This window comes from Polypterus senegalus, chromosome 13 (assembly GCF_016835505.1).
Source record: "Polypterus senegalus isolate Bchr_013 chromosome 13, ASM1683550v1, whole genome shotgun sequence".
Classification (NCBI taxonomy): domain Eukaryota; kingdom Metazoa; phylum Chordata; class Cladistia; order Polypteriformes; family Polypteridae; genus Polypterus; species Polypterus senegalus.
In genome coordinates, this window is record NC_053166.1 from 159,907,160 (window position 1) to 160,051,338 (window position 144,179).

A 144,179-nucleotide genomic window follows, 5' to 3' on the forward strand; every position below is an offset into this window, starting at 1 on the left:
CCCTTCACAGTGGATGACTATGACCCCAGTGCTCAGCAGTGCTTCAAGTACGGTGGTCCTGCCATCTGACGTGGGATCTGTGATTATTTTTATAAAGCACACGCGAGACCTTTTAGGACCAGGCCTTCAAAACCTCAGACTTCCACCTGAAGCTGATGGTGGCTGGTGGACCCCCCACGGCCTCTTTTCACTTTATAAAGCCAGGTCTTGTTGTCGGAGACCCTGTTAGAAACGCTCCTGTGACTGTGGGGGGGTCACTGGGAGTTAAACTGTCAGAAAAATGAAACCAAGCCAACCTCGTTTGTGATATCAGTCTTTATTTTTATTATTATTATTTTTTAACATGCACCTGTGCTTTTATCTTTTTGATGTCCATTTCACTGCTTTTTGTAAAATAATTTTTTTCTAATAATTCAAACAAAAAAAAAAAACACAATAAATTGACCAGTGTGATACGAGCTCAGACCAGATTTGTCTAATTTTGGGACACCAGTGTGGAGGAGAGGAATGTCCGCTTCCGGGGGACCTCATTTGGAGTTCGCATCACGTAGTCTACCTTCTGGCGTGGATCCCATCGGGCGTAGTCGTGTACACGTTGAGGGTGGCGGCCGTCTGTGAGTCATTTGTGTACGGTTAACCTTGACTGACTGACTGACTGGAAAAAGTGTGTCCCAAGCTGGGGTGACAGGTCTTCAGAGCCTTCCTCTGCTTCCTCGAAATTCTTCTCATCATTTGTGTGATCCTTCATGTGCCATTTTGTGTTCGTCCTCCTTACGACACACACATCAGCAGCATTTCACCCGGGGGAGTGGTTTTGGGCTGCCCGCCTTTCATGTTTTCTGCAGGGAGCCAATGGTGTGGCCGGTAATGGGCGTGTCAAAAAGTTGCAGGCCTACGTTCCTCGCCCTGCTTGGATTGGTTAATACGAATTACTTTAAGTAAAATGAGGCCTCGCTTCTGCTTCATAGGCTTGCTTGCTTGCACTGTCAAGGAGTAATGGGTTCCAAGTCTAGAGCCGATATTTGAGGAGAGAAGGTGCACAGCAACCAAGAAGCAAGGGAGCCGGGCAGTCTAGTGTGGCCCATTCAGGTTGATGGTGTTGTTGACTCCTGTGAGACTTAATCTGGGGGGGGGGCTCTTTTAGGTGTCACAGAATGACCACACCCACCAGAGGTCAGGGGTTTATAGTGGCTTGAAATCGCAAAGTCGGAACACACACAGCTTTCCTTTTAACTCCGGCTAAGGGTGAGCAAAGTGCGACTGCAGTCCAGACAGGCAGACCTTTCTTCACCCAGTTCAGGACACTGCAGTGGTGGCAGCGGTTGTGGGGGGCTGCTCTGGTTGCCCCGTGCTGACAAGTGGAGAATATGTGCTTGTGACTTTTAACAGCTTTTTTTTTTTTTTTTTTAAATTCTGATATGAAAGGTGATTTGAGTAGCGCCTCCCTCAGGTGTGTCAATCTTAAAACAGAAGAAAAAATGAAAATAAAACAAAGGACTCTGTTGGGCTTAGTCACTGGCTTTGGTTCCGTTGAAATCCCCGTCGCGGACATCGGCGTCCTCGTCTGAGCCCTCTGCGTTGTCGGCCATTCCACGCCGGCCTCCTGATCGACGGGAACCCCCAAAAGATGGCTCATTTCCTCTCCTGTGACCAGAAGGAAATAACAATAGGACGAATTTACTGTAAGCAAGGGTGGCTCACAAATGTACAGCCGAAGTCGAACACGGGGAGAAAGCGGACCTTTCTGGAAGGTGTGGGACGCTCCAGTGAGGGGGGGGTCTGCTGTCCCTCACCCGTGAATCAGAGGCAGCAAACATCACGTCATCGGGGACCAAACATGTCTGCTTCCATCGTAATGAAACTAAAGATGGGCAGGCTTCAAAAGGGATGAACAAGAAAGGACTCGAAAAAAACGAGGATGAGGAGCACAGATGACAGGACCGTAGAAAATCTGAAACAGTCGGCGACTTTTTAGCGAATGCGTACGACTCGCTTTGCAAGCATCAATGCAGTGGATCTCAGTGGGGGTCCTGCACGATGTTAGCGCTGACGCTTGATGGATGTTTAGAAGGGGATGTGCAGGAAGCGCCTGAATGACAAATCTCGACTCGCTTCACTTCTCATTTCTTTTTCCATTCAAATTTATCGAAATCGCCAAACGTAAACTCTGTCGCGGATGATTCGGTCATTCGTCATACAAGCACAAAGCACCAGCGACACATTCACAGTGGATTGGGATGTTTTGTACAGTTCATTATTGGGACTGTTTTAAACGGAATATTTAAACAATACTAAAACTTGTGGCTTTGTACGTTCAACCAATGAGTCACCTTATAAAAATATGACTCTTCATTGTTAACAATTACTTGTTTTCGACTTTAGCACACATTTTTTAATCTCTCATTGACTGCACTGCGCTTGTGTCATTTGCTGAAGGATTTGACTTCAGCCTAAATCATTACCCGAGAACGAGGCACACGACTCTCACTCGCTCTGTAACTTCACCTCAACTGTGTCGTCATGCTTTGAAACAGGACAACATCATGGGAATTATCAGCATGTAAAATATGTAACTAATCATATACAATACATATACAGTGGTACCTCGGTGTACGTCCTTAATCCGTCCCAGATCCTCTGACTTATATCAAACAGGACGCATACCAAACAAATTTTTCCCATAAGAAATAAAGGGAAAATGATTAATCCGTTCCTATGAAAAAATATCCTATTGTTATTGTCATATTATACTGTACATTGATGGGGTTGTATAAAATAATTTAAACACTACTTAATACTAAAATACATAAATACATAAGCAATTAGATGAAATAAAAGAAAATTTCACCTCACTTTACTTTTTAATAACGTCTTTGTTTTTCACAATCGCGGATACCGTCGTTCTCGGCATACGGTATGCAGCAGCCAAGTCCCGGATACACATGCCACCTTCATACTTTTCAATAATCAGTTTAAATTTAAGCGAAGAAGCACAAAATAACGTGAAAAGTCACAGTGTTATAGCGCGGGTTGTTCACTGAATGCTAGCAACTGGCGTACTGACGCTCGTGGGCAGTCGTGGCTTTGTCTTGAGAGAAGTAAACGAGGGTAGCGCGCGAGTCGTATTCCAGAGCGGACGTATACCACGGTATCATTGTATAACAATTACAATTATGTATATACGCACAAAATAATGTATGAGTAATTACAGTATGTATTTACGATGCAGGTTGTGATCAGAGGGAAGGGGAACGGGGCGGGGAACCCCCTCGAACTTCACATATCTGCCAGCATCTCATCCTGGAAATGAACCGAACAAATCAAAAGGATTGATTCACTTAAACGGGTAGTTCGAAAGGATCGAATCGGCAAAGAGAATCCTACAAAAAGGGCGTCTGAATCAGGGACAAGGAAGACTGTTAGGAATTTAGGCCCACATGCTGCAAGCCATTTTAGGTTTCTGCTGGAATCGGTAAACCCAGTTCGCCTGATCATGCATTTGTAGAGTAGTAATGACGCAATTATGAACTTGAGTGAAACCGTAAACTCCCATTTAACTTCCGGTGCAGGAGCAAGTTGGGTATCAATATAATGTATTATATGCTATTTACATACAGATACACATCGAACTGTGTTGGGTGTATTCAGCATTTAACATTTGTAGTGCGCCATCTGTTGGAATGTATTTTGCAATGCATGTAGAATTTGACTGCATTTTACTTTTGATTTCAACAGATGGTGCACTACTGTTGAGATTCCTGTACTAAGTGCTGTATATGATGGCTTATTCAGCCCAGAAATGTTAGGTGCATCGACTAAATACTCACCTGAAGGGGGTGAAAACGTGATATGATTGTTTTTTGTTTGTTTTGTTTTTTGTTCTATATTATTTATAAAGAACTTCTCACAGATCTGTTTCAGATCTCAGTTTGACATTACAGTCTCTTTTTTTATTTTTCTGTTGATCGGTAAACCAAATTAAATCCACTGGGATTCGGTGTTGGACAATAAATAAAATGTGAAATTTAATGTGGTGATCAGACAACTCTGGAAACCTTTCAGGAAATGTGAAAGAGCGGACAACAGTGTATACTGCAGTGAACCGGTACTGAAACAATACCAGCAAACCCAGTTTTTAAAATGGAACGCTACTGGAAATAAACATCCACATTGCTCTCCATTTTCATCTGCTAACTTGTTATCTGCTTCGGTTGTGTTTGGAGTTTCATGAGGAACAGACCCCCATCCTTATTGATGAGACCCCCTACCCCTTACTGCTTTGACATGACCTGAGTTTCAAGGGGGAAGTGGAGTGAAGCACCAGGGAGGCCCGGAGTAAGACGGAGGAGTTTGGAGTTTTCCGTGATTTGCTTTGGAACCATTTTAGTGCTGGGGTTACTGAGGTCTGAAAGCTGGCATCGATACTGAAGTCAGAATTTTAGTGCCAGTCGTGATTGCTTGACTTGGATCTTGGGGATGGAGCGGAGATGAATGGTAGATGTCCCAGTCCTGATAGGCTGGCTTATGAAAAGCAGGTGGAATCCTCTGGTTAGTGAAGCAAATTAGAAATGTTGGTTTCTCTCACGTAATTCTGGTAAAATATAGCCACCTCTGTTTTACAAATGGCGTTGGATGATCATTAGAGATGGTGTCCATTTATCCCTTCCACTGATTTGGGGGGGAGAGGGGATGTCAGGAGGGCAGCTCTGCTGAGCACAGGCAACATTTATAAATGGGAACCTCCTGATTATGACCCCATATACAAAGCAGAGGGACGCACCTGTAGCTGCTAGAAGTTTATAAAAGGAGATGTAGAGTTTAGGAAATGCCCTCACCAGTGTATCGCCTTTCGCCAAGTGGAGGACGTCGTCCGATTACCTCACTACAGTCCTGTTATGTAACTTTGATGGCCACTGAATTCATCTGCCGATTGAGAAGGCAGGTTCCGTTTTGGGAAGCCCCCTGGACCCGCTGGCGGTAGTAGTGGAGCAGAGAATGAAGACAAAACTGACGGCCATTTTGAACAATGCTGCACACGCTCTCTGCGACACACAATCGTTAAGAACTTCAGCAGAAGTGTGTCAAGAAATGCGTAGCTATGCTGATACCCGTCTGTAGTGCCTCACTCAGTAGTATTTTTTTGACTTCTGCTGCATATTTGAGGGGGTCTGTTGTTGTTTTATATTTGTAATGTTTCTGTCAGTACCACCTGTCTATCTGATAAGAACTTCCCAAAGGAAGGGTCCTGGTGGTGAGGGACAGAGCGTCGCCGAGGATCCACCACTCCGTTAGCTTACCGACAAGCACTGACACTTGGCGACCGTCTTGTCAGCTACGAGGACACACAGATTTGACTTGGGAGCAGCACCTTTGGGACCTTTCAGTCTTCAGTGCAGCATTTTTATGGGGGACACCTGAAGCACAGCAATGGGCGAGATGTGTTGTCCTGCTCATCCCATCCAAGACACTGGCTAATCCAGACAAGTTAGCTCATATCGTTAATTGGGTTAGTCGATCAGATGCAGAAAGATCACCGATGTGGAGGTCAGCAGGCCCGGGGTTTAGTATCAAGCCATCCGTCGGCCAGGAGGGGACAAAGCCATCCACAAGACCAGAGAAGCCAGCAGGAATCTTAACTCATTTAACTGCAAAATGAGTTCCTTGGAAAGGATCTCCCAAGTGGCCGGTGTGCACAAAGAAAGGAGGAAGGAAGGTCAGTCCCTCTCCGCGGAGAAGAATGCAGAAAGGAGGACGAGAGGGAAAGGGAAACTAAAGAGCACAAGGCTTCGGTACCTTTGCAGTCAGTGTGAGGAGTCCGTTGTGCCTCTGCAACAAAGACAGAGAATCACACCCCCTTGTACTCAGCCGTGCGGGGCTAAACCGAGGGTCCCACGCCCACCCAGTCATACCCACAGCATCCCATCCAAGAAGCAGCATGATGGGCTCAGTGGCTATGGAGAGCTTTTCCAGAGCCGTGCAGATGTCCTTTGCCAGTAACACTTCGGCGTAGGTCCTGCCTATGATGGGTCTTACTGGTCACACACGGGACTTTAAGAAAGGGACCCCTCCCCCCTCAGTAGATGATAAGTCATCTACTGAAGTGTGTAATACTGAGAGACCCCGCCACCCACCAAGGTCACGTGGCTGAGAGACCCATGACCACTTTATTGCTTAAGGTTTTTAACTAAACTGAAGTCGCACCCCAGGGCCTCCTTTTCTTTTTGGATGTCCCGTAATCGTATTCAGACAATCGTCGTAAGAAGAATCATTTGACCGTGTCGGGCTGCCAAGTTTAGTGTCCTGGTCTAGCCGGCCAGAAAAGATGTCCGCTGGCAGCCTCGTCAAAAACAAATCGTTCTTGAGTCGCTGAGATTGGATTAATACATCCAAGGTCAAGCAAAAATGGCGAGAGACCCCAGTGTTTGAGGTAAAAACTTCAATGGAGACGCTGTGTAGGGCCAGTGGCTCCCAAAGCGTTAAAATGGGGGCACACTGAACAAGTGTGGTGGTGACATTAGTCACCAGGGCCTCATTTTTAAAACTCGGTGTGGATTCTGTTATAGTTGTATAGTGCCCTTGATATCTGTCTATCCATTTTAAATCTAGTGCCTTACATATCAGCTTCTGATGCAGAGCTCTACCTGTCTGTCATCTTTGTAATAATCGATTTGAAACGTCGAGCTCAAATATCAAAATCCTTCACCACGTTTCAGTGTTGGTTAAACGTGTGCCAGACACACAGCCAGGGGGCACAGCTTTGCTCTCCAATGGCAGCTACTTACCTGAGCTTGTTCTTGAGTGCAGCGACTTCGCGGTTCAAGGCCTCGCTGGATTCCGTTGCCTCGTCCAGGTCCCGCTGCAGTTTTCGACGGGCCGCAGTGATGCGCTGAGATTCTTCCTCCGACTCCTCCAGCTGCCTCTTGAGCTGCTTCACCCGCAGGTTCCCTTTCTCTGCCTGAACATGGGGGAGACAGGTTGGCATTGGTGAATCCGAGGGTCAAGAGGAAGGGGGAGACGAGCTACGCGGACGTTAGGAAAGGCCACAGAGTGACTCTCGGCTCGGCCCTTCAAACCCCTCTCCAGGTACGCTCCTCTGTATTAGGAGATACCTGCAAGGTGATCTCTAGTGAACGACGAGACATCGCGGATACGTTTTCAGTAACTTTAAAAAGGCAGGCGGTTACTTCAAGCAATCTGAGTATCGTCACAAGTGCGCCACAGTGTTGCGGTGCTACTGAGGAATGAAACTTCAACTCCCACCATATTGGTCGTCTGCCGAGGGTGCAGGGGCTGCTGGGCACAAGGAGGCCAGCATGACATTTAAAAGGGGGCCAGTTCTCCAAAAAAAAAGTCCTTTGTGTTTCGTGTCTGGAGCTGCCGGTTTATTTGCCTTCCTAGACGTTCAGACATTCATTGGATTTTAAAATATACAGAGAAGATAAACAAACTCAATGTGAATATCAAAATATCTCCATGATGGGCGGCACACTGGTTGAGCTGCCGCCTCGCAGTTAAGACCCCAGAGTTCCCATCCCTGGTCCTCCCTGCGTGGAGTCTGCATGTTCACCCCGTGTCTGCATTGGGTTTCCTCCTCCCACAGTCCAAAGACATGCAGGTGCATCGGTGGTCCTAAATTAGTCCGAGTGTGTGTTTGGTGGGTGGTCGTCCGGTGACAGACTGGCGCGCCCTGTCCAGGGTTTGTTGCTGCCTTGCACCCTGTGCTAGCTGGGATAGGCTCCACCAGCTACCCTCTAAAACACATGGAGCTCTGATCTCGCTCTCTCAAGAACGTCAAATGTTACTCCTTAACAATCTGTAGATGATGACGCCTGCTGAACAAACGGATATCACCAGCTAAGCGGAGGCAAGGTGCGCTCCAACACGTGGCGCCAGGTAGAGCGATTTGAAAGGAGGCTGGCGTGTGAGTGAGGAGGGTCTAAATTGGTCCGAGTGTGTGTTTGGTAGGTGGTCATCCGGTGATGGACTGGCACACCCAGTGCTAGCTGGGATAGGCTCCAGCAGAACCGCCCCGTCCCTGTTCAGGACTAAGCTGGTTTGAATACGACTGACTGACTTGATATTTCACGATATCTAAAAACAGCTTATTGTGAATATCGACATATCAAATACATTTCAGGATATCCTAAAACTGCTTATCAAGATATCTGGCATAGACTTTATTGTGAATATCGAGATACCTAAAATACTCCTAATGATATATTTAAACAAACGTAAAATGAATATCAAAATATCTCACTTCACAATGATGTCTAAACAGACTTACTGTGAATCTCAAGGTATCTCGAGCACACTAACGTCACATACGTAACGGCAGCTTACTCGTGAATATCGAGGCGTCTCAAATCTAATCTGTGATATCAAAATAAAGAAAGCTGTACTGAAGACAAGCAGAGTTTTACAGGCTTTGCAACGCACATGAAGTTACGACTTCAAGGACTTGTGAGTGCATTCCAGGTCTCCCACCTGCACACACTCTTATTTTATCTCGATCTCTTCTTTGCAGTATCTTGACGTGCGCCTTAAGGTGTTTTAGGACAGAAACATCTGAGGAATGCCAGCATTGGCGAGATCTCTCGGAGCGATCAGGAACACTGAAATGCATTTGAAACGTCAGAGAAGGTGTCTGTGTCCTCGATGTACGATCAGAGAAGCAGAATTCACTGTAAGGCCGGGTTTATACTTCACGTGACGCCTGCTACACGAGCGTTTTACAGTTTATACCTGCGCGCGTACTTTACGTAAATCTGGAGGAATCCAGCAGGTGGCAGTGTGAGATATCAGCACAGTGAGAGCAGGTTTGGCTTCGCTGTGTTATGATTTGCCTCGAACATCCATTAAATTCCAAGGACATCTCTGAAAAGGATGTTTAATGATTAAATCCATCAATCCAGGGATGTGCCCATTCCAGCAAGCATTGGGCGCGAGGCAGAAACAATCCCTGGATGGGACATCAGCTCGTCGTAAGGTGAATACAAGCACTTACACACACATTGGCGTCATTTTAGTGTCGCCAAATCTGCATATCTTTGGAAGGAAACCGGAGCCCACTGAGGAAACCCAGCAGGAAAAACATGGAAACTCCAGGCAGGGAATGCCAGCGACGTGACTCCTTACTGTGAGACAGCAGCGCCACCGTATCACCCCCATGTGTGTAATTATTATCATTATTTAAACGAAATTAACGACTTATCTGTAAAATGTAACACACACACTTTTAATGCATTTCATCATGAAAGTGATATCAAGTATAAATCTAAAGATTCTAAATGTGCAGAGAGCGGGAGTATCATAATTGTAACGTGTTCGGTGTGCCGATTGTCGCCTGCCGCTGCTGTCAGTTCAGGAGGAAGACGGCACAGAAGATGGTATGAGACTTTTAAAATGTATCGTGTCATTACGATGGGGAATATAAAAGCATCTGTATGTCGGCATTTTGCTTCACCCCATCGAACCGTTCATCAAACATCGAATCGCGCACATCGATCTCGTAGGATCACATGTAGATAGTAAACAGAGACTCTGTTGTCACATTCCAACTTTTAGCACACTGCGCCCCCCGACTTTTTGCTGGTACTGCAACTTGATGTGTCGCGACGCATTCGCGTGAAGTAGAAACGAGCCCGCTTCATTTCTGAGGAGCTGCTATATAAATAAAATGTATTATTATTCATTCGACTTGCTGTATCCAAGAAGGGCCTCCTCTTGACGCGAGAGGTCACGATATCTGCCTGACCCTGCCAGTGCCCTTTCCTCCTTGAACCAGCCACAGTGACCCACTTCCTTGCGCCTGTGCCTTCACCGACCCACTCCATCCAAGTCTGAACCCCTGCTAAGACACCAGCGGCCATCGCTAAGTGCGTTGGATGCAGCTGGAGTGGACACATTTGCCTTTTCCCATCATGCCCTTGTGTGTCTGCATTCCACCCCACCCGGCTGCTCCTCACCTGCTCTTTGAACTGCTCGGCCTGTTTGCGTTCGTCTTCCACCTGCAGCATCACCTCCTTCAGCTTCTTATCCTTTTGCTTCAGTGACTTTGCTGCAGCCTGTTTCTCTCTGTCAGGGTTTGGACACAGTGAGGGTGAAGTTAAGCTTGATATAGTGCCTTTCGTAAGGATCTCCCTACCATTGGCCTTCATTACCAGTAATGTAAAATTACTTGTAGCTGTGTTCCCAGATAGGTGAAGCAAATTTGTCAGGCCCACCTAAAGACTCGAAGGTGGTGCCTGTACTGGCAACGTCCACCAGGGGGCCCCGCTACCTGCAGTGTTAAATTTTGCTTACTTGGCTTCCTGTTCCAGCTGTTCCTCCATCTGCTGGACCTTTGACTCCAGAGCTGCAATGCTGGCCTTGAACTTGGACTTGATTGCACCTTCCATTTCCTGCAGCTTGGCCTTGAGCTCCTTGTTTTGCCTCTCCATTTGCTGGCGCCCGCTCTCGTTCTTCTGGGCCAAGCTGCGCTCGGTGGCCAGCTCGTTGTTCAGCTGCTCGTTCTGCACGGAGAAAAGACGGACGCGGCTCATGCCACCAGAATGACCAGCCTCCCCTCATTGCTTTCATTTCCAATTCCCCTGTGGCACTCTTTCCTAGCCACACCCACAAATCTCGATTGCCCCTCCCCTAGCCACGCCCTTACCTGCTGCACAGTTTTCCTCAGTCTGTCATTCAGCATCTCCATGTTGCTCTGTTCCTCTTCAAGTTCTTCCTCCAGCTGGGAGATTTTCGCTTCCAGTCGACGTTTCTCATCAGCCAGTGCTGATCTGTGGAGAGGGGGCAGCAGAGAGCACAATTTAGATGGATGGGATAAAATGGCGAAAAAAAAACACTCCCATGGCATGATGGGATACTTCACTTCCATCTATGGACCCCCGTTTAGCACTTACTTTCCAGATGTGTTGCTTGCCAGCTCTTCAGCCAGCTCTTCTTTCTCCACCTCAGCCTGCTTGCGGGCCCGTTCGGCGGCAGCCAAGTCCTGACGTACAAGAACATGAGCGGGTTACAGGAGTGCAGTGACTTGACAGCCCACCTGTGTGAACGACACGCCTCGATGTCCTCTCCCAGTCTGGAGATCCAACCTTGTCATGTTCAGCTGTTCTGATGTCCTCAGCCCCCCTTGTAAACTGTCAGCTTGCTCCATATGTCCGGCCTCCTCCATACTTCAGCCCTTCTATTGTCCTTATCTCCTGTCCACCGTTGACAACCAAACCCCCCTACAGACTGGATATCCTGCTCCTGCCCATGTGGCCATTGTCCTCATCACCTCATCCCACTCTCCTCTGATGTCCACCCTTCTGTCCTCTGCCTCCTCAGCCTTGCTTTCCAGTCGGCTCCCCCTGGACTTCGGACTCTTCCCGTCCCACCGTCTCTGCCCCAGCCGCCATTATTCCTCTTGCCCTCCTCTTCCCCCACTAGCTCACCATGCTGGGGTCCTGACTGTTTTGTCTGCTGTCCCGCTCTCAGAGGTATTCAGCCCTGTTTTACACTCCTCACCTCAAGTCCCCATTTGTCCTCACACTTTATTTATGCCGGAGGGTTCGTGGGTCCTTGTCAGCTGTCTCCTGTGCCATTCCCCCCCAGTTCCCTGTGGCCCCCGTCTCTCCCACTTTACCTCCTGGAGCTGCATGAGCTCGGCCTCCAGGCTCTTGACTTTCTTCTCGCTCTCCTTAGCTGTGGCCAGCACCTCCTCTCGAGCGCTGCGTGCGTCCTCCATCTCGCGCTGCATGTCCTTCATCTGGCCCTGCGGTTGTATCACAAACAGAAGATGGACTGTTAAAGGGGAATGGGAGCCCTCCACCGACTCGTCACTGTCCTTCTGTCTCCAGTGACGCAGACAGACAGACAAGGTCAGAAAACTGAAAAGGAGTAATGGAGCCCACCCCACAAAAGGCAGCCCACCATTGATAAACAACGTGACCTGACAGACCTGGAACTTGCGCAGCTGTTTGATGGCCTCATCGCGTCCTTTAGTGGCGGCCTCAATCTGCCCCTCCAGGTCCTTGATGTCGCTCTCCAGCTTCTTCTTAGCTGCGGCCACCAGAGTGCGCTGTTTACGCTCGTCTTCCAGCTCGGTCTCCAGCTCCCGTACCTGAGGGGCAACACAACGATGGGGAAATGGGGGAGCTGGTTTAGTGTTCAACTGCAGCAAGACTACATTTCCATTATTATTTTGAGGATTGATAATTATATTAATAACTAGCAAAATACCTTCGCTTTGCAACAGCGAAGTACTGCCTTAAAATTTTTATTAAGAAGAAAATTAAACCTTTTTAAACTGAGGGAAAATATCCCAATAATTATTTGTTAAGGATCTCTTTGTATACCACATTGTGAGTTCGCCCTCGGTTGTAACATGACCAAGCTGTGCGCTGAGCTTACTCTGAGCATGTAACGTACAGTCGGCCATGTGAACAGTAATCTTGTCTCAAATCTCACAGCTTGGATTGCTGCTGTCGTAATCGGTTTGAGTTTCATGGTTTGTTTCAATGACGACAGTATTTGTAGGACTTGTTGTGTTGAAGAGACATTCGCCATCTGTCAAGCGTTGTAAGCATACAGTCGGTTTCATCGATAACTTCACATCCAACTTTTGAGAGTTTAAACATTCATAAACATCAAAGTGTCCACTACTCAAATCGTCACCTGTCAATCTAAGATGTTTAAGAGGCATTGGCGGTTGTCCAAAGGTGTAAAATATTTGGCCATTTCGTACACTTGAAAGCGACAACCGAACAATTCAGCGGCAGCCATCAACTCACATGCAGACCCATAGGTGAAGGGCTTAAGCATTTCACTCTTCTAGTGCTCCTGTGTAGTCTAATTATCTCCTGTACGTCATCAGTCCACACCTTGAACCTGTCCAGTCATTCAATACATAAGACACAATGGATATCAAGAGTGAGCCTGATATGGCCGTGCAATATGTAACACAGAGAATGGAAAAGGCAGGTGGTATCTCCGGGCATGGAAACCACTCGGTAAGTGACAGTTCTTTGATCGATGGTGATCACCTCGATAGACATGTTAATGGGGGTACTGTGGGAATGATAAAGGAAATGGGTACCTGAACAATGTAAAGTAAGTCTAAAATACCTACACAATAACTATAATAGTAATAAATGAACAATAAAACAGTGGAGAAGCCGTGGATTAAATAAAAAGGCTGTAGTTATCAGCAGGGAGACGTGAATCCCGCGGCGAAGCAAGGAAGGGAATGTAGAGACTGGAGCGACGGACGGCCTTATATAGGCAGGCAGCCAACAACGTGGGAGGTGTTAGGATGGGGACCCAACACCACCTCACACGGTGACCGAGCTGCAGGCTATGGACGTATATATGTACGTAAGTAGGATTCAGTTAGCGTTGGGAACCCGCGTACCAAATTTCTTCAAGATGGGCCCATAAGTAACAAAGACCGTTGGAAAGTTCAATATGGCGGCCCACAGTGGCGTCACACCACCGAAATAAGTACGTACATCAGTTTTGGTTAACGCAGGGAAGCCGCCTACTAAATTTCGTGAAGATGGGGGCATAAATAAGAAAGTTCAACATGGCGGACGTTGTCGACCGTTATGACCGTTACACGTAGAATTTGAGTTATGAAAGTTGCCACAAAATGCATAGATTTGAAAGATGCTATACAAGAGGAATATGAAAACTATATGATAGATAGGAAGACAGATGTCAAAGGTGCTATATAGTATGATACAGAGAGTTCTCGAGTTACAATGTCTCGACATACAACGTTTCGGGTTTACAACGCTCACTCCCATAAAAACTTTAAAAAATTGAGACGTGAGAAAGAATAAAGGTAAGGATTTTTTTACACTCATTTTTTCTGTTACTACAGTACAGTGTACAGTAAAGTATATTTATGTCTTTTTCCTTTTTCTGTGGCTTAGTTGTGTTTTTATGTTCTAGATTATGATTTTGAAATGTGTTAGGATAGGTAAGTGACTTAGGTTAGGGTTTTTTTTCCAACTTACACCAAAATTCGGTTTACAACACTGTTGTAGGAACGGAACTGTGTCGTAATCCGAGGACACCCTGTATATACGTTCTGAGGTTCAATTCTCGAGAGGGGGTGCAGTGAGTGTGTACGCCTGATGAGCCCAGAATTAGGGCGAAACGCGTGCCGCGTACTTTTTGCATTATTTGACAGTAAAACTATTTCAACCATAAATATATATATCTATAGTTTATATATAATGAGAGAGAGAGAGTGGGTGGAGTGTGAAAGGTGCTATATAGCATATGATATGAGTGACCGTATGACAGATACAATGTGCTCCTAAAGTTCCGAGTGCCCGACGGTCCCCACAATGTCCAGTCCTGTGATCTTCATCATTTTCTTGATTTCATGTCCTCCACCCACCCCAGTCTATTGTTCAAACTGCTCCCTAGGTTGAAGTCTGCTCCCTGTTCACCTTCACCCCAGAGTGGAACGACCAAAGGACCCCCCATTCAATGTCTCAGATAGTGCTAACTTATTGCTGCCATCACTAGACCCAAAAGACTGGTAAAGAGGTCCTGCATGTCAAACACAAGTTGACCCAAGAGAACAGGCAGGGGTGCAGTGCTGCTAAACCCACCGTGAGGACGTGACCCCCATTGACCAGTTTTCCACCGGTTTCTCACCTGCTTCACCAGCTGCCTCTTCTTCTCCTCATTCTGTTCATCCCTGGCCTGAAGGTCCCTTTCAAACTGGGCCTTGAGGGCCTGCATGTTGACCTCCAGGCGCAGTTTGGCATCCTCAGTAGCCTGCAACTCATCCTCAAGCTCTTCCAGCTGTGTCTTCATCTCCTCTACTTGGGTCTCTAGCGCCCGCTTGGACTTCTCCAGCTCGTGGACCTGAACACAGAACAGATGAGATAAGATGATGGTGACTTTTGCAGCTACACCAGTTCCTTAGCTGTCCGAGCGGCCTACTTACGTTTTTGCCCACGTCGTCCTTGGAGCTAACCAGGTCCTCCATCTCGGCCTTCAGCAGTTTGTTGATCCTCTCAAGCTCCTCTCGGGAGTCTTGGGCCTCGTCGAGGGCCCGTGCGAGTGACAGTGCCTTGGTCTCCTTCTCACGAGCCTCTGCTTCAGCTCGGTCGCGCTCCTCAGCATATTTGCTCGAAATGCTCTTTTCTTCAGCAAGCATCTAAGGACAGGTAAAGCACCAGGTGAGATGGGGCAGCAAAGAGAAGGCAGCCATAACCTGCTTGAAAATTCATTACAGACCACCGAAAGGAAGAGTGAGGACTCAGGGTCACTGCTGGTTCAAGTTACTGCCAAAGCCTTCACCACCAGTGCCATGAACCTCTTTGGAACGGGCACTCGACTTTTTTTGAATAAGTGGTTACCAATGCAGCACAAAGGCTGCATCTCCCTGATTTGCCAGCAGATGGCAGCACAGACACTTTTCTAATGCAGTGTGGAGCAGTTTAGCCTTTTATACGAGCCCAGCCTGAGCACCAGTCCACAGGACATGGCCAGTATGGAGACACCAGTTAGCTTAACCTGCACGTCTTTAGGATATCAAAGGAAAGCCCACACCGACATGGGAAGAATGCGCAAACAATGCCCTGACAGCAGTGGGGTGCAGGATTTAAACTCTGGAACTGGGATCTATTAGGTGACAGTGCTAACCACTGTGCCACCATAGCACACTAGTACTACCCAATAATATCATGTCAGCCTGCTGTGTTCATGGTGTAATGTCATTGTCACTGCAGACAGGATCAGTATGCAGTACAGTACAATACTTTTACCTGACTGTACACTAGTGGGCAGTGCAGCTCTTTGTTTGTAGCCAGTCAATATATGCAATACAAGACCTTCACCTCAACATACACTAGAGGGCACCAGAGGGCTTTGCTCAATACTTAAGCAGTCAGTAGCCGTGTGTGGGGGGATCTCAAACTCGGTCCTGGGGACCCCCCGTGGCTGCAAGTTTTGGTTCCAACCAACCTCTCTTTCTAATTGGACTCCTGGGCTAATTGAGTGAACCTTCATTTCCCAGATTCTGTGTTGTACAGAAATTAGAAAACTAAGTTTGATTAAAAAAATATACCATATGTACTCACGTATAAGCTGGGTGTTGAAACCCAAAAAAATCGATCATAAAATGATCAAAAATGCGACAAATTTTTTTCGTCTTGCATCCTCCAATGTCACATCACTTTCTCAGACACACCGAATTTTGTGGCAGCAGCGCAGTTACCAATTTCTTTCGCCACTTCAATGACGTTTAATTTAAAACCAGCTTCATATTTTCTTCTGATCGAAGCCTCCATCGTAGATAACGGATGCTCTTACGATAAAAGGTGTATGAGGGGGATAGATGCAAAAAACGCAAAACAGTGCAAACGTCGCTTTGGAATAGTTGGGGTATCACCGTGTGGTCACGTAGGCACAACAGAGAGAGAGAGAGAGAGAGAGGTTAGGAGCACACGCTGATACAGCGCATTGCCACACCCACATAGAAACAAAAGGCCGCGTCTCCGTGGTGACTCTCAGGTGGGCGGGGATTAGCATATCATAATCTCTTGGAGCAATAGTGTGAGTTTTCCACATTCGACATTATAAAATACCAGAAATTCTACGGTAAAATCAAGTCCCGACCTCTCCATGGGAGAACGAGTATATACGGTATATTAAAATGTACTAAGCAGTTATACGGGAATACTGTATTTTTTTTTTTCCTTTATAACAATATTTTCATCTTGATTTTCATTCTGCTTCGTCAGGCGCTCTAATTCTTTAATCAATCCATTATTTACTAATTAGTGGAGCTGACAAAGTAGGTGCAGTCTTTCATGATTCGGTTTGTTTTCCTGGGTGTCTGCTCTGCTTGTTTTTAATTGTCATTGTTAAGATACAATGAAGGGAGCAAACTGCACAGATAGAAAGGGCAAAATATAATGAAATTAAAAAATAATAATCGGCTAATTAAATGAGATCAGTGTGATCAGCTGTTGTCACAGATTATGAATCAAAAACCTGCAGCCAAAGTGGGACCGACTTTGAGAACCCCTGCGGTATGCAAACAAGACTTTGACCTCCCTGTACACTAGAGGGCAGCAGAGACCGTCACTTAATACTTGACAGTGCAGTTTCTGCCTGCTGCACAGACCTGAGGTGACCTCTGTGCGGCTGGTGTAAGGGGTGGGCAGCCATTGACCGTGTTTTTGGTTTACAGGGTCATTTTTGTACAGTGAAATCCTTTCTTGCACGTGTCAGCGTTTAGCTCTGCTGCCAGTAGAGGGACAGCCATTCCCATTTCCAAAGTGACTGACCTGACACGAGGACTCCCTCAACGCTCAGTAATATGGAACAACGGCCAGCAGGAGGTGGCAGAATATGATGTTACTTAGTGTCAGCCATTGTGATTTGTTATACAAGCCTCCAAAGGGCAGAAGGAGGTCCTTTAGATCAGCAGGCACTAGAGGGCAGCAGAGTCCTCACTCAGGTACCCTGGATGAGCTTGTAAAAGACACAAGGTGACGCCACAGTGTCAAAACCAGACAGAGACTCTAGGGAGTAGATGAGGGGGTTTTGAAATGATTGTAAAATGGGGGCCCACATGAGGCTGCTACATCGCCTCCTACTGGAAGTCCAGAGCACTACAAGCCTCTCATTACCTCAGTGAGCTTAATACTCTGCGTATGCTGCATGTGAAGGACTGGAGTCTAAACCATCATTGATTTGCTCACAGAGGGCAACCAGGGCAATCTGTGCTGGCATATCACGGGTGTACGGATGGCCACTACTTAGATGTTCAGCTTCTTCACCTCTACTTTTAGACATGAGTCTGGCATTAGAGTGAAGAAGACTGTGAAACGGAGAAGAGAAGGAGATTGGAAGGCAGTAGGAGTTCAAGCAAAGCAAGACAGAGAGAGCAAAGATGGAATCCTTCTAGAAGAGTCTACAGGTAGAGGAAAAAAAAAAAGCTGAAGTCTGAAGGACAGTGAGACTACACACAACCGGCACCAGACCTGGTCAAACTTCTTCTGCTTCTTCTCAAGGTTGGAGACCAGCTGCCGCTGGTTGTCCAGGTCCACCAGAAGGTCTTCCAGTTCCTGCTGCAGGCGGTTCTTTGTCTTTTCTAGCTTGTCGTATGCGGAGGCCTTCTCCTCAAACTGGGTTGTGGCCGCCTCCAGGTCGCGCTGAAGCCGTTTCTTCCCATCTTCCAGCAGCTCGACGGTGCCGGCGAATTCTTCCACCTTCTTCTTGGAATCCGTCAACTGTGGGACAAGCAAAAAAGAGATGAGTCCATGTTGATGCACCCCTTAAGATTTTAGACTGGGAGAGCATGGGATAAAGAGCATGGAGAGTGCCAGGAAAACTGATATAGTGCCTTTCATGGCTGATGTCTACGCGTCACATTATCATTGCTAGTGTGCAGTGGGGCCTTTTTGGAGCCCGTTACGCAGCAGCTGAATTGACGTCAGCCATTCCCCATCATTAATGATAGAATCGTGTGTTTAATGTACTGGCCAGCAGGAGGCAGCAGAGCACAATCTTAGTAATGTGGGAGGAGCCTGATATCACCCCAGTCATGCATGGGGGGCACAACACATAGCTAAGAAGCCAGTAGAGGGCAGTACAGGCATTTACTTAATACAGATGGTCCTCAACCTACGACGGTGCGACTTATGACTTTCAAAGTTACGATGTAGCTGGGGGACGGCGGTTTACCCTGGTGACTTACCACGGCCCGCTTCAGTGACTATAAAAACAGAAGGATATGAACGTCCTACTATTAGTTTGCAGGTTTTTGATGTTCGCCGCCGTCCCAGGGCAGCACACACCAATGCTGACGTTCTGTCCCGCCTGGCTGAGCTCTGCTTAGACAGTCACTTTGTACAAAGCTAAGATTCTGACCTCTTTTGAGACCCCCTCCAACGGGGTGAGAAGCTGAAGCGCAATTGCCTCGGCCAATGACACAGATGTGGCAATCGTGCTTCAGCGTGATCACAGGTTGGCAGCACCACAGATATGCCAGCTGACTGCTGCCACCTGTTGCCCATGGATGATGCAGGGATCATCATAATTTGGCCACTGACTTGACCCCCACTCTGCCCGTTTGCTATGTCGGTGTATAGGAGAGTGGCAGATCCCCGCTACAATAAATAACCGTGCCGTTTCTGCTTCAAGTTGAATAAAGCTGGTTTTGCTAAAGTATGGAGACTCGTCTTTTGGACTCACGTGTCACAGTGTTTTGTTAAAATATTACCCAATCTCTCTATTATAAAAAAAAATCCTGGGAGGGAGACGAGACGTGATCTTCTCGAAAGACAATTTGACGTCCCGTGAGACAAGGCAGTGAGACAACATTTAAAACAAGTTCACGGACATCTAACCTCGCAGTTGTTGGATTGCTTTTGGCAGACAGACATCATGTGCCCCCAGCTCTTAAAACAACAACAAGCGACAAGCAGAACACACTGGTTGCCAGCAGATGATCTGACCGCTTCTCCTTAGCGTGCGTTCAGCCCCTCCTCTTCACAACAAATGATCGACGTGCAGCGCAACAAAAACAACACACAGCTCGCCAGCAGCAGAAAGACAGCAGATGATCTGACGGCATCTCCTTGGCGTGCATCCAGCTGCACCCCCTTCACAACACGAGCAGCGTTATACGTCCTGCGAGAAAAATGTAACCACACCCGGGGCCGGACATAAAGGACAAATAATGTTTTTACAAAAGTTTTAAAGTATAAATTGAGAAAAATAATGCATATGTAACAATTCCCACGAAAATAACAATCTCTTTAAATTGTATACCCGGTAAACCAAACCCGGGGGTGGGCGAGCGGGCGCAGAGCCCCCTAGTTTATTAACAAATTAAGTGCATTACTGATCACAATTGCCACAGAAATAGGGCAGGCTAGGCTTAGCGTAAGTAGGCTGTGAGTACAGAACCCTTAGTACTTTTAGTGACTTATGATTGATTTGACTTGTGATCTGATTTTTCGGAACGCAACCCCATCATAAGCAGAAGACTACCTGTACTTCACAATGTAGTTTAAGACTGCTGTGTACACTTAATGTGCACCCGGGTTCAAGGGTTAGACTGCCCTTTAGCACAAGGAGTGTATGTCAGACTGAACAACGGAGTACATTAGGAGAAGAGTAAACCGCAACTGAACTGACACCAGCCATCCCTCAGTCACGAGCAAATGTGAAATATAAACTCTTTAGTGCAGTGACCAGCAGGAGGCAGCAGAGCAGATAACTCAGTCATGCCTGCTGTAGAGACACCATCTCTAATATCAGTCATGTATTATGCTCAATTCAGGCCTCCCATGTAGGTGGGGATGACACAAAGCTAAGAATCCACTAGAGGCTTTTTACTTAATACTTCACAATGCAATGGTTTTGTACAGATGATGTGGTATCTGCACACCAGGGTTCAAGGGTCAGGCTGGTGGTAATCCCATTTTTATATAAGTACTGAACAATGGCGTTCACTGAAAGCAAATGAAACAGCAAGTGAACTGACGTCAGTCAGCTCTTGGTCACGAGCAACCTGTCTTCTTCTTCTTCTTTCAGTTGCTCCCATTAGTTGCTCCCATTAGGGGTCGCCACAGCAGATCATCTTCTTCCATACCTTTCTGTCCTCATCATCTTGTTCTGTCACACCCGTCACCTGCATGTCCTCTCTCACCACATCCATAAACCTTCTCTTAGGCCTTCCTCTTTTCCTCTTCCCTGGCAGCTCTATCCTTAGCACCCTTCTCCCAGTATACCCAGCATCTCTCCTCTGCACATGTCCAAACCAACGCAATCTCGCCTCTCTGACTTTGTCTCCCAAACATCCAATCTGAGCTGACCCTCTAATGTCCTCATTTCTAATCCTGCTCATCCTCGTCACACCCAACGTAAACCTTAGCATTTTTAACTCTGCCATCTCCAGCTCTGTCTCCTGTGCCACCATCTCCCGCCCATATAACACAGCTGGTCTCACTACCGTCCTGTAGACCTTCCCTGTCACTCTCGCTGATACCCGTCTTCCACAAATCACTCCTGACACTCTTCTCCACCCACTCCACGCTGCCTGCACTCTCTTCTTCATTTCTCTTTCACACTCCCCATTACTCTGTACTGTTGATTCCAAGTATTTAAACTCATCCACCTTCGCCAGCTCTATTCTCCTCATCCTCACCATTCCACTGACCTCCCTCTCATTCACACACATGTATTCTGTCCTGGTGGTCCTACTGACCTTCATTCTTCTCCTCTCTTATCTCCACCTCTCCAGGGTCTCCTCAACCTGCTCCCTACTATCGCTACAGATCACAATGTCATCAGCAAACATCACAGACCACGGGGACTCCTGTCTAATCTCGTCTGTCAACCTGTCCATCACCATTGACAATAAGAAAGGAGCTCAGAGCCGAACCTGTAATTTATTAAAAAGGAACTGGCCAGCAGGGGGCAACAGAGTACATTCCTCAATAATAACTGCTATAGAGATGGTGTCACGTCATTGGCCCTTTAGTCAGCTGTGACACACAATTCAGGCATTCCTAGTAGTTTGGGTACAACATTTAGCAAAAAAGCCACTAGAGGGCAGTAGGGGCTTTTACTTAACACCTCACAATGTCCTTTAAAGTCAATTTAAAAGACAAAGCGAACTTTATTGTCATCTCATCTATATACAAGTATACAGATAAACGAAATTGCAAAGCTCAGAGTCCACAGTCTAACAACATGAAATACAAATAATAAATTAAAAATAGAATTAAATTTAAATTAAAAATTAAAACACAAACAAGACATTGTGCAAAGAAAAGACAAAGAAGTAGCAGCAATATTGACGTGTAGTAAGCAATATGAACATTGATGCAATGTATGGTATTTGCAGTTAAGCCTGCTACTGTATGTTTTATGTCACCCAGTGTTTCAAAGTGAGCTCTCTGACCACGGGGGCTAACTCTGAACAAGTGTGTGTTTCTAGCACCCCGTGGCCTCTGAATTATTCTGAACTCCCTAATTTCCATGCAACAAAATGACAGGTAGGCCATCCTGAACTTCTTGCACCAGGGCACCTCCAGGCTGGTAGACCCCATCCCACATGTCCTCCCCTCTGACTGACCTGCACATTGAGGGTGGAGATGTGCCTCTCCAGGTTCCTCTTGGCCTCCGTTTCCTCATCCAGCTGCTCCTGCAGAGAGTTCTTTTCATCCTCCACTTGGCGAAGACGCGTGGACACGTTTAGCTTCTGGCGAGTCTCCTCGGCGAGCAGCTCCTACAAAAGTGAAGATGGTGTGAGGGTACAGATAGGAACGGGGCAGGTACAGCAGACTGTGAGCACCTCCATATGACCCATGAGGGCCCAAGCAGCATGATATACACTGGAGTCACTGGGGGGCTGCTCAACCTCTTAGACCAAAAATAACAACATGTCTGGAATTGCATAAATGACTGTCACATGATGAAGACAAAATGACCAGAGAGGTGAAAACTAGTGGCAAGATGGACCAAAAGTGACAAGCCACCCTGAGCCAGGATGTCTTCCTATTCCAGGAAAGTGCAAGAAAGGTGACATCAAGACAGAACCAAGAAGAACCCGACTGTCTATAATAATGGCTTCTAACGTTAGAAGCATCTGATCTAACAGAGAAATGTTCAGGCAGATTCAGAAGGGGGCACATCAGCCGTACCTGGGTGTCCTGTAGCTGGGAGCTCAGGCTGGACACATCCTTGTTCAGTTTGATGGCCTTGCCTTCAGCCTCATTAAGGAGATTTGTGACACTGTCCAGCTCGGTCTGCACAAAAAAAGATGGCCAGTCAGCGCCCCAAGTGTTACCTCAATATCCTCATCCAACCAATAAAACCATGAGAAGTCCTTTTGACGTACAGTCAGTCGGGTGACCCGCTCGCCCAGCTCGGCTTTCTGCCGCTCGCCGTCATTGAATTTGGATTGTAGGTCTGTCAACTGGCCTTCCAGTTTCTTCTTTTTGTGCTCCACTTCTTGCTTGGTCTGCGCGAGCGAGCGCACCTCCCCGGCCAGATCTGCGTTTTCCTTTTCAAGGGTCTGCTTTGCCTTGTCCAGGTTGACCTTTGTCTGGAAAGAAAAGAAGACATTTTGTCAGGATCCGATGACACCAGTCAGCCGCCTGTATTTGTACTGATGTGTGGCAACCCAAGAATCAGGAGGTGGGTGGTGGTGGGTCATGTAACACAATATTTCAAATTTAACAATAAAAACGTACTCAGTTGAGAAAAAAGTTAAGAAAAGTTTAACAAATGGTATCAAACACAATGTATCTCCCATTCTGACGGATGCCAGGACCCCTAAGACCCTCACTCACCCGTTTGAACTGCTCCAGTTGCTCGGTGAGCTCCTCCACCGCCTGTGTGTGCTTCTGCCGCATCTCTTGCACCTGAGCTTCATGGGTGCGGCCCTCCTCCTCCAAAGCTCTCTTTAACAAGGTCACCTCTTGTTCACGTTTCGCCCTGCCAGATAAGCACGGAATGGTAAGGAATTTACAGCAAAGTCATAGAATTCTGAAATGACACTGCAGCAAATGGATTGGCATTGTAAGGATTTTCCACAGCAAGGTCACGGAGTTCTTCTTACTTATTATTATTTTGGCAGATGCCTTTTTCCAAATCGACTTACAACATTTAAGGTTACACTGGGTTACATTTCTTCTTTTTATACAGTTGGAGCACCAGTAGCAGGGATTTGAACTGAAAAGCTCGGGATTTGGAGTCTGTGGTATAGCAGGTCCACAGCTCCCGTTAAAGGGTCATTTTTAAAATAAATAATCGCCGTACTCGCAGCTTAGCGAGGGGGCATGGTGGTGTGTGGCCAAAGCGGTTCCTGGGGAGTTTGTGATGTAGGCATTTCTCGCCTAAGTGCACAGGTGGGAAACGGCCCGCATCCGCAATTGCTCCCAGGAGCTGCTGATTACCATGACTGCCACGTCCCCTCTTCATAAATAGAAGCGCGAGTCGGCAGAAGGGGAGACTGAAAGAAAGAAACGGAGGTTGCAGGAGAAGGCAGGAAGCAGGAGGAGAAAGTCGGTGCGGGAGAGCAAGCGAGCGCAGGCCTCGCGTGCAGCTGAGCAGGGAGCCTGGGTGTTGGGCCGACATCCGGGGAGTAGTCGTAGTGGTCGCTCCCGCTGAGTTTATAGTGAAGAGAGGGAGTGACCAGAAGGTGGATGACTCTCGGGACTTGGGACGTGGATTCCCCAGCGTGAGAGCCCTGGTCATTGGGGGATCCCAAGTCACTGTTTGGCGGAGCCAGGGGTCGGTGAGGCGATCCGATCAGCTGAAGTAGGCAGAGCAAGCCAGCTGCAGGTAGGGCGACTCCCCTGTTGAGAAGCCCAGACGGGAGAAGCAGGGGAGCTGACAGGTAAAGAAGTCGCCGGGCTTGTTTTTAAAAGACTGCTTCCTGCATTGTTTTGACCTCGCGGTTTTATTTTAACCTCCACTTTTCACTTCTGTTTTTATGGATTATTTATTGAATGACTTTTGAAGCACTGCACTTTATTTAATATGAACATTGTTTTTGATTGTTGTTTTAATAAAAGCATTTGGCACTTTTGTACACCATCCCCTTGCTCCATTGTTGTGCCTCACTGCGAGCTCCTTGGTGACATTACCGACGGTGTTGGGTTCAAGGGCTCCCAGATGCAAGACTGGAGCACGGTGTAGAACCCGCATCGTCACAGAGTAAAAAGCCTTCACCACTAACGCCGCACTGCCTTTCTCACACTTCATTACAGAGATGCATGGAATGGTAAGGGATTTTCACAGCAAGGTCACTGAATTCTTCTTCTTGTTATTTTGGCTGATGCCTTTTCCAAAGTGACTTACAACATTTCAGATAGCACTGGGGCAGGGGTGTCAAACTCCAGTCCTGGAGGGCCGCAGTGGCTGCAGGTTTTCATTCTAACCATCTTCTTCATTAGTGGCCAGTTTTTGCGGCTAATTAACTTCTTTTGCCTTTGTTTTAATTAACTTGTCTCAGATCCCTCAGTTGTTTCTTTTTCCTTAATTAGCAGCCAAACAATAATGAGACACAAAACAAGCTGCCACATCACTAGCTAACCGCATAATTTGAACATAGAGAAAGGTGAGGGTCTCAGTGAGGCTGATCTCCAAGGTCACCAAAACATTTTGATGGTGTTCTTAGAAAAAATAGAATATCAACAGTTTTGGAAAGGTCTGCTGTGGCAGAAGGAAAACAGCAATGAGCCATTAACAGCAAGAACTGGCTTCTCATTAAGAAACTGGTTGGAGTTTGAAGTCCCGATTTAGCTGGTCATCTGTCGGCTCGTTTCACGTCTCATTTCTGTTTGGCTGTCATTTAATGAAAAGTCAATTCAGAGGATTGAATCTTTAAAAACAGGGCTATAACCTGCAGCCACTGCGGCCCTCCAGGCCCGGAGTTTGACACCCCTGCATTAGGGTGTTGTAGCGTGTTAGCCATTATGGGTGTAGTGAGAAGTTAAGCAAAATGGCTCCTTTAATTGGCTAACTAGAAAGATTACGATATGCAAACTCTGAAGGCAACTCGGGGCCCCCTCTTCAGTCAAGTTGTAATTACTAATTACTCGAGTACTAATTACACTACTAATTATGCAATTAATAATTACACCTTGCCTGAAGAAGGGGCCCGAGTTGCCGCGAAAGCTTGCATATTGTAATCTTTCTAGTTAGCCAATAAAAGGAGTCATTTTGCTTGACTTCTCACCCCATTTTAGATACAACTGGTTACACTTCTTTGGTTCATCCAGTCGGAGCGCAGGCAGGCGAAGTGTCTTGCTCATGGGTCCCACGATGTCAGGAGGTTAATATGAACCCACAAGCACAATGCGTTTGAAGTCCAAAGGCTTAACCACTGCGCCACACTGCCCTTCTGCCACCTCATTACAGAAATGCACAGAAAGGTAAGGGATTTTCACAGCAAGGTGGCCGCTCATGTACGTGGATTTCACTTTCACCAAACAATAAATCTTTTCATTCTCGCGGATACACCTCTTCATTGGGAAGAAACACTACTTTTCCCCGATGGCAACACGAATGAGATGATCTAGAAGTCTCCGACTTAAAGTTTAAATCCAACCAATATATTCAATCTCTTTTCGCTGTTCCGTTATCTCACCGAGTAATAATTTCCGTTTGTTTCTGCTAATGCGATCTTTGCTATCATTTTTTTTGGAGACTTTCAAATTTTCGTACTTCCATTATCTCTAACCTGCTCTGCATGTGGATCACACCAACGTTTTTTAATTCTTTACGACGTTCTACTTTGTCACCTACTCTTTGTCTTTTATTTCCGACCCCGGGCCTGGTAAAATCTCTTGGAACAAAGTCTCATCTTGCAGGACATGAAAGTGTCTCTCTGAGAATTTTTTATTATAATAGAGAGATATTGTTATATTTTGATAAAGTCTGCGTGCTATCTTTCAAAGATTTAGCTGAATACTGTAATGAGAATATCCGGGTTCCTCCCACAGTCTAAAGACATGCAGGTTAGGCGCATTGGCGATCCTAAATTGTCCCCAGTGTGTGCTTGGTGTGTGTGTGCGCCCTGCCCGGGGTCTGTTTCCTGCCTTGCACCCTGTGTTGGCTGGGATTGGCTCCAGCAGACCCCCATGACCCTGTAGTTAGGATATAGCGGGTTGGATAATGGATGGATGAATGTTAACATTACTGTTTATTAAATTCGTGCGCAAGTTTATACAGTTCACATATACCGGTAATCGGCCCCGCATGGGGTTGGTCAACCCTAAGGCTGCCTCTATCAGAACCCCACCCCACCCTCAACGCTTGACCCGTCCTACCGGAGTTCCTGTTGTGTGGCCGTACTGTCCAAAGTGTCCTCCAGTTCGGACTTGAGGGCCTCCAGCTCCTCTCCCAGGTCCCTCTTGTGCTTCTCTGCCTTGTTTCGCGCAGCCCGCTCCGATTCCAGGTCCTCTTGGAGATCCGAGATCTGAGCCTCCAGTTCTCTGATCTTCTTCAAGGCATTGTTCTTCTGTCCCACCTCATCTTCCAGCCTAAGGAATGACAAGTAAAGTCAAGGCGGACATCTTCGTACACCCTTTGAAGAATATGCAAATGTACAAATGTAATAATTTTACTGACTTCAGCCCAAAAATTACATTTAGGACAAAACAGGTCTGAACAAAAAACATTGATAGCCTTGTAGTTTGTACCCTCAGCTGCAGCCATCCTCAGGGGTGCCCTGATCCTGTGATCCAGAGGGCAGGGCCGCTTTTATCCTTTTGGGGTCCTAAAGGTTATACTTAGTTTGGGGCCCCTATCCCTCTTCTCTGTGTGGAATGGAGCCCAAACCCCCAATATGCCCAAGGGGTCCTAAGTGGTTGCTTAGTCTGCTAATTGGGTATCCCACTCTCGACCTACCGGGCCAGAGCAGCCTGCAGTTCTTCCTCCTTTTTGGCCAACTGTGCCTTCAGCTCGGCAATCTGGGCTTGAAGGTCGGCGATCTGCTCCTGGAGGTCATTCGATTCGGCTTCCAGCTTTCTCTTGGCCTTGTCCAGCTCTTGTCGCCCCTTCTCCTCCTTTTTGAGCCGCACTGCAAGCAAAGGAAGAACTCATCAGTCAGTCAGACTGCCCACTTGTGTGTTATGATTTGGGTTCATTTTCAAGACTTTTTATTTTCCATTAAAGGTTTTCGCAGGGCGCTGATTCGGTTTCTGATATCGAGTACATGTGCCACGAAACTTGAACTACACTGGGACAGGAACAAAGTTAATTTAGCTGCATTGTTTCTGGTCCCGGACCACCAAACCCATCATTCAAAGGCTTAATGAAAGACACATGTCCCACAGCTCCCCATACAGACAAGGTTGGGGGTCAAGTCCACCCGTTGACCAGGACTTTTAAACCTTTTACCCTCAAGCTCGGAGATCATAGATTCGTGCTTGGTCTTCAGCTTGGTCAGGTTCTTGGACTTCTCCTCTTCTTCTGCGAGGTTTGTGCTGAAGTCGGACACTCTTTCTTCCAGCAGCTTCTTCTCCTGAAATCGGCAAGGAAGGAGGAAGAGTGTGAAATCCACACGATGCATGGAAGGAGCCTGTCAGAGTGTCACCCTCTTTGTCCAGACAAACCCAAGGCCCTCCCCAAACACTCCGAGACCCCCACACCTTCAGCAGCTTGGTGTTCTGGTCCTCCATGACCAGAATGTCATCCTCCAGCTTTTTGATTTTCCCTTCTGCTGTGACCTTCTCCAACTGCAGCTTCTGCCGGGCGTCCTCCTCTTCCTCCAGCTGCTCCTCAAGGTCCTGCAGAGAGCCAGAAACAATGTGAGCCTCTAAGAGGGGCATGGATGCCATGCACAGCTTTGGAAGGCCTGCTGCCATTCAAGTGGCTCCCCACTCAGTTAGCGTGCAGTAAAAATAAAATGAGAATTGCGAAAGAGATGGATCCATGAAATAATACTGCGAGTCAATCAAAATAAGAATAACACATCATATTTCAATACAATAAATTATAAATCATAAAAAAACAACTGGGTAATAATTTTAAAAGTAAGAGGGTGGCACAGCAGGTACCACTGCCACCTCATGAATTCAGCATCCTGGATGCTTGTGGCTCTCCATGTTCTCCCTGTGCTGTGCTTCTCTTCCTCCGGGTGCTCCAGGTTTTCGCTAACAAACCTAATGTAAGGTGATGGTGGAATTGTGGCAATACGAGTGTGTGTGTGTGTGTGTGTGTGTGTGTAAGTGGGCTCCGCAATGCACTCATACCCCATCAAGAGTTGGTCCCTGCCTTGTGCCCAGTGCTGCTGGGAGAGGCTCCAGCTGCCCCTGTGACCCTGGACTGGATTAATTGTGTTTAAGAATGAGGGGTGTATCAAAAAAAAGAAAAAATATCACGACAAATACAGGAATAAGTCAGGGCAGCGTGGTGGCGCAGTAGGTAGCACCACTGCCTCAAATATCCTGCATTGTCATTATTAAGTTGTCTTCCCTCATCCACAAAGACAAGCAGATTAGGTTTTCTTGTAAATTTCAAATTTCCCGTTTATGTGTGTGTGTGTGTGTGTGTACTCAGGCCCTGCAATCCAGAGTTGGTTCCTACCTTATGCTCAGTGCTGCCAGGCTGGGCTCTGAGCCCCTGTGACTCCGAACTGGATTAAATGCCTTAAGAAAGAGATCTGATGAGATTACATGGTAATAAATCAGAAGAGACCAATAAATTTAACAATGGTAGTGAAGAGAAGGAAAATTCTGATGATGGTTAATAGTAAAGGGTGGCACGGTGATGCAGTGGGTAGCACTGCTGCCTCACAGTTGGGAGACCTGGGGTCGCTTCCTGGGTCCTCTCTGCATGGAGTTTGCATGTTCTCCTCGTGTGTCTCGGGTTTCCTCCCACAGTCCAAACACATGCAGGTTAGGTGCATTGGCAAACCTTGTCCCTAGTGTGTGCATGGTGTGTGGGTGTGTGTGTGTGCGCCCTGCAGTGGGCTGGCACCCTGCCCGGGGTTTGTTTCCTGCCTTGCACCCAGTGTTGGCTGGGATTGGCTCCAGCAGACCCCCGTGACCCTATAGTTAGGATACAGCAGGGTTGGGTAATGGATGGATGGTTAATAGTAAGATAACACCTCTGGCTCTGGGTGTCAGGGGACTATCTGGGCAGCATCAGGTGCAAGGCAGGAGCTGACCCGGGATGGGATGGCAGTCCATCACAGGCTATTCCCATATACTCAGATGCCAATTCACCCAACATCACCTCTTTGGGGAGGTAGGGAGGAAGACTCACATGGATATGGGGAGAAAATGCAAACCTGGGATACAGGATTTGAACCTAGGACTGTGGAGCCAAAAGACAGCAGTACTGACCACTGTGCTTTCATGCTGGCCCGTAATAAATGACTACTTATAAGATCATTTCTGGGTTGTGGGCAACCTTGTCTGTAAAGAAGTTAACCAGTCCTAGAATGTGTCACACACTTTGGAGTCCTCAGAGGGGGATTTGGGAGAATGACTGGAGCATGCTGAGGAAAAGGTCACACAGGGACAGGAGAACATTCCAACTCCACACAGATGGTGACCAGACTGGGATTTGAACCACAGATTCATGTACCAGCAATCTGCCCATTAATAACACATCATCAAATCTAGACATTCCAGTTCTAATCTGTGGAGGGCAGAGTCTGTCAGGGAGCCAACCTGTTCTAGAGGGGGTGCCAGTTCACCTCAGAGCTCCCTTACACATACCACGACATACACAAGGAGCATGTGGAGTCCTCAGTAACGAATATGAAAGGAACGGTGGAGAAGCCAGAGAAAAACACACACAAGGACTGGAAGAACATGCCAGCTCCACACAGACCTGGCTGGGATTTGAACCGTTTGGCAACAGCACTAAACACTCTGCTATCATGCTATCCAGTATTAAATAATCCATCACCAAACCCACTAAATCCAGTTCTGTGTTACAGGAACCAGAGTCTGTCAGGGAGCCAACCAGTTCAAGAGCGGGCGCTAGTTCACCTCAGGACCCCTTTACACACACATAGCACCACTCACAAGAGGTCAGTTTGACATCAAAAGCAGAGCACACAGTGGAGAACATGCCAACTCCATACACATAGTGACCAGGCTGCGATCTGAACCCTGAGGCAACAGCACTAAACACTTTGCCATCATGCTGCTCATTAATAACCCAGTCACTCCACTTCTGCGTCATGGGCACCAACAAGTCCTAGAGGTGGCGTGAGTTCAACATACAGTCACACTCACAAGAGGTCAGTTTGGAACCATGGGAGGAAAACCACTCTAGGACATAGGGAGAATATCCAAACTCCACAAAGACCACCATAGCCTCTCATTAATAAATAGCATATTTATAAATGATCAATAAAATCAGGTCCTGGACAAAGCTTTACTGATACCTCGGCAGGGGAGTGAAATTCTGACAACTAGAAATATGTTTTGAGAAAGGAGCCAAATTTGCCTGCGGTGGGCTGGCGCCCTGCCCGGGATTTGTTCCCTGCCTTGCGCCCTGTGTTGGCTGGGATTGGCTCCAGCGGACCCCCGTGACCCTGTAGTTGGGATATAGCGGGTTTGATAATGGATGGATGGATGGATGGATGGAGCCAAATTTGGGGAATGCAAGTGCTAATGGGTCACCAGAGCGGGCAAAATGTCAGATATGATCCATCAGTGTAACGGGCCACCAGGTGCACGGGTTTGGGTGCCCAGGCTTAAAGGGTGGACATCAGATGAGGTGTGATGTGGATCAGAATAAAGGGAGATGTAGGGAGAGTGTAGAAGTTAAAGGTCACGAGGTCACAGGTGGACAGAACTAGCACCTGTAACTGCTGCTGCATTTTCTTCTTCTCGGCCTGCAGGACATGACTGCGGTCCTCCTCTTCCTCGATGCGGGCCTCCATCTCATGCAGGATCTCTTCAAGCTCCTGCCTCTTGGACTCCAGCCGGATGCGCATCTCCTCGGCCTCGGCATACAACTCTGTTTCTGCCTGCAGCTGTTCCTGGAGGAGATTCTTCTCTTCCACCAGCTGTTGAGCATAGGTGGAGAAAGAGAGAAGTAAAGATGATGAGAGGGACAGAGAGATGGACGCCATTCAACAATGTGCTGGAATCTCGAGCATGGAGATGGCTGTCAGCATGGTGCCACCGCACCAGTGCCCGTGAGTTCCCACTCACCTGGATGTGTTTCTGATTCATCTCCTTCAGCTCGCCCTCGGCCTTCTGCTGCTGCTCCTTCACCCGTTGGAGCTCCTCGTCTTTCAGGTGCATCTCCTCTTCTTGCCTGGTGACTTGGAGCAGGGGCTTGACCTGTGGAGAGAGTGACAAGTGACAAATGAGCAGGGGAACAACAAGGAAAATGAGCTTTGAGGGGTTGTTGCTGTGCCAGTGACAAAGTCGAGAGCCTCTACCTCAGTGTCCACCACACTTCATTGGACACTGCACGGCATGTGGAGTGCAATGAGAAAGTGACCCATCTGCAGGGTTCAGTGTGTGTGTGAGTGTGTGTGTGTGTGTGTGTGTGTGTATAAGATAACCACACACTCACCCCAGCAGGTGCATCTCACCTGAGACACCCGAGGGATTATTAGACAGGATCAGATCTGAGTGTGGGAAACAGGTAGATAAAGAAGTCAATGGATGATTGGAACAATGAACAGAATGATGGATTCATAGACTGATAAACATATATATGGATGGATGGTTAAACATATGGAAGGATGGGCAGGCAGAAGGATGGATATATGGACATTTGGACGGATGAGCGTATACATAGATGAATGCTTTAATAAACAGGTGGATGAAAGAGGATATCGATGGATGCACGTACAAAAAAAACACATGATGAATGGGTGGGTTGATGAATGGAGAAATGAATGAACATACGGGTGGATGGCATGAATGTATGGATTGATGGATGGATAGATGGATGTTCCACATATCACCCTGAAGTCCAAGTAAACAGACTCAGGTGTGTTTCTTCCCATACTCTCCCCTGAGAGGCAAGTCTGCCTGAAGAACAAACTAAGGTGTGTTGTACCTCCAGCCACAGTGGGCAAGATGTCACAGCTTCTCAAGGTAGGAAAAAACATCTTCATTGTTTATCATTTTAACTACCATTTCTTTAGTTTTGCAATTTCTATTAATGTACTGGTGCACTGTGCCACATCACCATTACATTTGGGGTACAAAGTTGTATTAAAGGGAAAAAGAGGCAAAGTGCAGTCCACCTTAACCACATTTTCTATTTTTTCTTATGGGACAAACAGCCCAGCACCCTTGACATCATGTCGCAATACTTTGTGTTAGTATAACGTTGTATTGCTGCACATCATGTCGCTATATATTATGTAACTATATGTTGCTCTGTTTGAAGTTGCTATATGTTGTGTCACAACACATTGTGTAACTATAAATCATGATGCTATACATTGTGTTGTTATATGTCATCCCCCTATACTTTGTGTCTCAATATGTCAAATCATTATATGCCATGTACTATATGTTGTGTCAGTGTACATCATGTCACTATAAGCTGTGTCGTTATCCATTGCGTCACTATACATCATGTTACTACAGTATATGTCATTATATATTGAGTTGCTATATATATCGTGTCACCATACATCATGTTGCTATACACTGTGTCACTATGTGTTATGCCACTATTCATTATATCTTTATGTATTGTTGTGTCACTATACATCATGTCTCTATACATTGTGTCACTCACTATATGTCATGTTTTGTGTCACTATATATCCTGGTGCAATAGGTTGTGTTGCTGTACTGTAAATAGTGTCACTATAAGTTGTGCCGCTATGTTATTATATTATACATTGTGCCATTATAAACTGTGTTGCTGTATGTCGTGTCACTATACAGTATGTTGTGTCTTTACAAGTTGCTATTGTCATGTAACTTATATGTCATGTTGCTATAAATCATGTCACCACACAGTATGTTACTGTTGTACATTGGAGATCCCTGTATGTCACTTAGATATACAACTGATCCTGCTGATCCTCTCCTTGCCCTGGTTGACAGGGTTGTGTGTGTTTGTGTGTGTGTGAGTGTGACATCCACCTTGGTGAAGAGCCGCCACCACTGCCAGTTGCGTAGCTTCAGGTAGGCCGCGCAGTTCCTCTGGATCACCTTCATGGCTGTCAGCTGCTGCTGCCTCTTGGCGAAAGCTCTGAAGAAGAAAACATAGTTGGGCTCGACTAGTCGTGGTCCACCAGCTGACCTGAGGGTCTGGCCAGTGTCTATTAGACAGCCAAAGAGCGGTGGTGAAACGTGGGTCAGGTCCCCACTGTCACACTCACTTTCGAGAGAGGAAGCCCCGGGCCTGGGCCTGGAAGGCAATGATGATGTCTGTGATCTTGAGGTCTCGCTCCTCCTCTAGATGTGCCAGCACGCCTGTCCGGAAGAACATCTTACTCTGGCCAATTCTGTACAAGTTGGGGTCGAGCTCCAGAGCTTTAATCTACAGGACAGAGGAGGAAGAAAAAGAAACCGTGACTGGAGAAAAAAAAAATCTGACCACACCAACTGGCTGGGAGGTGGGTGCAAAACCACTGATGAACGTGGGCATAATGTGCCAAGCCTCACACCACTCACCATTATCACACAGGCCTGCTTGCCATCCATAAAGCCTTTGGGAATTGCACCAGCAGCCAGGATCTCATATCTGGGAGTAAAAAAAAAGAAAAAATAAGAAGAAAATGAATAAACATGCAAATGAGTCAGCCACACAGCACTGATTGGTTAATCTAAATTGCACCAGTGTGAGTGTGTGTGTGCTAGTGTGTCCTTTGTCAAGTCCAGGGCTGTTTCTTTCACAACTATCTACATATCTATTTATCCATTATATAGTGCCCTTCTTATCTACTGTATCTACTCATTTTGTAGCACCCTTTACATCTATCTACAGTATTATATAGCATCGTTCACATCCATCTAACCCTAATGTAGTGCCTTTTGCATTGATCTATTATATACTTCCTTTCCTATCTATCTACCTTTTATATAGCACCTTTCACATCTGTCTCTGTATGTATCTATCTCCTATATACAGGGTGGTCCAGATCTAATTATGCAGATCCAGATCGTCTGGATGACTTTGATTTATGCGGGGACGATTCCAGTTTGGCTCGAAGACGATTCTTCATGTCGTCAGTTCACACACTTCTCGATGATCCGGGATTTTTCGGGTGATTTTCTATGTAATAAACTTAATAAGTTATGGCGTAATGAAAATTGCATAATTAGATCTGGACCACCCTATAGTGCTTTTCTCATCTGTCTAACTACCTATAATATAACACCTTTCGCATCTATCTATTTATGTATCTAACTACTGTATTGTGCCTTTCACATCTGTCTATTATATAGTGACTTTCACCACATCTATTTATCTAGCTTGCTATGTTTTATACAACACTCTTCACATCTATTTATGTATATGTATTTCTTATATAGTGCCTGTCATATCGTCTGCCTACCATTATGAATGCATTGTATACCTTTCATCCCAATCTCTCTATCTTTCATATAGTGCTGTTTACATCTGTTTATGTTATATAGTGCCTTTTATATCTATCTGAACCCAAGAGCTGACATTTAATGAAGCCAATAACTTAAGAAGAATCCTGAACCTCTAGAAAGTCATTGCACATTTATTAACAGTTTAAAATCAAAGCGCTCCATTTAGTTCCCATATCCTGGGTTCAGAGCATGCAGAAGGTGAAAATTTTCTGTGGCCACCAGTATTGAAAAATCAGAAAGCCGTGGACTGTCCACATACTGCAGGGCCATGTACTGAAAAAGGATGAATAGTCACTGGGATTGGATGCCCACAGGCAGAATCTTTTATAAATGTCATTCTTTGAATAAAATAACACACGCTCACACAACTCTTCAACTCGACACAAGGTAGGCCCCGCGCGCCCTCTCACCTTTGCCGGAACTCCTGGAAGACGATGCGGTTGGGAAAGCCCTGCCTGCAGATTCGGATGCCTTCCAGGACACCATTGCAGCGAAGCTGTTCAAGGACCAGATGAGCATCAAGCTTCCCCGCCTGCAAGGAGATAAAGAACCAAAGCTTAATTGTGACAAATCCAAAAATGCCATTTAGATGGTATCGGGAAAGTGACATTTGGGCAGAGGCATACTAAAGGAAGGCAATTCTTTCCATTTCTGTTTCCATTTTGAGGATGTTTTGGCATTTGGAAGCCACAAGGGAGCAGCACTGTAGTGTTACAAAGTCATGCTTGAGCAATGACCTTGACCACACCAGTTACCTTTGGCCCCACCTCCTTTTTGACCTCACTCTCTCATTTTTCCTCTCTCTACCTGTTTTGACAATGGTGGCCAATCAGGGTTCCTAACTGTGATGGTGCCACTCGTATGGTTCTCTCTGTCTGTTTCTTTCTCACATCGCCTTGTTGCACTCTCCCTTCCTAAGATGCCACTTTTTCGTAGTGAGTACTGTGGTAAATGCCTTTAAAACACACTGCAGATGTCATTTTACCACTGCTTTTCTGTTACAGCACACTGTGAAGGACAAACAGTTGGCACAGCAGAATCTAAAGATTCAGGCAGCCCAGGGAGATGCCAAATGGCACAATATCCATTCAGTCATTTGCTTACCTGCTTAGCCTGAACATGGTCGTGGGGGTTTGCTGGAGCCTATCTCAGCTAGCATAGGGCACAAGGCAGGAACAAACCCTGGACAGGGTGCCAGTCAATGGCAGACAGTACTATTGAATAATAAAAATCCAGCTGAGCTGGGGTTCTCATCCACACACCCTGTCTGACAGAGGGCAGCCACAATATGGTGTGGTCCTAGTGCAGTCTGCTGCAAGGTTATCAGGGAGTTGTAGTCCTAATAAGCAATGTCATTATCAGTGAAGTTTTGAGGCCACTAGAGGGCACTCCAGGGAAATGTCTAGAGTGCTACTTTAGGAGTGAATGGCTCCGGGACACAGGCCTGGCACAAGGTGAACCTCGGGGTCCCTCACATGGAGAGCAAAGAGTTGGGAGGACATCCGAAGCAGGGAAACATCTGATATGGAGGAAGAGGAAAAGGCTTTCAAAAGATGAGGGGTTCCAGTGTTGGAGTGTAGACAGCGCCAGGGGCCACAGTCCTGGTAACACACTGGGTGCAATTCCATTTCTTTTATTTGGGATTCTGGTCTCACCTGGCTGTTGTTCTGGGAATAGGGTTAGCTCACTAGTGCCCCCTATCCATCGCTACGACATTTCTTAGCAATTATGGCAGCTTCAGTCTCAGTGCTTTTTAAAGTCATATCAACTGGCTACTTACTGCTAAGAATGACCTTCAGGCGAACGGTTAAAAAAAAAAATCACAGAACCTCAGAAGCTCAGGGAGTCAGGAAACGCCCCTCCTGCTAGAAGTCAACATGGTAAAGTCCATAGATGCCTACTCACCCTCTTTTCGTGGTTGGGTATGATGCAACGCACAAAGTTTGGGTTGGTGTTTCTCAAGGTGGTCATCAGCTTGGTCAAGCTCTCCTTGTAAAGCTGCCCCACGGTCCGGAACATTCCCTTTTTAGTTTTGGATGCAGTGGGTCCAGAGCTGTCCATCTTTGCCATCTGATCCAAGCCCACTATGCGGTCAACTGTGGTGACAAAGAAAAGGCGGGAGATGTAGAGAGTGGAGCTGGGCGACTGTGGAACAAAACTGAAAGTTAAAATCCCACTGCTGGCTCAATATGCCACTGTGAAACACTCAGACCTGCCCACACCCAGACAAGCGTGTCTGTAGAACGGCATGCTTGTTTAACAATATGAGGGTGGCAGCACTGGGCACAAGGTGGAAACAATCCCTAGGTGGGATGCCAGTCCACCACAGGGTCCATTCGTACACACACGGCCAATTTGGAATTTCCGATTACACTAACAGAGTTTTAAAAGAAGAACATACAAAACAATAGCACTACGGCTATGAAAGGTGCTACATAAAAATAGCGATGGGTTGATGGATGAGTGGGTCATGTGATAAAAGAGCCTAAATATCAACCGACTGTACAGCACCTGGGTCTGCATGAAGTGGGCCCCCAATCAGCTGTTGAATTCAAGATCAGGGGTCTGCATTAACAAAATTAAAAAAGAAAGTCAGACGAGAATGAGAAGTGATGGCTGACCTAAGAAATCTACTCCAGGGGAGCTGGAGAGATTTCCTGCAGCATGGGATTCAAGGCAGGAACTAATCCAGAATGGGACACCCATCACCATCAGGCTCACACATACATCCTTTTGGTGATGTTGAGGAAACCCAGAGGAGAGGGTCTAGCAATGGGGTCCACTACTCCGATATTAGGACATTACAAGGACTGTGATGAGAACAGGCCAACAAAGCTCATCAATCCTACCCACCTAACCTCCAAAATAACATCAAGTTAAGATCTGAAGCTCCCTAAAGTCCTACTGCTTACCACTCTGCTTGGTCATATACTCCATATGTCTGCAGTTCTCTGTTGTGAAAAAAAAATGAATAACATTTGTGTAAATTCTGCCCTTAACAAGTCTCCATCTGTGACCCCATGCTGTTGTTTAAAAACTCATTTTAATGTGACTGTCGACATTCCAGTCAGGTCACCTCTGATTGTCCATTTGTTTAAACTGTAAAGGCTCAGCTTCTCCAGGCTTTCACTCGCTCTACCATGGTCCTGCATCAGTCTACTTGCTCTTCTCTGGGTGTCCTCTTGTGCTACTCTGTCATCTTTTATTAATAAGGAGACCAAACCTGAACACTGTACTGCAGGTATGGCCTCACTAGTGTGATATAAATCTCAGGTATTACTTCACTCGACACGTATTTTAAACATCAGGGCGCTATATAACCTAACCTAGCAGATGTCTTAATGGAGTTTGTGCACTGTCATAAACTGTAAAGGTTCACCTCCTTTGGTCTTTTTGTCCTCCAGAAATTTCCATGATTCTGAATTAGCCTGGTTGCTCTTGTCTGGACTGCCTCTTGGGCTGCTATGTCTCTTTTACAATCTGGAGACCAAAACTGCACACAGTACTCCAGGTGAGACCCCACTAGTGTGTTTATATAACTTACGAATGATCTCACTCAATTTGTACTCTACATGTTAGGGGTGCTTTATAACCTAACATCCTAGCAGCCATCTTAATGGCGTCTGGACACTGTTTGAAACAAAGGGCTCGGCTCCTTCAGCCTCTGCTCCTCAGTCGCTCTCCATGGTCCTGAATCAGCCTAGTCTCTACGCTGCTATGTCCTTTTTACCAACATGGAGACTAAAACTGCACGCAGTATTGCAGCTGATACCTCACTGGTGAATTGCACAGCTTAGATTCGATTTCTATTCCACACATCAGGGCGCTATATAAGCTAACATCCTAGCAGCCTTCTTAATGGCGTCTGTATGCCGTCTTAAACTGTGAAGGCTTAGCTCCTTCCGTCATTCCTCTTTGTTTGTTCTCCATGATCCTGAATCAGCCCTGTTGCTCTCCTCTGGACTTTCTCTAGCACTGCTTTGACATTTTCTAATATGAAGACCACCACCATACACAGCACTGCAGGCTGTGACTCACTAATAAGTTAAATGGCATAAGTATAACCACAATTGACTTGCATTCTACACAGCAGGGCGCTATATAACCTACCATCCTATTAACCTTCTTAATGGCTCCTGTGCACTGCCATCAACTGTAAAGCTCCTTCAGTCTTTCCTCCTCTGTCTCTCTCCATGGCCCTGAATCAGCCTTGTTGCTCTCCTCTGGACTTTCTCTAGCACTGCTTTGCCATTTTCTAATATGAAGACCACCGGTGTACACAACACTGCAGGTTGTGACACACTAGTGAGTTAACTAGCACAAAGTATAACTTAACTCGGGCAGCACGGTGGCGCAGTGGGTAGCGCTGCTGCCTCTCAGTAGGGAGACCCGTCTGGGTTCGCTTCCCCGCGTGGAGTTTGCATGTTCTCCTCGTGTCTGTTTGGGTTTCCTCCCACAGTCCAAAGACATGCAGGTTAGGTGCATTGGCGATCCTAAATTGTCCCTGGTGTGTGCTTGGTGTGTGTGTGCCCTGCCTGGGATTTGTTCCGGCCTTGCGCCACAGCAGACCCCCGTGACCCTGTGTTAGGATACAGCGGGTTGGGTAATGGCTGACTGACTGATAACCTTACTTGACTTACTCTGTCGCTCTCCATGGCCCTAAATCAGCTTTGCCACCCTCCTCCGGACCTTCTCTTGCTCTTCTGCGTCTCTTTTGTAATATGGAGACACAAACTGTACACAGCACTCCGGGTGAAGCCTCACTAGTGTGTTATACAGATTAAGCACAATCGCCCTTGACGTCTGCTCCACACAGCACAGCACATCACTATACTCCTATAATCTAACATCCTATTAGCCCTCTTAATTAATGACTTCTGGCCACTGTTTGGGTGTAGACAGTGACCAGTCCACTATGACTCTCAGGTCCTTCTCATAAGATGTCACGCCTCCCCACTGTGTCTTCAAATGTCACAGTTTCCCTTCCTACACATTTACTTACATTAAATTTTATGGTCCACTTATTTGCCCACTCCTGTTTTCTGTCCAGGTCCCTCTGTGATGATGCATCTTATTTTTCATTGCCTGCTCTTTCTCCTAGCTGAGCATAATCATCAAACCTGACCAATATCTTGTTTAATTTAATATGGACACAGTGGGCCATGTGATCTCCATGTCCATGTGACCAGTAATGGGCATAGCAGTATGCAAACATAGATACAAGCTGGCACTGGTAGCAAATGACCACACAAAATGACAGTGAGGTGATGTCACTGTCATGGCATTGAAATACAACAATCGAAAAACACAGCAAATAGAATTGGAGGCTCAGAAACAATGGATACGTCACAAGCAAGACGTAAAATCATAAAGATGGGTCTGAATGAGGGACTGCAGGGGATTTGAAGAGAATTTCACATTTAGTGGGTGCTCCCTCCTGCACTTGGGACCCTGGCACACAAATCAGAAGTTGACTAACGTGAACAGAATTTTGTTACCAGCAGTGCGGGCAAAAAAGAATGTAGACAAAGACATTGCCTGGCAATGGCATCAAAACGACAAAGAAAACGTCTCACCGTCTTTCCAGAGGTCGCCCACATACTGGCTGGAGGACTGGTTCAACAGAGAGGTGACGTTGTCGTTCAGAGGGTCCATGTTCTTGGTCAGCCACTCACTGGCATTATAATCAACCTGGACATGATGGCAGAAGGAGACATACAGGCCATGTAGGGACATTTATTAGACACGGGTGGATGTTCATGCCACCTAGCTGACCCCCATCCTAAAAATGCATCACTGGCATGCCACCTGTGGCTGCCATAAAACCAACACTAGACTTGCCAGTCAAGATTCACAATTTTAAGGCTCCCCCAGTCACTCACCCTGCCAGCATAGTGATGCACTGAGAATTCTGTCTTGTCCTTCAGCTGCTTGGGCTTCTGGAATTTGGGGTGGTTGCCCTGCTCAGCGCAGAGCTTCTCCACAAAGGACTTGTCCGTCGCCTTGGGGAACCAGCACTCCTCATCGAGCAGGGCCAGGATGCCTGGCGGGTTATTCTGTGGACGAGAAGCAGACAATCGGTCATCAGTTGGCTGGTGCAAGACTTGTTCAGAAGTAGGTGGTGTGGAATCATGGGAACTCATAGGGTATGTGTGGGCAGGAAGGCAGACAGGTGAGTCAATAGGCAGGCGGGTAATTAGTCATGACGTGGATGTGGCCTTACTATGTTGTGTGATCGATGGATGAAAAGCAAATTTAGAAACTAAATGCTGCATTAGAATTCAGGCCACATCAGTCACACTTTCTCAAAACCCATATAGCGCCTTGCAGGTTAGGTATCATCGCTAAGAGCACCCTGGCAGGGTGTTTGGTGAGGAGATGACATGTCCAGTGCCTTGGTATGCATATAGTTCCTACAGATCACTCACCATCACTAAAAGCAACTGAGTAGGCTACAAGGGGAAGTGGTGTGTCAGTCTGTCAAAGAGCCTGAAGGGCACTGGCATGTTCAGTGCCAGTCATACTCCCTTAATACACATAATGTGTCATGTGGGTCAGGCACCAGCACTAAGTGCAAGTAAGCAGGACATAGTAACAGGGTGTATTTTTAAAGTGTATAGTGCCTTGCACATCTTGTATCATCACCCACATACAGCGTTAACAGCCTCATAAGAGTGGCTCAGCATGGCGTGAAGACGTGTGCTGATATCTTGTCTCAATGAAATAGATTTCCAGTGCCCATCACCGTATCTTAATAAGCATATCGCGCCTTTCAGATCACTAAGGTGCAGCATTAACTGCCTCTATATTGTGCGGCCAGCTTACCGGTCTCTCGATGAGCTCAATGCATGGCTGCAAGTCCAGGCCAAAGTCAATGAAGTTCCACTCGATGCCCTCACGCTGGTACTCCTCCTGCTCCAGGATGAACATGGTGTGGTTGAAGAGCTGCTGGAGCTTCTCATTGGTGTAGTTGATGCACAGCTGCTCAAAAGAATTCACCTGCAACACACAGAGGAGATGACGTGTGAAACGCTGGCAAACACTAGGCAGTTTACAGGGAGAATGCTGTTAATGTCAATGGTGCCCCCAAGCTGTGGTGAGCCTGTGCTCACTGCTATGTGAACTTCTTCTCCACCACAAACTGTTGCTGATTCACTAAATTCAGCGGATTTAACTGGGCGGTCACATCACCAGAGAGGGAAAGCTGCCCTGGATAGCAATGGTCACAAGAACTGGAACAACCCACAAGGACTGGAAGAACATGTCAAAGGCAACCAAACATTAAACCAGTAGGTCAGGTTGGTCGTGGCACCTGCTGAGCTACGTTGATTATTCTCGATTTAATAGCCACCAATCCACCAAACATTCAAAAGAAACCTCAGAGGCAGGGGTTAACCAAGCAGCGGGCATGACACTATAAGGCAGGGGTCTCCAACCTTTTTTCTCCTGAGAGCTACTTTTACAAAATGAAAATGGCAGAGAGCTCCTCATGTTTTCTAACATTTATTCTCATAGCTTATTTCAACCCAAACTGAATAAGCTTGTTTTGCCTGAACATTTACAAAATGTTGGTGTCCACAACTCACATTTTGCATTAAAACATCACAAAAAATATTTAGTTCACCTGCAAGTGCATTTTGTTTATCTGTATGCATTTTCTAGTGTATCTCACACTATTGAATTAAAACCTGAATGCTGTCACAACAAAACAATGCAATTCCAAATACGCAGATATGACGTCTTCATTTGTCATTTTGTCACATGTCACTGATTCACTTTATTCACAGGTCCAGTTGCATGTGTGTTCGATGACTGGCACTGCATGGAGTCAACAAGAGAGGCAGGTGTACGGAGGAGTGGAGCCACTGAGGTTCACTCTTATGGAGTCATTTAAACGTTCGTCTGTCCGTCTTGTTCTGAACTTTGATTTCATGACATTCACGTCAGACTCTCAGAGCTATGGTGACCCAAACAAAGCAGACATTTTCAGAGGTGCTTGGTGAAGATTCTTAGTCATCTGTCTCTACTAAGCTCCAGAAATGCTGAGAATGCTGTTGAGACTTTAACTGCACATTATTTTGAAGGTCTACTAATATATAATATATAAAATCCAATGTGTCTGCCTGTATATCTGTCCGCTTAACAGATTTAGATCGGGTTATTTTCTATAATTTGCTTGAACATTCCGGTTGATTTTGTGACTTCCCTCATTTCGCTATGTGTCATAGTGCGCTTGTGGTACCGATTTATTTGCATGAATCCGAGTGAGACACAGTGGGCAGAGGGGACGCTCACTCACGCTGCAGCCTCCGGTCGTGTACCTTACCTCCACTTAGCTAGCAAATGAGAGAACTACTTAAAGGATTTAGATCACGGTTTTTTTCTATAATTTGCTTAAACATTTCGGTTTATTTTGCGACTTCCCTCATCTAACTAAGAATCATAGTTTGCTTGCGGTACCGATTTATTTGTGTGAATCCCAGAGACACACAACGGACCGACGAGAGGGGCCTTCCTCACTCACTCACTAGCTTTGGGGAGTGTTCCTTAACTCCGCTTGGCTAGCGAACGAGAGAACAATTGAATTCAACTTTGTTTGATATTTAAAATCAAGTGCTACTTAGGTCTTGATGAGTTTGAGTCCGGATATTCTCTTAAGTGCATGCCACATTGAAAAGACAGATTGCAATTCAGATTGTGGTTCGTGATTTTGTGTTAAAAGGATCGTGATATGATTTTTTGGAAAGATCGCCCACCCCTAATTTGACTAATCAAGTTTTCAAATTTATGTAGGAGTCATTAACCCTTTGGAGAGCTACTTGGAAAGGGGTGGAGAGCTACTGGTAGCTCGCGAGCGACGTGTTGGAGACCCCTGCATAAGGTATTGCTGCCATCTGGTGGCCCCTGGGAGAACTGCACCCTAATTCTCCCAGAAATTACATTTCAGGAGACGGCAGTGACAGCCCTCTGATGGCATCTCACTTTGGACAGCTATCATGGCCTGTGACACAATTCAGTAAGAAGGCGCCCACTGGTGGCACATTACATAGGCTAGCTACAGGTGACCATCCATCCATGGCCAGTCATGCCTCAGTAAGATGGCAACCTCTGGTAGCACCTCATTTAGGCCAGCTACAGATGACCAGCTGTCCATAGCTTAAAACATGGCTCAATTTGAAGGTGCCCTTTGGTGGCACCTCACTTGCCCCAGCTACAAGTGACCATCTGTCCATAGGTTGCCAGTTCGAATCCCGTAAATGCCAATAGGGACTCTGCTCTGTTGGGCCCTTGAGCAAGGCCCTTAACCTGCAATTGCTGAGCGCTTTGAGTAGTAAGAAAAGCGCCATATAAATGCAAAGAATTGAATTGTTACCACATTGCTCAATAAGAAGGTGCCCTCTGGTGGCCAGTACTAAGCCTGCTACTTTTACTGAAAGGCTGGTCTCTGGGATTTATTCATGCCCTTTGGATGGGCGACCTTATCATAAGATTAAAATAAAGGACTGCCATACAATTCAGATTTAAATCAGCTTAATCCGGTTTAGATTACAGGGGGATGTAGCCTATCCCAACAGCACCAGATACAGGGTGGGAAACAGCCCTGTACGGTGTGCCAGTCCGAAGCAGGGCTAACTTACAGGAGGGCACTCAGCAATTAACTGACCTGCACGTCTTTGTGTGGCTTTTTCTTCCACATCATCAGACATGAGAAGAACACACAGAAAACAACTAGGCATGGGTCTCGGATCCTGCACACTGCATCTGTAAATGTAACCAGTTTGTCACCCCAGCGGTTTTCTTCACCTGGAAAATGTAGATTTTACCCAAAGAAGTGATATAAGATGGGGCAGCACACCAACTAAACCTCTTTGGAAACATGGCACCTTCCCCAAAGTAAGCCTGCACAGGTACACTCTGCACCCACCTCAAAGATTTCAAAGCCTGCGATATCCAGGATTCCCAGGAAGGATGCCCCCTGCCGCTTTGTCTTGTCCAGAGCCTTGTTGACCCGTCCCAGGATCCAGCGGAACAGTCGCTCATACATGGCCTTTGCCAGGGCCTCAATGGCAAAGTCGGCCTGTGAATGAGAAGAATAAAGAATCAGAGGTGACCTCTGCCCGAGTTATCCTGACACATTAGCTTCCAGCAGAGATAGGAGAATGTGGCAGAGAAGTGGCAACAACTGAACTGGAGAGTGAGATGAACAAAGAGTGCAGATCACCTCATTACACCCATCCTCTCCTGGTGAACCTGGGTCACTATACCACTTGTCTTTTCTCAGAAGAAATCCTCATTGTTAGACGCCCCACTGGCTGTTACACCAGAAGGAGTTGAGAAGACTGCTCTGTAATCTGAAGATCCCAAGTTTGATCCCCACTGCTACCATCTCAGGGAAGACGAGCAGCTGAGTGAGGGGATGGGCATCACCCTGAGCAAATTCCTTCACAGAGACGGAATTTTATTTAACATTAAATATGAGGACTGCCAGTCAGCCCTAAGAGTCTCCGGCATTGAGAAGCCTGCTGTTATCCAGACTGTCTCTTCTGGCCAGAAGTCAGCATGCACCTCTAAAACTGAACCCACATTCTCACATTCTGAGCTGCATCTGTACAATTAAGTGTGGCTTGGCTTGTGTTTTCACATGTGGTGACTTTAAGGAGTCCCCCACCTTTGACTGAGTGGACGGAAATGAGGATGAGGGCGGCACAAGGGGTACGTTTTCCATACCTGCTCTTTTGTCTGGGCTTTCTGAACCACGTCGCGTCCCACTTTGATGCGAGGAGTGAGGATGGCTCTAGTGAAGTCCGTCACATTGATGCCCAGCAGGTGGCACACTTTCTGTGCAGCTGGAGGGGAAACAAAAGCAGAAAGCGTAAAGGATGCATGGCATGGCTCACAAGCCATCCTCGGAGAACAGTTATTGGTGGGGCTGCCAGAAGGCCTAACTTTGAAGTGTTTTACTGATGGAGAATGAGCCTCAACTTTAAAACATTTTAAAAACCTTTTTTGGTGGCTTAGCCTCTCAAACCTGGGGGACCTAAAACAAACAAGCAAATCAAAGACTTGGATTTCAGACTCACAGCCTTTAGAGGGAACACTCGGTTTGTTTTTTTGTCCCATTTGACATGACGGCTTCAGCAACTCAGCCAGTGTACCAAATGGAAAAGGATGATAATTCAGGCTGGAAAGCAAACGTGGGGCTCGTATGCTAAAGAAGCAGCAACACTGCTCACGGTACCATAGCTCAACCCATAATTCACGTATCTCTCTGCCAGATAAACATCCATTTTTCTGGGTTCAGCTGGGTTACCCAGTTTTATCGCAGAAAGGATGTAATGGAGCAGGAATAGTGACAGCAGAATGCCCTTCTTGATGCCAAGCCACCCAAGTGCTCAGCATGTGGGGACATGATGCCAATGGGACGTACAGCAGAAAAGGACCTCACTCCATCATTTAATCTGGTCAATCCAATTTAAATATCAAGACCACCACCTCTCGAGTATTTGTCATCCCACAGATTTTACTATTAATCTCTAAATGAATTTCATTAATATTAATGAAGAGGATTGTCAGTCAGTCCTAAGAGGGATGAGCAGCCACCTCTTATCCTTCTGAGTATTTTTCATCCCAGAGATTTTTCTATTTTACTATTAATCTCTAAATGAATTTCATTAATATTAATGATGAGGATTGTCAGTCAATTCTAAGGGACTGTGGCATATTTCCTCTATTTCCAGGCTGGCAGCCGGCCTGCAATCCACAATCTGAACACACATCCTACTGCTTTGAGCTGCGGCTTCTTCACCGCTGCCCTCCACCATAATGTGTGTTTCGGCTTATGTCACACAGTGTCTCCCCACTTTTAACCGAGACAGAGGAGGAGCAGAAATCAAGATGGCAGCACAAATGTGGCCTCTGAAAATGGACTCAAATCTAAAGTTCCTAAATGCCTGCTGGCTCATATAAACAAACCACCTTCCCACCTGTGTCATCTGGCATGGAGGCCTGGTCGTTGTTCCTCTCCTTTTTGAACACAATGTTGCCCAGTTGTAGCACCGAAGACACAATCTTGAGCATGGCTGGGTGGAAGGAAATGGCAAAGAGCATTAAGAAGAAAATGAGAACAGACCCCTGATTCATGCATCTCTCTGCCAGTTAAGCCCGGGCACACACAGGTAGAGCACTAGCTCGTCAAGTGCTGGCCCAGCCATGTGGACTGTGTGACACTCTGTGATCCTGAGTGAGACCATCCCCAGATGTCCCTCACCTGTCTGCTCCTCCTCATTAAAGCCCATGATGGCCATGGCCTCCAGCGTCTCATCAAACATCTCGTTGTCCTGCTGTCCTGGAATGGGCACATGGCCAGCTGAGAGGAAGTGGTAGTTTGAGAAGCCTTCCAACAGGAGCTCACCTGGTTGTGGATGGAGGGAGAGGATGAGGAGGAGGAAGGAACCAAAGGGTTTAAAAGAAGAAAAATAAACAGTGCAAGATGACTTTTCATAAAGTGCCTATGTGAAAGGTGCTATATAAAATAAAGACTCATGGACGAATGGATGGACACCAGAGCCTAAATTGTTGCAAACCTCTGAACAAATGATTGGTGCTTAAGACTGCACAAGCGGTACCAGATATGGAAAACCCAAAAGGAAGTCAAAAAATATATCTGTGTCACATGATGGGTGACTTCCCTATCGACAATAAACAAGATGGCCACAAGCATTTAAATTGCTACAAAATGGGGGTGAGTGAGAAAACCAACCATTTTTAAAATGCCACATTGTTGGGCTCTGCACACAGGACTATAAGGACATTATAAACCCTTAAGTCTTTCATTTTTCTCTATATACAGTATCTGAAAGACAGGAGTTTCATGGTAAGCGTGTTCGTATCACTAATGATGGCTCAGGAGACTGGCGATGTGTTAAGTGTCGATTAGCATGTGCAAGCGAGAAGTTCACTGGACTCTGTACACACGAAAGAAATGGCCTGATAAACCTAAGCCATCCAGCCATTTTCTTAACTTGCTTATTCAGGGCAGGGTCATGGGACAGCTGGAACTTATCCCAGCAATTACTGGGCACAAGGCAGGAACGATACCTGGATGGGCACCGGTCCATTGCAGGGACAACATACACAGGCTAATTTAGCAACGGCACTTCAGCTAACTTCAGCTGTGGGGGGAAACTGGACCACCCAGAAGAAACCCACATGGACATTGAAAGAGCATGCAGACCCGAGATGTGAATCCCAGTCATCTTACTGTTAGTCAGCAGTGCTACCACCATGTCAGCAATCCTGTTATTATTTAGATCATGCCAACAAGAACATGTGAAGCGTCTTACTGCGTAGCTTGTCCCCAGCTCCAGCCAGCAGGTAATAGAAGATGTGGAAGGCTCGCTCTGTCTTGGCCTGCCGGATACAACGAGACTTCTCCAGAAGGTCTGTCAGAGAATGAGTCAAGGCTAACTGCTGTCAAAAGTAGAAATCGATCAACCAAAAGAGATGATACCAACCACACATAAATGAACCTGAAACGAGGGAGCGGATGTTGGCAAACAAGCCCAAAATGTCACCATCTGTCCATTACTGAAGCTGCTTAAGCCACCTGCCCTCTCCCCCCGAGAGTCTGCGTCGTGTCCGAATTGAAATCTAACGTCAGCATTCTTGCATAAACTTCAGACTTAGGCGGTGGTTGAATGTGCCCCTGTGTTAAATGTGATCACTCGCTGATTCTGACAACCGGTGACTGTGAGCTGCATTTTAATGTGCTCAGTATTAGGGCTGCTGCTGTACCTCCGCTGTCTTTTCACCTTCCTTTTCTTTGTCTAATACCCAGCCTTTTGCTATCTTTATGTTTTATTTGGTCGTTTGTATTTCTTGCCAGTCCCTTACCCCTTAATGTTTCTGTTTGTAGGGGCAGAACCACTAATTAGATGAAGGTCCGCTGCCGCCATATGTGTGTGATGGTATGAGGAGGTGACTGCAGGCTCGAAATGCTTTGGCCAATCGGCACATTTGCATTCTCGTTATTCATGAGCCCTCATCCCGGGACTGTCGTGTAACTCCCTGGCTTGTATCTGTTGTGTGTCATTGTTACTTTGTTGATTTTGAGATTATCATATTTTATGCTATTTATGTCATTTTATGCTTTATCTCTTTAAATACACTGCTACTCCTTGTACTTTGTGGGTGTAGCCCATGAAGGTGACGTCACACTGACATCACTGCTGCTGGCTCCTCCCTCTGCCTCTGCCAAAGAGGAGGAATCAGCCAGGGGCTCATTGACTTTCTTAGGAGTTTTTCTGTAAGTATTGATTTATTTTTGATTCTTTTGCTTCTGTTACTGGATTGTGTTTTGAGTCGTTGTTGCTATGGAAATGCCTTTTTAGGCTATTTTTCCACTTTTTGATTATTTTATTATTTGTCCCTATTTTTGCCAATACTAAATTTGTAACTACTACAGTTTGAATTGTCTACACAAGCCAGAGTTTTTACAGATACTACCCCCATAAAGCATTTTTGTCAAGTTTGGAACTTCAGTGAATCTTTGAGCTTCTAAAGCCAGTTCTCCATTCCTAGGGCTGTGTAAGCCTCAGCCTGCATGTAGAAGTTTGTGACTTGGGGTGAACCTCTTCTGGGCAGGCCACAGAAGGTCCAGATTTGGTTTTTTTTTGGGTCATTTGGAGTCCTCTCACCCCTTTTGCCATGTTTGTGACTTTATGAGTTACTACAGGGACATTTTGAGTTGAAAATTCATTTGCAAAGCATCTTTCTTACTTGAAGGTAATAAAAGAAGAAAACGGACTGCAAAACCTGTGAGAACAACAATAAATAGCTAACCCCTATGGTGCCCTTCTTTTTAAACTGGCTAATCAACTTTCATGATCATTAGTCCCGCATGGAACTTTCTTACTGCATGTTTTTGTGGTAATATTGTTTTACAGACTTATGATTTATGATCATTCTGTAATCTTCTACCATCGATTGTTAGTAAAAGGGTCACCGTGACATTTTGTAATTGTTCAGCCTAGTAGACTAAAACTTCACTTCTCTGAATTTTCTGCACAAAACCTGCTCAGCCTTGGGTAAATAAAACTGGCATGGGCGGCAGACACAATTTCACACACAGAGTGCCCTCTTCAGGACAGCCCTCACAATGGCACTTAAAAGAGAAGGATACAGGTCTCGATGTTGGCTCCCACGATGTATCCGGTGACATCAAAGTTGATGCGGATGAATTTACCCTGAAACAGAAGAGAACAATTTACTTAGAACAAAGAAATAGTCCAGTATGCCAATATGCCCAGCGCAGAAATCGATAGTATCATTTATGACTTTTGACCTTGACAGGTCATGGAATGTTTCCAGGGTGACCGGCGGCCCTGCACAGAGGGGTTGAAGTGACTCAGGACATGGGCAGAGTTCAACAAGGCCCTGCCAGACTCCATATGGGAGTACTGATGATAAAAGCAAATTATTTGGTGCAAAAAGAAGGGCACCATTGGGGGTTGGTATACCATGCATGTGCACCTCATGCCCCAGAAGTGCACAGAACTTGGGCACCAACACAAAGGGCAAATTCGGCAAGATCCTGGCACAGCAAGGACTTTAGGGCAAGCAGAGCCACGTGTCCTAACTTTTTCATCCCTTTGTAATCATTTTCGGGAAAGAGGTTTTATTTTTCATTATTCTCTATCCCCATCGCCTCCCTGGCCCACCCATACTCACAAATCTGGATGAGTTGTCATTCTTTACAGTCTTGGCATTACCAAAGGCTTCCAGGATAGGGTTGGCCTGCAACAGCTGCTTCTCCAGCTCCCCCTGAAACAGTTGAGGATGCAAAAGGTTAATGGGTGGCAGCACTAATGGACGCTGGGCTTGTGGTTGGTGCCAAATGGTGCCACTCTCGTCCACCATTTATTAACTTTCAGGATCGGACTCTCAAGCTGTGAACCTAGAACCTAGGATGACAAATGAAACAAAAAAAGCCTATTGTTTTTGTTTTTTTGCTCTCTTTGTGCATTATTTCCTCTGTTTTTATCCGTCGCATTTTGCATTAGTTGTATTTTTGCTAAATGTCTGGTTATGGCGCCTCTACCACTTGTTATTTTTTTGTCATGCCTTGTTGTGTAGTGCCCATTGCTATTTCTTGTTTTACACTTCCTCTTTATATTGAGCATAAGGGGGTGGTCCCCCCATAAAGCAGTAGCTGAGGGACTCCCCACAGGCTTAGATGTCATGATTTTAGGGGTGTATTTTGATTTATTCACATTTTTAACTATTCTTATTGTTTGTTTGCAACTTAAACCACTTTACACTGGTCATATCAGAAGACATATCATACCAAATGGTGAACGGGAATTTGAAATAAAAAAATATATATATATATATATATATATATATATATATATATATATATATATAGTGCTGGTGCATTTGTTCTGGTCAATCCAGGACTCCTCCTCTGGCACCTGTTTAAAGTGCCTCTTTTTATCTTCAATTGTCATTATCATTATTTTTTTATGTTGTTTTAGTAATTCATTGTTGGTTTAACTCTCTATGTCATTCTCAGTCTATTTGGTGATTATTTAGCATCTGTGTTTTTTTTCAGTTCTCTTTGGTTCTTTGTATTTTGACGGTGGATCCCAAAGATTCTGGGTCACCTGTCCATCACCATTAGCGGACATTAATTGTTATTCTCACATTTTAAACACAACATTAACTGAAGCTTAAGAATGGAACAACATTCATTGAAACAGTAAAGAAAAGCCTCATAACTCATAGTAGAAAATTCTTTTTTAGCTTATATTGTACAAGAAATCGTTTAGCACTTCTGCAACGACAGAAGCCAGAAAGTCTAAAGTCCGGGTCTTTGATAATATTACAGTAAGCATGCCACCATCCAATTTTGAAATTTTGTTAAGTAAATCTTTAGATACAAAGGAACATTGTTTTTCCTATAGGGGGCCAGGTGTTTTTACGGTTTCCCTCTCCCCTTTCCGGTATTTTTCAGCCTTGGCTTCGTTTTGACCTGTGCAGGTAATGAATGAAGCCTGCTTCCTGTGTTTGGGGTCAGGATCATTTTTGGCTACTAGGCCTCATCTGGTGTCTTTTGTTTAGGGTTCTGAGAGCCTGGCAGAATTATAATAAATATGTGAAGTCGCCCACTTCAACACGATGAGCGTATCAGTGAACTGCAGTAACAGCACTGTGTCCTGATATGATATTGTATTCAGAGATAGAACAGATAGCTAATTTATTTAGCTAAAAGTCCATCCATCCATCCATTTTCCAACCCGTTGAATTCGAACACAGGGTCACGGGGGTCTGCTATCTGCTAAAGTTCAGTCACAATTGTTTCAGTGTCCTCAAAATTCACAAATGGCAGAGGCAGTAAGTAGTTCAGGGAATTCAAACTTCAAAGGACATGTGGCATAGGATTCTTCTCTTTTAGTTGCCAGGTAAAGTTCTTGGTAAGAATGAAATTCAGTATCCTGCTCTCATATATATTTATATTCAGCCAACACAGGGCGCAAGGCAGGAACCAATCCGGGCAGGGCGCCAACCTACCACACAGCTAAAAGTCCTTTTTTTGAAGATGCAATAGAGGAAGCATATGAGCTTTTATTTTTTGACTATTTTCCTGTTTATGTTCTAAATTTTGTTTATAGAACTAAACTCTTCATTCATTTAAGATTTTTGGTTGTGTAAATCTTTTCAACTAGCAAGTTTTCTGTTTTCCCTTCCCCTGAAAGTAACGGGGAGGTTAACACCAGAGGTTTTCTCACTTACTACTGATTCTGGAAGCGATTCCCACAGCTTGCCCAGTAGAGAATTAAAAGCCCTTCCAGCCAAACAGCTTCTGAATTTGGAGTTGGAGTGCTGGACAAGGGCTCAACTCCCAGGAGGAAGGGACACCAGATGTAGAGAGAAGGCAGGTGAGGTAAGAAGGGAGTTTGTGTGTATCTTACTGGCAATGGGTAAACAAGTTAGACGTCCCATCCCACAGACAGGGGGTCCATACTTGAAAGGTCTGGTGGGGCCAGTCGGTTTATTGCTTAGATCCTTTCAGATTTCCCTTTATTTGCCCCACTGTAATGTATGTCTATTCAGTAAATAAAACACCATCTTCTTGAACCACTTTTAGGGTATGGGCATGTCTCACGAGTGCCCCCTACAGGTTGAATCACTTTCACATAAAGTCTGTTTTGGTCAGTTTGAAGTGAGAAGAGTGAGAAGCGATGTAAAGTAAAGTCCGTCTAGCCAGTAGTAAGGAGTGATTGTACTCCTCTTTGCTTGTTGAACTGAGATATATGGTGCCAGAGGGGACTGGGTGGTCTCATGGTCTGGAATCCCTGCAGATTTTATTTTTTTTCTCCAGCCGTCTTGAGTTTTTTTTTTTTTTGTTTTTTCTGCTGTCCTCCCTGGCCATCGGACCTTACTCTTATTCGATGTTATTTAATGTTGACTTATAATTTCCTACTATGTCTTTTATTTTTTTTTATTTTCATTATGTAAAGCACTTTGAGCTACATTTTTTGTATGAAAATGTGCTATATAAATAAATGTTGTACTGTATTGCATCTTTGAAAGGCACTATATAAAGTAAAAGGTTGACTTACAGACTCACAGAAGTGTACCTTTTTGCAAATGGGATGTTGAATGTGGCTGTTAAAGTGAGGTGGATAGGGGAGTGGGGCGGACAGGCTTGTCACATGGACACACACACACACACACAGGCATGCAGATGTGACTGGTCACACACCAAAACCAGTGCTGTCCTGAGTCAAGTCTTTCATGCACCTTGGGCGTCACAGATTTAAAATTTTCGAAAAGAGGACGCACCACAGGGAAAAAAAAAAAAAAAAAGTTTTTCTTGTTTTTTGGACTTTTCAGGAGAGCACAAACACGGCACACGTTAACACAACCAATCAGGTGGGCCTATCGCCACCCCAGCCCACAAGGGTAGGGAGTGGGGCAGCAATAGCCACACCTTCAACCTCTCAGTGCAGGGACGCTCGAGTGCAATGCTGTCCCACTAGCCCACCAGGGGGAGACACAATACTGCAGCACAACTTCAAGGAGCAGCAAACAATCAGAAGGACAGAGCAGGGGACACCGAATCAGAGGACTTCACAGAGAGAGACACGAGTACCTGGAGCCAGCAGTTACGCAGATGAAGCAGGCTGACAGCCCAGCATGCACCCCCGCAAACCCTGGTCAAGGGGCTGGCTGGCTGCCCACCCACACACATCAGGAAAAAAAGTAAGAAGGAAAAGCAGAAAGAAAGTCTGTGTTTATATGTATAACAAATGTACATGCGGTATATACTGCATATACTGTACATATGTGTGTATGTGTCTGTGTACAGTATAGCACAGCAGAGATAGCCAAATACAGCAGATAGGCTCACATTGACCAGATGAACAGTACAGAGGCTCACACACGACACACAAATGTACTCTACTGTACACACCATTACAAATACACTTATGCAGTACTCACTCACTCACTCACTCACTCACACTTACAGGCGTCAAATAAAGTCTACAGTATATATTTAATACACAGACTGTATAAGTGGAACACTGTAAGCAGCAGACACACTCATATTAATGCAGGCAGCATGTCTGGTTTTAACCACCAGGTGCCGCTACCGTACAAACACGTAAAGGAATGGCCAATAAAATACTAGGATTCTCCCAGCTCACTAGGGTCCCTTTATGTGGTGTACACTGGAGAGGACAGCCTATCCTGGACCAGCTACTCTCTATGATGGCCTGTGGTGGCTATTGAAGTGAAGGACCACCTGGGAGCCACAAGAGGGAGCACCATGCACATAGCCCCTGCGCTTTTATTCAGTTTTGAAGTAATTCTTAGGTACCCTGGTTATTAGCTATTTACGTGGGCTTTAAAAAACCTTCTAACAACAAGACAACTGAGCCGGTAGGTTTGAGAAGAGGGGGGCAAGACTGGCACAAACTCAACTGGTAGGTGGGAGAGAGGCCAGGGAGTGTTGGTGAGGATGATAACAGGGGGTGCTTTGATGCCTATGGTTAAGTAGACCAATCAGCCCCCATTTCTACCCCTTATATATTATATTATATATACACACACATACATATATACATATACACAGAGCTATTCAAAATGAAAGAGCAAATTTCAAAAATGTATTTCAAGCAAACTGTACAAGACAGAAACACATTCCACACATCACTGGATAGAGGAAAGTTCAAAGTTTGGTCCTGTGGTCCTTGAGGTTGCATGCACTCAACATGAGCACCATGTGTAGTGTGATAAACATTAAAACAGTAGACCATTTCTTGCCGCACACGACTCAGCTGGTCCCTAGTTACTGAATTCACAGCTTCCTCAATACAATGTCACAAATCTTGAAGATTAGCGGGCATTGGTGGAACAAACACTTTTTCTTTAATGTACTCCCATAGATAAAAATCGCAGGGGGTAAAGTCTGGAGACCTGGGAGGCCACAGACGATGAGCAAGATCCTGTTGTTCACCTCTTCCGATCCATCGTCATCATCGTTGAGGTGACGCCGGACCTCCGAGTGGAAATGAGGCGGGGCAACATCTTGCATGAAAATGAAGTCATTCGAATCTTCTTGAAGTTGAATTTTTAAACTTTGAACTTTCCTCTATCCAGTGATGTGTGGAATGTGTTTCTGTCTTATACAGTTTGTTTGATATAATTTTTTGAAATCTGCTCTTTCAATTTAAATTAGCCCTGTGTATATATACTGTATACACACACACACACACATATACCTACGTATATACATATATATGTACAGTATATATGAACGTTTTGATACTTCTTGGCCTAATTGGTGATTGTTTGGGACTGAGTTCAACTTATGAGTAGCCCTACTGTCTATATTCATACAGTCTAAAGATCTGCCTATACCATTTAGACTGCAGACTGTACATTCTGTACAAACATATAGTGTATATGTGATATGTATACATATTTACAGCATATATGCTATATATATATATATATATATATATATATATGACAAACATATATATGAATTTACATATATACACATATTCCATTAATATAAATACTCTGCCATATATACATATAGAAAACTCAAGTGGACACTGACACTTCAGCACTAATACAAGACTGCCATGCTGCTGCTATACAAGTAGACACACACACACACACATACACATACCGCATATATGCATACATACAAATATGTGTAATGACGTGTGTTTGAGGAGGCTTGTATTCAAATACACACTATATAGATACACACACAGTACTGTATATATACCCACACGCCCACAAGTAAATCGCCAGGCCATACTTTTGTACTGCAGTATTGTTACCCCAAGAGGACACCACAACACGCCATGCATATCTTTGACACCCAGGCACACTCGCCAGAATATACTCACGTATGCCAACTGGACTCCTTGCTGCTGCTATGTGGAGGAAATGTGGACACACAAGTGGTCAGAGTCTGGCACGTCTTGGCGGCTGCTGCACTTTGGCTTGCTGGATCATGAAGGGTGATGACTCCTGGTCATTCATAAGCAGTGTGCCGAGACAGCCATGGCACCTCAACATGCGGCCAGCTAAAGATGGAGCTTCTTGACCAAACTGGACAACTTTAACCCTCCATAATCATTACATTCCCGTGTTACAAAGTGCACATTCCATTTTTTTAAGCTCATCAGACTAGGACAATGGAGCTCTACCAGGAGGGGCTGGTTGATCACCGGACACACACAGCTCCCCCATTAACAACACTGAGCCCATTCCAGTACTTTGAGAATCTAAAAACTGGAAGCCAGGGGTTGCTCTTTTAGAAATGGGCACAACACTCACTGTCAGACTGGTGTCCTTCTTCCCCTTGTGAGATGAAGCCACCACTGCCAGGTACTGGATGACTTTCTTCGTGTTCTCTGTCTTGCCAGCACCAGACTCGCCTCTGGAGAATAAAGGAAGAAGGCAGTAAAAAGGTGAGAAAAGCCTGTGGGCTACAAAGGGCTGCACTACTTGGGTTTGCTTTTAAGAGCCTCCATCGTTGGCTGGATCTACAGAGACCTGACAGCTCATGAACAGGAAATGTACATTTATCTACCCTGTCCGGTTTATTAGCCTATTTATTTTGTGAGAGTCACTGAACAGAAATACACATACAGAATATATGAGTGGAGGGGAGGGGCGAGGAGAGGAGAGGAGAGGAGGGCGCTTATCTTTTTGTGGCCTGGGAAGTGGGCTTGGGGGGTCCTCATCAAAAAGGAAGAGGAACAACAAGTGACAGGTGAGACAAGAATAGAAAGAGAGAGAGAGAAGGAGCTGTACAAGCGTCCTGTCTCTGAATAAGAGATACATCAACAGGCAGACAGTGAAAGGCACTATATAAATGATAGATAGATAGATAGATAGATAGATAGATAGATAGATAGATAGATAGATAGATAGATAGATAGATAGATAGATAGATAGATAGATAGATCTGCCTGAAGGGCTCCAGCTCCAGTGACCTAATAACATTATTATTATTTAGTTGACACCTTTACCCAAGGTGACTTGCAACATTTCAGATACAACTGGATGCATTTGTTTGTTTTTTTCCAGTTGGCGCACAGGCAGGTCAAGTGACTTGCTCATGGTCACACAAGGCCATCCCCACCCAGAATCAGCTGGCAAATTTACGACAGAAGTGATTACTAACTAAAGATCAAAAGGACCTCTTTGTTAAACTTTCAGGGTGGGAAAGGGCACTGGGGGCCCCATCTAGTAAACATGGGTGCAAGTTTTGTTTAGGTAGTACCAGGGAATCAGATCAGTGCATCTCTCTATCTATCAATCTACAGTATTTTACTGTCCCTTTCATGACTGTCTATCTATCTGACTATCTATGAAATAATGCCTTTGCCATTTGTCTAACTATAATATAGGGCCTTTCATATCTACAGTATCAATCTATCTATCAATCAATCATATGGTGACTTTATACAGGTTCAGACACCCAAGAAGCTGACGGACGAAGAAAACTTTGGACCATCCACATATCACGGGGTCATGAGGTCAAAGAGATCCTGGGACTGAACACCCTGAAGGACAGGACAGATGACACTCAGTAAAGGTGTGGCATGGAGGAGTGAAGGCATTCTGGCATCTGAAAGCTAAGACACCCAAAAGCAGGAGACGAGAACTGCGGCCAACTCCGAGCAAATTTTCTCCTGTGAGGCTGAAGGAATTTACAGGGAGGCCCACCGATGGACTCCTACAGCCCTGAACACCCCAACATAACCTTATATAGGCAGGTGAGCCACATGCTGTAGGTGGAGCAATGGCTGAGGCAACAAGGAATGTAAACTGAAGACAGAAGAGCTGCTGCCCAGAGCAGATCACCACCTAATTAAATAAGCATGGACAAAAGGAGACTGAGGGACAGTGTGTCTGCATATACCGTGGGCCGCAGCAACCAGAATGTGGTGATTTTAGGTGGGCAATGCCCTCATTTATAATGATTCCACAGAGGCACCCACCTCTGAGACCAAAATCTTCAAACAATTTTATATCTGACACACTTCAGTAGGAGTGGTCTAGTGTTATAGTCTAGTAGTTATAGCAGCTGATGTATGCATTTGAATCCCAGGCCTTGGCAGGGATTTCTGTTACATCTTCCCGGGTTTTCTTTGCACTCCTCCACAGATGTGTTTGTCAAGTTGACTGGTGTGTGTGCGTTGAGTGGCATACAGTATATAGGTACTCTGTCTGGGGCTGCTGCGGTAGGCTTTGGCCATTCTGTGATCCTAAGCTGGATGAAGTGGACTTGAGAAGGTTATATTAAGTGGGGCACACTTTGGAGTAACAAATATGGTGTGACAGAAGAATACAGAAAGCTTGAAGTGATACTCACGTGCACAGGATTGACTGGTCTTCACGATCTGGAAAGAAGACACAAATAAGGTTTGGTTAGTCACTAAACTGGCACCTGACTGGCTGCTGAACACAAAAGGATTTGGCTCCGTCATGCCCTTGGACACACCCCTGGCCACTCCCTCTGATACACTCTCAGCCATACCCACCACTTTAGTCATAATCTGAGGCCATTCCTCCTTAACAGCCTGTTTAAGGAAGCATCCATGAGTCTCATTCAGTGAGCTGCACTCTGAGCCCATGGGTGTCAAATTGTGAGCTTTTGTTCATAACCACAGTGTCTTTGCTTATTTTTGTCTGTTCAGTAATCTTACTTTAGATTACCTGTTAACCTCAGAACATTCAGATCCAAGTCCTAAAAACACTGCTGTCTACTCATGACTAGACTGATGCCCAATTGCACGTGAAGGCTCAAAGTGGGGCAGCGTGAGCTCACAGGACATGATGGTCAGTGACCAGACACCGATATCAGCTTTGTAAGGCTGAAACACAAACATGGAAGGCTACACCAATAGATTCTGACAGGCTGCTGACAGGAAATTGAATATGATTGGCTACTGAACACTCATGTGGAACATGAAAGCAGCCTATTGAATATGACACAATTGGTTACTGCAAAGAAATCTGATTGGCTTCTAATGTGATTTGCTTCTAAGCACAAATCCAAATGACTAATGAGTATCAAGTGCATATACTTCTTACCAAAGAAATCGGATTGTTTAGTAGACATGAACCTGACAGCCATGGGAATTAAGATCACTTAGAACAGTGGCCACCATTAAAATAGTAATGGTTACTGGTCACCACTGGAAACTGTGGTGACATTTGTCATTCATACAACTCAAAGGGTCACCTTCCGGGATCATCAGAGGTAGGCACTACCACTCCGGGACACAAGGGGGTGGTATAGCTGACAGCGTAGGTTCTTCATCCACTCACAGTTCAGAGAAACCGCCCAGTGAAAGGAACTGATTCCGCCCCTTCCAGTCTATCAACTATAATGCAGAGACACTCCCGATAGGGGTGGTCTCAATCCAGGACGAGCAGACAGCTAGACGGAACCTCCACCCTGATGTGTGTGACTGCACTACAGAGCCTACCAGGCAATACTGCCTTGTTTTTCTGTTATTCTGCTCCATTGAGTGCCTGTTTATTTTCTGGACTGATTAGTTAGGAAAAGTGGGGGACCCGGTTGGTTGCAGCCCACCCTGCAAGGCTACCACGCTCCATAGGTTGGGAAGTGCGGTGTTAGGCCACTGACCATCGTTTGAATGGACTGGCTTATAAAGTCAAAGCTAACTTGGTTACTGAATGGCAGTTGCATGGGACTGGTAACTGGACACAAACTCAGCTGGCTACTGATTGCCAGTCAAGCTGCACTGCTTGAATCTGATTGGGTACTCAACACAAACTGACTTTACCAATTTAAACTTGTTGAATCTAACTGGGGTGGCACGGTGGTAGCGCTGCTGCCTCGCAGTAAGGAGACCCAGGTTGGCTTCCCAGGTCCTCCCTCCGTGGAGTTTGCATGTTCTCCCCGTGTCTGTGTGGGTTTCCTCCCACAGTCCAAAGACATGCAGGTTAGGTGCATTGGCGAATCTAAATTGTCCCCAGTGTGTACTTGGTGTGTGTGTGTGCGCGTGTGCCCTGCGGTGGGCTGGCGCCCTGCCTGGGGTTTGTTCCTGCCTTGCGCCCTGTGCTGGATGGGATTGGCTCCAGCAGACCCCCATGACCCTGTAGTTAGGATATAGCAGGTTGGAGACTGACTGACTGAATCTAACTACTAGCTACTTCTGACCAATGAAATGGTCATGAACGTGAACTTGAGGGTCTCGTGAACGCAGATCTGATTGGCTCATAACCAACAAGTAAATAAGTAAATGATCACCAGCTGAATCTGATTTGTTACTGAACACCAGGCGACTGGCTACATATCAAGTGGATTTTCTATCATACATCTCATCTAAAACATGATGTGTTTGGCCACTTAACAAAAAACAATTTAAACTGGCACCTCTGGCCATATTAAGGCCTATTATCATTAAAAGAGTAACTTCTAATGAAAATGAGACCACTGATGACCCACCTGATTGTACCAAACATTTGTGTCAAGAGAAGCACCATAAAATACTGAAATACCATCTGGTCAAATGGTGCCTCAGGCACATGCCACTGCATGATGGGAACCCGTTTCTGAGAAGTCAGAGACTTCATAAATGAGGAACTGAACGTGATGGACCTTCTCCGCGGTCCACCGCCTCTGCTTAGCGTTCACTGAAGACTGCGCCCAGACTTTCTGGTGCGAACTGCCAGAAAAAAAAAATCCTGTTTTTGCTTTGTTATTTTGGGGTACTGGGGTACTGAACCTTCACTGACGAGGGTTAAAAACGAATTGAAAAGATTTCAGCATAAGGCTGCAACATAATTGCAAAATGTGCAAAAAGTGAAGGGTCCGAAGACTTTCTGAAGGCGCTATAAGTCAAAAGGAGCTTAAAAGTTAGGAAACCCAAGCCCACATAAGAGAAAACCATCTTCAGACTTTTTAGTGCGTGCTCACAATTTTGGGCAAAGTGTTGCCAATAACGTCAGGCCATATATGGCCGTGCTGATGATGTCATCACATGTGATTTCTGTGACCCCGCCCCCTAGCAATGGGTCACTGCATCACAGCAACAGCTCAACAAAATGGTAGTGTCCATTAAAAACAAAATGGTGTCGCCGAGTTATCAAAACATAGCATTAGTAAAATTTGGCCAATTACAGAAAGAAAATAATAACAGAAAAATGTATAAGAATTTTAAATGTTTGCCAAATTTTAGCTCCAGCACAAATTATCACCTTCATCACCAGGAGAAGAAGTCACAGAAAAAACGGAATGGTAAATTAGAAAGGCCGCAGACTTAACAGACCCCAGGCTGGCAGAGCTGCCAACAGAGGCTTAAACAGATTGATGTAAGCAGTTTGAAGTTTGACTGCCCCCACCAGGCAGTGCCCACCGGTTGCCACAGTGCACTTGGCCACATCACCTTATTTGATGTGCCGTCCAACACATCCTCACATTTTCAATCTTAACGTGCTGCGTTTAGCCACACATCGTCCCAGCCCACCTCCAGCTGCTCTGTAGCCCCCTTGAGGCAGGACACTCACCTTGCAGCATGCTCCTGTAGGCGTTATCGGCGATAGCGTAGATGTGCGGGGGCACCTCATGCCGTTTCTTCCCTTTATACATGTCGATGATCTTCTCAGAATAGATGGGCAGCATTTTGTAAGGGTTCACCACTACGCAGAACAGGCCGGAGTAAGTCTGGGGTGGAAGAAGAACAACATCATCAGTGGACAGCACATAATACAGACTGGTACTGACCCAGTCCCGGCCATCACTGCACAACCAGTCAAAAAGGCTTGTAACGGGGAGAAAGAGTTTTCCACCCTACTTCAAGTCCAAGACCCCAGCTGTACTTCACTGTATTTCCACTTGTCCACAGTGTGGCGCTGGTCACTACAGAGCCAGGCCCAAACGTCCCTTCTGCTCACTCTACAGCATTCCACTAAGATGAGCCCCAGCCAGTCCGTCCCCCCATAAGCACTTGCGCTGTACTCCAGGAGAGCAGTGATGAGAGATGTTCACAGGAGAGTTTGACCACAAAGCTGAACACTGGCATTCCTTACCTACTGGACCGCAGAGGTTCATCTGACCTTGGACTGCCTGTCCCCATTCTCACCACACTCTCATGCTCTATGTGTCCATTTGTGGCATATGACATTGGTACTCAACATGTTCACACAATTTGACTTTTCTTCTTAAGCCCCTTGCTGGACATGGCCGTGTAATTTGATTTTTCTCGCCTGTCACCGTGTTGCTTTCTTGTCCATTCTGCACAGATCTCTGTCTTCCACCTCACTGAATGCCTCTGCTTTCTCATTGGAGCCCTCATACTGGACATCTTTGCTGGTGTCCTCATATTGGTCACTCCTGATTCTTTGTCCTAACCCTCTGTTCTCACTAGCTAGACATGATTGCTTCCTACCATTGTTGTTCTCATCTTAGACACACCCTATTCTCAGTAGCCTCTGGTTTTCTAGTTGGAGTCCTCATACTGGACAGCTCCATCCATGTCCTCATGTTGGACTTTCCTCTTTCTTTGACTTTATTTACTGTGTCCACTAGCCGGACATGGTTGCTCTCTCTTCTCTCTGTTCTTGGACACCCCTTATTCTCGGAGGCCTCTTATGAAATGCCCCTAATTTCTAACCTGAGTCCGTATACTGGACCCTCTTGTTTTTTTGTCCTCACTTCCTGTGTCCACTCGCTGGACATGACTGTTTCCTCTGCAGTCCCATACTAAGACCTCCTACTGGTCTAGTCTCCTGATTCTGTGTGTTCATGCTAGACTTTCCTTTCTTTAGCCTTACTCTCCTTGTGCCCACTAGCTGGGCATGTCTTTTCTCCTTGTTGGTCACACCTACTCTTGGGCACAGTTTATTCTCAGTGGCCGTTTGCTGGATGTCCTTCTCTTCTGGTTAGAACACTGGGCCTGTCCCCTTTTTTCTGTCCACCTGTACCCACGCCCTGGACAGGACTGTTACTTCATTTTCTAGCTTCCAGTTTGTTTTCTATGCTCTTGCCTGAGTTATCTTCTTTTTACCCCAATGCCCTCATTTTGCATTTTTTTTTTTGCTTTCTCTGACCTTACTTGCTCTGTCCCTATATAGCGCCTTGACCTCGAGCTTTCAGTTTTTTTCCCAGGATACTCACATAGATGAGGCCGGAGAAGTACCGCTCCCTCAGGTTATGCAGCACCGATGCCTCGTTCAGGCAGGTGAGCTCGGCCATGTCCTCCACCTTGCTGAATTTGGGCGGGTTCATCTTCTGGATGTCGTCCTTATTGATGGTCACCTTCTTGCCATTCTCGTTGACCTCCACCACCACCTCGTCTCCTCGCTCCTCCTTGATGCTGGCCGCCTCAAAGCCATGCTTCTCTGACGGGATCCACACCAGCCTCTTAGCGGACCAGTCGGCCTGAGCCAGAGGGTTGTTGAGCATGTTCTTGTCGAGGAAGAGGAACTTCTCGTCCTCGCTGAGGGCGCTTCCTGTGGTTTTCGCCATGGTCAGTTCAGGAGAGGCCTGTCGTGAAAAAACGGGAGCACATCAGAAAAGAACAACTGAGAGAGAAGGCGTTGACGACAATCCGAAGAAACGAGGACACGGAAACATACGAGGGGGCAACAGCATGGCGTCATACCTCAGTGACCAGTCGGGGCGATATGGAGACTGTGTGTGATGTAGTGCCTTTCAACAGTGAACCCTGGAAACATTCGGTTCAGAGTTGAACAAAAAATATAATAAATACTCGCCAAGTAGGTGAGACGACATTACAGCTTGTTTAAAGCAATCAAGATCAATAAGGAAATGGAGTATCTGATAAATAAAAGGGAAACGAGTCACCTATCAGTCTTGAGTGTTTTATATAGAGCCTTACATAATACGCTTACTCACTATGTACTTATAGCATTCGAGGCCAACTGTACAAAGAAAAAAAAAAAGGAATATTTCTTAAATAACATTATGGAAATATATCCTGCGGTGTCCAAGCTGCGGCGCCTCCATTGGACCACTGTCACCTAACATAATGGGGAATGAAACTGCTCCTGTCCTCAGGCTTCTGCTCGCCCAACCACTGGCACCTTCCATCTTGTCAAGATGCCCATCTGTCCACCAAGGCACTCACAAAGTACAGTAGAAGGAAAATGTTACACTGATTCATCCATCCATCCATTATCCAACCCGCTATATCCTAACTACAGGGTCACGGGGTCTGTTGGAGCCAATCCAGCCAACACAGGGCAAGGCAGGAAACAAACCCGGGCAGGGCGCCAGCCTACCACACGGCACACACACACTAGGGACAATTTAGAATCGCCAATGCACCAAACCTGCATGTCTTTGGACTGTGGGAGGAAGCGCACACAGACACGGGGAGAACATGCAGACTCCACGCAGGGAGGACCGGAAGCGAACCCTGGTACTCACTGTGCCACCGTCTGCCCTACACTGATTCAGAATTTGTTAAAATTGATATGCTTTAAAAGCTTTAAACACAACTTCTCTTAAACAAGAACTTTTCGTTTTTATTTTTTGCTATATTCATTTTTTCCTTTTTGTGCGCACTGTTTTACTTTTCATTTTTATTAAAGCTTTTAAAAAACGAAGATAATTTGTCTGTGGGCGGCACGGTGGCAGTGGAGTTTGCATGTTCTCCCCGTGTCTGTGTGGGTTTCCTCCAAAGACATGCAGGTTAGGTGCATTGGCGATCCTAAATTGTCCCTAGTGTTTGTGCTTGGTATGTGTGTGTGTGCCCTGCGGTGGGTTGGCACCCTGCCCAGGATTGGTTCCTGCCTTGTGCCCTGTGTTGGCTGGGATTGGCTCCAGCAGACCCCCGTGACCCTGTAGTTAGGATATAGCAGGTTGGGTAATGGATGGATGGATGGATGGATGGATGTTTTACTTTTAATTTTTACTAAAGCTTCTAAAAAACGAAGATAATTTGTCTGTGGGCGGCACGGTGGCAGTGGAGTTTGCATGTTCTCCCCGTGTCTGTGTGGGTTTCTTCCGGGTACTCCGGTTTCCTCCCACAGTCCAAAGACATGCAGGTTAGATGCATTGGCGATCCTAAATTGTCCCTAGTAAGTGTTTGGTGTGTGTGTGTGTTCCCTGAGGTGGGCTGGCACCCTGCCCGGGGTTTGTTCCTGCCTTGCGCCCTGTGCTGGCTGGGATTGGTTCCAGCAGACCCCCGTGACCCTGTGTTAGGATATTGCAGGTTGGACAATGACTGACTGACTGACTGACTTTGTCTGTGGAATCATTTCAAGGCGTCACGCTTTTGCTGAATCCCATTTGCAAACCAGAGCTGCTGAACTTTGATCATTCTGGTTAAGCGCAGCTACAGCGCCTTTCACCAAAAACCCGATGACAGTTTTGCGTAAAGCAATCAAGATCAAAATGAATAAATGAAGGAAAAAGGATACTCCGTATTTCTGAAAATAAAGAAGTTAAAGAGGTCACCTATTAGTCTTGATCTTTAAATGGCGCCTTTCACAGTGACCTCATTCACCACGTATTTAAAGCACCCATGGCCTTGAAGGGTGGTGGTATCACAAACGAGCCAAACTTGCTTATCTTGAGCAGGGTGGCAGGGAAGATGGAGCTTATCCCAGCCAGCATAGAGCACAAGGCAGGAGCGCCCCCTGGAGAGGGGGCACACACACACACACACACACACAGTGGGGCCAGATGGACTGACGTGTCTTTGGGCTGTAGGAGGAAACCCATGCAGACACTGGGAGAGCCTGCATACTCCATGAAGAGCGTACCTAGGCCTATGTCACCCTTAACACAAACAAGAGGATTGTAACTGGTGGTCTGGGAATCCCCATTAAGTCAGAGAGCACTGGGATAGTTCCCAGTTTCTGGTAAGCATGGGTGGGCTGCCTGTGATGTCACTTCCAGCTTTGGTGCTAATGCTGCTCTCCATAAGTGGAAACCAAAAAGATTGGAGTGGGGGAGGGGAGGTCTTCCTACCCATATAAACAGGCTGCCTTGCTGCGTTTCCAGCTAAAACCTACTTTCCTCCCCCCCCCTCCTTTCATACCCAATCGGGGGTTCTGGGGAAATAAGATAAAGAGGAGGTCAGAAGGAACAACAAAAAGAAAAAAAAAAACCTCTTATCTTCAACTTTTTATTTTACGTCCTCTGGACTAATGATAATTAAAAAAACGCAGGCCTTCTTCCCGGGGCAACAGAGAATTGCCGGCCGGCCGTACTTGTTGACCATATAAGGTCAGGTTATCTCAAGCTGACAAGGCAGACAACAAGGACGGCTAATTTCAAAACAAAGCCCTTATAGGGAATGATATGCCTCCGCATCCTACGCAGCTGACCGGGACTCCCAGCAAAGAGAAAAGGCCAAATGAGAAAAGTGAGGCGCGAGCAGCGGGCACCCTGGCCTTCTAGGAAGAGCCAAGCAGAGCCAACCTGGCATTCTCGTGAAAGGGAGTGGCACCGAGTGTATTCCTGGCAAAATGGAACAAAAACAAGAGAACAGGTCAAATCAGTAAAATCAGCCACAGATGCCAGGTGTGCTCCTCACTCCTTGGCATCCTGCAGAAGTGGCGAAGTGAGTTCAAGCCAGTACTGCCGCTTGGTCAAAACATCTGATTTCCATGAGCCTCAAAAAAGACCCCACGGGTATAAAAGTGAAGCCCTGTGTGTCCTCGAGTCAATGGCTATGTTGGCCCTGTGGGTAAAACATTGATAGCTAATGTCCCATCACTCCCTTGTACTGCTCAGTTGAGACAGTATGACCTCAACTCATTAGGACTGCTAGTTAGGCCCTCTGTTCCAAATCAAGCCCCCCTAATAAAGGGATGGGTGACCATGAAACACGCAGGATGCCAGTCCAGGCTCTGACTACCTCCTCATCACTTCATGGCTAAAAATTCTGAAGTGTTTTCCACCACCCAAGGCCTCTCACCCTTTGACATCCTTAGTATTTTAAACAAGAAGACTTTTAGTTTTGCCCCCTAATCCACGTCAGTACCCTCGTTAAAAGGAATGGGTGCCCCCCCGGGAAAACGGAATGGAATTCAGATGACACCAACGACCTAAAAACTCGAAATTGTGTTCCACAGCCAAAGCCCTCTCAGCCCTTTACATCCTTCGTAGTTTTAAATTAGAGGACTGCTAGTTAAACCGCAGGTGGCATGGTGGCGCAGTGGTTAGCGCTGCTGCCTCGCAGTTAGGAGACCTGGGTTCGCTTCCCAGGTCCTCCCAGTGTGGAGTTTGCATGTTCTCCCCGTGTCTGCGTGGGTTTCCTCCCACAGTCCTAAGACATGCAGGTTAGGTGCATTGGCGTATCTAAATTGTCCCTAGTGTGTGCTTGGTGTGTGTGTGTGTGCGCGCGTGTGTGTGCCCAGCCCAGGGTTTATTTCCTGCCTTGCGCCCTGTGTTGGCTCCAGCAGATCCCCATGACCGTGTAGTCAGGATACAGCGGGCTGGATAATGGATAGTTAAGCCACCAGTTCACATGAAGTACCCAAACTAAACAATGGATGGCCCGCTGGGTACACAGCTTCGGAGTTTGACACCAGACACCATGGGTAAAAACTCAGGAAGGTATTTCAAAGCCAAAGTCTCATCACTTCCTTGTGTTGTCCTGCATGTCCTCCAGATAAGGCAGCATGTCCTCAAGTTGTTAAAATAAGAGGACTGCTAGGAAGCCCTAAGTCCATGTCATGTCCCTAACTAAAGAACGCGTGCCCATGGGTAAAGGGTGCCACTTAAGACACAGACTACCATCTCACCAATAGGAACAAGCCAAGGGTGTTATCTGAAAGCCAAAGTCCCATCACCTACTTGTGTTATTCAAATGACTTATTCTGGGTCCTGAACAGAAAATGAAGAAAACAGAGTTCCAGTTCCTTACCCACTTGGCTACACTGCATGACTCTCACCTCTTTGTGTCTCTTCTGATGCCAGGACGAGTGACCCCAATAACCCTGACCACCTCTGACTCCAGTCCTTTAATGTGTCAGGTCGTCTCTTGCAGAAAATGCCTCCTTTTTGAGGCTCCCATCGTGACCACTGAGCCGTCACCTTGTGCAGAACACTCTGTGGCTTTGGTGGGCTGTCTTATCAGCAACATGTCCTCTGCATGTCCATGAGTCATGTCTACTGACACCATGATATCTTGCAGAATAGCTTGGACAGCTTGAGCGTGTGTCCTAAAATCAACTGCAGAGAAGGTCCAATGGCTCCAATAAGCTCAAACTTTGGAGGTTCCCTTCTTGGCTCTTTGTCTTGAGTGTGCCCATGCAGTGAGTCGTCTCCTCTGACCTCCCGAGTATCTTGGAGAACAGGAAGAGTTGGCCCCAGTAACCCAGGACTTTCAAAGCTCCCATTTTGTCCACCGCCCCTCGGATGTGCCCAGAAGTCAAGTCACTTCAGGATTTATGTTCTGCAGGGAATGCCTGATGGTTCCAGTAAACCTGAACTTTGGTGGGCTCCCATCTTGATCAATGTCCTTCTGGTGTGTCCAGTAAAGAACATTATGTGGCTCCCAGAAGCTGATCACTGATAATCCAATGTTGTCTGTAAGTCAATTCATTTCACCCCTTGTGTTCTACATGGAATGCTTAATGGCTCCAATGAACTTTGGGGGCTTCCATCTTGTCCAATGATCCTCCAGTGTGACCTACACAGAACATTGTGTGGCACCTTGGACTTTGGGGAGCCAACCTATCAGTAACTTGTACTCTGCACATCCACAAGTCACGTCTTCAGATTCCTTGATGTCTTGCACATTGGCTCCAGTAAGCCTGGATGTCAGAATCTCCCACAGTTAAGTACATGGAACCCAATTGTATTCTGCAGACAATGTTTAATGGCCCCTGTAAGCTTGGACTTTGGGGGGCACTTATTCTCTTGGAGTCTTTAAATTGTGTCCTCTTCCCCTATGTGTCCCAGTGCTTGAATCCAGCCTTTTCAAACAGTCTGATCATTTCATTGTATGGATTTCATCTTGATGGCCAGTGAAGGTGAGATTGGGCAGGAAGAAACCTTATCATATGTAGATAATTTAACATTAAGGGGGCTGGGGGTCCAAATTCTGGAATGATTCAAATCCCTCAACCCCCTTTACTGCTCAACTGGATAACCCCACAGGAATATTCTAGAAAGGCTCCCCTTAAAACTGACGCAGTGGCAGCCCAGCTTCTCTGCAGAAGAATGCCGTCCTCTGGTCCGACGAGTTCAGATGCCCATATTTGGGAAAAGTGCTTTTCTTTGCTTTTTTTCCATATTTACAGCAGTCCTCTTTGTAAACAGAAATCCAGCTGAGCCGGCATGCCACCTCATCCATCTTTTCTATGCATTACACGACATTTAATAAACTTTCTAAGCTTTTTCTAGGAATAATGTTGATCTCGAAGGGGAGAACTGAATGACGGTGGACGAGGGGCTCAGCTAATGGAAGTATAGAAAATATAGAGACATATGGGACGGAATACTCGAGTCCTACAAAAGTCTCATTGACAAAACAACTGTTTATTTCAATAAGAAAAAAAAACCCCAGGGCATGGAATGGATGGGCCGTCTGGCCTTGGGATCAAACTAACAAATTTAGGAGGAAATCAAATGGAAACTAATGTCCAATAAAGAGAAAAGGGCAACACTGACAGACAAAAGGGGGACACTTCAGGATGAGCAAATAAAGAGGTTGGGATTCGAGCAAGAAGAGCTCAGTCACATCTCAGATGGGGGCCTCACAAGGTGACCGAGGTGGAGGGATGCTGCCATTGAGATCTTCAGCCTGTCACTCCCTCACACACACGTATAAATCCAACTATCGATCCTTCCTAAACAAATCCATCCATCCATTTTTCCAACCCACTTATCCAGGACAGGGTCACGGGGCAGCTGGAGTCTACCCCAGCAAGCATAAATTCATTGAATCCAAGGTAATGTCATGGGGGCCTACATTGGACCCTGGACAGGATGGCAGTTCACCTCAGGGCTGACTCACTTAGTTTGGGCCAGTTCAGAACTGCCTGTACACCTGACCTGATGTGGGAGGAGAACTCACAAGGCCAAAGGGAGAACATGCAAACATCACATAGGCACTTCTAGGAGTCTTACCCTATCTTGAAAGCTGATCCCTGGTTTGTCCTAAAATCAGATCACTTAACCCCCTTCAGAGAAGCTCTAATGGCTCCACTGAACACACACTTTGGAGGTTCCCTTCTTAGCTACTTGTCCTTAGTGTGTCCATAAGTTATGTCCAATGGCCCCTAGGTATTTTACAGAATACTGTATACAGAGTGGCCTGGATTTTTGATTACTGACCTACAATGCATCTAAAAGTCCAATTTAGAGTTATGTAGGCTCATGGGGGCCTCTGTATTGGACCCCTGGACTAGATGCCAGTTCCCCTCAGGGCTCACTCCAATTCACCTAACCTGCATACCTTTCAGATGTAGGAGGAGAACTCACAAGGCCAAAGGGAGAACATGCAAGCACCACAGAGGCGTGGGTCAGGCAGAGATTCTAACCACATAACTGAACTGTCCTTTTGTTAAAATGATTTTTTTATTTAGCTTCAATGAAAACCAACACATGAGAAACTGAATCTGAAAATGAATAACTAAATGGTTTGTCAATTTCTGTAAATACATTTGAATTGCATTTCCTTGTTTTACGACGATAAGGTCATGTCATGACAGCGCGCCAGCCATTCAGCAGATGGTTTCAGTCCAGAAAAGCTGGTCGCCTGCCAAACATCTTTAATATAAAGTCACGGAAATGACAAAAATATCAGAGAAGGCTTCACTTATATATATAGCTTAGAACAACAGGAGGCTTCTCTAATGTAGCGCCTTTTGCAGCATCTTTCATTAGAAGGGGTTTTCAGTGGGTCAGTGAAACACATAAAGTACCTGCAAGTATGTGGGCTGAACAATTTAGCAGTCCTCCATATGAGGCGCTCTGCATCTCCTGGCAGTGGATCTAAAGCGGGAGAAGAGACAGCCGCCTTCTAAAAAAGGAAGAAGGGCACAGAGAGCCCATCCTGCAGATGTCGGGAGATGAAGAGGCAGGCATTTTGTGAGCTTTCAGCCTACACTGGACGCTGGACGGGATGCCAGTTCAAAACAGAGCGTGTGAGAAGGGACAGCGGAACGAGGTGGTTGAGCACAGAATGAGGAAGGTAGAAGAGGAAGAGAGAACAGACCATAAAAGAGAAGATGTGGAATGTCATTTCTCGTTCATCAAATTCGGAATTCACAAGGCATCACATCTCGTAAAAACACAGAAAAAGACACCAATGAGCCTCTGAGAGGAATACGTATAGTCATGTGTGTGTGAGAGAGAGGTGCATGCTGAAACTATCTGTGGCATGTGATAGAGGGATAAGACAGATGGATAGATAAGGAAAGGCACTATATAATACACTGAACACAGGCAGATAGGAGAGGTACAGTTTGAAGGACACTATAACATATAGATGAATGGGTGTGAAAGACACTATATGATAGATTTGGGAGACTCTGTATAACAGATCTAGATGTCAAAGGCACCGTATAGTAAACACATATGAAAGGCACAGTATGGTATGCAGATAATGAAAGGCACTATATAATATACTGCAAACAGACCTAACAAGCCTGACCCTCACACTGAGCCACTTGATGAAAGAGCTCTGTGCGTCCTTCAGTGTTGACCTTTTTTATAGCACCTTTTACAGCCATTGCACTGCCTTTTTTCACCCGTACAGGAACAGAGCAGATGTCTGTCTCTCCGCAATTACTGAAGTTATTTCACTAAAACAGGAAGGAGCAATTTAAAACAAACTCAAAAGCCACCCGAGACCCGTTTAGATGAGCCATGCAGACAGGCAGTGCGAGGGTAGAGGAAAATCAGGAAGACAGATGAACAGCCGGGAGGAGCCGAGAGACAGAAAAACACATTTTTTTTTGTAATGTTTTAAATTTTATTTTATTTTTTACCCTTTTCCACAGGTGGGTGTGGGTAGGAGCCGAGCAGAAAGAGCTAAATCCCTAGTCCAGAGCAGGAGAAGAGAAGCTTGTCAAAAGGCAGAGAGGTACACAGGTGAGCAGAAGAACCAGAGAGTGGAAACAAGCCAGAGGATGTCTGGCCGGCCGGCTGGCTGAGGAGATGGATACTCACAAGAGTGGCTGGCTGGGCTGGGCTGGGCTGGGCTTGGTCCGTGGAGCTGCAGATTTGAAAAGCCTGTTCCACAGATGAACAGTCCAAATTACCATGTTGTGCTCTCAGCGGGGTATTTCAACAGGGGAGGAGGCGGGGCTGAGGAGGGAGCCCCTCCCACCAGAGGAAGCCAAGTCCGGGCTCACATGCTGGTATCAGCCGCTCAGCCGAGACTCCTGCTGCTTTCTGTGAATGACATTTCAACCCTGTAAGGCACTATATCATCAGTCTTAATAGTCTCATTCCTTTTTAACTGTAAGATGTTTTAAACTTCACCAAACTCCAAAAAAAAGACCAGAGATCAAAGCTTTTCATTTCTGGTCATAAAAAAAAATGTAACATTATATGTAGTAGGAATGGAAAAAGACCTCCATCCTGCCCTGTACTGGCTAGAAGAACTTTGCATGAATTGAGCCACAATAGTATACTGACTTTGTGCTGCCTTACCTTTACAGATAGATAGATAGATAGATAGATAGATAGATAGATAGATAGATAGATAGATAGATAGATAGATGAAAGGCACTATATGAGATAGATAGATAGATAGATAGATAGATAGATAGATAGATAGATAGATAGATACTATTATTAATCCCAAGATAGGGAAATTAGATACATAATCCAGATAGATAGATAGATAGATGATACATGTGAAAACAATATTAAATTAAAGACTAATAGAAAATGCAGGTATAATAGACAATAAGATAGATTGTATAATGTTAATGTTTATACTTTATTAATCCCAAGGGAAATTCACATAATGGAATTGAACAGTAACAGACAATAACTTTGTATAATGTTAATAGTGTGGGGTCTCCTCAGTCTGTCAGTGGAGCCGGACGGTGACAGAAGTCTGTCTCTGAAGCTGCTCCTCTGCCTGGAGATGACACTGTTCAAGCTGACCACTCCATCCTGCCCTGTATTGTTTTTGGATACAAGACCTTTGCGTTAATTGCTTTGCATTACTACTGAAAGGCACTATATCATAAGTCAGCCACAACGCCGCTTTGGCTTTCTGCTGTCTTTCTTTACATCAACAATGTGCTGAACCTCTCCATTCTTTCCACCGTTCCCACCCCCAAATATCACCTTTATGAGTTTACGTACATGCAGATACTTTTTCTGCTGGTGTGTTGCTTGTGGACCCAGTAACTCTGACTCCTGAAAGGCACTATATACAACACAACCACAACAGTATACTGACTTGGGGTTGCTTTACCTCAACATGTTCAAATCGTCTCTGTTTCAACAATACGACGATTCCTCTCATTTGTACTGAACACTCCATCCTGCCCTGTTTTGCTTTGCAATGCAAAACTTTAGCATCAATTGTTTTAAATGACTACTGAAAGGCACTATATTATAAAAAAAAAGACACAACACTACTTTGGCTTTTTGGTACCTAATCTGTATAAGTAAGGCTTTTCTTTATTTCAACAAGAAGTTAATTCCCTTCATTCAAACTGACCCCTCCATTTTGTCTAACCTCCAAATGATACCTTTTTGGGTTTAAATGCAAATGCTTTTCTATTTGGTGATGCTTGTGGATCCAAGAAATTTGAGTGTTGAAAGGCACTATACATATACATACATACATATATACATACACATATATATATATATATATATATAAACACAACCACAACAGTATACTGACTTTGTGCTGCCTTACCTTTCCATTTTAGAATCTCTGTTTCAACGATACGCTTGTTCCCTCAATTCGTACCGACCTCTCCATCCTGCCCTGTGTTGCTTTTAGACACACAACCTTTGCGTGAATTAGTTTGTATGACTACTGAAAGCCACTATATTATAACTCAGCCACAGTAATGCTTTGGGTTTCTGCTGCCTTTTCTTTATTTCAATAATGTGCCAATTCCCTTCATTCAAAATTAGCCCCTCCATTTTTGCACTGTTCCCACCCCCAAATATCACAATTTATGGGTTTACGTACATGCAAATATTTTTCTACTGGTGTGCTTTTTGTGGACTCAAGAACTTTTGACTCCTGAAAGGCACTATATACAACACAACCACCCGATACTATAGCGATTTTGTGCCACCTTACCTCTCTATACACGTTAGAATCTTTCAATATGCCGATTCCTTTTCATTCGTACTGACCATTTGGATTCATGCATCAATTATTTTGTATGACCCCGGGAGGCACTATATTATAACGCATAGACAATAACACTTTGGCTTTCTACTACTGAATCTTTACAAGTAAGGCTTTGTCTTTCTTTCAACAATATTCTCATCCCCTTCATTCAAACTGACCTCTTCATTCTACGACAGCTTTCTGGTTTGTAAATGCAAATGATTTTCTACTGGTGTGTTGCTGATGGATCCAAGAGCGTTGACTCCTGAAAGGCGCTATATACTGCACAGCCACAATCCTTAACTGATTTTACACGTTAGAATCTTCTGTGTTTCAGCAATATGTGGCTTCCTCTCATTCATACTGACCACTCCACCCCACCCTGGATTGATTTTGAATGTTAGACATTTGCATGAATTGTTTTGAATGACTCCAGTAAGGCACTATATTATAACAGAGCCACAATAAGTGCTTTCCTAATCTTTATAAGTAATGCTTATTTTTTTATTTTTTTAAAGAATGATTCCCTTCATTCAAACTGACCCCCACCCTCCATTTTGTCCAAAGACACCTTTTGGGGTTTATGTGCAAATGGTTTTCTACTCTTGTGCTGCCTGTGGGATCAAGACCTCTGAGCACTATATCTCCACTCAGCCAGTACCATGACTTGGGATTGGTGCTGTCTCTGTTCGGCGTTATTCATTATTCATTCGTTATTTATTATACTTGGCGGTCTCGTGGTCTGGAACCCCTACAGATTTTATTTTTTTTCTCCAGCATTTGGAGATTTTTTTTTTTTTTTTCTGTCCACCCTGGCCATCGGACCTTACTTATTCTATGTCAATTAATGTTGACTTATGTTTATTTTTTATTGTGTCTTCTATTTTTCTATTCTTCATTTTGTAAAGCACTTTGAGCTACATTTTTTTGTATGAAAATGTGCTATATAAATAAATGTTGATTGATTGATATTCAATAATACGCTGATCCCCCACCCCCCATTGTATCAAACATTGGGTTACAGTTTTGATGTCTTCCTATATCTCTTTCGTTTCTCTGGCTGCTTGACTGAACCCACGTATCTGCTCCTCGCCCTCCTCCTTTTCTCTCTAGCGGGACAGGGCAGGCTCATCCCTCCTATATAAGGGAAAGGCTCCCGTTTCTTGCTATAAATCACCCGTAGATGTTTGTTTTTTATGTGCGTGTTTTTTTTTTTTTCCAAGACTCCAGGTATGTACTCGGAGAAGCAGACGCAGCAGAGAGGGAGAAAGGGCAACGATGGAAAGCATCGGGGATGTCTGGTCCTTGTCATGGTACGATACAAAGAGGGGATCCTGCCAGCGGAGTTCCCATATAAGGGAAATGAGGGCCGACAGAGAATCCCTCGGCATTCTGGCAGCGGAGCAGCTGCCTAAATATGGTGTCACTCCTCCGACTCCTTCACTCTTGTCGCCTCAATGCCTGCCTGCCTTTCTTTCTTTCTTCCTTCTACCCCACAAGCCAGGAGTTCCATGCAAACGAGCGTGCAGGCCACAGCCTGGGGTCATGTTACACAGTGCGGGCACCCCGGTCTCTCCAGTTAACAAATGATGTGCACAGACGTGGGAAGACTTGCCAGCACATAGCACGCCCAAAAACGGCATGCTGGTGGCAGTGGCACGGGAGATGGAAAAGCCGGTGATCCCTGTTCAGCTACTGACCCTCTGACTAAATCACTCACTACTCTTGTGCCCTTCAGGAGTCCATTAGACCCAAAAGGTGAAGGGTTTAAGACCTGGCTGGTCTCGGCTCAACCACAGACCATTTCAATACCTGACCAGCAGAAGAGTTTTTATTTCAGGTTTGAGAAGCCCCTCTCCATCACTCAGGACATCAAACCATCTGATTGATCTTTCTGTCAGTCTGACTGCACCTCTGGGCCGTCTTTACAGCATTATAGGCCCCCGGGCAAAGCAGTGCGCGGGGTCCCCTACCTACACAACCACTCAGCAAGTCCCAACATACATAGATTAGCATGAGGCCCCCGGGCAACTGCCCAGCGTGCCTATGTGTTATGAAGGCCCTGCTGCACCTCCCTTCTCCAGATTTCTATGCATGAAGTCCATTTGCTCTTCTGGAGACAGAAATGTCGTGAAACTTCTGGTCCAGGCACTAAAGGCTGATTTTTACATTTGTGTCAAACCTACACCACCAAAAGCAGTTTATACTTCTGCAAAGACACAGGCCTGAACATTAGTTGGAGGTGCTTGCAGCGTGCAAGAAAAGTGAACGATCCATTATAATGCAGGCACTTTTCTTCCTCCAGGATCACCTACCTTTCTTGCTACACATTTTCTTCCATAGGCAAAACGTGTTTGTCCCTCACCTTTTCATAAATTTGCCAACTTCCAAACTGGAAGATGAACAAAAACACATTTCAGGAAATGCATAGTTACCAAACTGGCCAATCAGACTGGTAGGGGCCTGTGTAAGGTTTGCATCGATGCAACACATAGTGTCACATTTTTGAGAAGATGCGCCTCAGGCTACACCATAGACAATGCAGACTACGGTGCAGGCTCGACACAGAAGTATAAATCAGCCTTCATACAGTACATTGTTTTCTCGTGTATTTGCAGAAATTGTCACTCACCCTTTGACTCAATACAAACTTCCTACCTGTTTCAAAGAATCCGCAATCATCCCCGAACTGAAGAAGGAAAACACTTACAGTCTAAATGAGACTGTGGTCATAATGAAGTCATCTGAACGTCGGATTCTTTAGAGCAGGGATTCTCAATCTCGGGCCTGGGGACCCCCTGCGGCTGCAGGTTTTTGTTCCAACCAACTCCCATTTTTCATTGGACTCTTAGCCTAATTATGTGAGTCGTTATTTCCCAGTTTCTGTGTTTTGGAGTCAATGTAGAAATTACAAACTAAGTTTGGTAGATTTTTATTAAAATGCAATAAGCTGTGATATGGGGGGGGTGGCACGGTGGCACAGTGGGTAGCACTGCTGCCTTGCAGTTAGGAGACCCGGGTTCGCTTCCCGGGTCCTCCCTGCATGGAGTTTGCATGTTCTCCCCGTGTCTGCGTGGGTTTCTTCCCACAGTCCAAAGACATGCAGGTTAGGTACATTTGAGGACCTAAATTGTCCCCAGTGTGTTGGTGTGTGTGTGTGTCCTGCGGTGGGCTGACATCCTGCCCGGGGTTTGCTTCCTGCCTTGCGCCCTGCGTTGGCTGGGATCGGCTACAGCAGACCCCTGTGATGCTGTGTTAGGATATGGTGGGTTAGATAATGGCTGACTGACTGACTGTTATATGGGGAATAGGTAGGTTTTTTTAAGTCGCTAACAGTATTTTGAACTTAATTTTCATTCTGCTTTTCCAGGCGTTCTGGTTATTTAATCGATTCTTTACTAATTAGTGGGTCTGACACTGAAGTTGTTTTTTTGCTTTCATCATTCTGAGTGTCTGCTGTGCTGGTTGTTAATGGTCACTATTAGGGTTAAATCAGGAAGGGCATCCGGTGTAAAATTTTGCCAAATCAATATGTGGCCAACAATACAAATTTCCATACCGGATCGGCCGAGCCCCGGGTTAACAACGACCGCCACCAGTACTGTTAGGCAACAGGGTGCTGGCGGAAATTGGGCTACTGTTGGCTGAAGGAGAAGAAGAGGGGGGAGACGTGTCCAGAGGCAGGAGAAGAGGAGGAAAGTAAAGAGAGTGGAACTGAGGGTAGGAACTTTGAATGATGGCAGTATGACTGGTAAGAGGAGCGAGTTGGCAGATATGATGGAGAGAAGGAAGGTCGATATATTGTGCATGCAAGAGACTAAATGGAATGGGGGTAAGGACAGGTGGATTGGAGGGGGATTCAAATTGTTCTATCATGGTGTGGATGGGAGGAGAAATGGAGTAGGTGTTATTCTGAAGGAACAGCACGTCAAGAGTGTTTTGGAGGTGAGCGTCAGACTGAGTGATGAGTATGAAGCTGGAAATTGGAGGTGTGATGATGAATGTTCAGAGCAGCCGAAAGAAGAAGAAACTACACAGGAAAAGGGGAAATAGGAAAACAACAAAAGAAGGTTCAGCATTTATAGCTTTAGAAAAAATATTTCTGAATGGCTTATAAATGTAAAAACCAGACTGTTCTGTTTTTCTGAATGCAGAATAAGAGAAGAATAAAAAAGATCAGCTAATTAAGTGAGCTCAGTTGTTATTGGTTATTATCACCAATTGTGAATCTGGTTGGAACAAAAACCTGAAGCCACTGTGGGTCCCCAGGACTGAGTCTGGTAACCACTGCTTTGGCGTATCAAGCCTGTCACAGACTATCTGCTTGACCCTCCACAGTTTGCTTACCATGCCGACAGGTCAGTTGAAGATGCAGTGAACATGGATCTCCACTCCAGCTTGTAGAATTTAAACACCTCGTCTACTTATGCCAGAGTCTTACTTGTGGATTTCAGTTCTGCATGTAACCCAATCAGACCAGAGCGTCTCCTTAGCCAACTTCTCAGGATGTACAGTATGTGGACGATGCCACGTGTCTGGATCTCTGACTCTAAGGGGATGAAAAATATATAGAGATTTTTTTTTTAATGTATTAAATAGAACTTGTAATATTTAACTTATGCAATTATATTTTATAACAATTTAGGTAGGATGTAGCTTTGGAGTGTATAAACTGTTTGACCAAGACTATAAATAGATTATACAGCACACAAGGGGAAACTAGCATTACATTTAATGGTGTGGATTATCAGTGTTTCCCAACCTCGGTCCTGGGGGGCCCACAGCGGCTGCAGGTTTTTGTTCCAACCAGATTCCTAATCAGTGACAACGCCTGATAGCACTGATCTCATTTATTTAGCTGGTATTTTTTTTTCTTTTATTCTACATTCAGAAAAGCACAGCAGCAAGATTTTTACATTAATAAGACATTTACTTTTGCAATAAGTTTAAATGTTTCACACTCGTTTGTTGGTTTCATTCTATTTTGCTCTTTCTCTATGCAGTTTTTCCCCTTCGTTGTATCTTATTAATGACAATTAAAAATGAGGCGAGCAGACACCCAGGCAAACAACACGGAATAATCAAATGTGGCAACTACTTTAGAGTCAGACCCACTAATTAGTAAATAATGGATTAATTAAACAATTAGAACACCTAGAAACGTAGAATGAATATCAAAATGAAAATATATAAGAGAAAAAAAACATTACTCCCATATAATTGCTTGGTACATTTTAATATATATATACAGTATATATATATATATTTTTACCAAACTTAGTTTTCTAATTTCTATATTGTTCCCAAAACACAGAACTTGGGAGATAACACATCACTTAATTAGCCCAGGAGTCCAATTAAAAACAGAAGCTGGTTGGAACAAAAACCTGCAGCCACAGTGGGCCCCCAGGACTGAGGTAGGGAAGGACTGGATTAGCTCAGTGACATCAAGCTGTCTGTGCGGCACCACAGGCCGTCTCCCCACACGAGACAGAAAAGGACGGGCTTGCGAAGGTTTAGAAGGAAAAGTTTTAGAATACATTATGGGCCGATTTTGAGACTACTCTTTAACGGGAGTCCGTTAGACAGTGACGTGCACAGACCTTTTGGTGGGCAGTGGCTCACAAAAAAGGAGAATTAACACTTTACAAGATAGGGTTCCCTTTTTTCACATTTTAATCATGGACACAATTTGGTGCCTACCTTTAATTCTGTTTTTTTTATTGCACTGGAAATTTGGATGCATTGATGGGGAGGCTGGGCGGCACGGTGGCGCAGTGGGTAGCGGTAAGGAGATCTGGGTTCGCTTCTCGGGTCCTCCCTGCGTGGAGTTTGCATGTTCTCCCCGAGTCTGCGTGGGTTTCCTCCCACAGTCCAAAAACATGCAGGTTAGGTGCATTGGCGATTCTAAATTGTCCCCAGTGTGTGGTGGGTCTGTGTGCCCTGCAGTGGGCTGGTGCCCTGCCCGGGGTTTGTTCCTGCCTTGCGCCCTGTGATGGCTGGGATTGGCTCCAGCAGACCCCTGTGACCCTGTATTAGGATATAGCAGGTAGGATAATGGATGGATAGATGATGGGGGGCCTTGGCAACAATATATGTCCATGATCATAGATTATACCAGATTGTCAAAAATGACACCATAACCCTTTTATTTTCTTAATATAATGCATTTATAAAAATAATAATAATTTAATTTCTATACACAAATTATTTATTTTGATGCTGCATGAGTTTTAACTTAAAGACTGAATGAACAGAATGTTATGGGACAGCACTGTCATACAAGTTTTCTGTTGCCTCACTTGCACTGTACTTCACAGGATTTCAGAAGTGAAATGTTTCAGAACATTATTCCATCATGCCAAGACCAGCTGTGGGTGCCTCTGTATGTCTGTCAGGTTGCATTGGCTATGTCATTCCAACAGAAGGCGCATCACAAACATGTGTAAGAATTAAATGTATTACTAAAAATATGTTTATTGTGCCATCTGTTGAAATCTCTGTTATATGCTATTTGGTATTGGATTCGTAAAAACTGTGGTAATGTTTATGCCATCTCTTGGAATGGCAAATACAATTTGTTTCATTATTACAAATGTTTGTGATGCGCCATCTGCTGAAATGACAGAGACATAGCAAACAGACACACACTTTGATACACAGACATTTATCCTTTTATTAAGGTTGACCTGCTGTGCTATCCGTCTAAGATGGGTTGAATCTACATAATTAATGCTAACTCAACTGTAATGCTTGCAGTGCACTATCTACTGGAATCTATTTTGTATGCATGTTATAATAATGTCATTCCAACAGATGGTGCATTATAAACATCTGTTGTAATAAAATGCACTGTATAATAATTCTTTGCATTTATATAGCGCTTTTCTCACTACTCAAAGCGCTCTGCAATTGCAGGGCCTTCCTTGCTCAAGGGGCCAACAGAGCAGAGTCCCTATTGGCATTTACGGGATTCGAACTGGCAACCTATGGACTGATGGTCACTTGTATTTGGGCCAAGTGAGGTGCCACCAGAGGGCACCTTCAAATTGAGCCATGTTTTAAGCTATGGACAGCTGGTCATCTGTAGCTGGCCTAAATGAGGTGCTACCAGAGGTTGCGATCTCACTGAGCCATGACTGGCCATGGATGGACAGTCACCTGTGCAGATCCTTAGCCTCAGAGCCACCATTCCTCCCATATGCCTGAAAAGCATGAGGACTGATTTAGATCATTTATGTTAGGTAGTATGGGGGCTGGGTGGGTGGTCTCGTGGCCTCAGAACCCCTGCAGATTTTCTTTTTTTTTCTTCTCCAGTCCTGTGGAGTTTGTTTTTTTTTTCTGTCCTACTGGCCATCGGCCCTTACTTTATTCTTTGTTACTTAGTATTGCCTAATCTTATTTTTATATTTTTCTTTTTACTTCTTTAACTTGTAAAACACTTTGAGCTAATTATTTTGGATGAAAACGTGCTCTATAAATAAATGTTGTTGTTGTTGTTATATGCAGTTTGGGATTCCTATAAACAGTGTTAATGTTTGTGATGCGCCATCTGTTGCTTGAAGTGGGTATGCATAAGTGCTGGTACTGTACGTGTTATACTGATGTATTAACATGAACAGCAGTAGGCATGCAGAGCAGTAGCTTCAAGTGTCGCAACCCAATTTCTGTGGCTTCCCCATCAGAAATTCTTGCCGCACAATCTAAGACCAATGTTAGGTGTTGTGTGATTTAAGCTCCCTGATCGGGCTTGGTCAGTCCTTGTTGCACTGTAGTTTCGGCGCTGTGTCCAGGGGCTGGAGGTCAGCAGGTCGGAAAAGATAATCAAGATGACAGTTGGTACGCATCTATGAGTGTCGGCAGTGAAAGCAAAAAAACTGTGCTTGCTCACCACTGAGCTTTGCATCTTCCTTGAGCCTCGCCAAACTCCTTCCATTTCACAACGTGATCACGTCTTTTTTTACCTGTATCGGACATGGCCCCGCCTTGAGTCGTCTGCCCTCCCTATTGGTTAGTGGTGATATTCATGTGACCTGTCAATCACCTCTGCTCCCTTCTTCATCTGCATTAAGCCGCTTTTCAGTGCAGGGCAGAGCATGTATGGTAGTGTAATATTACTAAATGTCCATAAATGAAACATCCATCCATCCATTATCCAACCCGCTATATCCTAACACAGGGTCATGGCAGTCTGCTGGAGCCAATCCCAGCCAACACAGGGCGCAAGGCAGGAAACAAACCCCGGGCAGGGCGCCAGCCCACCGCAGGGCACGCACACACACACACATCAAGCACACACCAGGGTCATTTTAGAATCGCCAATGCACCTAACCTGCATGTCTTTGGACTGTGGGAGGAAACGCACGCAGACTCGGGGAGAACATGCAAACTCCACTCAGGGAGGACCTGGGAAGCGATCCCGAATCTCCTACCTGCAAGGCAGCAGCGCTACCCACTGCGCCACCGTATCGCCCCATAAAAGAAACACAACAAAAAAAAAAAAATACACTGCTGGGCTAATTTTCATTTTTCTATAGCACTACCAAATTTCAGTCAAAACTAGTTTTGAGATTATGAGGTATTTAGTTTTTCGTTTGTACAGGTTACCCCTAAATATTGTCCTTTCTTAGCAGATACCTACTGACTTGGATGTACCATCCGGACAAATTTCAGTTTTTTTAACTAAATGGGAAATGGCGTTCCCTGCGGTGCGCTGGCGCCCTGCCCGGGGATTTGTTCCTGCCTTGCACCCTGTGCTGGCTGGGATTGGCTCCAGCAGACCCCCTGTGACCCTGTAGTTAGGATATTGCAGGTTGGAGAATGACTGGCATGACTGGGAAATGGTGTTTGTGTTGAGTGAGTGAGTCAGTGAACTTTGCATTATTTATATATGTATACGTATATAGATTAGACCGTTTACATTGGAGCTTAGATAAACTAACCAGTGTGTGTATGTTTGCGAGAAGATGTAAAATAAGTGCTTTAGGAGACTTTGTTGTTTAACTTACATCTCATAATTAGCCTAAAATAACGTCAGGTTGACAGGTAGCAAAAACAAAGGGAAATTCTCAATCGTCCAATTTTTGACTGATATAACTTACTAAAAATATTATCTCACTGAAACTTGCCATGTTTATTGATATCATCTGCCGCAGTGTGCTTGTTCAAGTGATTCGTTATTTGTTTAGCTCTTTTAAAAGGTGGTGATCAGGAAAACATCTTTGTTGGAGTAACTGGCCTCACCTGTTTGTTCAGATGCGAGCTGTGCTCGTTCAGCTAGATTTGTGCAGCCTGTTCAGAGGTAGTGATCTGGAAATGGAGCATCGCATCCGTGAATTCCTGCAGGATTGCCGTTCTTGAAGCGACTCTTGGCCTTTGCTAAGGTAGTTTAAATTGTAGCCGTTTCAGGGGAAGTCCCAACGGGAGTGTGCCTTCTTAGTGGGATGACTTCTGGCCCTTGCTAAGGTACCGACACTGAGGTAGGCAGCCTCAGCCACTACAGCATTTGATGAGAATGAGTGTGGGGTAATGTCAATCCATCCATCCATTTTCCAACCCGCTGAATCCGAACACAGGGTCACGGGGGTCTGCTGGAGCCAATCCCAGCCAACACAGGGCACAAGGCAGGAACCAGTCCCGGGCAGGGCGCCAACCCACCGCAGGACACACACACACCCACAGCACACACACACTAGGGACAATTTAGAATCGCCAGTCCACCTGACCTGCATGTCTTTGGACTGTGGGAGGAAACCCACGCAGACACAGGGAGAACATGCAAACTCCACGTAGGGAGGACCTGGGAGGCGATCCCAGATCTCCTAACTGCAAGGCAGCAGCGCTACCCACTACGCCACCGTGCCGCCCCATAGGTATTTATTCCGGTTAATAATTTAGTTATTTCCAGTATTAAAATGTCTACCAGCATAAACCTTTCGTGAACACTTTCACATGATAAAACACCGATTTTCTAAGGAACAGATGTCTGACAGTGAAGGGGGGTAAACATTAGAACCCGAGCACAGCGCCCACTCTGGCTGTGTTCAGTCTCCCAAACCAATGACTGCACCTTCCAGTGACCCAATCAGTTAAACTGCTGATGACACCACCCTGATTGGCCTGGTCATTGATGAAGATGAGGTGCCTCATCAGTCGAGTGCCCTGCTGAATGCCACTTACAGCCTGGCTCACAGTTCTGATATTTTCTGGTGTTCTTACTGTTCTCAATGATTCAACAAACACATCCTTGCAGACTATCAGGAGATTCAAATTTATCAAATCACTTTTTAAAATTGTCTTAAGAGAAGGAATTTGTCCACACCAAGGGGCATTAAACTTAATTAAGCAATCTTCTTTGCACTTCTAGTACACATTTATTGAAGATTCACTGTATTCCATAATGGTGAATATGCAAAGAGGCACCTCAAAAATCATCACTGACACCACGTGTGCCTCAGAAGGTCTTTTCCTTTTGACATTTCAAACTAGGGCCGCTGATCCTTCACCAGTCACCTCATAAACTTATCCGTGTTCTTCTTCCCTCTCTCTCTCTCTCCCCTTCCTTATAAGCGTCTTTACTGTCAGTCATCTCATTTTGACCGTTTCACTGTTATAAATGTTCACACCACACAAACGAAAGCCGTATGTGACAGCGCTCTTTACAGGAAATGTGACAGATCGCATGATAAGACCGCAGTAAGCAACACTCTAAACAAGCGCGGCAAAAATGACGTCAGATTTGGAGACACGTCCAGCGCGCGCGAAAATGTTGCAAACTACACAGCGAGGCCTACTCGGCGGCCGCGTCTTCAAAATGGTGAATTTCAAAGGATGGACAGGCAGGTTACGCAGCGGCCAGAAAGACGAACGATGAGTTGAATATGTCGAAACGGGTTATCAAAACGCAAGAATATTTAAAAATGCGCCCTCTCGTCATGTAGCCCCCGTCCCCCCTCAAGAGAAAAATTACATTCGTCCTTCCCGCACCGCTTTTGGTCAATAGGTCTGACAAGCCTCCACCTTCTTCTTTTCTTCCTCTTAAAGTCAGTAATAGCAGGCACAACTCTTCTTCAATCAACAGTGTCCCACATCCTCTGCTGTGACATTATAAGCTATGCGACACTAACCAAGCACTGTCACTTATTTAAGGTGACCAGAATTTTTTGGGCCAATCCGGGGACATGGGGGGTTTTGGGGAGCGTACACTACATACAAAGCGAAAGCTTATCACGTGATTTCTCGCCAAAGTTGCAGGATGCGGTAAAGTACTGTATAACCTCCGTCAAAACACCGCGCATGCGCGCCGAGTTCAAATGATCCTGGTGATGAGATACATTCAAAAAAGTGAACCAGCTGAAACCGGGGACAAAACGGGGACATGTTTCTGAGCGGGGACAGTTGTCCGAAAACGGGAACTGTTCCCGGAAAGTCACCTTAACTTATTGACTAGGAGAATCTCAACGGGCCGTACGTACACAACGCGCGCGCGCGGCTTCACGTGGTAATTATTAACTAGATTAAACTGAGGGAAGCGACAAATTTCGGGCTGGGACAATCTCGGCAGTTTTCACTACACAAGCAGGTGGCGACCCGTCACAAACCTGTCCGCGACAATTTAAGAACTACTGACATAAAGCGCCCCGCACCGCTCCGTGCACCTTTCCCGCTTCACACTTCAACTATTTGTGAATAATAATAAACTATTTGTTAATAATAACAAAGAAGGCATACTAACCGTGTCTAAGTAAACTTTCAGGGAGTTACAAACTACTAATCTTGGGAAAAGAAAAATGTTTTCAGCCACTAACCTAAAGATGAAAACAGTTAAACGAATGAGGCACCCCACATCGTTTACCTCCATCGGTGTCTTTATCACGAATGGGGGGGGAAAGAGCGGGAGACGCTTCTGATTGAGCCCTCGCAGGCAGAAGTAATCGACCCCTCATCACACCGCAAGGGCAAGATTTAGGATTAAAGAAGAGATCGTATGTGCATCCATTACATAGTCATTCTGGTTTAACTCTGTCACTTCTTGATTTCTAAACCCCTCCATCCAAATTTAAATTCTGTTTATTTTATAAGGATTTACTTCATATATAACTAGGCAAGAGTGCCATTGTACTTTACTATATTGCTTTACTAGGGGGCTCTGCTCCCTGCTCGCATCGCTGGCCAACCCTGCGGCTTTGCCGCTCGTGTATGGGTAAGCGGATGTACAATTTTAACAGATTGTTATTTTCATGGGAACTCAATTTCTAATACGTCCGATCGTTTAACTCGTTTGATTCCATGTTGCATCGCTTCTCCGTGATCATAAATATAAATCTGACCAAACTGTAGTTTATTCGAAATTAAACGTGTAGTAGCTTTAATTGTTGCGGGACCACAGATTTTCATAGCATATGGTCTTGAATCAAAATCTACATCTGAGCATTGAATGACGCGAACGCGAACAGATTATTGTAGATTCAGCTATTTTGCCTGTAGTGTTTGTGGCTTTCACTTTCTCCAAATAACACATCTTTTATTTCTCGCGGATACGCCTCTTCATTGGGAAGAAACACTACTTTTCCCTGATAGCAACATGAATTAGACGATCTACAAATCTCTGGCTTAAAGTTTAAAGCCGAACAATAACTACATACTTCTGTCATATCACCTATGTCCATACTGTATTCGATCTCTTTTCGCTGTTCCGTTATTTCACAAGTAATAATTTCCGTTTGTTTGCACTAATGCGATCTTTTACTATCAGTTTTTTGAGACTTTCAAATTTTAGTGCTTTCATTATCTCTAAGCTGCTCTGTATGTGTATCACGATAACGTTTTTGAATTCTTTACCACTTTCTACTTTGTCTTCTACTCTTTGTGTTTTATTTCCGACCCCGCTTGGACCGGCAAGGTTTTCAGTTCCACTCCGTCCCGGCTGATTATTACTTTCCTTATTTTCCAAATTTGCACTATTATTATTATTGCACTATTATTATTGTTCTTTTTTGAATTCTTTTCTCTCCAATGCTTTTGGGCCTCTTTTCGACAAACTGCCCTTTCTTCTTCGCTTAGTCGCTGATGTGTCATCCCAAACGTATAAAATTATTGTCCTGAAAAGGACTACATCGAAGGAAACAAATAGAGTGTATGTATAAAAATACAGAAAAGCTTCTTTAAAGGAAGAAACTGAGGATTTGTCATAAACGACTTAAAATGAGTAAAACTAAAAGAGCTGAGAGCGCAGGAGGTGAGTCTGACAAAACCGGAAATGGTTGAGAGGAGGGCGGGACTTGACCAAAACTCTTGGCAACAGTCTTGTCTCCTCTCAAGATTTTCTTTTATAATATAGAGAGATATATTTGTGTTTTGTGCAATATTACTACTGTATATATAGTGCAGTATTATAATGGTGTCATGCATTGGATATTGTGCTGATTAATTATATTTAGCGTATTACTGCCACGATATAATAAAAAAAATATGCTCACTATCACGTTATAACGTGAAAATATTACATTATAACGTGAAAACATCACGTTAAAACGAGAAATCGTATCATGTGATAACGTGAAAATATAAGATTATAACGTGAAAACATCACGTTAAAACGACAAATAGTATCACGTTAAAACGTAAAATCGCTGTTTGTTGAATAAGCATGAAGCCATATCATGAGCCTTGAAAAACCATCAATCGCTCCATTTATACATATTCCAAACGGCTTTAGTTTGTCATAAGAGTCAACATGCCACATAAAATTAGGTCCAGGATTAATGTACACGCGTCGCATCAGTTATTAAATGCCTCACCGTGGTTTGGGTCACAACATGCCCAGCTTGAATGCAGCTGAGATGGTGTAGCTTGTATCCATGGAGCCTTCCGTGCCCTTCCAGCTGGTCAATGAGAAATGATGCTACCTCCAAAATGTCGGACTGATTCTTTCTTCTGTAAAGCCACATGTCTTTTAAAATTCTTCTCAGTGTACGCATACTTATTACAAAACCATCCACCTTAGTCAGCAGGAGCAGAATCTCTCCATGTCTGACCCCAAGCATAAAGTAGAATTTGATCAAGTCGTGTAAATGAGCCGTTTCATTTGCAGACGTGCACTCCTCACTGGATAACCAAAAAAGTTTCACGTTATAACATGAAACTTTATCACGTAATTACGTGAAATAGTATCACGTTTTAACGTGATACTATTTGTCGTTTTAACGTGATGTTTTCACGTTATAATCTTATATTTTCACGTTATCACATGATACGATTTCTCGTTTTAACATGATGTTTTCACGTTATAATGTAATATTTTCACGTTATAACGTGATAGTGAGCATATTTTTTTTATTATGTCGTGGCAGTAATACGCTTCTGTAAGAAGTACTAAGCAAATACAATCATGTGCAAAAAAAGTAAGTACACCCCATGGAAAATGGACATTTTGATCAGGCAGACAGTAGACCTTCACGCAGACAGTTGCCTGCAGATAAAGGTGACAGACCAGAACGAATGACACAAAGAACTGACCTTCGGTATTCCCTCTCATAATGTAAATAAGCAAAAATGCACATTTGTCACATGGAAGTAGTAAGTGCACCCCGGTATTTATCACTACTCCAGGTCCATCAAACCACAATCAGGTGTTCCAGATGAGGTACAACTGATTCGAACCTCCTTATGGGGTGAAGGTGGACCCTGTCTTATTCAAACCAGTGCTATCAAGGGGTCTGCTGGTCTCTTTGTTGCTGATGTGTGTGGTGTCGTCACATCAAAGGTCAAAAGGGCTCTCACAATGCAGGTCATGTGCCTCAATCAGGACTCCGTGAGCAACACAAAGTCAAACCAGCGGTGCCCACCTGCTTACAGGTTCAAGGCGTTAATGAAGAGGACCTGTCTGATTTACATTTCAGCTTTTGGTATTTTCACTTGCCCGTTTACACATCTGCATCCTTTTAGGGCATTTATACCTGTGCCAATTGACTTACATGTCCACAGTGACAATGTCTATGCCACCTGCTCTCTCCTTCAGGTTGTTGAGACCTGTGCCTGCCATGTAAGCAGGGCACCCAACTGCTTCCAGGACCGTGGTGTCAATGCCAGAATACATTTGATCACATGTCCACAGTGCCAAACCCTGCACCCTCCTAAGGTGACCATGGCATGCCACCTGATTACATGACCACATTGTCCTTGCCTGGAAGTGCCTGCTTGTATATCCAAGGTGGCATTACCTTTATTTTCCTACAAACACATCCAGGGTCTGTCTCAATGCCTGTGCCCACCAGCTCACGTATCTGTGCCACACACATTTACACATTCAATGCCAACGCTGACAGCCGCCCACTTACATGGCCAGGGTGTCAGTTCCTGCGTCCGCGTTGTGAAACGTGTTAGGGAAATTAAGCTTCAGCTCCAGAGTGCCAGACAACGCCACCTGCTGGAGCGCTCAGACTACTGAAATGTTCAGGCAGGACGCCAGCAAAAAAAATAAAAAGTCTGATCAGTCCAAGTCCTTACTGGCCTGGTGTGCAAAGAGATGTGTGAGGCACGATCAGCCGAGCTGTAGATACATCAAGGGGGCCAGGAAGAAGACAAATACATAAAGAGTTGGAATACTGAGAGTGCAAAGAGCAGCAGGTGCCCCCCACACACACACTTCATTTAACTAATGAAGTAAAACAAACTCCCCCTGTAATCAAGAGAGCAAAATGCAAATGGCAACGCACCAGGGCCAAATAATTAAAGGGAGTGGCGGCCCCCACAAGCCCCTGCACAGTCCACAAAAAATGAGATAAAAAATCCCAGGAAGCACCTCTCCTCGATAACCAGGGATTGAACGGGATGGAGAATGTCATGAGTCAGAAGAAAACAGACAGTGACTGCCTCCTGGTGGTCTCAAAGGCAGAACAAAGGATGACTACTCGCACCCCACAAACAACTGCACCCTGATATCTCTGGAGCCTCCACCCTGGAGCTCTAAGTAGGTGGAGCTGAACACTTCATTGCATTGTCTGAGTCAGGTGACCCTCCCACAAAAGCTTATCTTATCCATACTCTAACTGGGTGGGGTTCTGGAGGTCAGCAGCTAGTCTCTATTGGCGGCCATTGCAGTAAACTCCTCCCACGTGGACTGCCCATTGGAGTCAACTGCACCTACTTGGAGCTCCAGGTTGCAGAGATATAAACTCGCACAACTGGGTCAGAACTGTGTCTTGTAGGGGGGACATAACAGAGCCACAAACCCACCCATACAAGTTTGAGGTTCAAATAAATACATTTATTAACAAGAAGACCTCAAAGGCTTGATCTTCATTCTCCATTCCTCCCTGGTGAGCTTTGTCCTCCTCCTCCTCCACTCCCAATTCAGACTCCCCAAGTGAGGCGAGGAGACTCCCTTTACGCTGGACCCTGGAGGGCTTTTAGGCCCAATACAACTGTATGGGGGAAGCACTTCTGGGGCAGGTGTAAGGTCAACAGGGCAATCTAGTCCTGTTGGGCAGCCCAGTGGGGCTTTCACCTACCCCAGAAGTGAATACTCCATACAATTGTTTTGGGCCTATGGGACTAAGTTGCCCTATGGGTCTGGGCATGGGAGATCCAACAAAGGGGTGCTGCCTCTAAGCACATGGGAGAGGGGGGATTCCCCTGATAGGGGGTCCCCCCCCCGTCCTTGCATTATTTATCCTCTGTCTGATACCTTTATTCACGGCAACGTACACCACCTGACACACAACTGGTTCCATTTCTTTCTGTTTTTCCAACCAGAGCACAGGCAGGTGAAGTGACATCCTCAGGGTTACACAGTGTCGGTAGCAGAAACTGAACCCACCACCTCCAAAGTCATGCCCACTATGCCACTGATCCCATTCAGGAAGCCCAACCAGCCGCGCTTGTTTTAAACTGACAAGTGCCCGTGTCAGCCTCCGCGTCATGCCAAGTGTGGCATCATGGCGTCAGTGGAACTCAGCGCTCTGCCCTGTCAGCTCTCTTTTCAGTACGACAACCGGATGGACACACCACACTGAAAAAATTAAACGCTGAACACACCCAGGAGAAAGTAACTGCTGGACAGACAGAAATTTGCATAACCACCTTAACAAAAAGATAAATGTCTGTGTGCTCGTCCGGTTACTATGTCTCTGTCATTCCAACAGATGGTACATCACAAATCTTTTATAGTAATGCACAGAGGGCTAAACTGATTATACTTGGATTTCAACCACACACGTGGACAAAATTGTTGGTACCCTTCAGTCAATGAAAGAAAAACTCAAAATGGTCACAGAAATAACTTTAATCTGACAAAAGTAATAATAAATAAAAATTCTATGAAATTTAACCAATGAAAGTCAGACATTGCTTTTCAACCATGCTTCAACAGAATTATTTAAAAAAATAAACTCATGAAACAGGCCTGGACAAAAATGATGGCACCCCTAGAAAAGACTGAAAATAATGTGACCAAAGGGACATGTTAATCCAAGGTGTGTCCACTAATTAGCATCACAGGCAGGTGTCTACAATCTTGTGATCAGTCAGTGGACCTATATATAGGGCTCCAGGTAGTCACTGTGTTGTTTGGTGACATGGTGTGTACCACACTCAACATGGACCAGAGGAAGCGAAGGAAAGAGTTGTCTCAGGAGATTAGAAAGAAAATTCTAGACAAGCATGTCAAAGGTAAAGGCTATAAGACCATCTCGAAGCAGCTTGATGTTCCTGTGACTACAGTTGCACATATTATTCAGAAATTTAAGATCCATGGGACTGTAGCCAACCTCCCTGGACGTGGCCGCAGGAAGAAAATTGATGACAAATCAAAGAGACGGATAATACAAATGGTAACAAAAGAGCCCAGAAAAACTTCTAAAGAGATCCAAGGTAAACTTCAAGCTCAAGGAACATCAGTGTCAGATCGCACCATCCGTCGTTGTTTGAGCCAAAGTGGACTTCATGGGAGACGACCAAGGAGGACACCATTGTTGAAAACAAATCATAAAAAAGCCAGACTGGAATTTGCCAAACTACATGTGGACAAGCCACAAAGATTCTGGGAGAATGTCCTATGGACAGATGAGACAAAATTGAACTTTTTGCCAAGGCACATCAGCTCTATGTTCACATATCAAGAAAAGAACACTGTCCCTTCTGTGAAACATGGAGGAGGCTCTGTTATGTTCTGGGGCTGCTTTGCTGCATCTGGCACAGGGTGTCTTGAATCTGTGCAGGGTACAATGAAATCTCAAGACTATCAAGGGATTCTAGAGAGAAATGTGCTGGCCAGTGTCAGAAAGCTTGGTCTCAGTCGCAAGTCATGGGTCTTGCAACAGGACAATGACCCAAAACACACAGCTAAAAACACCCAAGAATGGCTAAGAGGAAAACATTGGACTATTCTAAAGTGGCCTTCTATGAGCCCTGACCTCAATCCTATTGATCATCTTTGGAAAGAGCTGAAACATGCCGTCTGGAAAAGGCACCCTTCAAACCTGAGACAACTGGAGCAGTCTGCTCATGAGGAGTGGGCCAAAATACCTGCTGAGAAGTGCAGACGTCTCATTGACAGTTACAGGAATCGTTTGATTGCCTCAAAAGGTTGTGCAACAAAATATTAAGTTAGGGGTACCATCATTTTTGTCCAGGCCTGTTTCATGAGTTTATTTTTTTAAATTAATTCTGTTGAAGCATGGTTGAAAATCAATGTCCGACTTTCATTGGTTAAATTTCATAGAATTTTTATTATTACTTTTGTCAGATTAGGGTTATTTCTGTGACCATTTTGAGTTTTTCTTTCATTGACTGAATGGTACCAACAATTTTGTCCACGTATAGAAAAGAACCCCCCCCCCCTTGAAATATTCCCATTGTTTTGCTTTACAGCCTTAAATGTAAACACACACAAACTAATATTTCTTCCCAGATTTACTTACTCAATGCCACCTCTAACATCCAATATCACAGCTACAGTTCAGAAAAATGATAAAAAATCCAACACAAGACCTACTGAGGTTAGTAAAGGATCAGCCCCCTACATGTTATTCTGTTGACCCCCCTTTTGCTTTAATGACAGCCTTGAGTCCGTTGGGATTCTTCTCTATCAGCTTTGCACACCTAGATATTAGCCCCCCACTCTTCAAGTTCGGTCACATTGGGCGGTGAGCGTTGCTGGTCTGCCATCTTCAGATCTTTCCACAGATTTTCAGTGTGATTTATGTCTGCGCTCTGACTGGCCACACCAGGACATTCACTTTCTTCTCCTTCAGCCACCGTGTGGTCCATTTTGCTGTGTGCTTCAGGTCGTTTGTCGTGTTGAAAGGTGAACATTCTGCCCATCTTCAACTTTCTGGCAGAGGGTAGCAGGTTTTCCTCAAGTATTTTGCTCCATCCATTTTTCTTTCTTCCCTAACGAGAGCTCCAGGCCCCCATCACACAAGATGCTGCCCCCTCAATGCTGTACTGTAGGTATGGTGTGTTGTGGATGGTGAGCTGCATTGGTGGACCGTCTGGTATTGAGGCCAAATAGTTTGATTCTGGTCTCAACTGAACAGAAGACCTTTTTCCACTTGGCATCAGAATCTTCAAGGTGCATTCTGGGAAAGCTCAAACGAGCCTTCATGTGGCCTTTCTTGAGAAGTGCGACCCTCCTGAACAAGCCACAATGGTGGAGTGCTTGTCAAATTGTTGTCACCTGCACACCATTAATGACCACTCTTTGTCATCAAATCCTGTAACTCCTTCAAAGTGGCCATTGGCCTCTCGGTAGTCTCTCTTACCAGTTTCCTCCTTGCTCTTCCATCCAGTTTGGAGGGTCCTAGTCGTACCAAACACTGAGCTCCTTGGGATTGATAAAGCCTTTGAGATGTTTTTGTCTCCATCTCCTGCCTTACGTCTGTCCACAACTCTGTCCCTGAGATCTTCTGAAAGTGGCCTGCCACCCATAGTCAATTGTTTGGTGTTAGTGGCACTGCCAAGGAAGGAAATGAATGCTCCAGGAAGAGCTTCACTAATCACACTCATTACAACTGATCAGAGGTGGAAGGAAGCCAGTAGCCGCAATGGGAATGGGGGGCACTGACACCTGATTGAGTTTGGGGGTCCTTTATTAATCTCAGGATTTCATGTGTTTTATTTTTTTAAATTCTTCTGAACTGTAGCTGTGATTTCTTTCACTTGGATGTTACAGATGGCATTGAGTAAGTAAAGCTGGAAAAAATATTGGTTTGTGTGTTTACATTTAAGGCTGTAAAGCAAAAAAAATGGGAATATTTTGAAGGGGGGGATTCTTTTAGATACCCACTGTATATAAATACATAAAGAAATATGCAACAAGGAACACTGTACCACATGTATTTATACTCATAGTACTGTGCTTTTATTTGTGTATTGATTTATTTATCTATCGCCAAATTCAAGCCTTCTGCCTGCCTACTTCTAGAAAGCACATTAACAGAGTTGAGCTGCAAGGCCTGCCAGCCACCCGGTGAGCAGCGATGCCCGCCTGCAAGGCGCTCACTTTGGACTCCTCATTTTTGGCATGAGCTTATAAGGGAACAAAACCCAAGCGAGTATGTGAGGCGACGCCGTTCCCATTCCAGAAGTGGCAGAGGTCGCCGTGACGGGCTCGGCTCTCTATTTAGGAAAAACGATTTTTTTTTTTGGCCGCTCTGCTCCTCCCCCACTTTTTCCATTCAGACTTCAATTTGTAAAACTGAAACCCTTTTTTTTTTTTAAATTTTTCTCAGCGTTTATTTATATAAGTTGTGACATCCAGGAGCGCGTTCAAAAATAAAAAAGAAAACGCTGTACAAAACTCTAGCAGTTTGGTGCCCGGGGGTTCAACAAGTACGAGGTGACTGGAATTGCAATACCACGTCCTATGAGACACACACTACATGGCACCTCCATCCAGACATCTATTCTCCAAACCTCCTTATCCAGAGCAGGGTCTCCGCTGGGGGGCTGCCATCCCAGACAGCACTGGGCGCAAGGCAGAAACAATCCTTAGAGGCGGGCACCACTCCATCTTAGAGTGAACACACAAGCACGACGGCCAGTTTGGCATCACCTCACCACCTAAGAGCAAATGTCTTTGGACTGTGGGAGGAAACCCACAAGAGCACGGGGGGAACACGCAAACCCCACACCGGAAACAACGTGCAGTGAACGTCGCGTGAGCCCCTTCTGTGATGTATTTCAGTGTGAACGTCGTCAGGCCGCTCTCGCTCGTATCTGAGGACAACTTCTACTCTCTGGGGCTCCACCTGGGGAGAGGCAGGCAAGAAAATCAGGTAACACATGAGAGAGACAGAAATAACATGTTAACGGGACGCCCTTTGAAAATAAACATAAATAAAGTCCAGCTGACAGGCCCACATGGACCACCGGCCATTATGAAGAGAGGCAGCCCGGAGGCTCCTTAGGGACCTGCCTTTCATCTTCATGTTGCCTTAAAAAGGCCCGTCCTGTGGAAAGAGAGAGGCAGACAAACAGGGGGCTGGTGGGAAGGGCGCTCCTCACACCAAAAGAATCTGCGGCCATTATGTGATTAGGGAGTCATGAAGTCGCTAATGGGCCAAACTGGAATGCCGCGAAGAATGCCACCCAACCGTGTGACAAAGCAGCAACTTCTTGGGCAGTCCTGGGATTGATAAGGCAGGCAATATATTAAACAGAGAGATGTGAAAGACGCTATATAACAGATACAGACATGAAAAAGGCGCTATATGATTGAGAGAGAGAGAGAGAGAGAGAGAGAGAGAGAGAGAGAAAGATGTAAGAGACACTATAAGGTGGACAGATAGACAGACAGACAGATAGATGGATGTGAAAGGCACTATATAATAGATAGATAGATAGATAGATAGATAGGTGAAAGGCACTATATAATTAGATAGATAGATAGATAGATAGATAGATAGATAGATAGATAGATAGATAGATAGATATAGATTAGATAGATAGATAGATAGATAGATAGATAGATAGATAGATAGGTGAAAGGCACTATATAACAGATAGATAGATAGATAGATAGATAGATAGATAGATAGATAGATAGATAAGATAGATAGATAGATAGATAGGATAGTGTGACGGATGGCCTCAGCCATTACCTGACCGGGGCACCAATGGAATGGAAAAACCATGAGAGTAAGGATCGCTGAGGCAATTTCTCCCATGGGACACTAGAGGGCAGCCCTCCTGGGCAGCTGTGGCACCATGGTTTCCCACAGGGCATGCTGGGAGCTGGAGTTTGATCCAGCCCTGTTGGGTTCTGTCCAAGGGGAGCTGTAGAGCCAATCAGTGTATTTCCACCACACCAGGAAGTGATTCCAGGTAATCCGGAGCATGCCCAGGTGCTGAATAAAAGGAGCTGCCTCACACCATTCGGAGAGACAGAGTTGGAAGGAGGTGGAGGAAGCTTGTCTGGAGTGGAGGTGGAAGAGAAAGAGAAAGAAGAAGAGGACTGTGTTTGATGCCCTGTGGTGGGCTGGCGCCCTGCCCGGGGTTTATTTCCTGCCTTGCGCTCTGTGTTTGCAGGGATTGGCTCCAGCAACCCCCGTAACCCTATAGTTAGGATATAGTGGGTTGGATAATGGATGGATGGATGGATGGACTGTGTTAGATTATCGGAGCTTAGGACTGTATTGTGCTGTGGGGAGCAAAGGAAAAGCACTCCCCTACTGTAAATAAAATGTGTGCTGTGCAGCACAGTCGTGTCCTGGCTGTCTGTGTTGGGTTAGGGCGGCTGTATGTGCCCCTGGGCTTCACAATAGATATGTGAAAGGCATTATATAATAGATAACTAAACATGAAACACACTATATGATAGATAGACATAGATACGAAAGGCGCTGTACGATAGATAGACAGACATGAAAGGCGCTGTATGATAGATGGCTTATCCTAAGCACTTTAAACTACATTGTTGTATGAAAAGGCGCCGTATAAATGCTGTAAATGTTGCTGATGTTGTCATTGCAATGATTTCTGCTCCAGCTGGCCACCTCAAATACTATCAGAGCCCACGGATCTCCTTCTGTGAATTAAAAGCTGACCTGGGAAACTGCAGCACTGCATGACCTTTAAAGTGGAGCTGGCATCCAAAAGCCAAATGTCAGACCATTTATTTCCACTTGGTCACGATGTGTATGTGTTTATTTATGGCTCCTTTCACGCCGATTTTCATAAACAGGCGTAGGGTGTGCAGTGAAGATCCCTCACCGCATTTCAAATGAAACTCATCTGCTGCCAGACGATTACAGAGCTGCGGGTGGCTGGAGCCTCTCCCAACAGCTCTTGGTTCAAGGCAGGCACCTGCCCTAGCAGGGACTCTGGGCCAATGATGGTCACCCTCAAGCCATATCCACACTGGGTGACCAATCAAACAAGGAGACACACCTTGGGGATGCAAAGTCACAACCTTGAGCATGGGAAAGGCGCAACTTAAATAAAATGTATTATTATTATTATTACTAACATGCAGAATCCTCTTAATCAATGACTGCAAAGGAACCCTTGGACTAAAGTCAGAAATGCTAAAATCCCCCTAAAGCACAGGGAAGTTCACAAGGAACAACAGTGCCCCTGCATCCTGGCACTAGTCTGGGTGGGCTAGGGCCACATTAAAACAATTCCACCACTTTGGGACAAAGAGGGCAAATGCTAATAACCTCCCTGGAATGTCACTTATCTGGGCTTCATGGGAGAGCAGAAAATAAATAAATAAATAAATAAATCCACGAAAATTGGGAACTACAGTTTGCCAGAATGTGGGTATGGCTCTCTTGTGACCCACTGGAGCAAATTCCATAGGTTGATGATGCCATTTTATCCTTATGGTTTGCCTTCACATGCCCGGAGGATTTCCAGAGTTACCCCTTGTGACGTCTCACTTTCCCACTTCTTTCTGCTCCCTTGATTGAGCAGTTGGGGTTTTGGAAGAAACTGAAGGTCACTTTTACTACGAGGTCCACACCAAAGAAACTAAACAGGGAAGCTCTTTTTACAAAAAAAAAAATCAATGCCACCATGCAACCACATACATAAAAACAAAATAAAAAAGAGGAACATCCACCTTGATAAAAGGACCAGGGTGTGTGTGTCTGTGTGTCTGTGTGTGGCACATCCCAAACATTAGCACTGCTTTTATGAATCCTATACTAAAGGGCATAGAACTGAGATCTAGGCATTGCATTTTTCATTCCAACAGATGGCACATCACAAACATTTGTAAAAATGCATTTTATTAGTACACAAGTTTGTGATGCGCCATCTGTTGGAATAACAACTGCAATGTATTTTATTAGTACAACTGTTTTTGATGTGCCATCTGTTGGAATAACAACTGCAATGCATTTTATTACTGCAAAAGTTTGTGATGCGCCATGTGTTGGAATAACAACTGCAATGTATTTTATTAGTACAACTGTTTGTGATGTGCCATGTGTTGGAATAACAACTGCAATGCATTTTATTACTGCAACTGTTTGTGATGTGCCATGTGTTGGAATAACAACTGCAATGTATTTTATTAGTACAACTGTTTGTGATGTGCCATGTGTTGGAATAACAACTGCAATGTATTTTATTAGTACAACTGTTTGTGATGTGCCATGTGTTGGAATAACAACTGCAATGTATTTTATTAGTACACAAGTTTGTGATGCGCCATGTGTTGGAATAACAACTGCAATGTATTTTATTAGTACAACTGTTTGTGATGCGCCATCTGTTGGAATAACAACTGCAATGTATTTTATTAGTACACAAGTTTGTGATGCACCATGTGTTGGAATAACAACTGCAATGCATTTTATTACTACATGCATTACAAAATACATTCCAATAGCCGGTGCACTGCAAATGCGAACGGTGGGGTCTGCGTTGATTACGTAGTTGTCAAACCATCTTAGACGGGTAGCAAAGCTACTTATTTGAAATATGGCTGATGCCTTTATACGCTGTGAATTTGCCCCCATTTGAGATTCCATTTCTTTTGTTTTTTCCTCTTGGAGTACAGGCAGGTGAAATAAGCAGCTCATGGTCACACAAAGTCAATAGCAGGATTTGAACCCACAACCTCGTCTGCTGAAGGTCCCAATGCCCTAACCACTATGCCACACTGCGTTCTAAGTCTGTGGTCCAGTAGCTGGTGCACTACAGACATTAACATCGAGGTCAGCATTGATTACTTCGAGTACAACCCTGACTTAGATGGGTAGCACAGCTTGTACACTGTACACTATATGAGGTGAGAGGTCGATGTTAAGTCACAAATCAGCCAAGTCAGGCAAATCCGTTTCCTCTAAATTGCCCCGCTGGGAGCTACCACTTTGTAGGGTTTTCACATGAAATTCCCCACTGGGAAGTTCACATCTGCTCCACGACCTGTGAATACAGCAGAACCAAAGGACAGTACAGGATTTGGCAGATGTGTAGTGCGACCTGTCACCCTGGTGGTGGCAGCACTGGGCAGACAGGAAAGACAGAAGGAAAAACAAAAATGGAGAAATCCTGGAGGGACAGATTAACCGCTGAAGTTTTTGCCAAGGGTGCTGTGAAAAGGCGCTATATAGCGCCCGAACCGGCACAGACTACGCAGAGGCACGTGTTCACACTCAAGGGTTTTTTATTTGTTTGCTCTTTAGCCGTGGGCACACGTCTTCCCTGTGTCCCACAGGCCCAACACAGTCCAAGCACAAAAACCCACACAAACCAAACTTTCCTGCTCCACCACTCCTCCCAGGCAACCTCGTCCTCTTCCTCCCGATTCTGGCCTCGAGTGGAGGTGGTTGGCCCTTTTTATACCCCACCCGGAAGAGTTCCAGGTGGTTGACCACCTGGTCCTAATTGCCCTTCCGGGTGGGGCTGAGAATTCAAGCAGCCAGGCTGCGGAGTCCATGCAGCTCCCCCTAGCGGACACCCGAGCCCCCAACCAGGCTGTGGAGGACTCCATCTCCCATGGAGCCCTGCGGGTGGTTGGGGAATCACCGTCCGCCATGGAGGCTGCCACCAAGCGTCCCGGGGGAGGTACTGAACTGTCCATGGTGGCTCCCCCGGAATATACACAGCAGGGGCGTCCCGGCCGGGCATGGGACCCGGCTGTCCGTCACAGTGCCCTTACCCAATACCTCCTTTTTGGGGTCTGCTGAATATTTGATCATTTTGTAAATTTTGTGCCCACCATATTTTGAATGCATCTCTGCTCCACTGCACTCGCAAACCACACACTGCCCGGGAGGAACGAAATTCAGGAAAGCTGACCCTCTTCTCCATGAAATATACAACACTTTCCTTTCTTTCCCTCTCATTTTTAATTTGGACCTAATCTTTATTAAAGGAACGCTCCACCCAAAAACGATGTAGTTTCACGTGACTTGGCCCAGAACAGAGACAACAAAGTTTGTAAAAGAAAGAGGGTCTGACATTTTATAAGGGGGGCCTGGAAGTACAGTCATGCTTGTATATAAAAGGGGGATCAGGGAGATCCAAGTAACTGCAGCTTAATGTGCAGCACAGGCAGCTTAATGGAAGGAATTTGTAAAAAGACACGGCAGGAACAGGAGTGGAGTGTCAGACAGCAGGCAACGTGGCCTCAGACAGGGAAGGTCGTGTTTCACGAATACGCCGAATCCTTTGGCCGCTTCCTCCTAAAATTCCAATCAGAGAGGGGCACGGGAGATTATTGATCTCAGTTTTCAGAAGACTTTGGATAAGGTCACATGCCAGAGGTTGGTTATCAGACAAAGTAACAAAGTGGGAACTCAAGATGCTGCCTTTAGGTGGGTACAAAATGGGCTCAAACACAGGAAAGCAAAGGGTTACGTATGCTGAGGGGAACGTGCTTCAGAAACGGGTAGCTGATGTTAAAACTGGTGGCCCACTGCTCTCGACCAGCTTCTTGATTATATTTCAAGTGGTTGGGTGGAGTGGCAGATGATAAAGAGAATCGGGTAAATTGTTTTAGAGGGACCTGCACAGCATACAGGTTTGGACAATGAAATTTAATGCATGTAAATGTAACATGAAGGAAGAAAATGACAATTTATGAGAAGGACCTGGGGCCTCATGTATAAACGGTGCGTACGCACAGAAATGTTGCGTAAGAACTTTTCCACGTTCAAATCGCGATGTATAAAACCTACACTTAGCATAAATCCACGCACTTTTCCACGGTACCTCAGGCCTTGTCGTACGCAAGTTCTCCGCTCGGTATTGCAGACTGGCGGCACCCAGCGTCAAAGCTGGGTAAATAAAATACGTGATTAAAGTGGAAATGTCGAGATTGAAGTTGACATTTCGTGCTTTTTCCCTACTGTGTGCCTTTTTCTTCTCTGTACCCTAATAAACTTTCATGACACTCAGACAGTGGGCTACAACTCGGCTTTTCACGGCGACTTTGATATGTGACTTCTTTTTTATTTCCGGCACTGTGCGATTTTGTGAATGTGAGCTTTCAAGTTTCTCCAACACGCTATGTCACTCGATCAACTTCATTTTGTTGATTATTCCACAGTTTATTTGAACAAATTGTATATTTTTCCTTTGCCTCCACTTGTTATTCGCTGAAATTCTTATATTTTTCCCCGTGCTTTTCCCATTGTCTTTTCACAGAAGGCTGCGCTTAAGGGCGATTTATATTCATTTGCATATTCAAAGAGGCGTAATTCTGGGAGGAGTTGGGGCGTTACATAAAGCGTGCACGCCGGCGTTACTTTTCACGCTGACCGGGATTTATGTAGCGGAAGAACGTGGAAGTTGGAGTACGCACAGACTCCTGCATCTGGAGTTTTCTGTGCGTAAGCACATTTCGGCTTTTGTGCTTACGCCATGTTATAGTGCGAGTTCTACGCACGGCGTTATACATGAGGCCCCTGGTGAAGTACAGCCATGCTTGAAAGTCTGTGACCTCTTCAAGGTGGACATTATCTTACATGATGTAGACGCCTATGAACCTGGGTGGGCTAGCGCAGGGGTGGGCTATCGCCATGTCCAGCTACTGTTCCTACCTTGTGCCCTGTGATTGCTGGGATAGGCTCCATCTGCACTGGGTTAGCGTATAAGAATAACATCCTCAATTCAGGCTTCCCACACAGACTTAAAGGGATTAAGGGAGCAAGGGCAACAGAAATAAGAGGTAAATGAATAAGGACAAAAAAATGAAACAGAGTTGGGAACGATGAACTGGCAAAAATACACGTCTCTCTCTCTCTCTCTCTCCTAGCTGTGTAAGCCTGTGCTGTAAAAAGCCTGAGCTCCTACAAACTATTGAAACCGTCAGGAAAACAAACTGAATTGCAGAGTCGGCGGTTTCGTTCTGCAGATGTGCTTACCCCCCTCGTCTATCAGTGGCTAAGCGAGTTTGTCTTTTGTCGGTGGTTTCACTTTGGCGACAGAGTCGCTGTCTTTCAGCTTCATGCTGTAGCCTCGCACTTCTTTCTTCTTCCGACTCATTAACTTGGGGCCACCTTGCCGGCTCATGCTGTAGCTTCGCATGTCCGGGCTGGACAGACAGAAATACACCCACACTTCCACACGTAGACGTTTATATATAAGACTAGGTGGCTCCGCCCCCTGCTCGCTTCGCTCGCTCACCCCCATGTTTGGTTTACCGGATATACAATTTAAAGAGATTGTTATTTTCATGGGAATTGTTACATGCAGTGGGTACGGAAAGTATTCAGACCCCCTTCAATTTTTCACTCTTTGTTATATTGCAGCCATTTGCTAAAATCATTTAAATTAATTTTTTTCCTCTTCAATGTACACACAGCACCCCATATTGACAGACAAAAAAAAAGAATTTTTGAAATTGTTGCAGATTTATTAAAAAAGAAAAACTGAAATATCACATGGTCCTAAGTATTCAGACCCTTTGAACCCTCAGTATTTAGTAGAAGCCCCCTTTTGAGCTCATACAGCCAGGAGTCTTCTTGGGAAAGATGCCACAAGTTTTTCACACCTGGATTTGGGGATCCTCTGCCATTCCTCCTTGCAGATCCTCTCCAGTTCTGTCAGGTTGGATGGTAAACTTTGGTGAACAGCCATTTTAAGGTCTCTCCAGAGATGCTCAATTGGTTTAAGTCAGGGCTCTCGCTGGGCCATTCAAGAACAGTCACAGAGTTGTTGTGAAGCCACTCCTTCATTATTTTAGCTGTGTGCTTAGGGTCATTGTCTTGTTGGAAGGTCCCAGTCTGAGGTCCTTAGCACTCTGGAGAAGGTTTTTGTCCAGGATATCCCTGTACTTGGCCGCATTCATGTTTCTTCAGACCAGAGAATCTTATTTCTCACCATCTCAGAGTCCTTCAGGTGTCTTTTAGCAAACTCCAAGATAGAACCTTGGCCTTAATTCTAAGCGGTATGTGTGGAGACCACCAGGCACTGCTCATCACTTGTCCAATACGGTCCCCACAGTGAAGCATGGCGGTGGCAGCATCATGCTGTGGGGGTGTTTTTCAGCTGCAGGGACAGGACCACTGGTTGCAATCGAGGGAAAGATGAATGCGGCCAAGTACAGGGATATCCTGGACAAAAACCTTCTCCAGAGTGCTAAGGACCTCAGACTGGGCCGAAGGTTTACCTTCCAACAAGACAAGGACCCTAAGCACACAGCTAAAATAACGAAGGAGTGGCTTCACAACAACTCTGTGACTGTTCTTGAATGGCCCAGCGAGAGCCCTGACTTAAACCAATTGAGCATCTCTGGAGAGACCTAAAAATGGCTGTCCACCAACGTTTACCATCCAACCTGACAGAACTGTAGAGGATCTGCAAGGAGGAATGGCAGAGGATCCCCAAATCCAGGTGTGAAAAACTTGTTGCATCTTTCCCAAGAACACTCAAGGCTGTATGAGCTCAAAAGGGGGCTTCTACTAAATACTGAGCAAAGGGTCTGAATACTTAGGACCATGTGATATTTCAGTTTTTCTTTTTTAATAAATCTGCAACAATTTCAAAAATTCTTTTTTTTGTCTGTCAATATGGGGTGCTGCATATACAAACCGGATTCCAAAAAAGTTGGGACACTATACAAATCGTGAATAAAAACTGAATGCAATGATGTGGAGGTGCCAACTTCTAATATTTTATTCAGAATAGAACATAAATCACGGAACAAAAGTTTAAACTGAGAAAATGTATCATTTTAAGGGAAAAATATGTTGATTCAGAATTTCATGGTGTCAACAAATCCCAAAAAAGTTGGGACAAGGCCATTTTCACCACTGTGTGGCATCTCCCCTTCTTCTTACAACACTCAACCGACGTCTGGGGACCGAGGAGACCAGTTTCTCAAGTTTAGAAATAGGAATGCTCTCCCATTCTTGTCTAATACAGGCCTCTAACTGTTCAATCGTCTTGGGCCTTCTTTGTCGCACCTTCCTCTTTATGATGCGCCAAATGTTCTCTATAGGTGAAAGATCTGGACTGCAGACTGGCCATTTCAGTACCCGGATCCTTCTCCTACGCAGCCATGATGTTGTGATTGATGCAGAATGTGGTCTGGCATTATCTTGTTGAAAAATGCAGGGTCTTCCCTGAAAGAGATGGCGTCTGGATGGGAGCATATGTTGTTCTAGAACCTGAATATATTTTTCTGCATTGATGGTGCCTTTCCAGACATGCAAGCTGCCCATGCCACACGCACTCATGCAACCCCATACCATCAGAGATGCAGGCTTCTGAACTGAGCGTTGATAACAACTTGGGTTGTCCTTGTCCTCTTTGGTCCGGATGACATGGCGTCCCAGATTTCCAAAAAGAACTTGAATCGTGACTCGTCTGACCACAGAACAGTCTTCCATTTTGCCACACTCCATTTTAAATGATCCCTGGCCCAGTGACAACGCCTGAGCTTGTGGATCTTGCTTAGAAATGGCTTCTTCTTTGCACTGTAGAGTTTCAGCTGGCACGGCGGATGGCACGGTGGATTGTGTTCACTGACAATGGTTTCTGGAAGTATTCCTGAGCCCATTCTGTGATTTCCTTTACAGTAGCATTCCTGTTTGTGGTGCAGTGTCGTTTAAGGGCCCGGAGATCACGGGCATCCAGTATGGTTTTACGGCCTTGACCCTTACGCACAGAGATTGTTCCAGATTCTCTGAATCTTCGGATGATGTTATGCACAGTTGATGATGATAGATGCAAAGTCTTTGCAATTTTTGCTGGGTAACACCTTTCTGATATTGCTCCACTATCTTTCTGCGCAACATTGTGGGAATTGGTGATCCTCTACCCATCTTGGCTTCTGAGAGACACTGCCACTCTGAGAAGCTCTTTTTATACCCAATCATGTTGCCAATTGACATAATTAGTGTTTATTGGTCTTCCAGCTCTTCGTTATGCTCAAATTTAATTTTTCCAGCCTCTTATTGCTACTTGTCCCAACTTTTTTGGGATTTTTTGACACCGTAAAATTTTGAATCAACATATTTTTCCTTTAAAATGATACATTTACTCGGATTAAACGTTTGATCTGTCATCTACGTTCTATTACAAATAAAATATTGACATTTGCCATCTCCACATCATTGCATTCAGTTTTTATTCACAATTTGTTTAGTGTCCCAACTTTTTTGGAATCCGGTTTGTAAATTAATGAGGAAAAAAAATAATTTAAATGATTTTAGCAAATGGCTGCAATATAACAAAGAGTGAAAAATTGAAGGGGGTCTGAATACTTTCCGTACCCACTGTATGCATTATTTTCACTTTTACTTTAAAACTTTTGTAAAAGCAATACTTGTCCTTTATTTCCGGCCTAGGGCGCGGTTAAATGTCTTTCTCACAGGGCGTACAACGCTGCTCGTGATGTGAAGGGAGGGCAGCGTCAATCATTTTAAAGCCTGTACAGCTGCTGTCCTTTTTGCCACTTCGTGTCTCTGCTGCTCACGTTGTGATCGCTTCTCCGTGATCAGAAACATACACCTGACCAAATTGTGTTTTCTTTGAAATTCAACTTGTTGTTGCTTTAACTGTTACGGGACCACAAATTCTCATAGCGTGCGGTCCATTATTGTGTAAATCCACATTTTGTGCAGTGAATGATGCGAAGGCGAAAATACTTTGTTTTCTGCTCTTTGTATTTTATTTCTGACCTCGCTTTGTCCTGCTATTTTTGGTCCTGATGATTCATTTCCTTTTGTTTGTTCCTTTACTATCTTTTTTTTGATGCTCCAGCGACTGACGTAATAAAGTGTCGCAAAAGTTTTACTTGAACAATCGACTTCGTAACCCCAAACACAACTTTATAGCCCCCTCTCCAACCCCTCATCCCCCGGGTCTCGCCTCTCCCTTATCACATCAATCAATACCCCGCTATCAGTCTTCCATGCTGCACTCTGCCCTCCCTTAATCGGACCGAACAGTCACTTAAAACCAAAAAGGCTTCAACCTGGCTGGGACGCTACAATACTTTCGAATTCCGCTGCTTTCATAATCTCTTATCTGCCTTTTTTTCTCTCCAGCGCTTTTGGGTCTCTTTTCTCCGCGCTGCTCTTTCTTCTTTGCTTAGTCGTTGACATTTCATCGAGAACGTATTGTCTTTATACACTTTATATATGCTGAGAGCACAGGATCTGTGTGTGCTACGTGCCTTTACATGACTGAGTGTTACTTGATATTGTTTGTGTCTCGCGGGTCTTTTAAGTGTCTTCTGAGAAGATCACGTCTCGTCGCCCTGCTTTTCCTTTTCTTGATTTTTTTTTATAATAGAGAGATACAGTATCTCACAAAAGTGAGTCCACCCCTAAGTGAGCAATGTTCAAGTTGTGCCCAATTAGCCATTTCCCCTCCCCGGTGTCATGTGACTCGTTAGTGTTACCAGGTCTCAGGTGTGTTAAATTTGGTGTTCTCGCTCTCACGCTCTCTCATATTGGTCACTGGAAGTTCAAAACGGCACCTCATGGCAAAGAACTCTCTGAGGATCTGAAAAAAAAGAATTGTTGCTCTATAGAAAGACGGCCGAGGCTATAAGAAGATTGCCAACACCCTGAAACTGAGCTGCAGCACGGTGGCCAAACCCACACAGCAACAGGTTTAACAGGACAGGCTCCACTCAGAACAGGCCTCGCCAGGGTCAACCAAAGAAGTTGAGTGCACGTGCTCAGCGTCATATCCAGAGGTTGTCTTTTGAAAATAGACGTATGAGTGCTGCCAGCATTGCTGCAGAAGTCAGCCTGTCAGTGCTCAGACCATGCGCCAGCCACACACTGCATCAAATTGGTCTGCATAGCTGTCTGTCGGCCCAGAAGGAAGCCTCTTCTAAAGATGATGCACAAGAAAGACAGGCAGACTGATGAGACCAAGAGAAACTTATTTGGTTCAGATGGTGTCAAGCATGTGTGGCGGTAACCAGGTGAGGAGTACAAAGACAAGTGTGTCTGCCTACAGTCAAGCATGGTGGTGGGAATGTCATGGTTTGGGGCTGCATGAGTGCTGCTGGCACTGGGGAGCTACAGTTCATTGTGGGAACCATGAATGCCAACATTTACTGTGACATACTGAAGCAGAGCGTGATCCCCTCCCTTCGGACACAAACATGATAACGACCCCAAACACACGTCCAAGATGACCACTGAGGGTAAACGTGCTGGACTGGCCAAGCATGTCTCCAGACCTAAACCCTATTGAGCAAACGGAAGGTAAAGGAGCGCCAGGTCCCTAACATCCACCAGCTCCATGATGTCGTTATGGAGGAGTGGAAGAGGATTCCTGTGGCAACCTGTGAAGCTTGTGTGAACTCCAGGGCCAAGAGAGTTAAGGCTGTGCTGGCAAATAAATGGTGGCCACACAAAATATTGACACTTTGGGCACAATTTGGACATTTTTCACTTAGGGGTGGACTCACTTTTGTTGCCAGCGGTTTAGACATTAATGGCTGTGTGTTGACTTATTTTGAGGGGACAGCAAATTTACACCGTTATACAAGCTGTACACAGACTACCGTACATTATATCAAAGTGTCATATCTTCAGTGTTGTCCCATAAAAAGATATAAGAAAATATTTACATACTGTAAATGTGAGGGGTGTACCCACATATATATATATAATCCAATGTCTGTCTGTCAGCTGTTCACAAACTACTTAACGGATTTAGATTAGGGTTTTTTTTCTAGAATTTGTCTGAACATTCCTGTTGATTTTGCTGCTTCTCTCATCACGCTAAGTATCAGAGTTCGCTTCCATGAGTGATTTATTCGCACTAATCCGAGAAGACAGGCTGCGGGCCGAGAGGAGGGGGAGATGGGCAGGGCTCCTCCACAGTCACGCGCCAGCCTCCATTTGAGTCGCTCGACCTCTCGCCATGTGTTGGAGTGTACCTTGTCAATGCTACAAAAAAAAATATATATATATTTATATATATTTTACATACAGTACAGGCCAAAAGTTTGGACCCACCTCCTCATTCAATGTGTTTTCTTTATTTTCATGACCATTTACATTGGTATTCTCACTGAAGGCATCAAAACTATGAATGAACACATGTGGAGTTATGAATTTAACAAAAAAAGGTGAAATAACTGAAAACATGTTTTATATTCTAGTTTCTTCAAAATAGACCACCCTTTGCTCTGATTACTGCTTTGCACACTAGGCCATCTCTTGGCATTCTTCCCGTGGATCTGAGCTCATAGAGCTTATTCAACAGGTAGTCACCTGAAATGGTTTTATTTCAGGTAGACTACCTGTTGAAGCTCATCAAGATATATCGATCCTCCACACCCGGTGATACTAGGCGGGACTGGTCTAAAATCAAAGCGGTGAGACACATACCACTCCGGGGTTAATATATATATATATATGATGACTCCCTGAAGTTTGTAAAAATGCAGTGGTCCTTGTCAATGGCCAGCGCACTCTCTCTGGGCACCGAAAAACTCTGGAGCGGATATATATATATATATATATATATATATATATGCGTAAGGTGGTCAGCTCTGGGATCTCTTTTGAACTACTGTACGGGCGACAACCTCGGGGCATATATATATATATCTCTCTCTTAAAAGTCACATGGAGGAGGCTCAAGCAGCACAGGCCGGTACTACAACGCGCACGTCTCTTGGGAGTTCCGCCCGGGAGATCGGGTATATATATATATATATATATATATATATATATATATCTCTCTGGTGGACAAAGTGCTTGACCTCATAACTCATACAGTGCTGCCTACCTGGATGGCGTGGTCATCTATTCCAGCACATGGAAGGAACACCTACAGCATGTCCAAGCGGTATTACGGACACTTGGTGAGGCGGGCTCGGATTAATCCCAGAAATGCTTCTTGGATTAAGCGAGGCCAAATATTTAGGCTACCTGGTGGGTGGGGTACCGTAAGGCCACAGTGCTCCAAAATTGATGCCATTCTGAAATGGCCCGTCCATGAACCAAGCGGCAGGTCCAAGCCTTTCGGGTTAGCGGGTACTACCGCCGGTTTGTACCCGGTTTTCGGAGAAGGCGCCCTTATATATATATATATATATATATATATATATATATATATATCTATATATCTGATGCTCTTCTCGGGTTCCACGACCTCTCGGTTAGGTCGCCCGACCCGTCGGGTCTGGGCTAGGGGGCCTTGTCACACACGCGTGCGCATGGGAGGCAGCTAAAGGGCTTGAGTGAAGGCAGTTGAGGCATGCGGGGTGTGGCAGAGTGCACTGACTCTTTTCTCCTTGCCTGTAGACCATATATATCATATATATGGAACTCGGCCACACCAGCTATATATCTATATATATATATCTCAGTCTTGTTTTGGACTCGGTTGTATGCACTTCAGTGCTCTGTATTTTAAAGAAAACGACTTTATATATATATATCTATATATATATATATATATATATATATATATATATATATATATATATATATATATATATATATATATATATATATATATATATATATATATATATATATATATATATATATATATATATATATATATATATCTATATACTAGACATTAAGCCCGTTACAATAACAGGCTAGAACAGTAGTGCATAAACATTAGTAGGAACAGTCGATATTAAATGGCAAGGGACCTTGTATGTGGCTGTAATATGTGTCACTGTATTGTGTGCCTTTAATTTTCTCTCTCAGTAATACTGGTTTGTATTTCTGTAAAATGCCTGTCATTTTGTCTGACAGTAATACAGTGGAACCTCGGTTCACGACCATAATTCGTTCCAAAACTCTGGTTGTAACCCGATTTGGTCGTGAACCGAAGTAATTTCCCCCTTAGGATTGTATGTAAATACAATTAATCCGCTCCAGAATGTATGAACAGCATGTAAATATATATTTTGTTAAGTTTTTAAGCACAAATATAGTTAATTATACCATTGAATGCACAGTGTAATAGTAAACTAAATGTAAAAACATTGAATAACACTGAGAAAAACTAACACTGCAAGAGTTTGCGCTATAGCCTTATGACCCGCTTGCTAAAAACACTTTTTTTTAAATGAGTTTTAAGCACAGGGGAAAAAATTAACATTTAAAAAATCTGTAATTTAATAAACAACCAAGAAAAGTAACATTGCAACAATACACGCACGTGCGTGCCTGTGTGTGTGTGTCTCTCTCTCGTGGGCCTGCGTGTGTGTTTGTGTGTCTCTCTTAAGTGCGCGCGTGTCTGTCTGTCTGTCTGTCTGTCTGTCTCTCTCTCTCTCGCGCACACAGGGAATGCACAGGAAGAGACTGAACACGTGCCATGTGGCCCCACGCTTGCGCACTTCACCAGAAGACACACACGGACACCTGGACGCACAAAGGGGTTTTATTAAAGAGGATATATATATAAATAAAAATCCAATGTCCGTCTGTCTATCCACTTTTCACGAGAGGACTACTTAACGGATTTCGATCAGGTTTTTTTTCTGTAATTTGTGTGAACATTCCAGTTGATTTTGCACTAAGTATCATGTATATATGTTTGTGCTAATCCGAGGGGAGGTGGGACCTCAGGAGTGGGGAGCCAGACGGGCAGGCGGGGTCCTCCTCACTCGCCAGCCTCTGTTCGAATCGCTTGTTTATCGATTTTTAAAGTTTGTCCTGTTTCACCACTATGCTGGCGGAGCCACAGGGGACGGCTAGTTTAAAATAAATGTACATCTCACATTGCTGCTCTTTTCTAAATGCAGAATTAGTTTAACAATGAGATCAATTATAGGCAATGGTCAGTGACCGATTGGGAAAGGGGTTAAGACAAACAACTGCAGCCACAGGGGTGCCTCAGAACTGGGACTGGAAACCATTGCCCTAGCCCATTTATTTACGGAGGATTCTCCCAGTTTTAACCCTTACAGGTTTCTTATGCGTTCTCGGGGCGAAAACGCAAAACCTTTTACCTTTTTGGACCTCTTCCTATTGCTGTCTCTACGCTTTCCATAGTCCCTCTCTCTTTCTGCCTCTGCCTAAACAGAAAGCATACTGAATATGTCCAGATCTTCTGTACGAGAGCTTTGACGAAACACAAGTTGAGTCAATAATAAAAGGTCCATTTCCCTTCATCACATACCCTGCAAAAAGGCGTAAGTAGTTGAAAGTTGACAAACCGGCAACAGAGATTTCCCAGTTCACCTTACTTGGTTATTAAAAATGCTGTCCAGTTGACATCTCATTCTGGACTCCCAGTGCCTTCCTGTTGTCCATTCACAGTGGGACACTCCTTTGTTTCAGGCTGCAGTATCATTAAGAACAGAACAAGTAAATGCACACCAAAAAGAAAAAAAAAAACAAAAAAACAGCTCCACCTTGTGGATTACATTTGCCGGTGCTGCTACAGTTGACTAGAATTCTTCACTAGGATTAATGAAAATGGAAAAAGCAGAATGAATGAGTCAAGTACACAGGCCAAGGGTTTGGGCGATACCTGAAGCTTGGTAAATTGTTCCTCAAAACAGTATTAAAAAAAAAAAAAAAAAAAAACTGAAGATATGCCAAGAACCTCACCCTAAGAGAAATACCTGGGAAGCAATCGAGTTAAGGTAAAAACAACATCCATCCATCCATCCATTATCCAACCCGCTATATCCTAACTACAGGGTCACGGGGGTCTGCTGGAGCCAATCCCAGCTAACATGGGGTGCCAGGCAGGAAACAAACCCCGGGCAGGGCGCCAGCCCACCGCAGTGCACACACCCACACACACTAGGGACAATTTAGAATCGCCAATGCACCTAACCTGCATGTCTTTGGACTTTGGGAGGAAACCGGAGTACCCAGAGGAAACTCACGCAGACACAGGGAGAACATGGAAATTCCAGCCAGGGAGGACCCGGGGAGCAAACCCAGGTCTCCTAACTGCGAGGCAGCAGTGCTACCCACTGCACCACCGTAATAACAACTATTTATTCCTTGTACAAGTAAAGTTGGCGAGTATGCACTGGTATAGCGCGTTGCCGCACCCACCACACAACCAAACAACTAGGGATCCCGGTTGGCAACCCCCCAGGATGTCACGAGGTCCAGTCCCACCTTTCAGAAATGACCCTCTATCTGCCGGAGCCGGGTGTTACGTGGGCGACCCCTTGATCCAGTCACTCGGGTCCCCAACAATGAGGATCATACGAGCTGGATCACCTTCAGGGAAACGCGCCACATGGCTGTAGTGCCATAACTGACGCTCCCTCACAATGCAGATCATGTGCCTCATTCGGGACTCCATGAGCAACACAAAGTTAAACCAGCGGGACCCAAGGATTTTCCGGAGAGACACACATTTGAAGGAGTCCAGTCTTCATCTCAGGTCACTGGACCGCGTCCATGTCTCACAACCAAGCACCAGGACTGTAAAGACTTGGACCTTCGTCCTTTTGCTAATATTGGGAGCACCACACACCCCTTTCTAGCGACCTCATGACCCCAATGCTCTCCCAATCCGTCTACTGACTTCCCAGGAAGTCACATGAATGTCACTGCCAAGGTAAGTAAACCTCTCAACAAGGTCGACGCTCTCGCCACAGACAGACACACTGCTGATGGCCGTGCCCAAGAGGTCATTAAAGGCCTGGATGTTGGTTTTTATCAGGACACTCGCAAGCCCAGACACTCAGACCCCTCACTCAGTCTCTCGAGAGCCTCGATCAGAGCCTCCATTGACTCTTGAAGATCACAGCATCGTAGGCAAAGTCAAGATCCGTGAATCTTTCTTCACCAGCAGATGCCCCACGGTCACTGGACAACCTTTGCCCAACACCCAGTCCGTACAAGCATTGAGTAGGAGCAGAACACACCGCTGACGAACCCCAGAATCAACTGGGGAAAACACAGAGGGTCTGCCTCCACTCTGCACAGCACTCACAGTACCCGTGTACAGGCCTGCCATGATATCCAGCAACCTCGAGGGGATCCCGCAAACCCTCAGGATGTCCCACGGGGCAGCTCGATCAACTGAGTCGAAAGCTTTGTGAAAATCGACTGCAAAGGAACTCTGCCAATATTCGCGTTTGTGCCCCTTGAGAACCCCCAGTGCCAGGATGTAGTCGATGGTAGACTTCTTAGGCGTAAAACCAGACTTTTCCGGTCGCTGGTAGGTGAGCAAGTGATCACAGATCCTATCAAGAACGACCCTAGCAAGGACCTTACCTGGCACTGAGAGCAGCATTATCCCCCTATAGTTGCTGCAATCCAGGCGATCACCCTTCCCTTCCCAGATTGGGACAACAAGTCCAGTTTTTCAGTCAGTTGGGATGATGCCAGTCTCCCAAATGGAAGCAAAGATTGCTTGTAATGCCAGGAGGATGGCCTTACCACCAACCTGGAGAAGTTCACCCCAGATCCCTGCAGCCTCAAACCCCAGCTGGTTCAACACCTGTGCCATCTCAGTGCGACTGCAAGGATCACAGCTAATTGGAAGATCATCTACAAGAACCGTGGACCAGAGATATCCAGCGTCCTAGCCAGAGGATCAGCTTTGAACAACTGCTCAAAGTGGCCAGCCCAGCGGGTCATAACTGCAGTGTCATCCGTAAGGACCGTCCCATCAGCCACCCTGACTGCGACTCTCCGAGGAACAGATTCAGATGTACATAATGCTTTGAGTCTTCTGTAAGCAGGATGTGGGTCACTAGACCACATATGTGGTGGATTTTAGGAGGCCCAGACCCCTCATGGACCCCGAGATCATCAGAAGGGACTGTGCAGAGGGTGCAGACCTATAAATATCTGGGAGTGCAGCTGGATGATAAATACTTCCTTAGAAGGCTGGCGTCTTTCAACATCTGCAATAAGATGCTGCAGATGTTCTATCAGACGGTTGTGGCAAGACGCCTCACGCCTGGACAAACTGGTGAGGAAGGCAGGCTCTATTGTAGGCACGGAGCTGGACAGTTTGACATCCGTGGCAGAGCGACGGGCGCTGAGCAGACTCCTGTCAATCATGGAGAATTCACTGAACAGGATCATCTCCAGACAGAGGAGCAGCTTCAGCGACAGACAGACTGCTGTCACCGTCCTGCTCCACTGACAAACTGAGGAGACCCCACACTATGCGACTCTTCAATTACACCCAGTGGGGTAAACGTTAACATTATAAAAAGTTATTGTCTGTTATACCTGCACTTTTATCACTCTTTAATATTGTTTTTATCAGTATGCTGCTGCTGGAGTACGTGAATTATTCATTGGGATTAATAAAGTATTTATCTATCTATTATGTAGTGCCTTGCTTCTATCTCTCTCTCTCTCTGTCACTTGCTCAGAGATTCCTCTAACAAACGCCTCTTTATCTGCCCTCAGAGCCTCACAGCCGTCCTTCTGAGTTCCCAGTACAGACCAGAGTTGCCTTTGAGCCGATGATATCCGGGGTGCCCTGCGAGATGAAACACCTCCTTCTGGGAACACCACTAACACCAACACAACCCTCAGCAACCTTCAGGGTCTTGTCATGGAAGGTCTCCCACATCACATTAGGATTGGCAGTCGTACCCAAATCTGAAAGTTCCTCAAACAAACTGTGCGCAAACTCATTAGGAATTAGTTTGCATTTCTTGTACGGCCCCAAAATAAAATCACACAAGAAGTGCCTCAAATGAGCTTTCGGAGGACCTGTTTTTTTCGATGGACCCCCAGCCTTGACCCCCTAAGTTGACAAGAAAAAACTCCCCCCCAAAAAAATAGGGTAAATACAACACACAAAGCAGAATACAAGTAATCCTCTTCACTAACAAGCTTTTCTTTTTTTTTTTTTTAATAAAATTATATTACAAAAACCTGTACAAATCCATAAGATTTTGTTAATGTTTACTCTGAAGCCCAAAACCTTTTTAGAAGCTGGGCACAGAGATCAAATTAAATTAAGAAATTGACTTACAAAACTAGTAAAAGCTCAATGTAAAATCCGCCAAGAGATGTAGCGCTCATCTCGTCCAGAATATCCAACATTAAAAGTGCAATTAAAATCTGATTCAAAGGCAGAGGACGGCAAAAATGCACAGAACTGTCAAATCCACCTTCTCATTTTCTAACATCTACCTCCATAATTTTGCAGCTCTCTGGTATTTGATCCAGCATGGTCTCTAGTCATCTGCAAACAGAAATGAAAAGAAAAAAAATATATATATATATATATATGAACAAAGCAACAGAGTTAGAAACCCTAATGACAAAAGTCAGTTCCAGCCATATATTCCACCTGTCAGCAATCTTATGTTGCACCATGGGATTGAAAAAGTAAAAACAAGAAAACACATTGAGCACTTTACCCCAATTTTGGCTTCCAGCTCATTTTCGTTTCCATTTAAGATCCATGTATTTGTTTTTAAATCCTTTAATGGTTGTGCCCCAGTTTATTTGTCGGAACTGCTGCACCCTTTTGTACCGTCTCGCTCTCTCAAGTCAGCAAACCAGATGCTTTTACGTGTTCCTGAGATACACGTATCTTTTTCTGGACTACCCAAAAAAGATATAAATCGTTTGCAACTAGTGCAGAATGCAGCTGCTAGAATCCTAACTAGGAAAAGAAAATCAGAACACATCACACCAGTCTTAGCGTCACTACACTGGTTACCTGTGTCATTCAGAATTGACTTTAAAATTCTGCTTATGGTTTATAAAGCCTTAAATAATCTCGCCCCATCTTATATATCGGAATGTCTGACACCTTATATTCCAAATCGTAACCTCAGATCCTCAAATGAGTGTCTCCTTAGAATTCCAAGAACAAAACTTAAAAGAAGTGGTGAGGCGGCCTTCTGCTGTTATGCACCTAAAATCTGGAATAGCCTGCCAATAGGAATTCGCCAGGCTGATACAGTAGAGCAGTTTAAAACACTGCTGAAAACACATTACTTTAACATGGCCTTTTTATAACTTCATTTTAATCGTAATTTAACTTAATCCTGATACTCTGTATGTTCTATTCATCATAACAACTATTCATGGTGGCTCTAAAATCGGTACTGACCCCAACTCTCTTTTCTGTTTCGTTTTCCGGTTTCTTTGTGGTGGTGGCCTGCGCCACCTCCACCTACTCAAAGCTTCATGATGCTCCAACAATGATGGACGGATTAAAAGGCAGAAGTCTACGTGACCATCATCATCATCAAGCCCTTCCGTGAGAATCCTAAATCCAAAGAGGACTGTTTCATTTATGTTAGGTAGAATGCCCAGAGGGGACTGGGCGGTATCATGGTCTGGAATCCCTACAGATTTTATTTTTCTCCAGCCGTCTGGAGTTTTTGTTTTTCTGTCCCCTGGCCATTGAACCTTACTCTTATTCGATGTTAATGTTGATTTATTTTTTATAATTATGTCTTTCATTTTTCTATTCTTTAATATGTAAAGCACTTTGAGCTACTGTTTGTATGAAAATGTGCTATATAAATAAATGTTGTTGTTGTTGTTGAGATACAATGCAAACTCCGAGGTGATCGGGCTTTTTCAGTTGCAGCTCCATAACTCTGGAACGATTTGCCGTTGCACTTTAGGCAGGCTCCTTCACTTGCTGTCTTTAAATCTTATTTAAAAAATGCACTTTTACTCCCTGACCTTTGACCCTGTGTGAGATGTTGACTATCTGTGCACTTTTTTAATTATGAAATTCTTTGTTTCAGTTTCCTTTACCTTTTGATTATTGTGTGCTATATGTTGGGTTTTTATTGTACAGCACTTTGCTCAGCATAGATAGAGTGAAAGGCACTATATGATAGACAGATAGCTAGAAAAGGCACTCTACATAAATAGACAGATCTCGCTATTATATAAAAAAATCCTGAGACGAGACTTTTTTCAAGAGACGACTTTTTCAAGTCCCATCCTCTTCTAAATCATTTCCGGTTCACGGCCCACACCAGCGGTCATCTCACTTCTCATTCGTGTGAATGCTTTTCTCAGACACAGTTCCTGCTCTCTCAGCTCTTATAAATTTTTATGTTTTCCTCACTTTAAGCTCCCAATTAAAGAAGACATATTATGTCCAAATCTTAATGGAGAATTTCATCACAAAGGAGGCACCGAGGAACGATGAAGTCAAACAAATGAATGGCAAAAACGTTGATCGGTTACACAGCAAATTGGTTAAATGCGTATCAATACGCATGCTTACATACATACTGTCACACATGAGCGACTAGGGAGCAACGCGAAGCCACAAGACAGGGGACTGCGACGAGGTGTTAACCGCTCTCTCGTTTTTTTAACAGGAGAGATGAGAAAACACCTTGAATTTGTCTCCAGTCCTCAGTCACAGTCCTGGAGGGCCACTGGAGGGTAACACTTCTGCTTCACTTTAGTTGACTTGCTTGTTAAAATTTTGAGCCCTTATTGCTTATTTTAGTCTTTAACAGCTGTATTCTTGGTTTTTAATTGCTCCCAATTAGCAATAACATGCAAATGACAAGAGAGACCAGCATTTCTCTATTTAGTTTGTTACCATTTACACCTGTGTGTATTTATCTGCACTATTTGGTTTAATTAAATATTTGGAAGGAAAATGAAGAGAAAAAAGTGAAGGACTGAGAATTACTCCCCCATTTTAGCCTTCAAATTATTTGGATGATATCCTTAGAAAGGGGAAGAACATCTAGGATATGAGAATAACCTGACATAGCAGAGTTAAAGCACTAGCAAACCATGAAATTAAATTATTGGCAAGAATTGCTTTCTAATTAAGCAACCGGGTTAGAACAAAAACCTGCAGCCATTGCGGCCCTCCAGGACTGCGATTGAGGACCCCTGCTCTACGCAGACATCCAGGCCGCTGCTGGGTTCCTTTGCTTCCTCCAGTCCTTCACCGATGATGTCACCACTATCCCAAGACCCTCAGCGTCTCGTTTTACAGCATTCCCACTTCCATCCCCACCTCATAAAAATGTCCGTGTTCTCCCTACTGGTTGTCTTTTGTGTAACCCATGACTGACCGTATTGCTGTCTTTCAGAGTGCTTTACAGTATATGGGAACGGAAACCCCAAACCTTAATCTTGGTCTCTCTGTGTTTCCTTTAACTATACGTACATAAATAAATCAAGTGTGTGTGTGTGTGTGTGTGTGTGAGATGAACTGGCACCCTTTCCAGAGATTGTTCCTGCCTTGCACCCTATGCTTCCCACGATTCTGTACAGAATAAAAAGGGTTTGGAAGACGGAGGGAGAGATGGATTGATGGATTTACCCTCTTTTGTTACCGATAGACCATTCGGTGAACTTCACATATTAAGCCATGAATTTCCATCCTATCTTTCACATGAAGTGTCAGCCACTTTCACATCTTAGTGAATTTAAACAAAACGTTCTCAAACATCTCTAATGGACAAGATAAGAAATCTATTTAGCACATGTTGATCACCAGTCAGAGCAATGGGATGGTTTGATTACCTGATTGCTACAAACTCCTCGAGTCTTAGCTGCTTGGAGCCCAGCCTGTCCTCACCTGTCCCCTTTTATTTTTTTAAATGGTTTCTTGGTAGCTCATTTCACTCATGGGTCAATACCGAATTGGCTTCATAATTCTCTTTTCCTTTCAGCTCTCTCTTCAACTGCAGTCACACTCAAACGTTCTGCTGGTTTAGGCATTTAAGTGCGATAAAAATGTCCACTCAAAAATATTTTATAGGGGCCATTCATTTTATCACTTGGACTTTCGATTTGTTCCTCTTCTAAAAATTTACGCCGTTGGCCGTCTGAAACTGTAGACCTCCTAGAGGAAGATCTGGCAGAAACTAGGCCAGGGGTTGGCCTGTATTTTCTGGTAACACCCGCAGTACACGAAGCATGTCTTTGTTTGTGTTTTCTGGAAGATTCTCTGATAACTGAAGTGTAAACAAAAAGAAAATGGAATGATTATTATTGGTACAGCTCGCCTCTTTGTAAAGCAGGAACTTGAGAATACACAGCAACTGTGAAGAGGCTTCTTCCTGGTCTCCCTCCTGCTGGAGTTTTATTAAGCACAGTCCACAGATTGGAGACTCCATTTAGTGACTTGCAGTGTACTGGTGGGAAAATCCGAGATCCTCTTGAATAACTTACAACCAGGACAGAAAAACCAAGAACAGTCTGGTTTAGATAGTTCCGGAGAAGCAGTTTAGGAAGTGAAAGGGTGCCTGACTGCCAGAGCACTATAGAAGGCTGCATTAGAGTCCAAAAGGGGAGGAAAAAAATTACCTGAAGTGTGGATTAAGCGACATCAGTTACCCGTGATTGTTTTCACTTACATTTTTTGATATTGTAAGATGTTATTCAGTAAAAAGATCACCATGGCCTACCATTCTATGATTCCATCTTTTCATTGCAATATGGTTCACTGGGTTGATCTAAATGGCTCGTACACATTTGGGTTTCTTCAACCACTGAACGTATTATTAGCCAATCGATTTATATACGTTTGTTTGCTTAAAGCAACACTCCACCCAAAAATATCTTAATATGTTCCTTACCCCATGTGGTTTATAGGGATGGCTGAGAAAAAATGTTGAATCTCATGCCCACTTAGTATAGAGTTGTTTGTGTAGAACAGTAAATGCAGTAGTTAAAAAGCAAGTTAGACGTATCCTTTCTTTGGTACCATAGGTTTCTTGTCTTAGGACCTACACCAGGGGTGTCCAAATCCGGTCCTAGTGGGCTGCAGGTTTTCATTCAAACCATATTCTCAATCAGTGGGCCGTTTCTCCTGCCGATTAACTTGTTTTGCCTTAGTTTTAATTGACGTGACTCGGACCCCTTAGTTGTTCCCTTTTCCTTAATGAGCAGCCAAACAATAACGAGACACAAAACGAGCTGCCAAATGACCGGCTCACCTGAAAATAAAGAAAGGTGAAGGTCTTGGTCATGTTGGTCTGCTCAGGTCACCAAAATATCTTGACGGTGGTCTTAGAAAAAAATAGAACATCAACAGTCTGCTGTGGTAGAATAAGAGTAGCAACAAATCATGATATTCAATAATGGCTTTAATTAACAGCAAGAATTGGCTTCTCATTAAGAAACTGGTTGGAGTGAAATTGGCTGGAGTTTGACGTTCCAATTTAGCTGGTCATCTGTTGGCTCGTTTCACATCTCATTTCTGTTTGGCTGCCATTTAATGAACAAAACAAATCAATTCAGAGGACTGAATCCTTAAAAACAGGACTATTAAAATGAAAACGGGTCACTGATTAGGAAAAGGGTTAGAATGAAAACCTGCAGCCACTCCGGCCCTCCAGGACCGGAGATGGACACCCCTGACTGTGGTTACCAAGAGGGACATATAGGGTGGCCCATATTTATGTGTACTAGGGGGCTTCGCTCGCCAACCCCCCTGCCTGCGCTACGCACCAACAACTTTGCGTCTCTGCCGCTCACATATGTGGATTTCATTTTCACCAAACAACAAATCTTTTAATTCTCGCGGTTACGGCTTTTCATTGGGAAGAAACACTGTTTTTCTCTGTTGGCAACACGAATTAGATGATCTTAAAGTCTCAGACTTAAAGTTTAAATCTGAACAAAAGCCACATACTTCTGTCATATCACCTATGTCCATATATTGCAATCTCTTTTCGCTTTTACCTTTGCGTGAATATCACATTGAATTTTGATTCCATGTTTGTAATTATATCATGACAACGCAACATAGAACTGCCCGTGAGTGAATATCATTTGTTTCTCTCTACACAAACTGTGTCCGACGATAGCATTCACACAAATGAGAAATGACTGAACTGTATGCGTGCTTGTAAATGTCATCTTCTTGCCTCCTCCAATCTCACACCAGTTTCTCAGACACATCGAATTTTACGGCAGCAGTGCAGTTACCAATTTCATTCACCACTTCAATGACTTTCCATTTAAAACCAGCTTCATATTTTCTTCTGATCAAACGCTCCATCGTAGATAAGGGATGCTCTTACGATAAAGGTGTATGAGAGTGTGAGATACAAAACAAAAAAAAAACACAAAAACAGTGCAAACGTCGCTTCAGAATAGTTTGGGTATTACCGTGTGGTCACATAGGCACAATACATAGAAAAGAAAAGGCTGCGTGCTCCGTGGTTACTCTCTCAGGTGGGCGGGCGTTAGCATTTTGCGCATTTGACTTACACAACTGGCATTATAAAATACTGGAAATTATATGATAAAATCAAGTTCCAACTTATCCGCGAGTATATGCGGTACATAAATGTGGGCCACCCTGTATTTCTTCAAGTATAACTGCAATTCTAAATGGACACATTAGCTGGGAGCATGCGGCCCTGGCTGGATTTAGCTCCTCTTCAGAGATGGCACTTTTTTTTTTTTTGGTCTTTATTTCGCCTTCTACAATTTCTTGCATTAGGAATTTGTTAGTTTTCACATACCCCTTGGGGTCTGAGCGCCAGGTCAGTCATTGTACAGCGACCCTGAAGAAATTGCAGGTTAAGGGTCTTGCTCAAGGGCCCAGCAGAGTAGGATCTCTTTTGGCAGTGGCGGGAATTTGAACCGGCAACCTTCAGGATACCAGCGCAGATCCTTAGCCTCAGAGCCACCACTCCGCCCACTTTACCAAGGCAGACACACCAACATGATGTACAGAACTCCCTGGATGTGCTAGTCCCGTTTCTTTCATGTATCTATGTATGGAGTTTCGTTACGTCAATATGGAATCATCTGTCACATGGCCAAATCTAGGTATAATTACTGTGGTCTTAAATTTTCTCTGATGGTAGACTTCAATTCTTAAGTAAATTGAGGAATTTAAAATGATTTTAGGATGTTCTCCAGACTGGTGGGCGAAGTGGTGGCTCTGAGGCTAGGGATTTGCACCGGCAATTGGAAGGTTGCCGGTTCGAATCCCATAAACGCCAAAAGTGACTTTACTTTGTTGGGCCCTTGAGCTAGGCCCTTAACCTGCAATTGTAGGCCATCCAACCTGCAGGGAAAATGTCGGGGTTGGTGGCAGAAGTGGCACTCCAGCCACCATTAAAAAACCTCACACTGGTTCCATTCCTTCTGAACTAGTGTGGTGCCGAGGTGTCACCCGTTGCATGGCTGCACTGGGTGGGGTCTTAATCTGGGGTCCTGAGTTGGATTGTCATGTGGTGGGTGCAGCAATGTGCTGTATCAGTGCCCGCTCCTAACCTACAGACTGGTGAGAACTGATAAAGTTGAGCTACAATTAGCTGTATGATTAAGGTCAAATTGATAAGGTTTTTAAACTTTATATAGGAAAGTCCTCTTTAATGAGTTAACTAAATATTTAGACAAATTCCAGAATAATTATCTATACTTAACATGATGACTGGGCTAATAAATCTTGTAATTCAGTTATTTTTGAACATGAGCCTTTTTTGACCTAATTTGATTGTAGGCTTTAATTCATTTGGATGCTATATAAGTTGGTGGAAATAAACCATTGTGGATTAAACTAAACTTTCATTAAAACATTTATAAATACTGTAACAAGTGTACATACGCAATACAATATCTGAGGAATCGAATGTTCAGCAGTGTAAAGATCCTGCTGTATAGCATTGCTATTATGTTGGTCAAACGTGCAATATTAGTAACTCTTAATTGCATTGCGCGTTTCTAAAGTAGGGTATTGAAAGACTGGCTTCTGTACTGATTTGAAAGGGAGTGGTGTTTTTAGTATGCTACGTGGATAGTGGGCCTCCATTTCATACATCCACCACTGCTCTGACTCGACCCTGCAAGCATCCCGACTCACCATCCCGCTTCTTCTCAGTTGGCTTGCGCAACGCATTCTCCCTGGTAGCTGGCAAATATGGTCCTCGGAGTAATATTCTGTTTCCTCGCTCACCCTTTTCTTGGAGGAAATGGGCAAGCATTCCATAAAGGAGTGGTCTATGGAGACACAGATTATATAATAAGTGTATTTGCTGATCTTTAACACCCAGTTTCACTGTGGAAGAATAGCACCACCAAAAGAATAAAAATAATTTGAACATTATTTTTACATACACTGATCTGGCACTGGCATCTTCAGTGACATTTAGCTCGTTTAAAATAAACTGTCTGTCAAGGGGCACCTCAGGTTGGCCAGACTCTGCAATGATAAAAAAAAAAGCAACAGTGAGTGTAACGGCCATGCAAGTACTCTTCAAAAATAGTTCAAGGAAAAGTTTAAAACTTGTGGTATATTCAGACCCGGACACAGACAGGCAGACACTGAATGTCCCCAAACACACACATTTATAATAATAATAATAATAATACATTTTATTTATTTGTAGGCGCCTTTATAAACACTCAAGGAAACCGAACAATAGATAAAAAACACACATTATAAACAAAACTAAAATACAAAAATTTAAATCAGATCAATTGTAATTAAAGAGAAAAAGCAGTCTTAAACAAATGAGCTTTAAGTTTAGATTTGAAAAGTGAAAAAGATTCAATACTTCTAAGCTCAGATGGTAGAGAGTTCCAGAGCTGGGGAGCAGAGCAACTGAATGTGGTAAGACGGATGAAGGGGACAGTCAAGTGGATGGAGGAAGAGGATCTAAGGGTACGGGAGGGAATGGCAACATGGAGGAGGTCAGACAGATATGGAGAGACGAGGTTGTGGAGAGCCTTAAAAGTTAACAGAAGAATTTTAAATTGAATGCGGAACTGAACTGGAAGCCAGTGAAGCTGCTGCCAAGATTGGAGTGATATGGTGAATAGAGGGGGTTCTAGTAATGATGCGGACGGGCAGCTGAATTTTGGACCAGTTGAAGCTTATAAAGAGATTTGTGAGAAAGAAAAGGGAATTGCAATAATCGAGACGAGAAGTGACAAGACTATTAACGAGGATAGCAGTGGTGTGGGGAGTGACGGATGGGTAAATACGATTAAAATAAATTTGTGAATTTCCCCTTGGGATTAATAAACTATCTATCTATTTAAGTTACGCAGGTGGATATGTGGAGTCTGGGAGATGTTACTGATGTGGGACTGAAAAGATAAAGTACTGTCAAGGATGACACCTGTGGGGAAGGGGAGACAGAGGAATCATCAATAACAAAGGAAAAACCATCAGTTTTGGTTAATGTGGATTTTGTACCAATGAGGAGAACCTCAGTTTTGTCACTTGTTATTTAAATTTAAGAAAATTTGAAGAAAACCAGGATTTGATTTCTGCTATGCAATCAATAAGCGAGGAGGTTGGAAAGGAAAAAGTAGGTTTGCTAGTGAAATGGAGCTGGGTGTCATCAGCATAACAGTGAAACTTAAAGCTATATCTAATGAAAGATATTTCCAAGCGGAAGGAGGTAAATAATAAAGAGATGAGGCCTGCAACGGTTGGTTGGGATGTGAAAGTTTTAAGCTGAATGAACTGAGTGTGGCCTGACAGGTAGGATCTGAACCAATCTAGTGGTGTGTGGGTAATGCCAATCGAAGATAATCTGTTAAGTAGAGTTTATTCTTCTGCACTCTGCACAACACAAACACAGTGCACTAATCACCAATATAATACATTTCTTTGGACTTCCTTCTGCCACCTTCGCTCCTCCCTTTGCAAGCTCAGTCCTCTTCCACCCGACTCCGGCTCCCCGAATGGAGTGAGGCGGCATCTCTTATAGCACACACGGAACACATAGCAGGTGCCCCACAATTAACATCTGGCAGCACTTCCAAATCTGTGAAGTATTTCTCTCATGTAAAGCGGACAGACAGACAGACGTTGGACTTCATATAAATAGAGACAGCACTGTGGTCAACTTCAATTGTTTTACATGTGTTATAGAAATACAATTTTTCCTCCCTTTTCTTACTTACTCCCTTTCCCTGTGATGTAGACAGCCTGCTTGTTTGTTTGTTTGCCTCTCAAAGGATGCAAGGTAAGTGGGTGAACTTTAAATTCAGATGCCTTGCTAGAGGCTTTAACTTGGAGGTATTTACTTAAACAAAAGTTCATTTTACATAAAACACAAAGCATAAAGCAATCTGAAAACTTGTGTGGAGTATTTAACAATGATTGAGTGACTAACGCCTGTAAATACCACTGAGCACAAGTTTAAAATGCTGCATTTCAATACCAACAGTGTAAAACTATCAGTCCGAGAGACCATTTATATACCACAGTACTCTGTCCGTCCTCAAAACCCCGCAATACGCATCAACACTGAACACCCCTGGACTTCACATCATGTTGGATTGTAATGGAATATTTTACTTTGTACCCTGCTGCACTGTGTATCAATTTCACATTAATGTACTTTTGCTTTTCAGCTGGCCACCATGCAAGGAAAAATTACAAATAAATACAGTATTCATGGACATACAGCGGGTATAGAAAAGAATCCGTCCATCGAAATATTCCCATTTTTTTTGCTTTACAGCCTTAAATGTAAACACACAAACCAATATTTTTTCCAGCTTTTCTAACTCAATGCCATCTCTAACATCCAAGTGAAAGATATCACAGCTCCAATTCAGAAGAATTATAAAAAAATAAAAAAAAAAACACAAGAAATCCTGAGATTAATAAAGGATCCCCCTCCTAAACTCAATCAGGTGTCAGTGCCCACCATTCCCATTGTGGTTACTGGCTTCCTTCCACTAGCGATCAACTGTAATGAGTGTGATTAGTGAAGCATTCATTTCCTTCCTTGGCAGTGCCACTAAACAGCACACAACTGACTATGGGTGGCAGGCCACTTTCAGAAGATCTCAGGGACAGAGTTGTGGACAGACGTAAGGCAGGATGGAGACAAAAAATCCAAAAGGCTTTATCAATCCCAAGTAGCTCAGTAAAGTCCATCATAAAGAAATGTTTGGTACTACTGGGACCCTTCCTGGACCCTCCAAACTGGATGGAAGAGCAAGGAGGAAACTGGAAAGAGAGGCTACCAAGAGGCCAATGGATTTGATGGCAAAGATTGGTCATTAATGGTGTGAAGGCGACAACAATTTCACAAGCGCTCCACCATTGTGGCTTGTTCGTGAGGGTCACACTTCAAGAAAGGCCACATGAAGGCTTGTTTTTAGCTTTCCCAGAATGCACCTTGAAGATTCTGATGCCAAATGGAAAAGGTCTTCCGTTCAGTTGAGACCAGAAACAATCTATTTGGCCTCAATACCAGACGGTCCACCAATGCAGCTCACCATTCACAACACACCACACCTACAGTACAGCATGGAGGGGGCAGCATCCTGTTGTGGGGGGTCCTGGGGATCTCGTTAGGGTAGAAGGAAAAATGGATGGGGCAAAATACTTGAGGAAAACCTGCTACCCAATGCCAGAAAGTTGAAGATGGGCAAAATATTCACCTTTCAACACGACAAACGACCCAAAGCACACAGCAAAATTGACCACAAGGTGACTGAAGGAGAAAAAGGTGAATGTCCTGGTGTGGCCACTCAGAGCCCAGACCGAAATCACACTGATAATCTGCGGAAAGAGTTGAGGATAGCAGACAACCAACACTCGCCATCCAATCTGAGCGAACATGAACAGTTCTGTTAAGAAGAGCGGGTAAATATTACTGAATCTAAATGTGCAAAGCTGATAGAGAAGAATCCCAACGGACTGAAAGCTATCATTAAAGCAAAAGGTGGGTCAACAAAATGACATTGATATGCGGGGGGGTGATCCTTTACTAACCTCAGTATGTCTCGTTTTTGATTTTGTATCATTTTTCTGAACTGTAGCTGTGATATCTTTCACTTGGATGTTAGAGTTTGCATTGAATAAGTAAAGCTGGGAAGAAATATTTTGTGTGTGTGTTTTCATTTAAGGCTGTAAAGCAAAAAAAAAAATGTGAATATTTCAAAGGGGGGAGGGAGATTCTCTTTTATACCCACGGTACATGCAATCCATTTTGCTACAGAACATTAAAACCCATAAATGTGAATTTAGTATTTCATTTTCTAAAGTGAACCAGCCAGCTCATCCCATACCTGCCGTCAGCACAGACGCCGTGTATCTGTATTTGTTAAACTCCAAATACTCTCGTATAAGCTCATTGACAAGAAGGTTCTCGTGAGTCAGAGGGGGCTTTGATTCACTTTGGTCATCAAGGGCATTGAACACCTCAGCTCTGATACGGGCCTTCAGCTGGCCTAATACTCCTCTTGAATCCAGCGTCTCCTTCAAGGCTATGCAGGAAACAAGAAATGAAACAGAGATTATTTCGATACATGTACATTTCTTCAACCTGGCAAACTGATTAGCCACTCAAAGTCAAAAGAAAGAGGACCGAAACTAACAATATCCTTTTGTTATGCCACAAGATTTTTAAGCACATGGTATTTTCATGCAGTAGGCGAGTTACACTCATGCTCAAATCTATCCATTTTCTGAAATAACTGAAAAACAGTTAAATTAGAAAGCGGAAGTCACAGAATGGCTCAAATCTGTTGCCTTTTCTTCTGTTTTTGGGAACACCACACGTCACCTTAATACCACCTTATAAGACACTCCGACCTTAAGCTCAAAAGCCTCCAATTCTAAAATCCTCTCTTGAAATCGATTCAATTTTAGTGTATTTCCACTTCCCTGCAATTTAACAAGCTTCATATAAATATCCATCTATCTATACTCACTTTGTAGTATTCAGAGTGTTGGTCCCGAAGGATGTTTCGGGGCAAATCCCTTGTGACTGAGGGCTTCTAACCAGTCTCACCATCAGCACGTGTTCTCCTTACTTGTGTTTGATCCGATTGTTTACCTTGCCGTCCTTTGTTATTCTCTTATTATAATAAACTCTTGCAATATTCGTGTTTTTGCTTGAGTTTCCTTTGCTATTTTCTCTTTACTTCAACCCTTTTCTTTACAGCTTGCTCCCCTAATTGTATTGGAATTCCGAAAACACAGAATGCTAAAGGGGAGCACAAATTTCAGCGCCAGAGGCTTGTCTGAAACGTTTTATAACGAGCAAAGAAGCGAAAACAAAAGCGATTCGATTGAAAAAAATAGTTTTGTACACTTAACGCTAATTCACCTTTTAAGTGCACCTACAGCTAGTATACAAACCAGTAAATCCTACGAACAAGTCAAGTCAAGTCGGGCAGCAGGCACTGGTACAGCACGTTGCCGCACCCACTACACGACCAAACAACTCGGGATCCCGATTGGCAAAAAACTGAAAAACAGTTAAATTAGAAAGCTGAAGAAGTCACAGAATGGCTCAAATCTGTTGCCTTTTCTTCTGTCTTTGGGAACACCACACGTCACCTTAATACCACCTTATAAGACACACCGAACTTAAGCTCAAAAGCCTCCAATTCTAAAATCCTCTCTGAAATCAATTCAATTTTAGCGTTCTTCCACTTCCCTGCATTTCAACAAGCTTCATATAAATATAATCCACCTATCCATTCTCACTTTGTAGTATTCTTGGCACTACGTGGTGGGGAATCAGCAAATCAATACAATAAGACATCCCCCAAGTATACGTTCATTGCCTTTTCCATTAAGTCTTTCAGGGTGGATGTCGACTTTTGTCAAAAGGAGGGGTTGACAGTGGTACTAAACAGTAAACGGTGACAAAAAGAAACGTTATGTTTTAGTTGGACTCTCTTTGCTAGTAGGATAGATCGCTTCATTGGTTTGACGGAGACTCCTTGCACTCACGCGAGGAGCAAACAACAACAAAAATGGCACGGACATCTGGTAAGAGATCAGAGCAGCATTCCTGGCAAAGTGGTGGCCATGGCATGCTGCAACAGACATTTTATGTTTATTTCTGTGTGAAGCCATTGCTTTGTGTGCTTTTCAGAAGAGTTAACACTAGCATCTTAATTGAGGCAGGTAATGTGAGCACTCATAGAGGCACTCGTGCGACTGATGCCGTTTCTTTTTTTGGCCCGTTATGATTGGATTGTCTGGTTGTACCACTTTGTCCTTTAACTACTCAAATTAGCCAGCCTTTATTTTAACAAGAAGAGTGACTGTAATGGAAGGATTTTTCTAAAGAGAGGGGGGGATCAAGAGAGCAGATGGGCGTTGGTCGCTCAGCGCGAAACCCAGCTGCATTACTAATGTTTTGGGAGAAACAGCCGGGAATGTTCTAAAGATACAGCCAAGGTTATGCTGACTTGTTTTTCACTTCGAGGGGCTTCACTATTTTTGTGTGCCGTTTGGTACCAGATGCCGTCTCCAGGACCAAGTGCAAAACAACACCGCGTCCCGTGGAAAGGTGTGTGTGCTGAAACTAATCACTTCTGTATACACTGCTTGCACGTAAGCCGCTTTGGGCAAGGACGCTCAATTAGTATATAAGGGAAGGTTTCGCCCTCAGTTTCTTTGGAGGCTCAACCGTGGGGACAGCGCGCACCGCCCGGCATTTGAAAGGCAAATGAGTTGGTCCTCTGACAAGACTGACAAGTGGGCCCCCTCAGTCTACTGGTCTGGGATGATGGCTCTGTGTCTTTTTATATGTCTGTAAGTATTGTTTTGTTTTGTATGTCTGCATTGTATGTGTTTGATTATTATAGTTGATTAAGTAAATAAAATAGAAGTATTGGACCTCTTCTCTCTGATTCTTTGCCTACTTATGTTCTAATCCCTTGAACCATTTTCCCGAATCAAAACAGTGACATTGTGGGTAACACTACCAACCTGACGAACCCAGCATCCTAGGTTCAAATCATACAATACAGTCATGGGCAAAATTATCGGCACCCCTGGGATTTTCCCAGAAAATGCTCCCATTTCTCCCAGAAAACTGTTGCAATTCCAAACTTTTTGGTATCCACATGTTTATTTCCTTTATGTGCACTGGAACAACACAAAAAAACAGAAAAAAAGCCAAACCTGACATCATTTCACACAGAACTCCAAAAACTGGGCCAGACAAACTTATTGGCACCTTGTGGGCAAATCGTTTAATTTCAAGCATGTGATGCTCGTTTGAACTCGCCTGTGCTGGCAACATAGCAATCAAAACCTGAAGCCAGTTAAGATGGAGACAAGTTGACTGAACCTTTGTGTTGTGTGTCTGAGTGGGCCACACTAAGCATGGAGAACAGAAAGAAGAGCAGAGAATTGTCGGAGGACTTGAGAACAAAAATTCTGGAAAAATATCCCCAATCTCAAGGCTACCAGTCCATCTCCAGAGATCTTCATGTTCCTTTGACCACTGTGCGTTAAATAATCAAGAAGTTCACAACACATGGCACTGTAGCTAATCTCCCTGGACGTGGACGGAAGAGAACAACTGATAAAAGACTGCAACGAAGGAGAGTCCGACTGGTGGATAAACGAATCAACTTCAGAATATGTTCAAGCTGTTCTGCAGACTCAGGGTGCAACAGTGTCAGCTCAAACTATCCATCGACATCTGAACAAAATGAAATGCTATGGCAGGAGAGCAAGGAGGACCCCACTGCTGACACAGAAACATAAAAAAGCCAGACTGGAGTTTACTAAAATCCTTCTGGGTGAACGTCTTGTGGACAGATGAGACCAAGGTAGGGCTTTTTGGTAAAGCTCATCATTCTACTGTTTACAGAAAACGGAATGAGGCCTACGAAGAACAGAACAACACAGTAGCTCCAGTCAAACATGGTGGAGGTTTGAAGAGGTTTTGGGGATGTTTTGCTGCCTCTGGCACTGGATGCCTTGACTGTGTGCAATGCATCATGAAATCTGAAGACTACCAAAAGATATTGGGGCGCAATGTCAGAAAGCTGGGTCTGCGTCAGAGGTCATGGGTGTTCCAGCAGGACAATGACCCCAAACATGCCTCTAAAAGCACCCAGAAATGGTTGAAGACAAAGCGCTGGAGAGTTCTGAAGTGGCCAGCAATGAGTCCGGATCTAAATCCGATTGAACACTTATGGAGAGATCTCAAAATTGCTGTTGGGAGAAGACGCCCTTCAAATCTGAGAGACCTTGAGCAGTTTGCAAAAGAACAGGGGTCAGAAATTCCAGTTGAGAGGCGTAACAAGCTTGGCGATGGTTATAGGAAGCGCTGGATTTCAGTTATTTTTTCCAAAGGGCGTGCGACTAAATATTAAGTTGAGGGAGCCAATAATTTTGTCCAGCCAGGTTTTTGAGTTTTGTGTGAAATGATGTCAGATTTGGCTTTTTTTTCTCTTGTTTTTTTGTGCTGTTCCAATGCACGTAAAGGAAATAAGTGTATACCAAAAGAGAATGGTGCATTTTCTGGGAAAATTCCAGGGGTGCCGATAATTTCGGCCATGACTGTAGAACACTGTCTGTGTGGCGACTGCACATTTTCTGCACTGGTTTTCCTCACAGCGTCATAAAGATGTGCAGATTAGATCAGGGGTTCTCAAACTCGGTTCTGGGGGACCCCTGTGGCTGCAGGTTTTTGTTCCAACCAGCCTCTGTTTTTAATTGGACTCCTGGGCTAATTAAGTGAACTGTTGCTGCCCAGATTCCATGTTTTGGGAACAATATACAAATTAGAAAACTAAGTTTGGTGAAAAAAAAAAAAAGTATTAAAATGTACTAAGCAGTTGTATGTATTTTTTTCTTTTTAAACAGTATTTTCATCTTGATTATTATTCTACTTTTCTAGGTGTTTTAATTGTTTAATTAATCCATTATTTACTACTTTGTGGGGCTGACGCTAAAGTAGTTGCAGCCTTTCGCGATTGAGTGTTGTTTGCTTGGGTTTCTGCTCTGCTTGTTTTTAATTATTATTAAGATTCAATGAAGGGAGCAAACTGCACCGAGAAAGGGCAAAATATAATAAAAACAGAGTTAAGCATTTAAATCCACAGCAAAAACAGAAATATTTCTAAGTTTCTTATAAATGTAAAAATCATGCTGCTGTGCTTTTCTGAATGTAGAATAAAAGATAAATAATACCATCTAATTAAATGAGATCACTGATTAGGAATCTGGTTGGAACAAAAACCTGCAGCCACAGGGGTCCCCCCCAGGACCGAGTTTGAGAAGCTCTGGATTAGATTACCTGGTAGCTCCATATTAACCTTTTTGTGAACGCGGAGTATGCAAAAATAGGCCACTACAATGGGCTGGTGCCAGTGCTGGAATAAAATGTATTATTAAATGCTGCTTGATGCAATAGAAAAATGACGAATTTAAATGATTTTAGCATAAGGCAGCAACATAACCAAATGTGCACAGGGTGTCTGAATACTTTCCGATTGCACTAAATATATAGAAATACACGTGTATTTAGGTCTAACTTTCATATATATTACGGTAAGGTTTAATGCCGACATAACAGGAATGCACTTTGCCATCACAATCCGTTGTAAGGCGCAGACAAAACACGGCATCAAATATGCTCGGTGTAAGGAAGCCAAAAACAGAGAATAGTAGAATTAAAAACCACAAGAATACCATCGTCATATATCAGGTGGCACTTGAAAATAAAACTGTTAAACTTGTTTAAAGGAGTTTTAACAAACAAAACAGTCTGAAGACAGAAAAGCAAGAAGAACAAAGTGTATTAACGTACGAGATAAAAGGGATTATCTTTTAAAACTTACTGTTGGACCGTACGATGGCTCAAAAGGTCACCTAAAACTTGTAAATAAGCGTTAGTGTTTAAAACCTCACTAAAATAACGTGCTCCAGCATACAATGATTTCTGAGAGGATCGCGTAAACGTCACGAATTGTCAATCTTGGGCTGTAATGTGGTCGCGTCGGCAAGTCATTACATGAAAGACAAACAAACACATTTCAAAATTAAAGTTTTAAAGAAGAAGAAATTTAAAGCTTAAAAACTACAACTCACCGGCCTTCAGCTCGGCGATAGTCGCCATGGAAGCAGAACTACGCGGACGGCACAGACGCGAGCAACTGGCACTGCGTGGAGTCAACCACAGTTGTAAATAACGGAAAAACCCGCCTTACTCACCTCTCCTTCCGGTTCCGGCCTCTCCGATGACGCCATAAGGAGGCGGGGCGTTTTAGAAACAAGACACGTCAAACAAGGCACGCTGGAGAAATGGCAAATCCGGGAGGATTGGAAACACATTCTGTGCAAGCCAGGTGATGGAGGCTGTTGCTGGGGTTACGGAGCTCCACCCTGAAAAACGAACAAATGAAAACACAGAGTGTTGGTCCCGAAGGATGTTTAAGGGCATATCCCTCGTGACTGAGGGCTTTTATTCAAACCAATCTCACCATCAGCACGTGTTCTTCATACTTGTGTTTGATCTGATTGTTTACCTTGCCGTCCTTTGTTATTCTCTTATTCTAATAAACTCTGCAATATTCGTGTTTTTGCTTGAGTTTCCTTTGCTATTTTCTCTCCACTTCTTTTGTTTACAGTTTGTTCCCCCAATTCTATCGAAATTCCGAAAACACTGAATGCTAAAGGGGAGCACAAATTTCAGTGCCAGAGGCTTGTCTGAAACGTTTTATAACAAGCAAAGAAGAGAAAACGACATCGGTTTTTGAAAATGATTTTTGTACACTTAACACTAATTCACCTTTTAAGTGCACCTACAGCTAGTATACAAACCAGTAAATCCTACTAACAAGTCAAGTCAAATTGGGGGGCATGCACTGGTACAGCACGTTGCCGCACCCACTACACAACCAAACAACTTGGGATCCCGATTGTCAACCCCCCAGGCAGATACGTGGTCCAGTCCCACCCTCCGGAAATGAACCTCTATCTGCCCCAGCCAGGTGTTACGTGGGCGACCCCTTGGCCTGGTCCAGCCACTCGGGTCCCCAGCAATGAGGATCCTGCAAGCCAGATCACCCTCAGGGGAATGCACCACGTGGCTGTAGTGCCGTAAATGATACTCCCTCACAATGCAGGTCATGTGCCTCATTCGGGACTCCTGGGCAACACAAAGTCAAACAAGCGGGACCCAAGGATTTTCTGGAGAGACACAGTACCAAAGGAGTCCAGTCTTCGTCTCAGGTCACTGGATAGTGTCAATGTCTCACAAACAGGAAGCACCAGGACTCTAAAGACTTGGACCCTCGTCCTTTTGCACAGATATCGGGGGCACCACACACCCCTTTCCAGTAACCTCATGACCCCCAATGGTGGCCTTGGCCTGGTCCACTCACTCAGGTCCCCTCGGGTAATCACGCCACATGGCCGTAGTGCCGTAACTGACACTCCATCACAATGCAGGTCATGTGCCTCATTCGGGACTCCTGGGCAACACAAAGTCAAACCAACGGTACCCAAGGATTTTCCGGAGAGACACAGCACCAAAGGAGTCCAGTCTTCGTCTCAGGTCACTGGATAGCATCCATGTCTCGCAACCACTTAGCAAGACAGGAAGTACCATGTGAGGGTGTGAGGAGTCTTTTAAGATGTTTTCCACTTTCCTGAGGCAGTGAGAGCCATACAGTTCATCCAGAGAGGGTAAAGAACAGCCGATGATCTGCTGGGCAGTCTTATGTGACATGGGAGAAACATTTTGTGAGGTATTTTTATAATAAAAGCCTCTGTTTGAACCCGTGACTGCCTGTGTCTCAGTTGTTTTCAGAGTTTGTTACAGCAGGTTCCATACCTGTATCAATATTTGTATTTTTCTGTGTAATAGTTCTGCATTTAATGTATACTTGTAGTTTAATTGTTGTAATTGCTCTGCGCCAGCACTCAGTGAAGAACGCTATACGAAAACGAAGTTGTTGTTGTGCCGATTTAAGCACCAGACGTGCATCAGAACTGAAGAGAGACAGAATGTAATTATCTGTAACGAAGCAAAGCACGTTCTCCCTTTCTCTTTTGTTAGACGGTGTATGCGCGCTTCTTTTTTTAAAGATCTCATTAAAAGGTTATATAAAAAAAGATTGGATACAATGACTTATCCAGTAAATGTTGAATTTGGAGAGACCAGCCCCCTTTGTAAGTCACCAACCTATCAACTAGTACCTTTGTTTCAAAACAAATATGTAGACTTATTGGTGCATGGGATCAGATTTCTCTCACTAGTCACGCAAACCGAGTTTTCACAGCTAGGCAATTAAAAGAAAAAAAAAAAAAACTTGGAAAGTGCAGCAACGGGAAAGAGTGTTGGCAGTCGGCCAGTCGGCTAATCTGTTAAGTAATAAAATACCAAGCGTAGTGTATTGTTTAAATCCGTGAGCCCCAGATATCTGGCTTGTGTTTGGTTAAACCTTCTCTTTCAAACATTTAATCAGCTTTAAATACTTGTCTGGGGGCAACATATTCTTGGAATGAGTTCCTTCCATATGCATTTCAGGAGTTAATCGAATTTCATTTAAGATGGATTTTTAAGTATCCCTTCCCCTCCTTCTTTGCTGCTAAAGCTTCAGTGTTTGCTGAATTTATTTTCTTGTGGGCCTAAATGAGTTACATAAGAACAAAAGGAACAGTTTGACAATAGCAAACCCTCCTGCTTGTGATTTGGAGACACAAAAGTGGGAAGAAAAGTGGTTTGAGGCCCCCAAAATGGCCATAGAGCAACTCAGGGGCCTTCCCTGTGTGCCATAGCAGGCCCCCCCAAACTGGGCAGCTAGCTTTAATAGTTCAAAATGCAAACAAAGCCCTAAAATATAACTCAACAATGCCTCCCAAGGGTGACAGCTGACAATGCTTGTTTTGTAAAGACAAGTCAAATGATGTAATAATAATAAATGGAGAATATTGATTAACAAAATAGAAAATATATCAAAATAAAAACAATCGGGAGTGGTCTCCCCTCAACTTTCTCGCATACTCAGATATGGGGATGAATATTTGAGGAGTAAACCACAAGACAATGGATTATATTTTTATATTATGTACATTAAAGAATCATCAACAACAAATCAAATCAAATGAATAATATATTGAACAATTATTATTAAAGTAAAGTTGAACAAATTGGACTCTGCAGTTGCATGAATAAAAGGTAAAGTACCACTTCCGGTTAGTGGAAATAGCCTAAAAGTTGATAGAAATCTACATTTTGTATCAAATACTTGTATGCAAAATTTGGTTGAACTAATTGAAAGCATACTCAAGTTATCATATTTACATACACACACACACACACAGACATAATTCCAAAAATGGTACTTTCGGAGTTGGGAGGTCTAAAACATTGAGATTCATCAAAATCTTGAAATCGAATTTTTGGACGATTACAATACATTACCTACAAGAAAGTAAATAAGACTAAGGGAGGTGTAAAACATTGAGATTTGTCAAAATCTCGAGGTAGAATTTTTGGATGATTATAATACATTACCTACGAGAAAGTAAATAAGACTAAGGGAGGTCTTAATCATCGAGAGTCATGAAAATCTTGTAATGGAATTTTTGGACGATTACAATACTTTACCTACAAGAAAATAAATCGGACTCAGGGAGGTGTAAAACATTGAGATCTGTCAAAATCTCGAGGTTGAATTTTTAGACGATTACAATACTTTCCCTACGAGAAAGTAAATTGGACTCAGGGAGGCCTAAAACATTGAGATTCATGAAAATCTCGTAATGGAATTTTTGGACAATTACAATACTTTACCTACAAGAAAATAAATCGGACTCAGGGAGGTGTAAAACAACAAGATTCGTCAAAATCTCGAGGTCGAATTTTTGGATGATTATAATACATTACCTACAAGAAAGTAAATAAGACTTAGGGAAGTCTAAAACATTGAGATTCGTCAAAATCTCATGGTTGAATTTTTAAACGATTATGATACTGTACCTACGAGAAAGTAAATAAATAATACATTTTGAATTACCTTTCAGACAGCCTTGGACTCACAATCCCTCCTAACCCATTAACAGCTGTGTTTGGGGTTCTTCCAGAGGGGCTTAAAGTGGAGAAAGATAAACAAATTGTGATTGCATTCACTACACTCTTGGCATGCAGACTTATTCTGATAAACTGGAAGAACCCAAACTCTCCTCTTTTAAGTCAGTGGGAAACCGATGTGTTATATTATTTGAAATTGGAAAAAATCAAATACTCAGTTAGAGGATCCGTACAGACTTTTTTCAAAACATGGCAGGATCTAATCAGTAATATTTTAAAATAAGTTTATAAAGCACAGAGAATTTATTAATGTAGGTATGTTTACAAGCCTTAAATTTTACGCCGTTTGGCTTGCTCTCTCTCTCAGGGGTGGGGATTGATCTGTTGTTAACTCAATTCTTCTTTTTGTAAAAACTTGATTGCTTTGTATGGATTGTAATAAAATGAATAAAAAAAAAAAAAAAAGTAAATAAGACTAAGGGAGGTCTTAAACGTCGAGATTCATCAAAATCTCGAAATCAAATTTTTGGAGGATTACAATACAATAGAGGTATTAAGAAGGGCAAAAAGAAGTTGCTTAAAAGGCAATCCAAGGTGAACAAATCCCAAGACACAATGCACAAGCAAAATCCAATAAGCACTAGCTGGTGGTGGTCTAATGGTGTGGAGGATATTTTCTTGGCAAACTTTGGGCCCCTTAATACCAACTGAGCATCATTTAAATGCCACAACCGACCTGAGTATCGTTGCTGACCATGTCCATCACTTTATGACCGAAGTGTGCCCATTTTCCAATGACTGCTTCCAGCAGGATGTCACAAAGTTCAAATCATCTCCAACTGGTGTCTTGAACATGACAATGAGTTCACTGGACTCAATTGGCCTTCACAGTCACCACATGCTATAGAGCATCTTTAGGATGTGGTGGAACGGGAGATTCACATCACAGATGTGCAGCTGGCATATCTGCAGAACTGCACGATGCTATCATGTCAATACGGACCTTGAGGAATGTTTCCAGCACCATGATGAATCGACACCACTAAGAATTATGCCAGTTCTGAAGGCAAAAGTGGGTCCAACCTGGTACTAGGCAAGGTGTACCTAATAAAGTGGTCAGTGAGTGGATATGAAGACACTTGAGACACTCAGGTCTGCTGATGAAAGATGTCTGGTGATGCCATCTCTGCGTGGCATCAATCTTCAATCCAGACTCTTTTCCTGTGTGTCTCACCTCCATTCGAACTGTTGACTCCCTGGATGTGTTTGAGGAGCATTAGAAGACTCAACTTGTTAGGTTGTTGTAACCAGCGACGTGGAACTAGCTGCCGTTTGTTGTAAGCTTGTCACTTTTGGTGATCAATTCTGTAACCTTGTCCTGTCACCCTTGTTCCTAAACAAGACCCCCAGACTGACGTATACTTGATTAGGTTGACTTTTTTGTGAGCCACTTTGGATAAAAACTTCTGACAAGCAAAAAACATATACATTCAGCCCACCCTGGTAGCTCATCAGCTCATCACCCTTCATCTAACTCACCATCAATTTCCATTCATCTAAAAAAGGCAACTTCATATTTAAAGATGTATAAAGTCCAATTATCTGGTACACTACTTGGAAAAGTATTCCTTACATCTGTGGTTTTCTGTGTGAAAAAAGTTCTTCCTAATGTTACAGCCAAAGTTCCTCTAAAGTAACTTCCATCTGCCTCACTTTAAAATAAGCAGCTGGCATCCACCCTACAAGTTCCCTTTCTAAATTTGAACACTTCCACCATTTCATCTTTTTAACATTGCTTATTTAACAATTTAATTCCTTAAATGTCTGCAAAGCCACCCCTGACCCAGAAAGGGCTAAGAGTTAACTTACAGTTGTCACCATATAGTGGGTTGGATAATGGACGGATGGACCTCTTCAGGACGCTTCTTGAACATTCTGGAAAGTTGCCATGCACTGTAGGCACCAAATGCCAGTCAAGCACACCTGTGCCATTGCTTCCAGTTTCAGATTGGCTTTATTTTGTGGTATTTTTTATTCTGGTGCCTGGTTTCCTCCAAACGTGACGCCTGGCATTAACACCAAAGAGTTCAATCATTGTCTCATCAGACCAGAGAATTTTGTTTCTCATGGTCTGAGAGTCCTGCAAGTGGCAAACTCCAGGCGGGCTGCCATGTGCCTTTTACTAAGGAGTAGCTTCCGTCTGGCCACTCTACCATACAGGCCTGATTGGTGGATTGCTGCAGAGATGGTTGCCCTTCTGGAAGGTTCTCCTCTCTCCACAGAGGACCTCTGGAGCTCTGACAGCACCTCCCTGACTAAGACCCTTCTTCCCCGATCGCTCAGTTTAGATGGCTGACCAGCTCTAGGAAGAGTCCTGGTGGTTTCGAACTTCTTCCACTTACAGATGATGACGGCCACTGTGCTCATTGGGACCTTCAAAGCAGCAGAAATGTTTCTGTAACCTTCCCCAGATTTGTGCCTCGAGACAATCCTGTCTCGGAGGTCTACAGACAATTCCTTTGACTTCATGCTTGGTTTGTGCTCTGACGTGAACTGTCAATTGTGGGACCTTCTGTGAATTTCCCCTTGGGATTAATAAAGTATCTATCTATCTATCTATCTATCTATCTATCTATCTATCTATCTATCTATCTATCTATCTAGACAGGTGTGTGCCTTTCCAAATCATGTCCAATCAACTGAATTTACCACAGGTGGACTCCAATGAAGCTGCAGAAACATCTCAAGGATGATCAGGGGAAACGGTATGCACCTGAGCTCAATTTGGAGCTTCATGGGAAAGGCTGTGAATACTTATGTACATGTGATTTCTCAGTTTTTTTATTTTTAATAAATTTGCAAAAATCTCAAGTAAACTTTTTTCACGTTGTCATTATGGGGTGTTGTGTGTAGAATTCTGAGGAAAAAAATGAATTTAATCCATTTTGGAATAAGGTTGTAACATAACAAAATGTGGAAAAAGTGATGTGCTGTCAATACTTTCTGGATGCACTGTATATATGCTACCAACATAAGACATTAATAAGTAAATATTCAGTAAGACACAATAATTTAAATAAATTATGCATACAAATATGTTTAGAAAAGAAAACAAACAATTGATCAATAACAATACTTACCAAATATTTAACAGAACAACTAGAGGATTAAGCAAAAAAGTGAAAAATGTCAGAATCATAAGTATGGAAGGTGCACTGTATCTCAAGCGTCAGCCCCTATTTACAGTGTGAAGAATGAACTCAGCCTTCAAGGTGAGTCACATTAATATAAGAGGAGAACCTGTAGAGCTTTCTGAAATATCTAAATGAAACATCTAAAAAAAAATCAAAAGAATGTGCGACTGAAATGGGTGGCATGTGACAGCCTCGCTCCCTGTTGCGTGCTTAGGAACCTCTTGGGACATAAGCGGAGGTCCCCAGACAACTTGCTTGCTCTGCTGATTGTCACCTCTCGGCCTGCTGTGTGTCCGCTCTGCTCTTTACCTCACCGTATCTCTTCATTAACTCTTTGAGGGCTGAATATTTTTTCCAAAAAACTCAGTTTTCTGGAAAGCACACAAAGCAATGGTTGCACACATAAATCAACATAAAACATCTGTTGCTACGTGCCGTGGCTGCTGTTGGCACATGTTTGGCATCTCTGGCGTGAGTGGCTGTGTTAGGGACACCTCGATGGTCAGCAGGAATGCATGGTGGGCCAGCTGCCTGGCTGTCTTTGCACAGCAGGTGGGTGGCGGTGGCAGTCGCAGTGGGACGCAATCTGGTTTGTACCTCTTGTCATCATAAGTGGTGGTCCTCCTTGGCAAATGCTGCTGTAGGTGAGTCAGCTACATGAAAGTGTGCAGCACCACGATCGCCTGGGGACCGATCAGATGATGCTGGTACCTCACTTTCGTTTTTGATCTCCATCTCCAGATCACTTGCATCAAACTTGGAGTCCAACAAGTCAGAGTCCTAATTCAACGAAATAACGTAAAACTTCCATGGAGTATTTTGCTTTGCACATTCACTTTGGTCTCTTGCCAGATGTTGGTGCCAGTTTAGAGGTTGTTTGCTCTTTGCTACTCATGCACGCGTAGGGAATCGAGGTCAAATCAACAAAGCTATTTAACTTTCCTTCTAGGAAAAAGAGTCTAACTAAAACGTAAGTGTGAGTTTTGTTGCACTTTACAGCTGATTACCGTCCTCTACCCCTGAATTTTGACAAAAGTTGACATCAGCCCTGAAAGGCCGACAGAATGTTTTTGAGGTGGGCCCAGCGACTCACACACCACGGCTGGGGAGGAACCAACAGGCAAAAAATAATAATAGTTGAGGCAAAGCAGGGGTGGATGGGTGGCGGAACTTACGAGAAGAACGTTTGTATCAAATTAGTGTAAAGCAAGACAAAGCTCAAATGTAGGCAGTGTGGTGCAGGGTTAAGCCTTTTCGACTTCAAACCCTGTGGTTTTGGGTTCAAATCCCACCACTGATACAGTGTGACCCTGTGAAAGTCACTTCACCTGCCTGTGCTCCAATTGGAAAAAACAAAAGAAATGAAACCAATTGTATCTCAAATGTTGTAAGTCACCTTTCAATGGAGGCGTTGGCTAAATAATTAAATGTAAACGTGGTCATCACCCTCTAATAGCCTTACCCACTCCCATAGGGACACGTCTCGAAGAACAGATGTGTTCACACTACACTTAGATATCCAGCTCACTTGTACTTATGAATGTGTGACGTTAAGATAGGCAAATCTACATTTTATTCACTTTTTTGTTTACGTTCCTATCTTTTTAATTTGTGTGTTTTAATTTTTTTTGTACTTTCTGTATTTTTCTTGGGTGGCACGGTGGCACAGTGGGTAGTGCTGCTGCCTCGCAGTTAGGAGACTTGGGTTTACTTCCCAGGTCCTCCCTGCGTGGAGTTTGCATGTTCTCTCCGAGTCTGCGTGGGTTTCCCCCGGTTGCTTCAGTTTCCTCCCACAGTCCAAAGACATGCAGGTTAGGCGCATTGACGATCCTAAATTGCGCCCTGTGTTGGCTGGGATTGGCTCCAACAGACCCCCGTTATCCAATCTTAGCAAAAAATTGGAACTGAGTAATGAGGCTTGTAATGTGAACGTTGCCTATAAATTTGGATTATTGTCTGTCCTATTTTGTGTCCTCTCCCAATCAGATCACCTCATTCCATCTCCCTGAGAGCATAACACTCATAGACTAAACTCAACAAATGAATTAAATTAATAAAAGGAGCTGAGACAGGCAGAGAACTTTGAGAATTACCAGCAATGTAAAGGATACGTTTGATATCTTTCAAGTCCAAGTTATTGTGGAAGAAATCAAACATTTTAATTGAAGAAAGAAACTTATCCTGTACTAGGACAAGTTTGATAAAACCTCTTTGAGTCAGAAACCAGGCAGGATGAAACCCGGTCATCGTGTCCTTCATTTAAGAAAGAGGGGAGCATTCATCCCAGCAATCTGTTACAGAATTTCCAAAATAATAAGAGCAGATGGTCATTTTATAAAGCACTGAATTTACATACTGCAGTGGGTTGGCACCTTGTGCCCTGTGTTGGCTCCAGCAGACCCCCTGAACCTGTGTTTGGATTCATCGGGTTGGAAAATGGATGAATTTACATAACAGTGCTGATGACTGGGCAGGGATTTGCACTGGCAATTGGAAGGACACCGGTTCGAATACCATAAATGCCTAAAGTGACTCTACTTCATTGAGCCCTTGAGCAAGGCCCTTAACCTGAAATTGCTCCATCCTGTGTATTTTTTTTTTGTTCTTTATTTCACCTTATACAATTTTCATGTATTAGAAATTTGTTAGTTTTCGCATACCCCTTGGAGTCAGAGCACAGGGTTAGCTATTGTACAGCACCCCTGGAGCAATTACAGGTTAAGGGTCTTGCTCAAGGGCCCAGCAGAGTAGGATCTCTTTTTGGCAGTGATGGGGATTCGAACCGGCAACCTTCTGAATACCAGCACAGATCCTTAGCCTCAGATCCACCACTCTGCCCCAAAAAATAAATGCATTGCCGAAACCCGTATGACGTTAATCTGCATCCAGCCCTGCATGTAGGCACTCCAGCCACCATAAAAAACCTCCCACTGTTCCATTCTACCTGAACTAGTGTGGTGCTGAGGTGTCAACCGTCACATGGCTGCACTCGGGTCCTAATCTGGGATCCTGAGTGGGTTTGTCATGTGGTGGGTGCAGCAATGCGCTGTGTCAGCGGGTGCTCCTAACCTTTCTCTCTCTCATGTGCTGATGAATGCATACATTACTC

At 44.5% G+C, this 144,179-nt stretch overlaps 3 protein-coding genes across 8 annotated transcripts in view; 1 reads left to right on the top strand and 2 right to left on the bottom strand.

Annotated features, from left to right (window-relative positions):
- The window catches only part of nde1 (nudE neurodevelopment protein 1), a 31,707-nt gene extending 31,049 nt beyond the window's left edge, over positions 1-658 (top strand). The window contains exon 9 of the mRNA XM_039775324.1: positions 1-658. This exon is cut by the window's left edge and continues 3,891 nt beyond it. The gene's annotated coding sequence lies outside the window, so the exon portion shown is untranslated.
- Positions 659-1,390: 732 nt separating this feature from the next.
- myh11b (myosin, heavy chain 11b, smooth muscle) lies at positions 1,391-79,380 on the bottom strand. Of its 4 annotated transcripts, XM_039775316.1 has the most exons (44): positions 79,190-79,380; positions 72,697-72,921; positions 63,715-64,083; positions 62,106-62,262; positions 58,939-58,966; positions 56,892-56,994; positions 56,459-56,485; positions 50,757-50,849; positions 50,209-50,272; positions 48,371-48,469; positions 47,296-47,439; positions 47,012-47,107; positions 45,756-45,874; positions 44,953-45,105; positions 41,853-42,026; positions 40,910-41,083; positions 40,604-40,718; positions 36,933-37,123; positions 35,438-35,559; positions 34,101-34,170; positions 33,806-33,966; positions 33,567-33,675; positions 31,659-31,790; positions 31,304-31,510; positions 28,131-28,268; positions 27,880-28,003; positions 27,388-27,559; positions 26,808-27,020; positions 23,322-23,466; positions 22,868-23,074; positions 22,671-22,775; positions 22,103-22,255; positions 17,997-18,245; positions 14,948-15,160; positions 14,653-14,865; positions 11,942-12,103; positions 11,627-11,755; positions 10,902-10,990; positions 10,655-10,778; positions 10,303-10,511; positions 9,966-10,074; positions 6,783-6,955; positions 5,794-5,826; positions 1,558-1,644 (listed from the first exon to the last, which is right to left on the bottom strand). In XM_039775316.1, exons 3-43 carry the CDS (start codon positions 64,063-64,065, stop codon positions 5,802-5,804), a joined length of 5,841 nt encoding a protein of 1,946 aa, XP_039631250.1. In that variant the 5' UTR covers positions 64,066-64,083; positions 72,697-72,921; positions 79,190-79,380; the 3' UTR covers positions 1,558-1,644; positions 5,794-5,801. The 4 variants fall into 4 exon arrangements, with proteins under 4 accessions (XP_039631246.1, XP_039631249.1, XP_039631247.1 ...); XM_039775312.1 differs by lacking the exon at positions 5,794-5,826 and having other exon boundaries at positions 1,391-1,644; positions 79,190-79,378; XM_039775315.1 differs by lacking the exons at positions 5,794-5,826; positions 56,459-56,485 and having other exon boundaries at positions 1,391-1,644; positions 79,190-79,378.
- Positions 79,381-116,010: 36,630 nt separating this feature from the next.
- On the bottom strand, positions 116,011-134,034 carry cep20 (centrosomal protein 20). Of its 3 annotated transcripts, none has more exons than XM_039775572.1 (5): positions 133,928-134,034; positions 128,146-128,343; positions 124,222-124,306; positions 123,968-124,104; positions 116,011-116,377 (listed from the first exon to the last, which is right to left on the bottom strand). In XM_039775572.1, exons 1-5 carry the CDS (start codon positions 133,953-133,955, stop codon positions 116,370-116,372), a joined length of 456 nt encoding a protein of 151 aa, XP_039631506.1. In that variant the 5' UTR covers positions 133,956-134,034; the 3' UTR covers positions 116,011-116,369. The 3 variants fall into 3 exon arrangements, with proteins under 3 accessions (XP_039631506.1, XP_039631505.1, XP_039631504.1); XM_039775570.1 differs by lacking the exon at positions 116,011-116,377 and adding an exon at positions 119,678-120,098; XM_039775571.1 differs by lacking the exons at positions 116,011-116,377; positions 128,146-128,343 and adding an exon at positions 118,991-120,098 and having other exon boundaries at positions 133,928-134,031.
- Positions 134,035-144,179: the final 10,145 nt, after the last annotated feature.

Coding starts and splice junctions, on each gene's coding strand:
- cep20 (XM_039775570.1), bottom strand. CDS start 133,955: ATGGCGACTATCGCCGAGCTGAAGGCCG. Junction 128,344..133,927: donor TATCGCCGAGCTGAAGGCCG/GTGAGTTGTAGT, acceptor TTTCCTGCATAG/CCTTGAAGGAGACGCTGGAT. Junction 124,105..124,221: donor GATGCCAGTGCCAGATCAGT/GTATGTAAAAAT, acceptor GTGTCTCCATAG/ACCACTCCTTTATGGAATGC.
- myh11b (XM_039775312.1), bottom strand. CDS start 64,065: ATGGCGAAAACCACAGGAAGCGCCCTCAGCGAGGACGAGAAGTTCCTC. Junction 27,560..27,879: donor TATGATCTCCGAGCTTGAGG/GTAAAAGGTTTA, acceptor CTTTGCTTGCAG/TGCGGCTCAAAAAGGAGGAG. Junction 23,075..23,321: donor AACTGGAGCAGTTCAAACGG/GTGAGTGAGGGT, acceptor TTTTCTTTCCAG/ACAAAGGTCAACCTGGACAA.